At 40.5% G+C, this 142238-nt stretch overlaps 7 protein-coding genes and 2 long non-coding RNA genes across 11 annotated transcripts; 2 read left to right on the top strand and 7 right to left on the bottom strand.

The window, feature by feature from the left end:
- Positions 1–9045: 9045 nt before the first annotated feature.
- Positions 9046–13627, bottom strand: KRT24 (keratin 24). Its single transcript, XM_004764584.3, has 8 exons — positions 12802–13627; positions 11926–12008; positions 11261–11417; positions 10841–11002; positions 10616–10741; positions 10078–10295; positions 9589–9701; positions 9046–9391 (listed from the first exon to the last, which is right to left on the bottom strand). Exons 1-8 carry the CDS (start codon positions 13462–13464, stop codon positions 9288–9290), a joined length of 1626 nt encoding a protein of 541 aa, XP_004764641.2. The 5' UTR covers positions 13465–13627; the 3' UTR covers positions 9046–9287.
- Positions 13628–33210: 19583 nt separating this feature from the next.
- KRT25 (keratin 25) lies at positions 33211–40638 on the bottom strand. Its single transcript, XM_004764583.2, has 8 exons — positions 39974–40638; positions 39134–39216; positions 38548–38704; positions 36224–36385; positions 36013–36138; positions 35446–35663; positions 34564–34631; positions 33211–33571 (listed from the first exon to the last, which is right to left on the bottom strand). The coding sequence occupies exons 1-8, from the start codon at positions 40400–40402 to the stop codon at positions 33462–33464; spliced, it is 1353 nt and encodes a 450-aa protein (XP_004764640.1). The 5' UTR covers positions 40403–40638; the 3' UTR covers positions 33211–33461.
- Positions 40639–45431: 4793 nt separating this feature from the next.
- Positions 45432–51531, bottom strand: KRT26 (keratin 26). The gene is given in 9 exon segments (XM_004764582.3): positions 45432–45732; positions 46311–46378; positions 48198–48415; positions 48789–48914; positions 49000–49161; positions 49517–49534; positions 49536–49674; positions 50071–50153; positions 51060–51531. Coding segments are annotated over 9 exon segments (1395 nt in total). The 5' UTR covers positions 51489–51531; the 3' UTR covers positions 45432–45580.
- Positions 51532–60441: 8910 nt separating this feature from the next.
- Positions 60442–65123, bottom strand: KRT27 (keratin 27). The gene is made up of 8 exons (XM_004764580.3): positions 64612–65123; positions 64078–64160; positions 63552–63708; positions 63154–63315; positions 62936–63061; positions 61350–61567; positions 60876–60925; positions 60442–60760 (listed from the first exon to the last, which is right to left on the bottom strand). Exons 1-8 carry the CDS (start codon positions 65023–65025, stop codon positions 60618–60620), a joined length of 1353 nt encoding a protein of 450 aa, XP_004764637.1. The 5' UTR covers positions 65026–65123; the 3' UTR covers positions 60442–60617.
- LOC106007080 lies at positions 62979–74037 on the top strand. The gene is made up of 6 exons (XR_001181604.2): positions 62979–63068; positions 63170–63367; positions 64624–64761; positions 66867–66931; positions 73173–73288; positions 73929–74037. It is a non-coding gene; the product is annotated as an uncharacterized LOC106007080 (long non-coding RNA).
- A 6290-nt stretch (positions 74038–80327) lies between these two features.
- On the bottom strand, positions 80328–88136 carry KRT28 (keratin 28). Its single transcript, XM_004764581.3, has 8 exons — positions 87668–88136; positions 87126–87208; positions 86463–86619; positions 85347–85508; positions 85136–85261; positions 82024–82241; positions 80950–81005; positions 80328–80672 (listed from the first exon to the last, which is right to left on the bottom strand). The coding sequence occupies exons 1-8, from the start codon at positions 88094–88096 to the stop codon at positions 80530–80532; spliced, it is 1374 nt and encodes a 457-aa protein (XP_004764638.2). The 5' UTR covers positions 88097–88136; the 3' UTR covers positions 80328–80529.
- An 8046-nt stretch (positions 88137–96182) lies between these two features.
- On the bottom strand, positions 96183–100502 carry KRT10 (keratin 10). 3 transcript variants are annotated; one of them, XM_045070153.1, is made up of 8 exons: positions 99862–100502; positions 98971–99053; positions 98456–98612; positions 98205–98366; positions 97987–98112; positions 97448–97665; positions 96742–97091; positions 96183–96428 (listed from the first exon to the last, which is right to left on the bottom strand). In XM_045070153.1, exons 1-8 carry the CDS (start codon positions 100456–100458, stop codon positions 96322–96324), a joined length of 1800 nt encoding a protein of 599 aa, XP_044926088.1. In that variant the 5' UTR covers positions 100459–100502; the 3' UTR covers positions 96183–96321. The 3 variants fall into 3 exon arrangements, with proteins under 3 accessions (XP_044926088.1, XP_044926090.1, XP_044926089.1); XM_045070155.1 differs by having other exon boundaries at positions 96762–97091; XM_045070154.1 differs by having other exon boundaries at positions 96742–97088.
- LOC106007071 lies at positions 97012–135805 on the top strand. The gene is made up of 3 exons (XR_001181585.2): positions 97012–97135; positions 105963–106238; positions 135731–135805. It is a non-coding gene; the product is annotated as an uncharacterized LOC106007071 (long non-coding RNA).
- KRT12 (keratin 12) lies at positions 133643–139856 on the bottom strand. Its single transcript, XM_004764579.3, has 8 exons — positions 139116–139856; positions 138659–138741; positions 137322–137478; positions 136291–136452; positions 136064–136189; positions 135711–135931; positions 134750–134820; positions 133643–134066 (listed from the first exon to the last, which is right to left on the bottom strand). Exons 1-8 carry the CDS (start codon positions 139824–139826, stop codon positions 133975–133977), a joined length of 1623 nt encoding a protein of 540 aa, XP_004764636.2. The 5' UTR covers positions 139827–139856; the 3' UTR covers positions 133643–133974.
- Positions 139857–142238: the final 2382 nt, after the last annotated feature.

Raw genomic sequence — 142238 nt, 5'->3', positions numbered from 1 at the left:
TATTTCTAAGAAGAACAATACTCCTTTTGTCACTTGTAATTCCAGGAAAAAAATAAGCCTAGTGTCCCCTACTGCTTCTCTTCACAGCCATTGTGCTCTTGAAGGTAACCACACCTTACTTCTGTCTGAAGCGTTCAGGGACTCATTTTACACTGTCAAGTCTGGTGTTGCTCATGGTTGCATTTGATATATGGACAACAGGACACAAAAAAGCTGTTCGTTGCACTCACATTCTGAAGTTCTGCACGCTGTTGTTGTTGTTTTTTAAGAAGGGAGATTGTTCACTTTTTTTTTTTTAAGATTTTATTTACTTACTTGACAGAGAGCGGGAACACAAGGATGGGGAGTGAGAGAGGGAGAAGTAGGCTTCCTGCTGAGCAGGGAGCCCGATGTGGGGCTTGATCCCAGGATCCTGAGATCATGACTTGAGCCACCCAGGCACCTCATGCACACTGGTATTTAACAAAGCCTGTGTCGGGGTCTTCACAGAAATTTTATAAGTACGTGTTCTTTAAGAACAAATACATGAAATAGTTCTCTAACTGTATCTTTCTAGCATTTATCTCTTCTTTTGAGGATACAACAACTGCAGGCAATTTACTTAGTTTAATTTTAAGTATTTTCGAAACATTTCTGTAATTCCTTCCAGAACATAACCTATAGAAAAGTAAGCAAGTTAGAAAAACAACAACAACTGAACATAGCTAAGAAGGATATTCTGTTGCTTATTAAACTCCTTAATCTGGTTAAATCGAGGAAAGAATGGGTAATGGTGTCAGATGGTCTCCCATCTTTTCATATTTTGTCACTTTTCCTATTCTGTTGTCCAGCAGCAGCAAAATTTCTTACCTTATTTTTAAGTTCCTCAGTTATTGGGTGATACTGCTTTAGTCCTGTTTTACTTCTTGACCATTGCCCCAGGTCCAAATTTCTTACACCCTGCTTTGATTTTATATTCATCTTTTTGTGTCTTCTTCAATTTCTTTCATGAGTGTTTTGTAATTCCTCGAGTACAGATCCTTTACCTCTTTGGTTAGGTTTATTCCCAGGTATCTTATGGTTCTTGGTGCTATAGTAAATGGAATCGATTCTCTAATTTCCTTTTCTGTATTTTCATTGTTAGTGTATAAGAAAGCCACGATTTCTGCACATTGACTTTGTATCCTGCCACGTTGCTGAATTGCTGTATGAGTTCTAGTAGTTTGCGGGTGGAGTTTTTTGGGTTTTCCATATAAAGAATCATGTCATCTGCGAAAAGAGAGAGTTTGACTTCTTCATTGCCAATTTGGATACCTTTTATTTCTCTTTGTTGTCTGATTGCTGTTGCTAGGACTTCTAATACTATGTTGAACAAGAGTGGTGAGAGTGGGCATCCTTGTCTTGTTCCTGATCTCAACGGGAAGGCTGCAAGCTTTTTCCCATTGAGGATGATATTTGCTGTGGGTCTTTCATAGATAGATTTGATAAGGTTCAGGAATGTTCCCTCTATCCCTATACTTTGAAGCGTTTTAATCAGGAACGGATGCTGGATTCAAATGAATGGCTTGCGGGCTCCATGGTGTCCTGTTGTCCTGCGGACCATGAGATGGTCACATTGTATCCTTCTCATTATCACAGAGTGACCTCCTCTCCCCTCCTCCCTACCTGGCACCCCCAAAGCTGGTGCGAAAAGGAGAAGCCTGAGGAGCCACCCCCTATCTCCCTCCAGACCCCCAGGATTTTTCCTTTCCTATGATCAGAATCTAATTGCCATAAACTAGATTTTGGGGCAAAATGTGACAGGGTGGAAGGGTTTCAACCCTGCAAAGCCCAACCTCCAGGAGAGTGTTAGGGAGTTATCAGTTGGTATCTCCTATTCTAGCTGATAAAGTGGGTGTTTCCTCTCTGATACCATCACCTGAAGGATTTTCAATGACATCTCTAATACTAAGTCAATGTTTTGTTAATTGTTTGTTAAACTCCATAGAGCATCTTATTTATTTGAAAGCACTGAAAACACCTCACACTGGAGAAGTGAAGCAGATAACGTTTGCAGGCTATCAGCCTACTTGTATTTTCACTTATTGATTTCTGTCCTCATGCATTTTTGATGCCTGTGCTTAAAAAACTATTTTCCTTTGGAATTAGATGATAAATATACCGTCTTTTCGGATGAAGGTATCTGAAACCAATTTTAGGGATTTCTGGTGAAGTAACAGCGGTAAGTCCTTACCCTACGTATATTGTTTAAGAATAGAATATAGGAAGAAAAAATAGGTCAGATTCCTTTTAATCATCTTCTTTTATTTTTTTCTTGCTTTTGCCAGTTGTAAGAAAATAAAATTTTAAGTTAAACATTTTCCTTAAAGCCTACCTTGGGCTTTTGAAGTGATTAATAATACCTAACCACAGATTCTTATTTAATGAAAGTGTAAGACCTCTGAGAAAGTTAGAGAAAAGGAGGAACTGCTATGCTATGACGTTTTGATTTACTATTAAACAGCAAGCTTTTAAGTTTTTCCAGGTCCTTGTAAACCTCTGCTGTGGCTGCCTCTTATTTCTTCTGCAGGTAAATCCAACATATGCAGATTTTGAATTACAGCAGATTACGTAAACTTGGAGATGACAAGCATAACATACCCTATTTCCTCTCTCCAGATGCCTTTTTATAAAGGGAAACCCCTCTTCCCTGATTTCCATATTACAAAATACATTCTTCTTCATTATGTGTATTGTCAGAGGTAGTGAAATAAATCTACTATCTATCTATCTATCTATCTATCTAACTATCATCTTTAACTAAAGCTGTCACACTAGAAATACAATATTTTTTGGTAAATAAATTTGGTGTCACTTGATGTTCTTTCCCTGTATGCCTTTGCTTCTTGCTTCATTTACTTAAGGGAGCTCTGAGCCTGTTCCTATGTCTTCAAACACCCTACTCACCAAGTAAACATTTATTAACACTTTTGTTAACACTGAAACAATTTAACACAGAATAAAATATTCAGATGGATTATTTAGGAAACACTGATGTTAAGCTGATATTTGTGATTGGCAGGAGGGATCTTTGTTGTGATATGGCTTGCGTTTTCCAATTTCCTTGTGTTTTTTTTTTCTAAGCGATACAAACAAAATGAATATGTTGAATAAGAGAATCAAAAATATATTTTAAAAAACTTCCAGGGTAAAATGATGACCCCCAACTGGTAAGAGTTTGTGAAGCAAGTAGAAGAATAAAAGGAAGTTCCATGAGTTAAAAAAGAAAGGGGGAATAAAAGAAAGGATAAAGTTTCTCTGTAAAAGGTCTAGCTCAACAATTGTGAACATGCCTTGGCTGCTGAAGTTAGACCATATCAAAAGATTTACACAAGCCCAGGGGTCATTCTTCCACAACTCTTGATCTTTGTGTTTAGTTCTGGGTGCCATAGTTTAAAAGGACTAATTAATTCCAAATATGTCCATAATAGCCAATGTGTGTGGTCTAGTTAATGAGGAATATGGAAACAGTGTCAGAGGAGGCATGGCTCAAGAAATTGGGACTTTTGTTTAGAAAAGAAAAGACACATGGCCATTTAAAAATAACCTCAAAGTCTTGAACCAGGATCAAATTGCCTCAAGTTACACAGGGAGACAGATCTGGCTCTGTGTAAGGAAACCACTTCTAACTTTACACCTATTCTTAAATTGAATGATCTGCCTTCCCAAGTCACGAACTTTGCGAGTTCTGGGCACCTTCAACCAGAGACTGGAGGCCTAGAATAACTTTTCGGGAAGAATTTATATTCTGGGTGGGATATTGGAATAAAAGTCAAATGTAAAAGTTTGTATTTATTATTATTTTTTAAAGATTTATTTATTTTAGAGAGAGAGAGAGAGAGAGCACAAGTGGGAGGAGCAGAGGGAGAAGAAAAGAGAATCACAAGCAGACTCCACAGTGAGCATGGAGCCAAGGGGGAGGGCTCAATCTCACGACCCTGAGAATACGACTCTAGCCAAAAGCAAAAATTGCGTGCCCAACTGACCACACCACCCAGGCACCCCACCAGTCAACTTTTTAAAACTCTGTGAGGTGGACAGCCACATGCAGAAGAATGAAATTGGACCATTTTCTTACACCATACACAAAAATAAACTCAAAATGAGTGAAAGACCTAAGTGTGAGACAGGAATCCATCAGAATCCTAGAAGAGAACATAGGCAGCGACCTCTTTGATCTTGGCGGCAACAACTTCTGGCTAGACACATCTCCAAAGACAATGGAAACAAAGGCATAAATGAGCTATTGGGACTTCATCAAGATAAAAAGCTTTTGCACAGCAAAGGAAATAGTCAACAAAACCAAAAGACAACCTACAGATTGGGAGAAGATATTTGCAAATGTTTTATCAGATAAAGGGCTAGTCTCCAAAATGTAGAAAGAATTTATCAAATTCAGCACCCAAAGAACAAATAATCAATCAAGAAATGGGCAACGGACATTTCTGCAAAGAAGACATCCAAATGGCCAACAGATGCATGAAAAAATGCTCAACATTGCTCAGTGTCAGGGAAATGCAAATCAAAACCACTAAGGGAAGAGGTACCACTGGTCAGAATGGCTAAAAGTAATGTCAGGAAACAATAGAGGATGCAGAGAAAGGGGAACTGTCTTAGAATGTTGGTGGAAATGCAAGCTGGTGCAGCCACTCTGGAAAACAGTATGGAGGTTCCTCAAAAAGTTGAAAATAGAGCTACCCTACCACCCAGCAATTGCACTACTGGCTATTTACCCGAAAGATACAAATGTAGTGATCCAAAGGGGCATGTGCACACAAATGCTTATAGCAGCATTGTCCACGATAGCCAAAGTGTGGAAAGAGCCCAGGTATCTACAGGAAGATGAATGAATAAAGAAGATGTGGTATATACATAATGGAATATTATTCAGCCATCAAAAAATATGAATTTTTGCTTTGCAACAACATGGATGGAAGTAGAGGATATCATGCTAAGTGAAATAAGTCAGTCAGAGAAAGACTATCATATGATCTCACTCATATGTCAAATTTAAGGAACAAAACAGAGGAGCATAGGGGAAGGGAAGAAAAAATAAAACAAGATGAAATCAGAGAGGGAGACAAACCATGAGACTCTTAACCATAGGAAACAGACTGAGGTTTGCCGGAGGGGAGGGTCTGGGGGGATGGGGTAACTAGGTGACGGGCATTAAGGAGGGCGCATGAGGTAATGAGCGCTGGGTGTTATATACAACTAATGAACCACTGAACTCTATCTCTGAAACTAATGATGCAATGTATGTTAATTAATTGAATTAAAATAAAATAATAAAGTTAAAAAAAAAAAGCAAAAAATAAATAAATAAAACTGCAGGGGCGCCTGGCTGGCTTGGTCAGTAGAGCACATGACTCTTGATCTCAGGTTGTAAGTTGGAGTCCCACATTGGGTGCAGAGATTACTTAAAAATAAAATCTTAAATATAAAAGTTTGAAAGAAATTATGATTTTTATGTTGTTATTATTGTGATAGATATCACCAGCAGTGATATTGAAACTTCCTGGAAACTTTTGGGTGTGGAACACTCAGTGGGGAAAGCACAGTGACCTTGTCTTGAAACGGTGACACAAAGCCATTGTTTGCATAAAAACCATCACGGAGACTTAAAATCTGACTTCTTGGTCTTAGGCAAACTAATACAAAAGTCATTTGAAGTCATTTATTTTACAGCTAGCTGCAAGCAGTGAGTAAAGCTAGATGCAGGGCATGTTTCTAAGGTTAGGGTGTTAGAATGAATCGGCAGAGGTTGTCATGTTTTGAAACACTCCCCAGCTCTGCGGTGTCGGTGTCGGTAAGAAGCAAGCTGGAGCCGGGTGAGGCAGTCTTATTGCAGTTTTAATGAGCTCCTCCTGTATGCTTTCATGTTTGTTGTGATTTGGTTAATGAAATAAACAACCCCCGTCCCCCAACCACCCCCCCCTCAGGCCCACTCCTCAGGAATCCATGTACTTTGCATGTGACAGATTAGTGATACATTCTGGGCTTGTCCTCTTTATTTAAATGGCTTTAAATGCAAATATAAAAGCAATTGTTTGAAGTGTTATCTCAGCGTTTGCTCCTTTCCACTTTATCATTTCATATTGCCATTGATACTACAAAGGAGTAAATTGTTTTTAAAAGGGCTTGACCAATATTTTCCAAGTGTCCCATTTGAGCCACTGATAATTTTTAAAAGTGCATTACATGTGGTAGCATTTTGTTAATTGAGGAGGTTATTTGGAAAATATTACCTACGAGCTATGTTCTGGGTGATTTATATTCATCACTTTGTCTTCTTTTGTAGATCTTTTGAAGAGCATCTAATTCCATGAAGTCATTAAGCAAGTTTAGGCTCCTTTCCATAGACTTTCAAATCTTCTGGCTGTTTCCTCTTCTCTGCCTACTACAAACCTTGTTTCTTGCTTCTGATCTTTGTGAGGATGGATACCATGTCCATTCTTTTTTTTTTTTTTTTTTAAGATTATTTATTTATTTATTTGACAGAGAGAGAGATCACAAGTAGGCAGAGAGGCAGGCAGAGAGAGAGGAGGAAGCAGGCTCCCTGCTGAGCAGAGAGCCTGATGCGGGACTCCATCCCAGGACCCTGAGATCATGACCTGAGCCGAAGGCAGTGGCTTAACCCACTGAGCCACCCAGGCGCCCTACCATGTCCATTCTTGCCCATTGGCCCTTGAGGTCAGAATGACAAGAACAACCACATGAATGTCTGGATCAAAAGTCAACAGATGAAAATTCTTGTACTAGTAGGCACTGGCTCTCCTTCTCATCATGAGTAAGTCCACTCTCAAGTTGATAGATTATTAACTTTAGAGTTCCAGAATAAAACATATGCTGTTTTATGTTGAAAGACCCTAGAGGACCCGCACCCAAGGACATACTCACAGACCACTGGATGCAATAAGCAAGAGGATTTTATTCGGGCATGCTCGGACTCCCAGGGACACTTGACCAGGATGGGTCAGTGCCTGAGAGCCCCGATCTGTTTCGGGAGTCCCTTAATATAGAATTTTACAGTCCATTACATCAGAGCCCTCACTTTTCTAGCCAGTAATTTCAAAGCATTACAGTAAGGCCTACACACAGGTAGCCAATCCTTTAAAACCAACCATACATTCTGGCCAGTCACCGTTCAGGTAGTGTACAGTAGAGGGTACGTGTTGAATTGCACGTTTCTAACCTTTATCTGTATACGTGCTGAACCGCACGTCTCCAGCTAGCGTACGTGCCGAACCGTACGTCTCCGGCCTTGGTACGGGAGGCAACCCTTATCAATTTTACTTAGTAGTAGGGGAAATTCTTAACAGGGGAAGGGTATAACTTTATTTGATTACACAGCGAATGAGGGTTTAAGCAATTTTTCATTTCTTAGCAAAGCATTAGAAGCATTATTATACAGAAGCCAGAAACAGCCGGGTTAAACACAGATGTTCACTATTCGTTATCCTGTTATGCTGCTTGCTGACTCCCTTATCTATGGTCAGCTGGCCACAGTTTCTTAGTTAGCATAAGCTGGTTATAAGAAGAATGTTAAAACTTATAGGCTATAGTATAATTCTGACCTGGGGTCCTTCAATGTCATGTGGTTTTGAAGTGGTTTTAGAGTAGGTCATAATGTGTGAATACCCTATCCTGAACATTTTATTCAGTACTCTGAGTAAATTTCATGATCCTAATGGTTCAGTAATTTCAGGTTTAAAAATTGAAATGCTTGAAACAGACCGTACTGCATCTCAGTATGTTCTGGCCTTTTCTACAAATGATCATTTAGTACAAACGCAGCATCTTAGTGCATGCCAAGGAAACACAGGACGATGGTTTTCAGAGTAGCTGAGTATTGTTGCTTTGACATGAGGATAACACTAGCCATCAACATAGGTACCAGGTAGTACAGGACTAGAAGACTACATTTGGGAAGACTCACGGAGAGAGGCTTCCCCGATGTGGCCACGGTGACCTGGGGCCAGAGACTGCACACGACTGGTTCCCATTCGTGTCCTCCCCGCATTGATCTAGCCTAGATCAGCTGGTTCACATTTCTGAACTTTTCAGTACAGGAAAAACATCTAAGTTTTAATTTACTGTAATGGCTTGATGGGAAACATATGTTTGACTCAAGACGACGTTGCTCTTTTTGAGTTGTGGTTTTGTGCTTAGCTATTAACTTTGTTCTCTGGTTATCTGTTTAAGTCGAAGTCTTAGTGTCCCTGCAGGTTCTATTCAATAAGCCTAGCAAATGAAAAGCTACATTTTTTGGATTATTTTTGATTATTGAAGTTTGATACTCTCATATAGCTTTTATTGATTTTATATTTGAAGGTATGATTTGCCTAAATTATGTTCACGTTTATTCTTTGCAATTTTAAATTTGGCTTTTCGTGCCAAGTTTCAAGTTCTTTTCTCGAGGACTGGCTTGTGGGGTTGATTCTCTTATTTGTGGATCTGGTCTTATTAAATTCCTTATGGGAAAGACCTTAACCAGCTTAGCTTTGTCCTGTGTCTGGTTCTTCCTGGGACTGACCCTGTACCACCTCCTGACCTACTTTAACAGGCTTCATTATCCCAAGTAAGACAAGATGGAGCCATGTGGATAACCCGGGGGTAAGAACTTCAACAATGAAGAGTAGGAAAAGGAGACATCTGTTTGGCTAAGTGGCCGTTTTTGGCTAGAGGTGTGGCTAGATTTTGTTTAAGGGTACAAGTATCTGAGATCTTTTCTCTTTGGGGCTTTCAAGGTTTTCAGAAATCTGGCACCTTATTATATATCCCATCTTATTTCCCACAACGTTTTTTAGGGATGCTGAAGTCTAATTTTAGTTATCACTGGGTTCCAGTGGGATGTTGCTAGAAATGCCCACATACCAAATAGCTCCAATCTTGATTTTTATGAAGAGGGTCTTATATAAATAATGAATTAATATTAGTAACATAATAGTGAGGAGAGATCGTAACTGATAGCTTTATTTCTAGGTAAAATATTGAACTTCTTTAAAAATTTCAGGAAGCATTTAGTTAACTTGCAAAAGTAAGTTTATTGAAGCATGAAAATAATTAGAGCAAAGTTGTTATTTCAACTTTTTCAAGAGTGTTCTAGTAAGAAAAGAAAAGAGGATGCGAAAAAAATGCATGGTCATCTACTTCTGGATGGAAATTCTTCCTGAAGTTATCCAGAAAGATGGCAGGATTGATGTGATTTCTTCATTTGTGTCCTTCGATTTTTCTCTGAAAGACACTCTTGCTGATCTGGAAATTGCTTATTTCACTTTCACCTCAGACACATTGCTCACTTGAGATGAGATGACTTTGCCATCCACCACCTCCTCCACGATGGTCTTAGTCACTCTGGTCTTGTTTGGATCTGAAAGTCACAGAATCACAATGTCAGTCTGGAAACGATCACATAAACCCAGATCAAGAGACATTCAAATGCATTCTTTAAGTAAGTTCTCTCGGGTTAAGATTTTGTAAACAGTAGTATATGCTTTTTATAAGACAAGAGAAACATGCCTTTACTTTTAAATTATAAGATGATCATGAACATTAAGGAGTGTTTACCTCTTCCTTGGCCAGAACAGCTTCCAGATCTCGAGTCACCAGATCCCATGTTTCTGGATCCTGTACTTCTGGATCCTGAGTTTCTAAGATCAGATCCTCCAGAACCACAACCCCTAGAGGAAAAAAGAATTGTTTTCCTTTGTAGTTTGCAAAGGTGGGAGAAATCCACCATGCAGGGGGCTCTCCATGATGAAGGTAAATATTTTTGGATTGGACTGAGTCTCTGTGACTTTGTATCATCATCATCATCATCATCATCATCATCATTATTATTATTTAAGATGGATATGGAGCCCAACACAGGGCTTCAATTCATGACCCTGAGATCAAGACCTGAGCTAGGATCAAGAGTCAGATGCTTAACCAACTGAGCCACCCAGGTGCCCCACTGTGACTTTTTAAACCAAGTCCAGCCCTCAGACCCCTTTCTGGTTTCATAACAGAAGTACACCAAGGAATGCACTGAGTGGGTTCATAACTTTCACTCACCCTCCCTCCCCATCGAGCAGGCGTCGGTAGGTCTCAATCTCCATCTCTAGGCGGGTCTTGATGTTCAGAAGTTGCTCGTACTCTGCGTTCTGACATTCCGTCTCGCCTCGGATCTGGCAGATCTGCTCCTCCAGGCTGCTGATCTTCATCTGGATTTCTGACAGCTGAGCCATGTAGCCAGCTTCTGTGTCAGCCAGGGTTCCCTCCAGGGAGCTTTTCTAAGAGAAAAAGCAAATCAAAACCTCGTGATGCAAAACTCCCCTTTTATAAGGTGCTAACAGAAGTACACCTTCAAGTGACAACTTAGGGTGTTCTATGATTGGTTCCTTATTTTTTTGTTGGCGTAACTGTTTTTCTTTAAGCCGAATCTTCTACAGAAGTTTATGATCTTGAACTGGAATGTTTATGCTTTCTATAACCACAAACGAGCTCTCCTAATGCTGCTTTCATTATGTGCCAAGTGGAACATCTTGGCAAAGAAAGAACACGGGATCGCTTAACTGCCTGTTGGAGATGTTGCAAACCTCTTTGCACTCACCATGGCCATTTGGGACTGAAGCTCAATTTCCAGAGCTTGTAGAGTACGTTTCAGTTCTGTTATCTCATTCTTGGCGGAACTGGCTGCCCCGGCATCTGTAGAAATTTGTGCTTGCAGCGATGCACTCTAGAGAAAAAAGCAAATGCCGTCAGGGCAGGCTGAAGAACTGGGAGGAGGTGGCCTGCATGTGACCGCGGGCTCGGGCATCCAGCAGTGATGATCTACCTGTTTGTTGAACTGCTCCTCGGCCTCGCGGCGGTTTTGCTCAGCCAGCTCCTCATACTGCGCCCTCATGTCGTTCAGTAACTTGGTCAGGTCAGTCCCTGGGGCAGCGTTCATTTCCACGGTCACGTCCCCTCCGGAGCTTCCTTGCATGCTCTTCATTTCCTAGCGTGAAGAAAAACACCAAGGTGATAAAAAGAGGAAAGCAAAGACTTCTTAAAATGTGCATAGCCAACAAAAAAACTGAAAGTGGGATACTACAGGCTGCCCCCGCTTGCCACTAAATTCAGATATAATTTGCTCATGACTACTTGTTTCCTCGATCATAGGTGTCAGAAATCCATTTAGAGAAAACGTATTTTATTTTTATAGAATGATGTGGGGTAGGCCAGGGTCCTTTAATAACGTGGAATGTGTTCCTACCTCCTCGTGGTTCTTTTTCAGGTAGGCCAGCTCCTCGGTGAGGCTCTCGATCTGCATCTCCAGGTCAGAGCGTGTCATGGTCAGGTCATCCAGAACTTTCCGCAGGCCATTGATGTCGGCCTCCACGGCCTGCCTGAGATACAGCTCATTTTCGTACCTGGAAAGGATAACAGTAGGACAGGTCAGAGCATTTCAAATCCATCAATTCTTGCATAGTGAAGAAAAAGATTTTTCCTCTGAACTCTTGGTTTATTTATGTAATCTCTACGCCTAACGCAGGGCTTGAACTCACGACTCTGACAGAGATCAAGAGTTCCATTTTCCTCTGAGTGAATCAGCCACGCACCCCCTCCTGAGCTATTTGATTAAAAAAAAGGCTACTAAGTTTTCTCTTAGGAATGATTCCCCTGGAACGAAAATTGTGAACTGAGTATTAATTCTATTGACGGCTAATATTTTTTAGAACAAAAATTTCATCCTTAATTTGCCTCTCTTTTTGTTTCCTTGTTGGAGCGGAGTGGTGCTTTTTAAAAATTTACTCTTGGAATGTTTGTAAATTTAGGTCTTGATCTCCTAAAACATAGTTCTTTAAATTTAGAATAAGTGAAACAGACAGATTGCATTTTATTTCTCCCACAACATTTGCAAGTCTTCTCTTTTCTTACTTCATTCTGAAGTCATCAGCGGCCAATCTGGCATTGTCGATCTGCAGAACGATCCCAGCATTTTCAATAGTTGCAGTAATGATCTGGAAAAAGCAATAATAGTGAATGCATCATGGATACTTTTTACCTGTGTCTGCATGCCCCTCTGTGAGGGTAGATGTCCTTCGCGTTGGCATTTAAAGGAAAGTTGCTCTGAAAACGTGCTTAGTAATGACATGTGTATTGATAATCTGGTGTTGTTGGGCTACATCTTTCTGCAAAAAGGTAACAGTTTACACATTTACTGGAATAGGCATGAAACATTGTTTTATAGAGCACAGCCCTCTGCTTATTTCTTTTGCTTTGGAGAATCAGTTAATCTATAAGTTCTTTCAGAAAAAATGAATGAATTTTACTTCTAAAAAGTCTTTAAAAAAATATTTCCCATACAATGGTGGGTAAACATTTCAGATTCTCCTCACATAGTATTTGCACCATATTTCCTAAGAAGAAAAGTAGCTGTAAAGATGATTTAAATATAGCAAGACACTAAAATATGTCGACCTGCCAGAATTAATCGGAAAACATTAGATTAAGCTAGTGTTGACTCATTGCCACCATTCTTGTATGTACCTGTTAATTAGCTGTCTCGCGTTATATAAATTTTGCTCTTATGTAGAAACACTCAAATTTGAGATGCAAACAGATAATTAGTACGGTTGGATGTCATATACAGTACTGTCATAGTTAAAACATACCAAGTCCCATTTTACATGTACAACAAGCAAATATGTCTTTAAATAATTCCTTGACTTGAAATCTTCATTACAGTATATGGTCTGAATAAGAGCAAAAGATACAGAAATAATAGAAACTCGGTCGTGGATAGTGTCTCACCTGGTTCCGGAGATCTTCAATGACTGGATAGTATTTGCTGTAATCTTTTCCAGATCCACCATCTCCAGATCCAGGCCCAAATTTCTCATACCACTCCCTGATTTTGTTCTCCAGATCCGTATTGGCCTCTTCCAGGGCTCTGACCTTGTCTAGGTAACTGGCCAGGCGGTCATTGAGGTTCTGCATGGTTTGCTTTTCACCTCCCGAGAAAAGGCCCCCATCGCCAACACCCCCTCCCATACCACCCCCCATTCCACCGCCGTAGCTGTAGAAGCCTCCACTAGCACCGCCACCAATTCCAGACCCCCCACCAAAGCCAGACCCCCCACCAAAGCCAGACCCCCCACCAAAGCCAGACCCCCCACCAAAGCCAGAACCGCCACCAAAGCCAGAACCTCCTCCAAAGCCAGCCCCAGAGCCTGCAGTTCCTCCCAAACCACCCCCTCCTGAGCAGCTACCAAAACCTCCCCCAAAGCTACCTCCAAAGCCACTGGTCGATCCCCCACTCAGGCCACAGCTACCGGTTCCTCCTCGGAAGCCCCGGGCAGAGCCACCCCCCAGACCGCATCTGCTTCCACTGCTGAAGCTGCTTCCACCAGCAGACACCCTGACCATGCCGCTGCTTCCAGCCCTGGAAGAGGAGACTCGAGAAGAGCAAGACATGGTGCTCCTGCAAATGTTTAGCTCGTTCCGGAGAAGAGGAGAGGTGACACTGAAGCCCGTATTTGCAAGCTGTCTTTTTGGCCCTTATATACACACTTTCAGGGTGTTCCTTTTCTGTGTCACTTCTTAATCCCTATTACAGTTTTGCTAATCTGCAGTTGGAACCCACTCTACTGGCTCTTTTTCTGAAGCTAGGTCAGAGCCTCAGGGCATTTACTCTATCAAGAAAAAAAAAAGAGGTGGAGCAAAACAAAAACTTTTTTTTCCCCCCAGAATTACAGTTTTAATCTTTCAGAGGTTTCGATGACTTAGAATTCTTTCCTGAAAGTGTAATTCTATTCATTTTGCTTCATGATTTCCCAACTGAAGAACACATCCCCAGATTAGCAAATGCAATTAAAATACTTAATACAATGAGAATGGAAATTTCCCAACAAACTCCTAACTTTTGTTCATATTATCCTCTTAAAGTTGAAATTAGCTCTAGCATCAGCATTAGTTTTAGGTTTACTTAATTGTCCTTCTCCATGATCATTTCAATCCCCATATTTCTAAGGGTACGTTTGTATTGAAGTTTTCTTTGTGTTCTGAGATCAGATTAGATATTTTCACTGTTAAAAAGAAAGAATTAAATATAATCGTTTTTCCTGCATGTACTATTAGATCTCGGCAATATGCTTACTTGAGCAGAGAATATCCTGGAAAGGCTGGAAACAGTTTTAGATGGGGGTTCATTGTCACTGATATGATGGTAGGAAGACGCTTTTCTTTCTGATTAAATTTGAGCCTGAGATGGTGATAGCAACTTCCTTTTTTGGAGTCAAATCTTAAGTAAGATGATGCTGATTTTATCTTTGTTTTAAAGGTGTCTGGAGAAGGGGATCTGAATCCACTTCTGCTAACCAATGTTATGCCTGGAGTCATTTTGCCAATACTAAAATGTGGAATTCCCCCTGGCTGCTTTCTGCTCATATTTTTTCTGTTTTGGTTGAAAAGATATTTAGTAAAGATACGTATCCACTTCCGATAACTAATGTTATGACTGGGATCATTTTACAGATAACCAAAATCTAGAATCTTCCCCAGTTCACTTTCTGCTTCCTGTTTTTCTGTCCCTTTGTATTTCACATTACTTCCATTTGCCTCTGCTAGTAGTTTCTCTGGTTTAAAAATTTTGGTTTTCGTTTTTTGGGTTTTGTTTTGTTTTGTTAAGACGCTCCTATATGATTTCCCTTACATGAAGTACCTGGCATTGTCAATTTCAGAGACAGTAAACAGAACTGAGTTGCCAGTGGCTGGGTGGAGGGGAATTGAGGAGCTGTTTAATGGATATAGAGTTTCAGTTTTGCAAGATGAAAAGAGTTCTGGAGGTTGGTTGCCCAGCAAGATGAATGTACTTAACAATACTGAGCAGACACAAATGTGAAGATGGTAAATTTTGTTATGTTCACTTTACCACAATTTTTAAAAAGCGTCTTTAAAAAAAAAAAGATTTTATTTATTTATTTGAGAGAGAGAGAGCAAGAGAGGGAAGGAACATAAGCATGGGGAGTGGGAGAGGGAGAAGTAGGCTGCCTGGCAGGCGGAGCTCAATCCCAGGACCTTGGGATCCCCCACCAGGACCAAGCCGAAAGCAGATGCTTAATGACTGAGCCACCCAGGCCCCGCTAAAAAGTAACTTAAAAAAAAAAAGTATACATGATTTTAAAACCTTTCTTGGCCTCCGCTTTATGCTCAGGTAGCTGAGTTTTGCTTATTAAAACTAGTTTTTATCTTGGCAGTCTCTTTAAATTGTGTGCGTGTGTTTTAATCGCCATCAATCATTTGTTAGTCTGCGTTCTGCCTTCTGTTAATTTCTCCTTGGACTGCCTTTGATTGGGACACACTATTATTATTATTATTATTTTATTTGACAGACAGAGATCACAAGTAGGCAGAGAGGCAGGCAGAAAGAGAGAGAGAGAGAGAGAGAGAGAGAGAGAGGGAAGCAGGCTTCCTGCGGAGCAGAGAGCCCGATGTGGGGCTCGATCCCAGGACCCCGAGATCATGACCGGAGCCGAAGGCAGCAGCCCAAACCACTGAGCCACCCAGGCGCCCCGGGACACACTATCAAATAGGTGATAATTCCCTTTGCTGTGTAGCTCTTCAGGAATTAGTTTTTACATTTGCCTGCCCGATCTTCTTTCTCTTCTCTCTCTCTCTCTCTTTCTATCTGACAGAGAGAGAGAGAGCGAGCACGCACAAGAAGGGGGAGTAGCAGGAAGAGGGAGAGGGAGACACAGGGTTCCTGCCGAGTAAGGAGCCCAACGTGGGGCTTGATCCCAGGACCCTGGGATCATGACCTGAGCCAAAGGCAGTTGCTTAATCAACTGAGCCACCCAGGCCCCCTATGCCTTATTTTCACAGCAGTGGTGTTACCATTCTTCTGTGGAGGGTGCCATCTCTCCAAGGCCGTTGAGGTGCTTTATAAACTTTAAATTATTAAGCTGGGAGTAATTCTCATCACACCCTTTTAAAGTAGGTAAAAAAATGCACCAGCGTTAAGGAATGTTGGTCATCTTGTCTCACCCCTCCCCAGAGCTGGGAAACCAGGGAAGCCTAAGCACTAGTGATTAATGGTATGGTGGTAAATGCTAGAGATAAGAAAAAACCACTGGGCTTTTCTTCCCTTTCATAAATGTATGAAATGTAATCTTTCCACGTTCATAAAGGCTGGCATTTGCCTAAAGGAAGGTCTAAAGAAAGGGACAATAGCTAAATGAAAGAAAGCTAATTGCAATGGTGAAATTTCAGAGCCTGGGTATAAAGAGCTTTATGTGGAAAGAATGAGAAAAACCAACATTCAGCAGCAGCTCTGGCCTCCGAAATTTGCTTGAGGCTTGTGTTTTTAGTTGTCATGTGAGTTGTATCTTTTTCATTTTGGTGGCTTTACTAACCTTCTGTTTGGGGATATCTGGATTGTTCGGGTGTCCACTGAAGAAGCTTGTGATGACTAAGGTATTCCATCTTCTGCCTTTTTTTTTTTTTTTTTTTTAGCTTTCTTCTTGATATAATTTTTAATGCTGACACATTTCTTTTTTGTTTTTAAAATTGAGATTCAAACTTAAGTTCTTTTTAAAAATTTTTTTAAAAAATTAAAAAAATTAAAAATATTTTATATTTTTAAGATAAGATTTTATTTATTTATTTGACAGAGAGAGATCACAAGTAGGCAGAAAGGCAGGCAGAGAGAGAAGGGGAAGCAGGCTCCCTGCTGAGCAGAGAGCCCAATTGGGGGCTCAATCCCAGGACCCTGAGATCATTACCTGAGTCAAAAGCAGAGCCTTAACCCCATGGGTTACCCAGGTGCCCCCAAAATTAAGGTCAAAGATGCTTCTCTGATACTCTAGAGTTATTGCTGGGAAGGGTATGTAATAAATAAAACAACCATTACTACTTCAAATTCCTTGCCTGATGAGATGGTGTATGAATATATATAGACATAAACTCACAGGATTTTCTTCTATTCATTAGTATTACTTTACATGCATTTTTAAAATGCTTTCTTTCTATGGATCTATGCATTTCCTTTTAAATAGGTAGACCTATCAAACAGACTCATCTTAATTCTCTGGCAAACTCTAGAACACTGGTGTTTAGTGGATTGAAGGGTTTTAATCGCTTATATAAATAAAATTCTGTTCTTGCTTGAGGTGTTAGAATTCATTTTTTGTTTTAAGATTCTATTTATTGGAGAGAGAGTGAAAGCAAGAGAGCACAAACAGGGGGAATGGCAGATGGTGAGGGAGAAACAGGCTCCCCACTGAGCAGGGAGCCCAATAAGGGCTCCAACCCAGCACCCCGGGATCACGACCTGAGCTTAAGGCAGATGCCCAACCAACTGAACCACCCAGGTGCCCTAGAATTCTTTAGTAAATACTGGTCCCCCTTGTTTTAAGACATCCTCCAAATTTAATACTTTCTTTATTTGAAATAATGACTTGCCAAGGCTCACAAATTAATTCTTGCCATTTCTTTCATTTGTAAAATGAAAGCTTCAAGAATCGGGTGAGTTTGCAGTGAAACGTAATGTTCAGAGATGCCAGCTTCAGTGCCTGGTGTCCCAGAGTTGTTCAATATAAGATCCTTTCAAAGAAATAAAGTAAAACCCTGATGACCAGGGTCCCAGTTCAGTGCTGCCCTTAGTTATATAGTGCTGAAATGCCAATTGAATATTACCCCCACCTTAAAAGACCACCAGAGACGTGAGTCAAAGCCAATCAGCAAGGGTTGTTTATTGCAGGTTCGAACCTGGACCTCTGCGCCGCTCGTTGCCAATAACGCTGAGAGGTCCAGAGCTGGGTCGGTGCAGGATTTTTATAGACAGATACAAACAAGTTTCGGGTGGGGCTGAGCTGATTGATTGATAGTTTGAACAGGTATACTTGGCGTCAGTGGATTGGGTCAGGGGACCCGCGCGGGAAAGCAGACAAAGCAATCTTACAGAAGCAGAACTGGCCGGTTAGCCCACGCATGCGAAAAAAGCACTACCAGGATATTGAAGGCCTGATTACTTATCAAGTAAAGACAATTGGGAGTCTCCTGGTGGAATGTTACATTCCTGCTATCAAGCATCCTTGTTAATGAGATTTAGGTTTAGAAGGAATTTAACTTTATTTACTTTTCCTTCTACCTCCGCCTCCTGCGGTGTTTTATGGAGGGGAGGGTGACATTAGGGCTTGAGGAACTGAGTTTTGTGTCCCTGGAAATTGGGCTATTGATAAGGTAACTTCTTTGTTTGTAAATCTCAAGGACATTTGCAAACCAAGGGAGACTCCTGTCTTGCAGGATTGTGATCTCAGCAAGTTAACCATTTATCATTTTATGGCAGTCAGGGGTGCCTGAGGAATGCTACACATATGGAGGGGAGCGGGTGAAGGGGGGGGTGCAAGGCGCCAGCTTTTGCTTTGTCCTCAGCCCGCCTCCTGCTCCTTCAGTGCTTTGAATAGTTTCTTGTGAGCACTTATTTTACTTGTAAAGAATCATGTAAATGATGGCTCAGTATAGAATAAAACTTTTGCAATGAGTGCAGAATGATTTGCAAATAATAACCCGAGACATTTTTGTCAGATAGATTACTAGTATTTCTTTATTTTTATTATTTTAAAAAATATTTTATTTATTTATTTGTCAGAAAAAGAGAGCACAGGGACGCCTGGGTGGCTCAGTTGGTTAAGCCGCTACCTTCGGCTCAGGTCATGATCCCGGCGTCCTGGGATTGAGTCCCATATCAGGCTCCCTGCTTGGCAGGGAGCCTGCTTCTCCCTCTGCCTCTGCCTGCCATTCTGTCTGCCTGTGCTTGCTCTTGCTTCTCTCTCTATGACAAATAAATAAAATAAAATCTTTAAAAAAAAAAAAAGAAAGAAAAAGAGAGCACAAGTGGGGGAGCAGCAGGCAGAGGGAGGAGAAGCAGACACCCCACTGAGCAGAGGCCTGGTGAGGGACTTGATCCCAGGATGCTGGGATCATGACCTGAGCAGAAGGCAGATGCTTAATGGACTGAGCTGCACAGGTGCCCCGTGCATCCAAATTTTACTACCTTTCAAGACCTGCCTCTTTTTGAACACTTTTCTTGCCCCACTTACCAACTCCTAATTTACCAGCTTCCCCACCTCTCTACAACCTTCTTTCTTTTGTTTCTACCACATAGTTCTACCACATTACTTGCCACTTAGCTATTCTTTTATTTTTTCCTTAAAATTAAAAAAAATCAGGAGGTACCTGGATGGCTCAGTTGGTTAAACATCTGACTCTTGATTTTAGCTCAGGTTATGATCTGAGGGTCATGAGATCAAGTCCCACATTAGGCTCTACCCTCGGGGTGGAACCTGCTTAAGATTCTCTCTCTCCCTCTGCTCCTCCCCCTGTCATCCCTCCTTGGCATGCATGTTGTCTCTAAAAAAAAAAAAAAAAAAAAAAAGGGACCATATTCATTGCAAAAACACTTAAACATACAGTTTTTCTTTAAAGATTTTTAAATGGTACAAGTAGTACATTTTTTCCCAGAAAAATTGGAAAATGCATACAAACATGCAACAGAAAATAAAGATCACTCACATTTTCACTACCCACAAACAGCCACTGTTCATAGGTTGGTGTACTTTCTTCCAGATTTTTAATAAGCATGTATGTAATTTGTGAATAATTATTTTCTTACAAAAGTAGATGATCCTGCATTCATTGTTTTAAAACTCTATTTTTCATTTCTCAAGAGATGACTGACATCTTTTCAGGCCAATACTCCAACTCAAACATTCTTTTTTTTCTTTTTTTAAAGATTTTATTTATTTATTTGACAGAGAGAGATCACAAGTAGGCAGAGAGACAGGCAGAGAGAGAGGAAGGGAAGCAGTCTCCCCACTGAGCAGAGAGCCCAATGTGGGACTCGATCCCAGGACCCTGAGATCATGACCTGAGCCGAAGGCAGTGGCTTAGCCCACTGAGACACCCAGGTACCCCCAACTCGAACATTCTTAACTGGCTGCATAACATGCTTTCAGTGGACCTTGATGTGTGTTTGATAACAGTCTATTGATTCTCTTTTGTGGGATATTTTATAATGTCTGGTATTTCACTATGATAAGACATCAGAAGGATGGGCATATAATAAATAACTGTCCTAGGAATGGAACTCCAGGTTCTAAGAACATGCTGTTTTCTGAAGGGCCTTTGATTCCTGTTGCTGAATTGTTGCCAATCTCACTCTATCTAACAATGCATTTGTGCCTTTTCCCTATACCCTTGCTAAAATAGGTATTACCACTAAACAAAACAGACCTGTTTTGATGTCCTTCTTTGAATATGAGAGATCTTGGACATGGGGCACTTCGCTTTTTAAAAAAATATATTTAATTAATTTATTTATTATTTATTTATTTTTTAAATTTATTTGATAGAGATCACAAGTAGGCAGAGAGGCAGGCAGAGAGGAAGGGAAGCAGGCTCCCTGCTGAGCAGAGAGCCCCATGCGGGGCTCCATCCCAGGACCCTAGGATCATGACCTGTGCCAAAGGCACAGGCTTTAACCTACTGAGCCACCTGGGCGCCCTGGCCTGGGGCACTTTGTAATGTTTGTTGGTCATTTATATTTTATGAATTGCTTATGTGTGTCATGTATCCATTTCTTAACACCATAGCTATCTTTTACTTAAGGATCTGTTCATGAATTTATACACTGGGGCTATCAGTCAAATATGTCATATATGAAAAGGACATTGAAAACCCTTGTTAACTTGTGGCATTGCTGAAAATTTAGATATAAAGTGATTGGCGGTTGGCTCCCTTCTGCATCCAGCCTCAAAGAAGGTGAGCTAAAGTTCTTATCTTCTTGGATGAGGCCCCGGGGGATGTGGCAGGCGGACAGGCAGCGTTGGGGGCAGTGGTTAGGGAAAGAAGGTTTGGCGAATAGGAGGCTGAGGATGAGTTGGGCCAGCTAACCAGGTTGTGGATTCTTGGAACTACCAATTTCTTGGGAGTTGGCTGGTCCCAGAATCCTCTCTTCATTTTGGACAGAGAAGACATCTGCCAGCAGGTGGCGCCAAACTGCAGCTAAGACAAGATTGAAAGCGTGTAGCCCAAATCTGGAGTCCCTTGGCTGACGGCTGCAGATTCCCCTTGTGTGTGTGAGGGGGGGGGAGGTTGGAATGGATTTTGATCACATTTTACCAAGGTTTAAAATGTTTTCTTTTAATTTTGTGTTTTTCACTGTATATCATTTTTTTGATACTGATCTCTCTTCCCCCTCATGCTTTCGTAAAAGCAAAATCCTCTTTGGATTTCTTTCGGTTAGCAAAATCAGGTACAAGTATATGTCTTCCATAAAAGGGAAGTGGTATAACCGTGAATTTTTGAAAAGAAGGGGAAACTTGTATTTACTTATGATTTTATTATTTATTATTCAATTTATTATTATATTCATTTACCAATTATTCTAATGTTTTCTTTTTATGATTCTATAAATTATCATCCTTTTATTATCTTATTTTATTATTTTATTCTATCATTTATTTTATTCTTTTATTATCTTGTTAGTTTATATTTTACATACCAGTAATAAGTCAATTTTTATCAGTTATTATTTGAACATCTTGCAAAAACCACTTTGCCAGATCGTAGGGCATAAAATTGACAAGTCGTGGTCTCTGATTTTAGAGAACTTATGTATAATTTTTGTTGTATTTTATATGATCACAACAAATCTTCTCTTATGTAATTTTCACAATGTTAAGAAAGTGTGAGAAAAATAATTTACATTTTTTTTTTCTTACTGAGAAACAATAGAGCTTATTTGCTGTCCCAGTGGTTGACCTAGTTGTAGACACATGGTTGCTGCTGGCTGATTTATCATCTTCCCTTGTTTACAGATCATTGCCCTAGTTAGAAACCCTGTTTCCATGTAGCTTGGTTCTAGAAGCTCACTCTACCTTCTGTCACAGACTTGTAGCCATATCCTGCTACCCAGAGACAGAAACTGATTCTCTCCTAGTTTTGCTGCTACAGTTCTGTGTTGCAGCCCCCTGTGAAAACCATGACCCCATTGGTTCTCTGCGTCCAAACACCTGTGCCATCTCCATCATGTACAGTCGCCCAGTCGCCCATCATCATGTCCAATCGCCCAAATTCCTTTTAACCACTAACTGTTGGGAATGATGTAGGAGATACTGGAGAGGAGAACATCGTGTTCCTGCTGTTGGGCCTTTACGTTGTCCTAGAGCACTAATGTCGTAAGTAGGGTTATCTATTCTATATTAAATCCAACAAATTTTTATTGAGCCCTTATTCTTTGACAGATATTGGGCTGGGAAACAGGGCTTTGTGTTTATCAATCTACAGAATATCTGCTCAGCTACATGTGGTTAAAATTGGCTATGGTGGAACTTTATATAACTATTTATGACCTTGTTTCCATAGGATAATGTATTCAAGGTCCAAAAGGTAAGCATGATGTGTTGCCTCAAGAAACCTGGAGCCACATTTTTTGTACATCAAGCTCCCCAGTTACTATCTGGCTGTGTACCAGCTGTAGGATGTTGAGAAAATTACTTAAATCTCTGTATGATGGTTTTCACATGTGTAAAATGAAGACAATGGCTCCTACATCATAGAGTTACTGTGAGGACTAAATAAGGTATAGTTGTAAAGAGCCAGGAGTAATACTTGGCATATGGCAGATGTGAAATGTGTTAGTCAAATAGAAAAATGTATTAAAAAACCTTTTGGAATTCAAGGTCCTCTTGAATTGAAGACTGCTTTTGTTTTTAACATCACATGAATGTAATTAATAACCATTATGTCTTCGTTCATTTTAAAAAGTCCTGGAATTTTTTTAAAAAAAGGTTTTAATTATTTATTTAACAGAGAGAGAGAGACCACAAGTAGGCAGAGAGAGAGAAGGGGAAGCGGGCTCCCTGCTGAGCAGAAAGCCTGATGTGGAGCCCTGAGATCATGACCTGAGCTGAAGGCAGACGCTTAACCCACTGAGCCACCCAGGTGCCCCTTAAAAAATGTCCTGGGATTTTAACAGAAAAAATAAATAGAAAACAAGATTATGTATATGTGGCAATGCATTATTTTTTTATTTTAAAAGTCCCATAAAACGACTACCTATGAGAAAGGTTGAGGAGAGTGGGTATTTTGCTTGACTCATCCATTCTTTAATTACTGGATAATATTTGCTGTAATCTTTGGCTGGGCCAAATCTCTATTGATTTTGATTTTCGAATCCGCAGCTTGTTGATGCTGTATCCTGGGAACTGAGGTTCCAGATGGTATGCTTTTCACATGGCAGAAGCCCACCATTATAGCCTCCAGTCTTTCTATCATGACACCTGCCTTAACTGTAGGTGTGTTTATCACCATGGAAACCTATACTTACACCTACACCACTATCTCCAATCTGGGCTAAGTATCATTTCTCAAAAGTTTGTTCTAATGATTCATCATGTTCAAGGCCTTTTGCTCCTTTAAATAAGACATCATTTTCTTGTCTAATCTCTCTTGCTATTCATATTGGCATTTCCACATCATTTTTGCAGTTTTCAACCACACTTTTACATGTCCATGAAATCTAAGTAATAATTATCAGAGTTGTTAGAGGCAGTCAGGACATTCCACAATGAAGGAAACTGAAGCTTGAAAATTATGTTTTCCCAAAACAAATGAACAAATAAAAAAAAAAAAAAAGAAAGAGAGAGACAAACCAAGAAACAGACTCTTAAGTATAGAGAATGAACTGGGGGTTACCAGAGGGGATGGGGTGGGAGATGGGGGAAATACGTTGAGGGGGTTAGGAGTGCATTTTTTGTGATGAGCACTGCGTCATATATGGAACTGTTGAATCACTATATCAAACACCAAAAACTAATATAGCACTGTATGCTAACTATACTGGGATTAAAATTAAATAAAAACTTAGTAAGATTTAAAAATTTATGTTTTCCTTTACGTAATACAATTTGTTGGTGCAAACTGTAGAATTTCCAGGGTTGGAACCTGGGTCTCTTGACTCTGCCCAATACTTGTTTCATTATATCGAATGTTCTTTGTTGACCTGCTCTCCTCATGGTTGTCACCTTCACTGTGTGTCCCTGACATACATTTACCTCGAAGAGATCCTAGGCTGAAAGGGGTCACACCTGAAGGGAATGAAGTTTATGAAGAAAAAAAAATAAAACCCACGAATCTCCTCATTTCTAGCATCCCTTAATGTGAAATTCAGTGTTCCCACCTTAAATTCTGTCCCTTTGGAGCAGTTTATTTATTTATTTTTTTTTAAAGATTTTATTTATTTATTTGACAGAGAGAGATTACAAGTAGGCAGAGAGAGAGAGGAGGAAGCAGGCTCCCTGCTGAGCAGAGAGCCCGATGCGGGACTCGATCCCAGGACCCTGAGATCATGACCTGAGCCGAAGGCAGTGGCTTAACCCACTGAGCAACCCAGGCGCCCCCTTTGGAGCAGTTTAAAAATTATCTTTGGGTATTTTATATTTTATAATGTTTTCTTTCTTTGGGAAAGAAAGAACCCAAGAAAGGGAGAGAGGGCAAGAGAGATGTGTTAAAGCAGTTTTTGAAAATTAAAATTTTAAACCTTTTATTTTTATTTTATTTTATTTAAACTTTAAACCTTTTAATGACCAATATTTTCTTATCACTAACCCTAATTCTGTCAGCTTTGAGATATTTACTGTGAAACAAGTTTGCTGAAAGTTATAGTTAAGCAAAACTTCCCATGAAATCTACAAATATTTCTGTGACTCGTGGACAATCACACTTGTATCATTAATCTAGAAGCATTCGGTCTTTGCTTTAGTGAATTCTTTTCCTTTTAAAAAAAGATTTATTTATTTATTTGAGAGAGAGCAGGGTGGGAGGGGCAGAGGGAGAGGGAGCGAGAATCTCAAGCAGACTGCACAGTGAGCCCAGAGTCACCCCCCTGGGTGGATCTCACGACCCTGAGATCATGACCTGCACAGAAACCAAGAGTCTGAAGCTTAACCAGCTGAGCTACCCAGGTGCCCCTAGTGAATTCTTCTTAATGAAATGAATATAATTTACTTTCTATTCATTTAGTCGATACTAAATGGCATAAAATGAAACATCTTAGGTCCATGTTGAAGAAAAGTTTCTGTTAGTTTCTGTGTCTCCCCATATATTTTGAGACATTTTGTATAAAATCACCTTTTGTGGAATACGTTTCAAGGGACTGAGGTTTCTGAAATCCTTGCCAAATTCATAGGGTAGTGTGTTGGGTGTGGAAAGAATTGGAGTGGCAGTTTGGAGAACTGAGTCCAAGTCCTACACTGCCCCTTAATTACTGTGAGACCGAGGACAAGACAGGTAACACCTCTGAGTCAGACCCTTGGTCTGTAAATGGGCATCATGCTTCTTACCTTCTAGGGTTTCATGAAGATCAAGTTCTTGTTATCTTATATCTGTACATTAAAATATCTTATAGTGATATATTAAAATCCTAAAGTGATCTATAAACAGAATGTACAATCACCGTTCAATTAATTAAGATGCTAGTGTTTGTTCTTTGAGTTCTATTTCCAGGCTTTAAGAAAAACTGATATTCAAGGTGAGGAGAAATGGAGGAGTGAGTTTTTATATCAGAGTTAAGTAAGTACCCATTCGCACCTTCTCTTTCTTTGGGTTTCTAGACCTAGAAACTGAACTAGTGTCAAAGGTTAAAAAATGCTCTTTTTCTGATATGTCTGAGACATGATTATCTGTATTGACTGAATTTCCTGTTTTTGCTTTAATGGCCTGGAAAATGGTTTCAGTGCATGTAAATTTTTATTTTATTTTATTTTTTAAATTTTTATTTTATTTATTCATTTATTTGACAGAGAGACACAGTGAGAGAGGGAGCACAAGCAGGGGGAGTGAGAGAGGGAGAAGCAGGCTTCCCGCCAAGCAGGGAGCCCAATGCAGGGCTCGATCCCAGGACCCTGGGATCATGACCTGAGCCGAAGGCAGACGCTTAACGACTGAGCCACCCAGGCGCCCCGCATGTAAATTTTTATTAAGGTTGCCTTGTTTCAAGTATTCTTTCTCTCTCACACACACACCCCTATCCCTCTAATATGGTGAATGCTTCCAAACACTATTAAATCCCTCTAATCCTGGTGGAGATTTAGGTCCATGCCCTGGGGTAATTACTTCCATCTTCTGCTTTATGTGGGAACCGAGGGGTCTTCTGTGAATGTGTCGCATGTCTTCTCTGTGGCTAAGGAGTTGGTTATATGCCAGTGCAGGTCAGTGCGGACCTGACAGACGTTAATATGGAAGAAGATCTCTAAGACAGAACCCACTTGAAGAAAAGATGGCTTCGGGGCACCTGGGTGGTTCAGTTGGTTGAGTGACTGCCTTCGGCTCAGGTCATGATCCTGGAGTCCCTGGATCGAGTCCCTCTTTGGGCTCCCAGCTCCATGGGGAGTCTGCTTCTCCCTCTGACCTTCTCCCCTCTCATGCTCTCTCTCATTCTCTCTTTCTCAAATAAATAAATAAGATCTTAAAAAAAAAATAAAAAGAAAAGAAAAGATGGCTTCTACCATCAGCTACACTTGACTGCAGAGGTTAGATATCCTAAGGGGCGTGGAGGTCTTGAGTGTGGACTGCTCATTCATCCTGGCAGGTCAGGGCTAAGCACTGTAGGGAGTGATTGCTCTGAGATGAATGCTGGAATGTCTTGGGGCTCTGCTGTGGGATCCCACAGGCAGTGAAGGGTTAACTCAGCAAGCTTAGGATGCCCAAACCCTGCACATTCCAAAAAAGGAACTGGCCCTTACCCAGCTTCTGAGAGATTACCTCTAAGCCTTGGAAGATCCTGCCTGATTAGAAGGCCTTTCTAGATGCCAGAGAGTTTATTTAACAATGGGATTTCTGGGGAGGTCCTTGGGCTACCCTGTATCAGTGTGGCCTCTGAAGGGGCTGGAAATTGAGTAACTAAGGTATGTCACATGAGTTCCCCTGGCAACATAACTGACCCCCCAGTAAAAACACTGGACATCAAGGTTTTGTGAGTTTCTCTTATTGGAAAAACGATATGTGGTGACAAGTCATTTCCAGGAGAAGTCAGTCCCAATTTATATGATTCTACTGTGCTTCATCTCTTCTATACCTGGATTTTCATCTGTATCCGTTCACTATAAAAAAAAAAACCCATAACCATGAATATAGCAGCTTTTCTGAGTTCTGCGAGTCCTTCTGGGGAATCCTTGAACCTGAGGATGGCCTTGGGGCCCCCAACACACCTACACAGAGCAGAGCTCCAGGAAGAGAGGAAAGGGTGTTTGTTTCCTTTTTCATTTTCCCATACAACTTCCAAGTCTTGTAGCATCTTGAGACTTGAGATTATGTGCAGCCTAATGCAGAAGCATTAAATTATGGTGGATAAGGTCTGTGTATGTAGTTTCAGAGGTAGGGGTTAAAGAATTAGAAAAATTAGTGTGTAAGTGTTAAGGAGACTTCTCAGATACCTATATATATTTTCATGTTTCAAAGTTATTAAATCTCCTGGACAATTACAAGTCTATAACTATGTTCTTTCAGTGCTGTGTATAAATAAGCCCCCTTTTATGTCAGGCAGCAAGAGAGCTCTAATGAACCCAGGCAGTGATGTTCTTTTTTCCTTTCTGGAGAGCTTTCAGCTGCTTCTTGCCTGGGACATGTGTTGCAGCATGTTACCCACTGTGCCAGGTTGTACCTCCCACCCGAACAGGAACATCTTGGCCCTGCTGGGTGCCGTGTCCCTGCAGGCATGAGCCTCACAAAGGATAGGATCGGGAGCTGTGCCCTGTGTTTTCTTTACAGACTTGCCATTTTGCCGATGCACTCATTGCAATTAGGTCATTTTTTTCCTGAATGCTTTTGTTTTAGTTGGCTGATTTATTAAATTCATTGTCTTATTGAAAAGTAGGGAGAATTACTGTTCACCTTTGAAAGGACTGATAGCATTCTCTCTCTCTCATTCTGAGTACCGTGGGTGACTCGGAATCCCGATAGGGACTCTGAAGCCTTTGGGAGAAACGTGGACTTGATCATCTCTATGTTTTCCTACGTCATTAAAGTTCTTGGATATCATGAATTTCATTTTTACATCTTTATTTCTTCATTATACTAGCCACATTTATTGAGGGCTTAATATGAACCACTTTTCAACCTGTATAAATTGAATATTTACTCCTTGTAACAAATCCTCATTATTATCACCATTTTACAGGTAAGGAAATGGAGGGATAGGGTACATAGCTGGGGGGCGCCTGGGTGGCTCAGTCAGTTAAGCATCTGCCTTTGACTCAGGTCATGATCCCAGGGTCCTGGGATTGGGTCCAGCATCCGGCTCCCTGCTCAGCAGGAAGCCTGTTCTTCCCTCTGCCTGCTGCTCCCCATGCTTGTGCTCTCTCTCTCTCTCTCAAATAAATAAACGAACAAATAAATAGCCTTAAAAAGCCCCACACAGCTAGAAATAGGTAGAAATCATTTTGCATTCAGGCAGTTCAGGGCCTGACCCTTTTATTGTGCTTTGATGCTGCCTTCTCAAACAAGCAAGTTAGAGCCTGTGTGTGTCTTTAGTTTGATATATTCGTTGGATGAGATGAATAGAAGAAGAAGGTATAAGCCTGGCTGCTCTGACCTGCCAGGACCACTCAGTTCTGGTGTGAGTTGTCACAGAGCTCTCGGTCTGGTCACTTTTTTGTGCCCTGGAAACTGACCACCCGGAATTGTGGAATATGGTTTTATATGATATAACAGACCACTCCTGAGGCTATAAATGGCTTCCGAGGGCTTTTCTATGGATGTACACAAGGAAACAAAGAAACAGGCAAAGGAAAAGGGCTAAAACCAGGTGTGCTATTTAAAATACTTAACAATCATTATGGCATGGACACTGATGAACACTGAGTCTGGAACAAGTCTGGAGTGGGGTCCTAGAGGCCTCTGCTGCCATCACATGCTTAGTCACTGGGTGGTGGGGAGTGACTCATGGAGAAAGAACTGGGGCCGTAGTTGAACACAGTTGAGGCAGGGGGAGGTCTCTGGGCAGTGGCAACTTACAGTCCTATGAAATATTTTTGGTATTTTCTTGACATGCACCATCACTATTCTACTCCTGGTAAATTTGTACAACCCAGAAAATGTGCCTCCTCTCTTGGGCAAGCAGCTTGGGTGGTGGAGCGTGGGCTGGACCCCTGGTGCAGGGCATAGCCTGCAGAAGCCCTACAGGCAACATTTCCTAATAACAGTCTTAACAGGGAGGGGGGGAGGAGTGTGCATTTCAGCACTTCCCTGGGGCTGGCATGCTGTTTTCATGCTCATTCCAAAGAGGACATACACTGAACAGAGTCAAGGATCACTGCTTTCTTATATTACCTGGGCGGTCATCATTCTAGGTTATTATGGAATGGTATCTTGTTACAATACAGGGCACATGTTTTGCTTAAATTATCTCAGGAAAACTCTTGTACAACCTCTATCCCTCAAACTGATGATCTGATTCTCTTGCACAAAAGCCAAATTCTGTATTATGTTAAGTGTGGTGCAGGTTGAAATGATCTGAGATTATTTTGGCAGTTAACAATACCAGACACTAATTATTTAAATTCCTTTTAGGCCTTAGATGCAAATTCGAATTGTTTTGGTACAGGCCTGAGTCACGTCATTCATTCATTCAGCTCTTGCGTTTGGTCCTGTGCTAGGTGCTAATGATTCAGGGATGACTTAAATAGCTCCTGCTCTCAAGACCTTCCTTACAGTCGGCCAAATCATGAGGTAAATGGAAATAGGCAATTATAACACAGAGCAAGGATATGGACCTAAGTGCCACGGAGTGGGTGTTTGGAGAAGGGCTTCTCCAGAAGGATGAGTAGAAGTCTTCTCAATCAGGCTACACCTTCACCATCGCACAACCCCGGAATCATGACCTGAGCCAAAGGCAGATGTTTAACCAACTGAGCCACCCAGGTGCCCAGATGTTTTGACATCTTAAACAGCTTGCTGGCCCAGGGCTGGCCCAGGGCTTGCTACCTCTTAGAGGTAGCAGAATACTCAGCTGGGATAATGTCTTTCGTATGCAAACCAAACCATGCTGCATTCACACTCCCAGCTCTCCCCTTATCCCTTTAATGTGAATTTTCTTTCACAGAAGCTTATTAACTCTCTGTCCTTGATACAGATACTTGGTGTTTCATCTCGAATGGGAGCCTGGCTCTGGCAAGACATCGTAGGCCCATCACCCTGGAGGACATAGGAGTGGAGGGCCTTGGTCCTTCTAGTGGACATACCATGCCCCCGTTCTCAGGGGACCGAGTCCCCTCTTTGAGGCAAAGGTGGTCACTTTACAAAAACTCACCGTTGGAACACTTCTTGGGCACCAAGCTGGTACAAGGTATGAGCTTTGCAGCTGTAGGAGATGGTAAAAAATGTGTCTTATAAGCTCTCCTCCCTTTAAAAGCTGCCAGATGAGTTAAGGAGGAAACGCCTGAACTTATCACAGATGTGACCTTTTATAGTTTCAATAACCGACATTAGTCTGATACATGTTTCTGATCTAAAAATATTCCTCCTGGCTTTTCAGCAAAAGAAATACATACAAATGTCTTAACCACTACATCACTCACCATAGGTTAAAACTGGACACAAGTGCCCATGAATAGCAGAGTTCCACTGCTAATGCAGAGCAGCCGTTTATTTATAAAATGAAATACTACACAGCACTGTAAATTAACGAACTTTAGCTATAGCAACAACATGAATGAATCTCAAAAATATGTTGAGTGAACTAAGCCAGGCACAAAGGAGTAAATACTGCATTATTACATGGATTTGAAGTCCTACGACAGGTGACATTGACCTGTAACATGAGAAATCAGGAGAGTGGTTATCTTTGGGGAGGGGACTATGGACAGTGTCTGGGATAAGGCAGGAAAGGGTGGTTCTAGGGGCTTAACTTTCCATTTCCTGATCCAGACAGTGGTTACATGGGTTTGTACATTTAATAAAATTTGTTGAGCAGTATATCTATGATCTTGCATTTTTTTTTTTCTGTGTATATTAAATGAAAATGTTTACTTAAAGAATAAATTACCTCTGGTTTTAAATGCATTCATTCAGGGGTGCCTGGGTGGCTCAGTCAGTTAAGGGCCTGATTTTAGCTCAGGTCATGATCTCTGGGTCCTGGGCCTGAGCCCCATGTCAGGCTCCCTGCTCAGTGGGGAGTCTGCTTCTCTGTCTCTCTTTGCCCCTCCCCAAGCTTTTGCTCTCTTGCATGTACTCTCTCTCAAATAATAAATAAAAATTTAAAAAATGCAGTCATTCAGCAAATATTTAATGTGTACCTACCACATACTAAGTACTGTTCTAGGTGCTAGAAATATGATCTTAAACAAAATAGATGACATCCCTGTCATTATCGAGCTCACGTTCTAGTTCAGAGGAAGGAACAGCAAACAAGATAATTTGTATGGTGATGAATGTTCTCAAGGAGATGAGACAAGGCTATATATTAGAGACTTTGGCTAGAGTGGTGAGAAGCAGCTCTTTTGATGGGAGTGATAAAAAGGAACCAGGCATAGGGAGATCGGGAGGAAGTGCATTTCAGGCAGAGGGAACAGTTAGTACAAAGGCTCTGAGGCAGGATGAACTTGTATTTAAGGGATAAAATAAAGGACAATATGGTTAGAACTGAGGTTGAGGGTCAGAGTATAAGATAAGAGTGGAAGGATCAGCAGGGCCAGGTCATAGAGGTCACATATTAAAACATTAATCTTTGTGTTGGGGCGCCTGCGTGGCTCAGTCAGTTAAACTCCTGACTTTTGATTTTGGCTCAGGTTGTGAGATCGATCCCCATTTTGGGCTCCATGCTCAGTAGAACATTGTGGGTTTTTTTTTTTAAGTCATTTTTTTTATTGAGGAGCAACCAGTGATGTGCTGGTAAATATTTAATAACCAGCTCTCGAGGGAGGAAGAAGTCCTGATTTGTAGTGTTAAGTGATTTCTCTGGTGTAAATATGTTCTCCATGGCTGATTTCAAGCTACCAAGAGGACAATACTAGGTGGGGAGCTGGGAAGAGATGTACAGATCTGGATCTCTTGAGACGGACAAACAGCTCCCAGTAGGTGTAATTGACAGAAATTTTAAAATTCGCCTTTTTATGGGTATGGAGCTATAAATTTGGACGAATGTATGCCGTTGTTGTCAGAATTTACATTTGTCAGCATCACTTTGATAAGGTACAATTTGATGATAGGTAGGAAAGGTGGTATAAGTTCCTTCAGCATTTAGGTAATCACGAGGTATTTTTTCTAAGTGGAATTTTTTCTTAGACTATAATGGTTTGTTTCACATAATCTGATGGAGGATACTGTCAGGCATGTTGACTGTAGTGACCCCTGGCTAAGATTCATTAGAAGAAAATAATAAAAGTAATTCAAGAATAATTCTAGTGTCTTTGAAGAATCCCAGTGTCTTTTCTGCTTAATATTCAGATGAAACCTGAAATCAAATTTTCATGGATGGATTAGAATATGGAAAATCCATCCACAGAGGACTGAGAGTCAACAGAGTATCTAGGGACAATATTTGATCTGAGAAAATCACGATTTCAGTTCATCTGGTTTATGTCCTTTTAGTAGAGATGAATCCATTGGTCAAGAGAGTTGTAAGCATCAAGCATACATTGTAATACAAGTGAATAACTCCATTAATAGAACTTGAATTCTAAACCAGAACTTTTGCTTAACCTCCCTGTACTTGAAATATTGTTTAAATACATATTCAAAAAGGAAATGAGATTTGAAAATTCATCTTTATAATTATCAAATATGAAAAACCGAGTTAGCATTTATTGAATGCTTGCTCCTTAAGAGCATATCCAATAATTTACTTGTTTAATCTTTAGCATAACCACTGGAGAGAAGTAACGCTATTATTTTACAGATGAACCTGAATTGTATACCTTGTAGCTATTATGAAAGAGAAGAGGCTTGTTATTATATCACAGCAAGGCTGACTGGAGATTTAACTGGAAATATTTTTATTCCTTTTGAGTTTACTCTTTCATGGGAAAGCCTCATGAAAATCTAGGTGTCAACTTTCTGTAAAAATTTTCATATAAATTAAATGCTGTTAGGTGTTCATACATCTGTACCACAGATGTGAGCAGTTTGAAGATAAGACAAGACCACCAGTGGTAACTTGCTAAAGGAAGAAGTTTTATTGAATACAAAGGACTGACAACATTTTCTGTAGGGCAATCAAATGACTCATCAACTTTGCATGTGACATTCTGTCAGATGAATGGGGGAGATACCTCTATTGATTGCCCACATAGCGCTTATATTTCAGTAACAGAAAGAAAACAGGACAGGCATTTTTTCTTAGGCTTGCTCACTTTTCCAGACATAATGCTCTCTCTTCTTAGAGAGTATTTGGCATGTGCTCTCTCTTGTGTCATAAATTAATTGTTTTGAGATTTCTCTTCCAGGGAGTGGAGCCTGGTGGTAAGTATTTTGCTGCGTTGGTCCACTTCCTCAAGAACTTTCTTAACCACTATGGCTTTGGCCAAATCTAAGAATTAAAATTTAAAAAGGAGATTTTAGAGAGTTGAGAAAAGATGAATAAGATCCTGTTAGCTAAAATGTGGAAGCAGCCCAAGTGTCCACCAAAGGATGAACAGATCAAATATGGCATATAATTCAATGGAATATTATTCAGCCTTCAAAAGGAAGGATATTCTGACACATGTTACACATGGATGAATCTTGAAGACATGATGCTCAGTGAAAGAAGTTATCAGAAAAAAGACAAATGCTGTGTGAGTCTACTTCTACCAGGGACCAAGAGTAGTCAAATGTGTAGCGAGAGAAGTAGAATGGTGTTTGCCAGGGGCTGGGAGGAGGAAGGAATGGGGAACTATAGTTTACTAGTTAGAAAGCAAGATGAAAAGAGTTCTAGAGATGGATGGTGTTGCTGGTTTCACCACAATATGAATGTACTTAATGCCACTGAACTGTCCCCTGAAAATGGTTAAGACAGTAAAGTTATTTGAGATGGAGAGAGCCCACAATGGGGTGAGGGTCAGAGGGAGAAGCAGACTCCCTGCTGAGCAGAGAGCCCAACACAGGACTTGATCCCAAGACTCCAGGATCAGGACCTGAGCCAAAGGCAGATGCTTAACAACTGAGCCACCTCAGTGCCCAAGACAGTAAAGTTTATGTTCTGTGTATTTTACCACAATGAAAAAATTGGGAAAAAAAGATGAATAAGAAATTAAATCAATTAAAGGAATAACAGCATTTTAAATAGGAAGGACTAGGCAGTAAGCACAAATAGATGAATTTTTGGTGAATTTTGATTTCTTGGCTAGCTAAAAGCCTGGTGACATATTAGTTTAGAATTAGCACATATCTCTGAAGTTAGACATCCAGCACATGCCAATATGTGTACTATAAGTCTTTATTGTTATCTATTCTTACTAAGCCCTGGGAATATAAAAATAACCAAGCTGGACATTGCAAATGAAATAGTTCAGCATAAAAAGAGAATTTCATTTTAATTACCTCTGACTTGATTTCCCATGTTTCCAGATCCATAATCTTTAGACTTGTAACCTCCAGACTTGCAAGCCCTGTGAACACATATTGTGGGAAACTCACAAAAGAGAATGATTTAGAGAGAACGAACTTTCTTTCTTTCTTTTTCTTTCTTCTTTTTAAAGAGTGTATTTATTTATTTTAGAGAGAGTACAAGTGCATGGATGGGGGAAGGGAGGAGAGGGAGAGGGAGAGAGAATCTCAAGCAGGTTCCACACTCAGCACAGAGCCCCATGTGGGGCTTGATCCCATGACCCTGAGATCACGACCTCAGCTGACATCAATAGCTGGACGTGCAACCAACTCAGCCCACCCCCCGCCCCAGAGAGAACCTTTTCAATTCTGGATGCACTCTTGCATTTTCTTTAGCTGTTTGGTGAGAACAGTTGCAGTGGGTTACACAGCTGAACTATTCTGCTTTAGCATCAAGGGGTGATTTTTAAAAAATTTTTTAAAGAGAGAGAGAGAGAGAGGACAAGCGGGGGGGCAACAGGCAGAGGGAGAAGCAGGCCTCCCACCGAGCAAGGAGCCTGACGCAGGGCTTGATCCCAGGATGCTGGGATCGTGACCTGAGCTGAGGGCAGATGCTGAAGCCACTGAGCCACCCAGGTGTCCCAAGAGGTATAATTTTAATAGTCATACCTTGAACATAGGGCTTGTCCCATTTTGGTTTTGTAAGATGTTGTTAATTTGTATCTTGGTGGTCATGTATTATGTTTCATGTTTAGCATTCATGATAATGAATGCAGTCATGTCAGTTTATGTTCACTTTCCAGGGATCTAAGCTTTTCTCCTTTTTCTGAGATCCAGGGACCTCAGGACATCTTTCCTGTATATTATTTCACCTACCCATCCTCTCCACCGATGAGGAGGCAGTAGGTCTCGATCTCCTTTTCCAGGTGGACCTTGATGTCAAGGAGCTGCTCGTACTCCAGCTTCTGGCCCTCCGTCTCGGTTCTGACCTGGTGCAGCTGCTCCTCCAGGGCCCCGATCTGAGCTTGGATCTGGGCAAGCTGCGCACAGTAGTTGCCTTCAGTCTCAGTCAGGGAGCACTCCAGGGAGTGTTTCTGTCAGGAAAGAATGAACCAGAGATGCAGAACCTGAGATACACAGAAATTTGCTCCGATCGGTGACTTTCTTCTCTTGTTAGTTTTGTCTCCAACTGTGTTTGATTTCCCACAGACACATGGTGAAGAAGGCTCTATAGCGTTCTTCAAAAGGAGCGCATCTCTCTTTTGGGTGGAATAAGCCAGAGACATCAATGTTGCTGTTTTAGCTATTCTGTTCTTATGTTCTAGGTTAATTGCGTAAATATACCTGTGGATATATTCTCACCAGGGTGAAGGGCTTTAAAACCAACTGGCACGCATTTAAAACGATACTCTGGGAGATGGTAAGAAATCATCCTCTTCATACCGTGGCTAAGAGAGATTGAAGTTCAATTTCCAATGTTTGGAGATTACGCTTCATTTCGGTCAGTTCATTCCGGGCTGAGGTTGTGGCCCCAACATCCTCAGAGATCTGCTGTTGCAGCGAAGCACTCTGAAAAGGTAGGTGTGAGGAGGAAGTCTTAGTTTCGTGACCATCCCTAAGACGCAGAGGGGTCATTTTTTTGGACAGGACTCACCTTCTCATTGAACCAGGCCTCCGCGTCCCGGCGGTTCTGCTCGGCCAGGGCTTCGTACTCAGCCCGCATGTTGTTCAGCAGGACGGTGAGGTCTACACCGGGTGCGGCGTTCATCTCCACGTTCACGTTCCCGCCGGCCGCGCACTGCAGGACCTGCATTTCCTAGAGGCAGAAAAGTGTGCAGCTCAGGTGTGCAGGGATCTCATAGAAAGTCAAGAGGCTCAGCTTTGAAAGGGTTCTTAGCATTCAGCCCCAGATGTGCAATGACCCTCGCCTACTTCTTAACATATCCCGTCTCATGAAGCAGTCTGCTTCATCATGAGAGTTTTTCAGTTGCTGCAGAGCTCTCCCATGCGGCGAACCCAAATCCCGTTTTTATGACCTCAATTCACTGGTTTTAGTTCTGTGGCACAGAAAAATTCCCTTTCTGAATGAAAATCCTTAAGATATTTAAAATGAATTGTCCACCATCTCTTACTCTAGCCATTTACAGCCGAAATGTCTCCCCCTTGGTGGACTGGTCTTTGAATCTGCTTAGCAAGCAGCTTTGATGTGTTCTTGGCTCAGCTAGAGCCTGAACACAGCATGAACTGGGGCGGGGGACTGAGTCTGAGTTGTTCTGAACAACTGAAATAAAACTTATTATTATCATGAGTAATACTAATAAATACTTATGTGTATATATTTATACTAATTTATTTGTTTATTTACTAGTAATAAAGGAAGGGCACTATCCTCTATAGGATTCCTAGCTGTTTAAGAACCTGTGACCCTTACACAGGGACAGTTGGTGTCAAACACAGCTCTATGTGAATTCTGGTTCTGCCTCAGAGTGGTTGGGTGAACTTGAGAAAGTTGCCTAACTTCTTTGAATCTCAAAATGGTTATCTGAAAGTTGAGGATAAAAACCCTTCTCTGAGTGGTTGAAAGAGGTGAAGGAGCTATTAGTAACATGACCAACAATATACCTGGTGTATAAATGCTAAATAAATGCTAGTTATTATGATCATTGTCATCACCGTAGAAGTTGGAATCGGTCTTGCAGTCCAAGTCCACACACGGCTCCATCTGCAGGGTGTGCTGCTGGGATGGCGTGAGGTGGTTCTCTCAGACAGACTGTGGTTGGCAGACCTCACTATGTGCACTGAAATCCTACCGGTCGGCTTCCGTCTCTACTGCAGAAACCTCTCCTCCCCACCCACGTCCTGGGTTTGCATTGGTCTTTATGACGATCAATAATGAGGTTTTCTTTCCTTCCTGCCCCAAGTCCCTCGAGGGATTCTAGCATTCTTTCCTCCCTGTAGCCCCAGATCTGCTCTACCGTCAGATGTGGTTTTTATTTCAGAGGGCTTCACTTCCCCAGTTCAAGCAGAAAAAGATAAAAGAGATACATGTGGGTTTGCCTGTAAGTGAGGCATTAAAAAAAAAAATCAGTGGCGTTCAATTTATCAAAACTTTATTGAGTAATTATCATGGGCTATATCCATGCTCGAACCATACAAATGTTGTTCTTTGAGTAGTTATTTTTATAAGACAGGCTCATGACTAATCAAGTGGCATTTTTAGCCTGGTCTCCTGCTTTAAGTATTTGGCTTGACTGTAGAAGCCTTTCAGCTGTTTAAAAAGATCAAGTCCATTTTCAAAGAAAAAAGATCAAGTTCATTTTCAAAGAATAAAGACTTTTTTCCCCCCAGAAAACAGTGGTTCTAAAAGCAATTCCAAAGATGTGTCTGGCATAGTGGCTGTGGAATCTGATTTTAGGATCTAGCTTCCAACAGTGACTGCTTTGAAGTATGCTCTTTATTTGGAAGAAAAGATTTTGATGTAACAATTTATTTTCAGTCTCACTATTTTTATAGACACACCTATTAAGAATATGCATTAATATTAAGTGTATATATTTAATGTATGTACAAAGTAAATGTTTAACTGTTTTGAATCTGCCACTATCATATAGGAATTTAGATCTAGTTTTCTTAGGATTTCCTTACGGTAAGTATATTTATTTTATGTAATTAGATGTAATCTCTTAACTGTCCCATTTTAACTTAGCTATAATTATCTAGCCAAATACTACTCTTGTAAACCTGATTGATCTGAAAACAGGATTCTTTTTTCCTTTTTTCCCATGGGAAATCTGATGAGAGAGCAAGGTTGAATCTTGGCAAATTCTTTGCCATTTCTCAAGACAACTCATGCCTCATTGCCCATCTGACAGTAGGTGTCTAGCACCAATTTCTTATCTAAGAAGTCAAACCCATTGTCTTCCACCAGATGGATGGTGTCTGCAGAGGGATAGCAAAATGCACATTGGCAGTTCTTACCTCCTTATGGTTCTTTTTCAGGTAAGTCATCTCCTCACTGAGGGTTTCATATTGAATCTCCAGGTCTGTTCTGCACAAGGTGATTTCATCCAGAACTCTGCGTAGCCCATTGACATCACTCTCCACACTCTGGTGAAGAGCCAGCTCATTTTCATACCTTAAGGAATATGAATGATTTTCCAGTATGTCATATGGTGAAAGAAGTAGTCACCAATCAATGATCAAGAGCTAGAATTCTGGAATTTTGAAGTGGCAGATTTGGCCACAAGAGACATTTTCAAATTCTACTGCATAAGAATAATTTCTTTCTTTAATTTGAGGCATTTCTTTGGCAGAAAATGAACTAGGGGGTTGGACACTGCTTTTATTGCAGTTTGTGCTTTATGTCTCATAACCAAAATATTTTTTAAAACTAGCATTTATTTCATTTCATTTCATTTTTACATTCTGTTTATTTTAAATCTAAGTGTTTTACCAGGGTTGGAATAAGAGTTTGTCATATTTAATGGAGGGCTCAAAAAATAAATTCAATCTAAGGCTTTGTGTTAATTCCCATGTATCTTTTCCACTCCCTGAGTCGACTTACTTAAGTCTGAAATCATCTGCTGTCAGCCTGGCATTATCAATCTGCAGAACAGCATGAGCGTTGCTGGTGGTGGAAGCAATGATCTGGAAATGGGGAGTTTGACAGTTAAAAGGCAATTTAGCACAACCAATAAAAAAAAAAGTTTATTTCTTTTTAAGATTACAGAGTCGGAAGGGGCACCTGGGTGGCCCAGTGGGTTAAAGCCTCTGCTTTAGGCCTGGGTCATGATCCCAGAGTTCTGGGATCAAGCCCTCCATCAGGCTCTCTGCTCAACTGGGAGCCTGCTTCCTCCTCTCTCTCTGCCTGCCTCTCTGCCTACTTGTGATCTCTGTCTGTCAAATAAATAAATAAATAAATAAATAAAATCTTAAAAAAAAAAGATTACAGAGTTGGAATAATAAAAATTAATATAGCTACTAGATAGTTTACTAGTGACTAGATAATGACTAGTTGTCATGAGATTCACCAACTGAATCTGCTTAATGCTTATTTCCAATGTCAAATTGAAATTCCCTTTAAGAAATTACCCATGGGGGTGGGAGCCTGGATGGCTCAGTCAGTTAAGCATTCGCGTTCAGCTTAGCTTGTGATCCTGGGGTCCTGGGATCGAGCCCCAAGTAGGACTCTCTGCTCAGAGAAGAGTCTGCTTCTCCCCATCCCTTTGCCCCTCACCCTGCTAGTGCCCCATCACTCTCTCTCTCAAATAAATAAATAAAAATCTTAAAAAAAAAAAGAAATTACACATAGGGATGAACAATGTTTTTAGTATTCAGTAAAGAAAGGAAAAGAACATTCAGAAATAAAACTATGTAAACACGATCGTGAAATGTAGCTTCTTACCTGATTTTTCAGATCATCAATTATTGGGAAATATCTACTATAGTCGTGATCAAGACCACGGCAAGAACCAGGGCCAAATTTCTCGTACCAGCCCTTGATCTTCTGCTCCAGGTCGGCATTGGCCTCCTCCAGAGCTCGCACATTCTCCAGGTAGGAGGCCAGCCGGTCGTTGAGGTTCTGCATGGTCACCTTCTCATTGCCCGACAGGAGGCCTCCCTCATTCAGCGTAAAGCCCGCGCAGAGATTGCTTCCCCCCGCATTTCCTCCTGATGAGCTGCCCCCGAAGGTGCACGAGAAACCACTTCCAATCCCGGGCATGCTGCAAGCGTTGCCAGCTCCAAAGCCGGTCCCCCCGCCAGAGAGCCTGAGTGATCCCGCAGTAGCACGGGGACAGGCCCTCCGGGACCCACTGGAAAGCCGAAGAGACATGGTATCAGGGCAGGCGTGTTGCACAGCTGTCTTGGAGAGAGCCAGAGCACAGTGCCTCCTCGTCTCAACTGTTTTGTTTGCCTTTTTATAGACAATTCTCAAGTGTGTTCTGGATGAAATTCTGCCTACATAGAGTAAAACATGGCTTGCCAGCCTCAGCAAGTTAGCATAATTGGATGATTTTTCCTAATTAGTAACTAACTTAGCTGGGCTGCTTTCTGTAGGAGGGCATTGCCCTCAGGTTGGTGGTTATCTGAGAAATGGGTCTGGGTGGAGCCATGTTAGTTTCCTTAGTGCCCTCTTAAATTGCAGGTGAGTCATTCTTGACTTCCATCCTCAGAAGATAAAACTCATCAGTCCACCACACAATAAAAACCTGGCGTCATGGTTTTGGGCTATTATGCTAATAGATATGGATGTTTCTGAGACTTTTTCTACTTTTATTTTCACAGTTCTTTTCCACGGAAGTAGAGAACAGACCTGTAATGGCTAACTCCCCACCCCCCGCACCCCCGCCCCACATGGTCCTTCAATCCCTGGTTTCCACTTCCTCTTGGCACTGTCCTAATGGGAAGTTAACTTCCATTTTGGCTGACATGCCATCATCTTCGGTTGACACTTGCTTATGTTTGGGGATAGTTGTCTTCTCTCATCCATTTGGGCAATTAGGAACACACCCCTAATTGCTGTTATGTGTTGTGGGACTTCCGAAGGACATTAACGTATTTCCTGACCCTGCAAAATCTGAAGCAAACCTGGAAGGAAATATTTCATCTGTTTTTATTTCATTGTGGGTTAGCTTAGGTGAAAGTCATCAGTAGACTAATTATTTATGGGGTGTGGGTTCCCAGATAGTCATTGAAAACCCTGAAAATTTTGGAAGTTTCTGACACATCTGGAAATTGGCTTGTGGACAAAATTTCCTTGAATATTTGTTATGGGTATGACGTTCATCGTTCATTCACTTAACAGATATTTATTCATTCATTCACTTAACAGATTCATTCATTCATTCACTTAACAAATATTGATTAAACATCTATGATGTGTCAGTTACAGTTCTGGGCACTTGGGAGAAGTAGATTCATACATTATTTGTCTTTTGGTGACTGGCTTATTTTATTGAGCACAATGTCTTCAAGGTCCAACCACGTTGTAGCATGTGCCAGAATTTCTTTTTTTTCTAAGGCTAACTGATGTTCCATTGCACGTGTATACCATAGTTAGTTTACCCACTCATCAGTCAATGGACATTAGGGTTGTGTTGCTTTTTGGCTGTTGTGAATAATGTTACTACATACACGGGGGTACAAATATCTGAGTCCCTGCTTTCATTTCTTAGGGAAATATATACCAGGGTGGAATGAATAGATCATATGGTGATTCTGTTTTTAGTTTTTTGAGGAACCACCATACTGCTTTCCAGAGTAGCTGCACTGTTTTATGTCCCCACCAATAGTGCACAAGGATTCCAGTTTCTCCAGAACATCACCAACATTTGTTCTTTTTATTTCTTTTCTTGATAGTGGCCATCCTGAGGCACAGTAGGTGGTACCCCTTGGTGGTTTTGATTTGCATTTCCTTAATGATGTGTGATGTTGAGCATCTTTTCATGTGCTTGTTGGCCACTGGAGTATCTTACCTGGAGAAATGTTCATTCAAGTCCTCTGCCCATTTTTAGAATCATGTTTGTTTTTTTGTTGTTGGGTTGTAGGAGTTTGTTATATATTCTGGATATTAACCCATTATCATTTCATTGTTAAACAGGTTGACTTTATCACTCTTTTTATTTTTGGACTATGATGCTTTTATTTGAGAAATGACTAATTCTCAAGGTCATACACATATCTTCCTATATAGTTTTCTAAATGTTTAATCATTTTGTGTTTCACATTTAAGGCTTTGGTAGTTTGGAATAATTTTTAAGTATTCTTTTTTAAAGTTCTTTTTTTTTTTTTTTTTTTAAATTTTTAAAGATTTTATTTATTTATTTGACAGAGAGAGATCACAAGTAGGCAGAGAGGCAGGCAGAGAGAGAGAGGAGGAAGCAGGCTCCCCGCCGAGCAGAGCCCGATGCGGGACTCGATCCCAGGACCCTGAGATCATGACCTGAGCCGAAGGCAGCGGCTTAACCCACTGAGCCACCCAGGCGCCCCTAAAGTTCTTTGATATAGAATCAAATTTCATTTGAAAAATGAAATCTAGGGGCACCTGGGTGGCTCAGTAGGTTAAGTGACTGCCTTTGGCTCAGGTCATGATACCAGGGTCCTGGGATTGAATCCCACTTTAGGCTCCTTTCTCAACAGGGAGCCTGCTTCTCTTTCTGCCTCTGCCTGCCACTCTGCCTGCTTGTGCTCTCTCTCTCTCCCACCCTGACAAATAAATAAATAAATAAATCTTAAAAAAAAAAAAGAAATCTACCTGTATTTATGTTTGAAGTGAATCTTTTGTAGATAGCATATATATGGGTTGTGTTCTAGAGAAACTCATGCACATGTAGTAGCTGAAATGTACAGAATGTTTATAGTAATATTGTTCATACTAGTCCCAAACTTGAAGCAATTCAATAGTGGAATGGATAAATTGTGCCAAATATTTTAAAAGTTTTGCCAGGCTGGGAGTTGTGTAATGGTATCTCCTGTGGTTTCAATTTCTATTTCTCTGATTGCTAGTGAGATTGAACATTTTTATACATTTATTGGCCATTTAGGATTTCTCCCTGCACATTGAAGATATCCTTCTACTGTCCTTTGGATTCCATTGCTGCTGTTGAGAAGTTGGCGTTCATGCTTGTTGACACTCATTTGAAGGTAATAATTCCACCTCCCCTTTGTCTGATTTTAAAGATATTCTATTATCTTCATTGTTTTGTGGTTTCACTATGATTTATCTATATGTGGATCTTTTTATCTTGTCTTTAGCTTTGGTCCATGTGCATTTCATTTTATTTTGATGTGTAGGACTTCCTTAATCTGTGCACTGGTGTCTTTCATCAGTTCTGGAAAAATTTCAGCTTTTTATCTCTTCAGATATTGCCTTACTCCAATTGTTTTATCCTTCTGGAAGCCAGAAAGGGTTTGCTTTCTCGATTCTGACTTTAAACCAATTGCTAGGGGGTAGATGCAGTGCCTGTTCTGAGGGCCTGAAGCTTATTCGATGTTTGGACCTCGGATAGTAGTGCTGGCAGAGGCACTATAGGAACTGAAAGGCAAACCTGTATTTGAATGAAATAAGTGTTACTTCTGATACTTTATCCCTCCAGGATAAAGGGATTTAGTAGCATTATCCTGAGAGCATGTGGTCAGTTTTCCTTCTAAAAAAATGGTACCATCTCAAGGGCTCAGTTTCTATATCTGCCAATGACAGGTCAGTGGTTTGACCAGCCTTAGAGAGACGGAGTCTAAAGTATAGACTTCATATCAGTCACAATGGCCACTTCGACAATGGGCTCATTGTGCAAGCACTGAAGTGGTGAAGAGGGAGGTTGGCTGACCTCCACAAGATGAATCAGCGTGTCCACATAGTTTCTCTGGGGTAGCTGTTCTATAAAGGGCATTAAAACGAGCCATATGCCTTGTGCTTACTCCCAGGAAAATGCAAGTTTCATATGTCCATATTTTTTATAGGAATTGCACAAAAATAAAATTTATTAAAAATTCTTGTGTATAAAGAGCATAAAGTGGTACTAAAAATAATAAATATGTTGCATTACTCATTTATTCCTGACAGGAGGAGATTTTTGTCTTTTGTAGGCATTAGTGAAACCAAATTCTCCACAATTTTACATATTTGATGACTTAAAAGATTTTCTATAGACTAGCTTCTGGACACATTTCATACTTTATATCTCTTCTGTTATCTACATATTTATTTTTGGTGCTGTGTGTTATAAGATTTGTTCATATCACAACTTGCGGCCCTGTACCTTTATGGTATGATACGGATGGGCACAGTGGACAGTGAGAATATTCCTAGAATCTTCCCATGGAAATGCTGAGAACCTCATTAAATATCCCACTACTTTCATCTCAAATCCTCTTGACTTAGGGTGACATTATATCCATATGCTTACAATAGGTCAGTTTATGTCTGCTAATATGCCTGGTTAATAGCATCCTTGACTCTCCCTCAAATGTTATATTTGGATAATAAATTGTATGATCACCCCATCTTAGATGTGATAGATCACCCCCAGACATGAGAGAAAGAGCGAGGGAGGAGAAATTGGAGTGGAAAGAGAAAGCAGACTTAACCAGTGGTGCCAAAATTATCTTAGTTTCGCAAAAATGGCCATGCAAAAAAAAAAAAAAAAATGCAAGGGCCCTTCCTGTTCTAATGAGGGACCTGAAGCTTATGCATTGTTTAGTGTCATGGTAAATTCACCTGTCAATCACCCTGCCCCTCAGCTTTATCCCTTAGCCTGGTTCATCACCAGACTTGGTTCTTCTAAGTCCTGACTCTCTCCTGGATTCTATGGGGTCGGTCAGTTCCTTGAACATGTATTGCTCTTGTTGTTGTTGTTGTTGAGGATTCTTCTACCATTCTGAACCAGCAGGCTTTTCCCACTGTGGTAGGGGTAGAGAGAAGAATGTGCTGCAAAGTGGAAAAACAGCTATGCAGATTCAGATTCAACAAACTCACATTAACTGATCACCCATGCAGGCTCACCATTATAAGAGTGAATAAATCCTAGGGATCAATGGGAATACTCTTTCCATCCACAGAAACCCAAACCCAAGGAGATCTAGTCATTTACGTGGTTGACTGGGGATAGATTTGGGACCAGAGATGAGGTCTGGTACTCCTTCCAACTTATGAATTGAAGTAAATGTAACTGTGTGAGGCATTTTATTTTACGAGCTATCCTTAGTACTGCCACATTGGGATCAACTGTAGAAGCTCAAAAGCACCAGATTCATCAGAAATAATTTGCAACAGAAAACTTTTAATGAATGACCAAAAAGTCCCTGAAATAGAAACAAAACAGACAGAGCAAGATTTTTCCTGCTCCTGAGAAGGATTACATGGAAAGTACATGAGAAAGAGAAGAGAGGAAAACAAATTCTTGCCCTTGCATTTTTAAGAGCGGACATGGATGATTTCCTTGGGTTATTTGGCCAGTGGGATTTTGCAGAGGCAGTCTTCTTCTTCTTTTTTAAATAATAACTTCTTTTCTCACTATGGTGCTTTAGAAGGTATTCGTTGCTCCATTGTAATGTTGCTTATTTTCGAGGATTTTTCTTCAACTGAATGGACCCTCAGTGAAAGGACATTACCAAGTTGATCTAGTTCCTCAACCACTGTTTTGACAAGAATTTCTTCTTTTGAGTCTAAAATAAAATAAATGCAAATTTAGTGGTCATTCTTAACAGGCTGGACAGTACTTAGTCATAATGGTAGGCTTCTAAGAAATAATGTTTGCAATAACCTGAGATACAAAACTCGTGTTTGAAGACTATGCTTAGCAAGGCCCAGGACTATCTTATACTTACCATTGTTCTAAAAACAATGGGTGTTTGAAGGTGTAAGTAAAACATAGATTAAGACAACCTAAGTACCAGGCAGTATTGGCCTGGAGCAGGCAGTGTTGTTCTCTTTTAAATGCCAACTTGCCCTATTTTTGTGGCTTAAAATATAGTAGCTCCTTTACCAAAGCACTGGAATTGGGAAAATAATGAATTTTAGCTAAGAAAAATGTTTGGGGATTGAGTCCTCATTTCAGAAATTTCACAATTTGACCACGTCTATTCTACAAGAGTGGAATAAGTAAGTAGCTGCCATCATGGCCCCTGATTCCTTCATTCGCTAGAATTAACCTTAGAACAATTTGATTTAGTTTACAAATAAGTGACTTATTTAATAAATTGCTCAAGTTGAGATTTACGCCAAGCCATAAAACCTTCTGTACCTTGGACTTGATTTTCAGAATGTATGGGCCCACGTCCTTTGGATCTGGGACACACGGGCTTGCCTTTTCTGTGAAAAGAAGAGTAAATTATTGCATTGTTTTTCCTTTCATGAGGAAGCTCAGAATAACTATGAGCCGGGAACAAAAGTTTTAGAGTTCTAGTTTCTGCAAGATTAAATTCCTGTTATGCTTAAGAGATATATAAGTAAGCCTTTTGTGACCTCAGTGTGGTGAAGGGAGAGATTAAATGAGTGTTTAGGATCAGAAATTCCCTTGTGACCAGCTACCATCTCTTTTGTCTTGTTATCTGGGGACTCCAGTTTCTGACCTTGTAGTCAATCACCTGGCCAATGAACAAGTTCAGGGTGCCACGGTGCAGAAGGTGCTGAGCTAGGTGCTATAGAAAATATAGAAGGATGACACAAGCAGTTTATGCCATTGAAAATAAAGTATATGCATGTTAGAATTTAGCTGGAACACATGGGGCACGTGGGTGGCTCAGTGGGTTAAAGCCTCTGCCTTCAGCTCAGGTCATGATCCCAGCATCCTGGGAGCAAGCCTTGCATCAGGCTCTCCCCTCAGCAGGGAGCCTGCTTCCCCCTTTCTCTCTCTCTGCCTTCTGTTCTGCCTGCTTGTGATCTCTGTCTGTCAAATAAATAAATACAATCTTAAAAAAAAAAAAAGAATTTAACTGGAACACAGCATGAAAGGTACAGTCAAAGAAGGGACTAATGAGGGCTGTAACCAGCGCTTTGTTCAAAGGAGGGAACGTCACAGTTGAGTTCCTATGAGAATAGGGTGTAGAGGGCTGACAGCAGCCTTGTAAGATGCATGAGATGGTGCGGATTCGGGGTGTGACCATCGGCAAGCATTTAGTAACCGCCACCGATTACCGAGTACTCTCATGAGCACTCCACCTCCATAGTGACACACGATGGTCCCAGGTAAACAGTGTGGTTTTGGTGTCCTCACAATCTTACCAACCAGAAAAACCGGATTTAAAGAGGTTAAACCATGCGTTCGAAATCACCTAGTGGTGTGATCTGTGCTCAGGGCTACAGTTCCAGGGCTGTTGCTCTTGGCTAACAAGCCATGGTGACTTCCCCAAGGAAACCACCATTGTTCATCTTTCAGATGAAAATGTCATCACCCACCCAATGCAGGGTGCATGCGTGGTCACTAGTGAAGTGCCAGCAAAACAGAGTGTGTTGTTATAGGACGTGTGCATCAACATTAAATCACAGAAAGTGATTTCTCCCCCAGGCGTACAGGAATTATTTAACATTTGGTATTTAAATGTCCTCTATGTTATTATAGATACACACACTTCACATACTTGGACATTTGATTTGGCTGCCTGTTTTCATTTCACATGGATACAATAATAACTTCCCAAGACCACAGATGAATATGATCCTGAGAGTAGGAAATTCTAGCATAGGATATTGGTACATGTGGCTACTGAGAAAACCTAGTTGATGGGAGATGATTTTTTTTTGGAGTATTATGCCTCCATCAGAAAGGATGGATACCCAATTTTTGTAGCAACATGGATGGGACTGGAAGAGATTATGCTGAGTGAAATAAGTCAAGCAGAGAGAGTCAATTATCATATGGTTTCACTTATTTGTGGAGCATAACAAATAGCATGGAGGACATGGGGAGTTAGAGAGGAGAAGGGAGTTGGAGGAAATTGGAAGGGGAGGTGAATCATGAGAGACTATGGACTCTGAAAAACAATCTGAGGGTTTTGAAGGCGCGGGGGGTGGGAGGTTGGGGGAACCAGGTGGTGGGTATTATAGAGGGCACGGATTGCATGGAGCACTGGGTGTGGTGCAAAAACAAGGAATACTGTTATGCTGAAAATAAAAAATAAAAAAAATTTACCTTTCTTCTCCATCTATTAATTTGCAGTACGTTTCTATTTCTTTCTCTAAAAATATTTTGATATCTAGAAGCTGTTCATACTCCAGCTTCTGGCCTTCTGTTTCCGTGCGGATCTGCTGGAGTTCTTCCTCCATTGCCCCAATCTGGTCCTGGATTTGCTGGAGCTGGAGGCAGTAATTGCCTTCTGTCTCGGCCAAGGAGCATTCATAGGAATGTTTCTGAAGGGAGAATAAAGCAAGGCTTGCATGAGTAACAGATAAAGCAGCACGTTCACGTTTGAAACATTCTCAAGGTGGAAAGAAGCATTTGCACAAGATCTAAATTTTTTCAGTTGAAAAATCCACGTAAGCCATGTTTCTTTAAAAACAAAAGAAAACAACCATTTTTGTCTCCATGGAGAAAAGTTTGATTTTTAAGTATTGGGATTGGCGAGTCCGAAGGAATGTCTATGGACAGCATTCTTATTTACAACATTTTATACTTTCAGTTCTATGTAATCCGTTGTATTACATAGATTAGATGTGCATTTACTTATACACACACACACACACACACACACATGCATTCCAATCAGTGGTGACTCCTACGAACCATGGCCACGATGGACTGGAGTTCTATTTCCAAGGTCTGCAGACTGCGTTTCAGCTCCGTCAGCTCGTTTCTGGCTGTGGTGGCCGCTCCTGCGTCATCAGAAATCTGTTGCTGCAGCGACGCACTCTGCCGTGTAATCATCAGAAGGTTTAGCGACCGGCTCGGTGGTCTACTGACCAAGCCCTTGGTGTGGGATTTGCTGCAGACGTACCTTCTCGTTAAACCAAGCCTCCACGTCCCTGCGGTTCTGCTCGGCCAAGTCCTCGTACTCAGCCCGCATATTGTTCAACAGGACGGTCAGGTCCACGCTGGGAGCTGCGTTCACCTCCACGTTCACATCCCCTCCTGCCGCGCACTGCAGGACTTTCATTTCCTGGAAAAGGGATCAGTATGAACCCTCAAGGCTGAGGTGGTGGTTGTTGTTGTATTTAAAAGATTTTATTTATTTATTTATTTGTCAGAGAGAGAGAAAGAGAGGATGAGAGAGCGCACACAAGCAGGCAGAGGCGGAGAGGAGGCTCCCTGCCAAGCAAGGAGCCCCATGTGGGACTCGATCCCAGGATTCTGGGATCATGACCCGGAGCCGAAGGCAGCAGCTTAACCGACTGAGCCACCCAGGCATCCCAAGGCTGGGTTTTGACTGATCTTCCCACTTTGCTCTGAAGTGGACAGTGGGCCTGAGGAATGAAATCAGGTACTATCCGAAGCTACACTGCGAGGTCCCTTACCTCCTCGTGATCTTTTTTTGAGGTATGCCAGTTCCTCACTGAGTGTTTCAAACTGTATCTCCAGGTCGGCTGTACAAAGAGTCAGCTCGTCCATGACTCTGTGAAGACCATTGATGTCGGCCTCTACGCTCTGGTGGAGAGCAAGTTCATTTTCATACCTGAAAGATTAATAAAATGCTTGAGACTTGTGACTGTGGGCAGGTGCAAAGCATAACTTCCTCCGACCTCTGGTAAGAAAAGGCAGGATATCTGTCCAGCCTTCTAAAGCTTAATGCTTTGGCAAGGAGAGGACCCCCTTTAGAATACCTACTGATCTAGGACAATGATTTTGGAGGAGTTTTTTCTTCAGAATTTTCATCATCCATTGTGCTTCATAGTTGAATCAAAATGTAGTTTAAAATTTATGATGCTCTTTTTATAAGGGCACATTTAATTTCTTCAGTGATTTAGTCTGACTTCATAAAAACATGTTGCTTTTTACAGCAAAAGGACCTTTTTTTACTCCAACCGCAGTATTTACCTTTATTATAGTTAATTACGTTATTTTTACCTACTTGAGCCTGAAGTCATCAGCAGTCAGTCTGGCATTGTCATTTTGTAGAGCAATGCTGGAGTTACAGGTGGTCGCAGAAATAATCTAAATAGGGTAGATTGTGCAAAATATTTAGGTGCTGAAAGTCAAGAGAGAGTCCAGATTTCAGTGTGATTCTTTTTTTTTCTTTTAAGATTTTATTAATTTATTCAACAGAGAGAGAGATCACAAGTAGGCAGAGAGGCAGAGATGTACAAGTAGGGGGTGGTGGGGAGCAGGCTTCCTGCTGAGCAGAGAGCCCGATGTGGGGCTTGATCCCGGGACCCTGAGACCATGACCTGAGCCGAAGGGAGAAGCTTAACCCACTGAGCCACCCAGGCGTGCCTTCAGTGGGATTCTTATCTTCTCAACCCATCAAGTATCTACTTTAGTATCACTTTTTCTACATGAAAAGAATCTGGACTTTTTTTTTTTTCTTCAGACAGCAAATGTCCAGAGCTTGAGTCAAAGTGTAAGCTTTTACAATCACAGATACTTTTATTATTCTTGATCAAAATATATGAGCTAGGGGCCCCTGGGTGGCTCAGTGGGTTAAAGCCTCTACCTTCAACTCAGGCCATGATCCCAGGGTCGTGGGATCGAGCCCCGAATCAGGCTCTCTGCTCTATGGGGAGCCTGCTTCTCCCTCTCTCTCTGCCTGCTTCTCTGCCTACTTGTGATCGCTATCTGCCAAATAAATAAATAAAATTTTAAAAATAAATATATGAGCTAAATACATAATCAGCAAGCCAATTATATCTGTTTTAAAACTATTTGCCTTTATTGCCCACAATTTTTTTTTTTTTTTTGGTGGGGGGGCCAGACAACGCTTTAAGCCCTGGGAATGGAGAGTGAGCGAGTGAGCAAATTCTACATCATGTCAAAATTTTAAGCACATTTTATATTTTGTCTTTTTTAGGTTACGTACACCCAAAATTCTATAGTAAAAGTAGGCAAATCCATATTTCTTACCTGCCTTTTAAGGTCCTCAATGACCGAGAAATATCTCGTGTAGTCATGGTCTAGTCCCCGGCAAGAACCGGGCCCGTATTTCTCATACCAGGCCTTGATTTTCTGCTCCAGGTCCACGTTGGCCTCTTCCAGAGCTCGCACCTGGTCTAGGTAGCATGCCAGGCGGTCATTGAGGTTCTGCATGGTCACCTTCTCGTTCCCAGAAAGCAGGCCACATTCATTTCCAAGAAAACCGGCACAGACGCCCCCACCACCATTACAGAAACCTCCTCCAGAAGAAATGTTCCCAAGAGTACAAGAAAAGCTGCTTCCTGCTCCGGATCCACGGTACACATTTCCAGCCCCGAAGCCCGGACCTCCACCAGACAGCCGCCCTGGGCCAGCTCGCGAGCAGACTCGCCTGGATGCACTAGAAAGTTGAAAAGACATGACAACAGTACCCCAGAGCCACCCTTTCTCAGCGAGGAGCAAAGCAAAAGCACACCGTCCGTAGAGGGGATCTCCGTTGGCCTTTTATAGGACTCAGTAGGTCATTCCAGTCTTGACTTTCCATCTGTAATAAAATATTACTCGCACCCTAATTGTTGTTTTTCACAATTGGGTGATTTTTAATAGTGTCCAGTCCGTAGGTGGATAGGTGCCCCAGAGGTATCTTGGTCTATAAAAAGGTGCCTGGTCGAGAAATAGTAAATCATAGTTTCAAAGGTCAAAATTAAATATGAGTAAACATGCATCTTCTTTTGACTTCTGGAAGAGAGTCCAATCCCCCCCACCCAAAAAACAATAATGAATTAATAATTTACATGAGAAATGTCCACTGCTTTTGTCCTGCAAATGTTTATGGAGTATTTCTATTATGCATGCTTCACTTGGTGTTTCCTTTCTTACTAATATCAGATACACTCAAAATACAGTGATCTGTTGGGGTGCCTGGGTTGCTCAGATGGTTAAGCGTCTGCCTTCAGCTCAGGTCATGATCTCCAGGTCTTGGGATTGAGCTCCACATCAGGCTCCCAGCTCAAGGGGGGAGTCTGCTTCTCCTCCCTCTGCTTCTCCCCATACTGTGCTCTCGGTCTCTCTCTCTCTCTCTCAAGTGAATAAATAAAATCTTAAAAAAAAAATACAGTGATCTATTGGTAGTGGGAATTTTTAAACTGATTTCTTAAGTTGAAACGGAAAGTAACAGGAGTCCTGCAATATTTTGCTTATCAGTTTAACTAAAATTAATGAATATGTGTCAGGGACAGAAAATTATTTCTATTGAGATTTCTTGATTCAGTCCAGGAGCAAAATATCCTTTCAACAAACTTCTGAGTCTCCACCCTGTTCATTTCTCTACCTCAAAAATATTGTTCTTTTTTTTTTTTTTTTTTAGTTTAGTTTAAATTTATGTATTTACGGCATTAGGAATTATTTGAGAACTGAACTTACGATTGATAATTAAGGAGTAAGATATATAAAGGAGACATGTATTTTCATCTCTATTGAGAAAACCAATAATTACAGTACTCAAGATGCTAGCTTAGTTGTTAACAGGTAACCAGCCTCTTCATTTTCTTTCCTTGATACCCATGGGAAGTTATCCCCTTTGGTTGTGCTTCATTTCCCTGCTAGGCAAATGAAAATAATAACACTGAATGCTGAGCAGTTTCAATAATTAATGACTATAAAGCAGTCTGAAGGGCACAAACATTTTGTAAATGTTAATTATTGAAATTATTATTATAATAGAGTGAATATGTCAGACAGGGTCAGGTCTCTATGACTTATAATGGTACAAATTGATTGGTTACTGATTATGGATTTAGATTGTTGGGAAACAGTAATTTTTTCTGAATGAGATTTTTCAATGCTGTGTGTATCCCATACTTTGGAAAACACCCAACGTTACTGCTCCTAAAAGATAGGTAATATTTGGTGGGCCAGAACGCCAGGATTTTTTTTTTTTTTACTGAAATATCTTAAGATAATTAATATAAACCTGTGATTCAGGTTTAGAATAATGTATGATAAGAGTTGTAGCTTGTATTCAGAGGCTTGCTATCGATTTTGTTGTGACCTGGTCATAATTTTAATCTTTTGTCCAAACTTCCCATGAATGAAACAAGAAAAACAGAGTATGGGGTCAGTGTAACAGTTTATAAGTCTTGAGTCTCTTGGATAAAAGGTATTATGAGGCTGCAAAGTATTATTAACATAATCTATTTATCTCCAGATATTTTATAAATACTAATTAACTTGTAATCTTTTGGGGAACAGGTTAAGCATATATTATTAGAATCATTTTGGGGATGAGTTGGCTGTGAGGCTAAGGGATAATACAGATCACAAAGCATTTTTATATCCAAGGAGGACTGGAATGAATGATGCTTAGCTCCTTCCGAAAACACTGTCATCTGTTTACTCATCAAGGCAGATCTCTTGACTTTTCTTACTCATAGATTTCCTCTATGCTAATACTTGCCACAGAAGTTTAGGTATACGTTAGTTCTTTCCAGAAGTGGGAGATAGACAATGAATTCTATCTGTATATCTCTATCCATACATTTCTTCCTTGAGAGTGGCTATTTTATTCATAGTAAGAAACACATATTCAGCCACACATCATTATCCTTTCTTGAAACTCTATTAGGTATTAGAACATTCATTATACAATATGCATATTCTAGGTCCTCAGAAATAATTGAGTTAAACTGTGAGTTATGTGGTATAAATGTTTGCTCACCTCAGGATAAAGACACTCATCATATTACCTTATTCTAACAATAATAGGCTAATTTCCCCCTGATAAATTTTGTGTTTAGTTTCAAACATGCTTCAATACCTTCTTAAAAAATTTTATTTAAATTCAATTTAGTTGGGGTGGTTCAGTGGGTTAAAGCCTCTGCTTTCAGCTCAGGTCATAATCCCAGGGTCCTGGGATCGAGCCCCACATCAGGCTCTCTGCTCAGCGAGGAGCCTGCTTCCTCTCTCTCTCTGCCTGCCTCTCTGCCTACTTGTGATCTCTGTCTGTCAAATAAATAAATAAAATATTTAGAAAAAATATATTCCATTTAGTTAACCTATACTGGATTATTAGTTTCAGGGGTAGAATTTAGCAATTCATCAGTGGCATATAACACTCAGTGGTCATTACATCGTGTCCACCTTAATCCCCATCACCCAGTTACCCCATGCCCTCACTCATCTCCCCTCCAGCAACTTTCAGTCTGTTTCCTTGAGTTAAGACTCTCTTATGGTTTGTCTCCCTCTCTGTTTTTGTCATATTTGATTTTCCTTTCCCTTCCCTTTGTTCATCTGTTTTGTTTCTTAAATTCCATATATAAGTAAAATTTATGGTATTTGTCTTTCTTTGACTGACTTGTTTTGCTTAGTAGTTCCATTCATGTCATTGTAAATGGAAAAATTTCATTCTTTTTGATGATCGAGTAATATTCCATTTTATATAAATAGCATATCTTTTTTATTGTCTGTCGAAGAACATCTGGGTTCTTTCCATATTTAGACTATTGTGGACATTGCTGCTATAAACATTGTGGTATATGTGCTTTGAATCACTATTTTTGTATCCTTTGGATAAACACCTAGTAGTGCAATTGCTGGGTCATAGGGTAGCTCTATTTTTAATTTTTTGAGGAACCTCCATACTGTTTTCCAGAGTGGCTGCACCAGCTTGCATTCCCATCAGTGTAAGAGGGTTCCCCTTTCTCTGCATCTTTGCCAACTTCTTTCATTTCCTGACTTGTTAATTTTATCCATTCTGATTGGCGTGAGGTGGTAGCTCCTTGTGGTTTTTATTTGTATTTCCCTGATAGTGATGTTGAGCATTTTCCCATGTGTTTATTGGACATTTATGTATCTTCTTTCTCATCTGTTCCACGTCTTCTGCCCATTTCTTGTTTGGATTATTTTCTTTGGGTGTTAAGTGTGATGAGTTCTTTACAGACTTTGGATCTTAATCCTTTATCCAATATGTCATTTGTAAATATCTTCTGCCATCCCATAGGTTACTTTTTAATTTTGTTGGTTGTTTCCTTTGCTGTGCAAAAAGCTTTATATGTTGTTTAAGTCCCAATAGTTCATTTTTGCTTTTGTTTCCCTTGCCTTTGGAGATGTGTCTAGCCAGAAGTTGTTGCGGTTGAGGTTACAGAGGTTGCTCCCTGTGTTCTCCTCTAGGATTTTGATGGATTCCTGTCTCACTTAGGTCTTTCAACATCTTCTTGCTGTTGTTTAAAATTTACGTTTTACATTTCTGTTATCTGAGTTGAAACAATATTTTTCTCAGACATGAATGAGGTTTGTTTTGTCACGAGATACAGAGGTTTTTTTTTTTTGAGAATAAGAATCTGGGGTGTTAATGTTTATAGCAGCAATGGCCATGGTGGCCAAACTGTGGAAAGAACCAAGATGCCCTTCAACCAACGAATGGATAAGGAAGATGTGGTCCATATACACTATGGAGTATTATGCTTCCATCAGAAAGGATGAATATCCAACTTTTGTAGCAACATGGACGGGACTGGAAGAGATTATGCTGAGTGAAATAAGTCAAGCAGAGAGAGCCAATTATCATATGGTTTCACTTATTTGTGGAGCATAACAAATAGCATGGAGGACAAGGGGAGTTATAGAGGAAAAGGGAGTTGAGGGAAATTGGAAGGGGAGGTGAACCATGAGAGACTATGGACTCTGAAAAACAATCTGAGGGTTTTGAAGGGGTGGAGGGTGAGAGGTTGGGGGAACCAGGTGGTGGGTATTATAGAGGGCACGGATTGCATGGAGCACTGAGTGTGGTGCAAAAACAATGAATACTGTTACACTGAAAAAAAATAAATTAATTAAAAAAATTATTAACAACAACAACAAAAAAGAATCTGGGGTGCTAATTCTTTCTGCAAAATGGCTTCCCTGGTTTTGATACTCCCACTCTGCACTGAAGGGGGCAGTGGACCTGAGGAATGAAATCAGATAATATCTGAAGCCACCTTGCAGGGTCACTGACTCTGATAATGGCTTAATCTTAGATTGACCGGAGTTTAGAATGTGCTTAGTTTTTCCCTCCCTTCTCTTGCAAGAAGGAAGGTGGGATCATAAGGTTCTCAATAGCATGGTATTATGTTGGAGTCAAGTACAGACTGTGAGCCAGACTGGCTGGGTTAACATTTCAGCGACTCCAGTTATTAGCTGTGTGAGGTTGGGGTAGTTACTCAACTGCTCTCTGCCTCAGTTTTCTTAGGTATAAAAAAGGGATGATAATGGTATCTATCTCATAGGGTTGTTCTGAGAATTAAAATGATGGTTAGAATAGAGTTCAAAGTGCTGGGTATCATGATTATTGATTCCTCCCTGGAAGTTATATTAAAAGTCCTGTATATACTTTGTTTTTGTTGCTTTTACTTTGGTGTCACATCCAAGAAATCATTGGCAAGACCAATGTCAAGGAACTTTCCCCGTTGTCTATGGCCATACCACCCTGAACACATCTGATCACATCTTTCATGTCTTCTTTGAGGAGTTGTACTATTTTGGGTATCATATTTGGGTCTTTAATCCATTCTAAGTTGATTTTTGTGTATAGTGTGTCACGGGGGCCCAATTTCACGTGGGGCCCTTTTTACATGTGGATATTCAGTTTTCCCAGCACCATTTCTTGAAGAGACTATTCTCTCCTTGTTCATATCCTTTGTCCCTTTGTCAAAGGTAAGTTGACTGTAGATAGGTGGATTTATTTCTGGCTCTCTATTCTTTTTACTGTGATAAAATACACAGAACATAAAATTACTACCTTATCTATTTTTAAGTGTACAATTCAGTGGTATTGTTCATGATACGTTCCTAATGTTGTACAACCAACATACATCTCCATACTGTTTTCATCTTGTAAACCTTAAACACGCCCATTAAATAACTCCCCATTCTCTTCTCCCCAGCAATCACTATTCTACTACTTCTCTCTCTGAACTGGTCAACCCCAGGTACCTTATATAGTGGAATCATAGACTATTAACCTTTTTGTGGCTGGCTTCTTTTACTTAATATAGTGACTTCAATGTTTCATCCATGTAGTAGCATGTGTCAGAATTAAAGGATGAATAATATTCCATTGTATGCCTATACCACATTTTGCATATTCATTCATTGTTGATGATCACTTGGGTTGTGTCTACATTTTACTTGTGAATGATGCTGCTCTGAACATGGGTGTACAAATACATTTTCAAGATCCTGCTTTCAATTCTTTTCGGTATATGCCAGGAAGTGGAATTGCTGGAACATGGTAATTCTATTTTCAATTTTTTTAGGAGCCGCCATACTGTTTTTCATAGTGGTCATGCCAGTTTGAGTTCCTACCAATAGCACACGAGGGTTCTAACTTCTCCATGTTTTTATTCTTCCATGCTGTTTTATTTACTGTAGCTTTGTAATGTATTTTGAAATCAGGAAGTGTCATTTATGCTTTCTCAAAGTTGCTTTAGCTATTAAGGGTCTTTTTTGTATATATATGAATTTTAGGATTGTTTTTTCTATTTATGATAAAAATGTCATTGGTATTTTGACAGGGATTACATTAAATCTGTAGCTTGCTTTGGTAGTGTGGCCTTTTTTTTTTTTTTAAGATTTTATTTATTTATTTGACAGAGAGAAATTACAAGTACACTGAGAGGCAGGCAGAGAGAGAGAGAAGGAAGCAGGCTCCCTGCTGAGCAGAGAGCCCAATGCGGGACTCGATCCCAGGATCCTGAGATCATGACCTGAGCCGAAGGCAGTGGCTTAACCTACTGAGCCACCCAGGCGCCCGGTAGGGTGGCCTTTTAAACATTATTAAACCTCTGATTCATGAACATGGGATGTCTTTTGATTTATTCGTATCTGCTTTAATTTCTTTTATTACTGTTTTGTAATTTTCAGTGTACAAGTCTGTCATGTCCTTAGTTAAGTTTATTCCTAAGTATTTTATTCTTTTCCATGCTATTATAAATGGGATTGTTTTCTTAATTTTCATTTTGGATAACTTATTTTAAGTGTATAAAAATGTAACTGATTTTTTATTTATTTATTTATTTATTTGGCAGACAGAGATCACAAGTAGGCAGAGAGGCAGGCAGGGGGAAGCAGGCTCCCTGCTGAGCAGAGAGCCCGATGTAGGGCTCGATCCCAGGACCCTGGGATCATGACTCTAGCCGAAGGCAGAGGCTTTAACCCACTGAGCCACCCAGGCACCCCAAATGTAACTGATTTTTATGTTGATCTTGTATCCTGCAACTTTGCTGAATTTATTTATTAGCTCTAACAGTTTTTGGGTGAAGTTTTTAGGGTTTTCTGTAGATAAGAGCATGCTATCTGCAAACAGAGACAATTTTACTTCTTCTCTTCCAATTTGGGTGCCTTTTATTTCTTTTTCTTGCCTAAGTGCTCTGGCTAGGAATTCCAGTATCGAATAAAAGTGGTGAATGGACGTCCTTGTCTTATTCCTGGTATAGAGGAAAAGCTGTCAGTTTTTCACCACTGAGTATGATATTAACTGTGATATTGTCATAAATGGCCCTTTATGTTGAGTTACATTTCTTCTATACCTAGTTTTTTTTCTTGTAAAGATTTTATTTATTTACTAGAGAGATGGAGAGAAAGCACAAGTAGGCAGAGCAGCAGGCAAAGGGAGAGGGAGAAGCAGGCTTTCCCCTGACTAGGGAGCCCAATGCAGGGCTCAATTCCAGTACCCAGGGTTATGACCTGAGCTGAAGGCAGCCACTTAACCGAATGAGCCACCCAGGTGCCCCCTTCTATACCTAATTTGCTGGGCGTATTTATCCTGAAAAGGTGTCACTTTTTCTGTATCTATTGAGATGACCATATAATTTTAATCCTTCTGTCTGTTACTGTGGTATATCACATTTATGGATTTGTATGTGTTGAATCATTCTTGCATCCCAGGGATAAATTGCATTTGGTCATGATATATGACTCTTTTAAGGTATTGTTGAGTTTGTTTTGCTCCAGTTTTGTTGAAGATTTTTCCATCTATATTTATCAGGGATATTGACCTGTAATTGACCTGTCTTGTAGCATCTTTGTCTGGCTTTGGTAGATGAGTAATGCTGGCCTTATAAAATGAGTTTGGAAGTGTTTCTTCTCTTATTTTTTGGAAGAGTGTGAGAAGGGTTGGCATTAATTCTTCTGTAAGTAGTAGAATTCACCAGTGAAGCCACCTGGTCCTAGGCTTTGCTTTGTTGAAAGTGTTTTTGATTACTGATTCAATCTCCTCACTCATCTTTGATCTGTTTAGATTTTCTGTTTTTCATGATTTAGTCTGGCAGGTTGCATGTTTCTTGGAATTTATTTCTTTTAGATTATCCAATTTGTTGGCATATAAATGTTTCAGTATTCTCTTATAATCCTTTCTATTTCTGACATCAGTTTTAATGTCTCCTTTCTCACATATAATTTTTATTTGAGTCCCTTCTCTCTCCCTCTGGTTGGTCTAGCTAAAGGTTTGTCAATTTTATCTTTTCAAAAAACCCAATTCTCAGTTTTGTTGATCTTATATATTTCTTTTCTAGTCTTTATTTCATTTATTTCTGTTCTAATATTTATTCTTTCCTTCTGTTGACTTTTGGCTTAATTTCCCCTTTTTCTAGTTCCTTGATATGTAAAGTTAGATTATTTGTGAGCTTTTTTCTTTCTTAATATATGATTATCACTATGTAGTTCCCTCTTAGTACTGCTTTTGCTTTATCCCATAAGTTTTGTTATATTTTCCTTTTCATTTTTCTTAAGATTTAAAAAAAAAAATTTCCTTTGGTTTCTTCTTTGACCCATTCATTGTTCAGAGGTGTGTTAGTTAATTTGTATATTTTTGAATTTTCCAATTTTCCTCCTGTTACTTCCTGGTTTCTAGTTTCATACTATTGAGGCCAGAAAAGATACTTGTGATTTCAGTCTTCTTCAGTTTGTTAAGATGTGTTTTGTGGCCTAACGTTGTAGAATTCCCCCCTTGCCCTATCTAGTTCCCCATCTTTCTCTCTTCCCTTCTACCTTCAAATATCACCATTTATATATTTTTTTTATTTTTAAGATGTTTTTGGTTCTTAAATTTCTTATTTCCATATCTATCAGCATGTTGCATTTCAGGGGTTAGATTTTACAGACTCTCTTATTCTCACTGCAGCACTCAGCAAATGTGCTTGACCAGTGTTTATAGAAGGCAAGAGGAAGATTGAACATTTTACAGAGAAGTGAAAAAGACTCCAACCAGTTTACCTGTTAAACTTACTCCTAATTTGTGAAGGCCACCGAATTAAACAAAAGAAGCTAAAAATCAGATTCAGCTCCCCTTGCGGATATGTTTAAAATGCCAAGATTGACCAGAACCAGTAAAGATGTCTTGCAACAGGAAGAACTTTTATTGACATGCCACCATAGAGAAAGCCAAGGAAATGTTACCATTTGACAAATAGCTTGTCTTAATTCATCGGAAGAAAAGCAAAAAAGTAAGCGAGCTTTTATTTAGGAACCTAGCTTCAGTTTGGTATTTTAATTTAGGGGCTCTTCTTCTGGAGTTCAGGAAGGCACCCTCTGTTCACTCTTCACGTTGTTGGCTTTGGTGGATTTCTCTTCCACAGTGTGAACTCTGGAGGAGAGAACTTTGCCACGAGGATCTATTTCTTCAACAATTGTTTTAACCATAGTGGTTTTAGAGGACTCTAAAATGACACATGAGTTATCAGAATTTATCAGATCGACCAAGAGGAGATGACTAACTCATCATTTGAAAGTTATAAAAATGCGTTTTCAATGCTAAACACAGCTTTTGTTTACCTTTTATCTGATTCCCTGGTCCTCCATAGCCTTTTGATTTAACACAAGAGCTGTAAAAATATAGAGATCTTGCATTAATTATTTCACTCTATTTTTAAAAAATATTTATTTATTTATTTGACAGAGATCACAAGTAGGCAGAGGGGCAGGCAGAGAGAGAGGAGGAAGCAGGTTCCCCACTGAGTAGAGAGCCTGATGCGGTGCTCCATCCCAGGACCCTAAGATCATGACCTGAGTTGGAGGCAGAAACTTTAGCCCACTGAGCCACCCAGGCACCCCTCTTTCACCCCTATTTTGCCAGGGAAACTGGAAAACAAAGATTTAAGATAGGAGATATCTAGATTCTGAAATAACACTAGAAGGGGTTTAGTTATACATGATGTGGGTCATACATACTTTGTACTTGATTTCAAAAAATCTTTAATAACCTTAAAATAAAGTATAAAGTGTTTTCTCAGTAGAAGCTGTATTTACCCATCCTCTCCATCAATCAGGCGGCAGTAGGTCTCAATTTCCTTTTCCAGGTGGACCTTGATGTCAAGGAGCTGCTCGTACTCCAGCTTCTGGCCCTCCGTCTCGGTTCTGACCTGGTGCAGCTGCTCCTCCAGGGCCCCGATCTGAGCTTGGATCTGGGAGAGCTGCGCACAGTAGTTGCCTTCGGTCTCGGTCAGGGAGCACTCCAGGGAGTGTTTCTATGGATCAGTAAGACATAGTTTAGTAGAAAATACCACAGTGTTGTTTTAGAATAAGGTAGAGCACTTAAGAGATATTTAAAAGAGTTATCTTACAAATTTTTACCATATTTACCCCAAAGGGTCCCCCTTATTCAATATTAATTATTGCCTTTATTAGGTATCATGCTGTTTTTCTGTTTGAGAATGACACAGTTGGTGGTGGATGTCACTCATATGTCCAGGAGTGTTAGCAAAGATAAACTTGTTTCTTCATAGGGCACAGTCTAAAGGTCCCTCTGCCCCTCCTCTGCTTCTGGAGTCTGGTACAACTGGCCACATTTCCCAGGAATAAAAGTCCCCCTACAATTTGCTACTTTGTTTCTAATTATGTGACAGTCTTGTCTCATGGAGACTGTAGCTCTTCTATTAATAATTAACAACCCCATGGTGAACTGGATAAACTTTCCTGAAGTAGAATGACCCAAAGAAAAGAAAGACCTTTCTAAGCTTAAAATCATTTGTGAATCCAAAGTGTTTATAAAGGGTTTTTCCTAAAGAGGGATGCTTGTTGTACTTTTAGACGGAATGACGATATAAGTGTCTTCCTCTTCAGCTGCAAGAATTTTTATGCCAAGTCCTAATTTTATATACATTCATACCCTCTTTTGTGGATAAACTCTGAAGGTTTGTTTACTAGCCATAGTGGGAAAAGTATAGATGTGGGAGTTAGGAAATTTGGAGAGAAGCTCAGGTTCCTTTGTATTCAACTGTAGGACTCTGGGAAAACGGCTTAACTTCTTTGAATCTCAAATGGTTCTTTTGGAAATAATGACAGGAATTATAAAGTCTGCCCTGCCCAAGCCCCAGGGTTATTGTGGACTCAAGTGGGAGAAAGTGCTGGGCAAACCCTTAATGAAAAGGTTACTATTATTATCAAGGGTGTTTAGCTTTATAGGCAACATTAATGCCTCTACTTTGCTACTTGTTTATGCCACTTAAAAAGGAACTTGTAAGTGTTCTTAATTAAGTGGCCCAAAGGAATGCCAGATGAAGATAGGAGAGATGCCAACGCATTTTTGCACTCCACCGAGATTTTTTTTTTTTTTTTTTTAAATCTTTGGACTTAGGAGAGAAGATTCAGGGTAAAAACTATTTTCTTTTTCGAGTACCTCAAAGTAATTGTCCTTGCTCATTTACAATGTTTCATAATTATGAGCACCTAGGTCTACTTTTCAGGCCAAGAGGATTCTGCTGCTCAAAATGCAAATGTGGATTATGTCAAGCCCGTGAATTAACGGAGAAAAACGAAAATAAGTAATATCACGTGGAAGAACTCCCCACTTCTGAAATCAATCTTTTTTTTTTTTTTTGGTCCTGTTTACTTACCATTGCCAAGAGGGACTGGAGTTCGATCTCCAGGGTTTGAAGAGTGCGTTTCATCTCGGTCAGCTCATTCCGAGCAGAGGTGGTGGCACCAGCGTCGTCGGAGATCTGCTGCTGCAGGGAGGCGCTCTGCAAGGTTGGGGAGGTAGGGGGTGGTTAGGGTGCTGCCGGCCTTGCATCAGTGCCCAGAGCCAAGCAAGCGTGCACTGGCGGGGTTCTACCTTCTCGTTGAACCAGGCCTCCGCGTCCCTGCGGTTCTGCTCGGCCAGGGCTTCGTACTCGGCCCGCATGTTGTTCAGCAGGACCGTGAGGTCCACCCCAGGTGCCGCGTTCATCTCCACGTTCACGTTCCCTCCGGCCGCGCACTGCAGCGCCTTCATTTCCTGAAAAATTTGACCCCGTTAGGAGCTGACTATTTTCTACAGGATGCATGAGGTGAGAAACTTTGTTTCTTTGGAGGCGGGTGGATAGAAGCATTTCAAACAATCAGCCACACAGAGAAAGTGAGGAGTTCATTCTGGAATACTGATGTCGGACATTGTTGTACCGGTCATCTGAAATTCATTTTTAAATTTTGGGACCAAGGCGGATTGTGGAATCAGGGGAGACCGAGACCTACCTCCTCATGATTCTTCTTGAGGTAAGCCAGCTCCTCGCTCAGGGTTTCCAGCTGGATCTCTAGGTCGGTTCTGCACAGAGTCAGCTCGTCCAGGACCCTGCGCAAACCGCTGACATCCGCATCAACACTCTGGTGAAGGGCCTGTTCATTTTCAAACCTTAGAAGATATTTGATAGTTGTTATCACCTTAGTCCCATCACTTCTTAGGTCATCATAAAATGCCAACCATGATTCAAGGTCAAACTGTTAAAATATACTTAAAACTTCAGTTAGACTGCCCATAATGCAATAAGCATTTCTTTGAAGCAAGAGAATGGGAACACTCAAAATTCTCTTTCATAGGATCTCAATATTCATTTGTATCAATTCCTAAATTTCCCAAGTAAAACAGATCATTCAGCTGTCATTCTTATGTACATTTAGTTCAAAACAAACAAGGTAAAACTATTGAGGTGACCCTCAATGGCTTAGATTTAAGGCAGAAATGTTGAGAGAACTTCTTTGGTTTCTCTTCAGCTCTACTTACTTTAGCCTGAAGTCATCAGCTGTTAGTCTTGCATTATCATTTTGCAGGATAACATTGGCATTGCTGGTAGTTGCAGAAATGATCTGATAGATGGAAAGTTAGGAGTTAGGAAATGTCACATTTCCTTGAAAGAAAGTCACCTGTGAAATTATAGTAATCTTCTGGCATTCTGTCTCCAATAATAAGATGATTCTTTTGCAAATGGGAAACTAAACATGGCCTCTTTCACCCCCCCCCCCATAAACACTTTCTTTGGAAGAAGTTATAAATAATATAGCAAGAGATGGTGGGCGGTTTTTGATAGTTTCATATTACGAAAAGCATAAACATGCATACCTTGTAGCAGGTATAGGTGAGCCATGTTCAAATATTAGAATTTGAATGGAAATTATTTTTAATATTCATAGTGAGTTATGGATAATCAGAAGCTGAGAGCAAAGCCCTGCTGTGTGTGAGAGAGCTCACACATTTGTGTGTGCTGGTGTAGCTAAATATTCTTAGCGTTATTAACCCTCACAACATTGTGCTTCTTACCTGGTTCCTAAGGTCATCAATTATTGGGAAGTATCTGCTGTAATCATGGTCAAGACCACGGCAAGAACCAGGCCCAAATTTCTCGTACCAGCCCTTGATCTTCTGCTCCAGGTCAGCGTTGGCCTCCTCTAGTGCTCGCACATTTTCCAGGTAGGAGGCCAAGCGGTCGTTCAGGTTCTGCATCGTCACCTTCTCATTGCCCGACAGGAGGCCGTGTTCATTCCCAGTGAAGGCAGCGCAAGAAGCATTCCCCCCACCCAGTCCCCCTCCATAGCCTCCTGCAGATGAGCTGCCCCCAAAAGCGCAAGAGAAGCCACTTCCAATGCCCTGCACACCACATGCATTTCCAGCCCCAAAACCCGCTCCCCCGCTGGAGCCAAGCCGTCTGGATGCAGAAGAAAAGCGCATAGACATGATGTCCAGACCCGCAGAGCGTGTTCCTGGAGTGAAGCTCTGATGGCAAATGTCCGGTTCAAACAGTTGAGTTTGTCTTTATATACACATTATCAGGGTGTTTCTCGATGAACCTAGCTACCCATAGCAAACTGGTGTTTGCCAGCTCATCATGAATTATTCATAATTGGGTGATTTTTTTTTTTTTTTAATGAGTGCCTTTACTCTACTGTGTCCATTTCTGTAGGTGGATAGTTACCTTGGGGTTATTTGTTATCTCCAAAATGGGACAGGGAGGAGTGTTATCAAGATTATTATAGTGATGCATTTCAAATTTAGTATGAGCAATCCTTCCTGTCTTCCAGGTTTTAGGACTACAGAACTCCTATGAGAATAAAAAAGTGTCTAGACAGATTTCTCTTTCCTTGCTCAAACCAATGACATTACATTTTCTTCAGCAAGTGAGCCGTCACAGTCATGGGTTTCAGTGGATAATATGGTCTTTCTTTGAAAATAATTTCAAGACCAAGGGCTCATGGTACCAGAGGAAGGAGGCCAGATCTTAAATGGGAAATGAAGATTTAAATGGACTCTTCTTTGGAGACAGAAAGTCTTCCTTGATCCTTATCCCTCCAGAATTACCATTTCATCTTTACTGGCTTTCTGTCTAAGGTATAAAGGTATTAGCTAATTTCTCTGGGTCCAGTTTTCTTATCTGTAAAACGAAGGGACCAGACTATGGCCTGTATGTTCCCTTTCTATTTCTAGATTTCTTGTATTTTTTACATTTCTTCCCTTTCATTATTTCTAAAAAGATTTTCTGCATTTACTTCCTCCATACTTCCCCTCCTATTCACTCTGGAATTTTGGTCCCAGCACTTTACTGAAAATAACCTCAGATTGCTAATGATCTCACATCCAGTCCAGTCATTGTTTCTTACATTTATTCTCCTATACCATCTTGGACACATTTGATACTGACCACCCCAGGCTTACCGAATTCTGAACAAATGCCCTCTGAGAATACTTCTATTGCAATATTTCGGCTTGTTCCTCTTCTTTCTTCCATTTGGTGTATCTGTGCTTTATATCTTGTCATTCCTTACAGTTTTGTGCCTGGCACTCTTGTTTTCTACACATTATTCTTTGGTGCTGCCATCCCTTCTTGTCACTTTGACTGTAGGTGAATGGTTTCTAAATATACATCTTTAACACTGGCCTGTGTCCCATTCTAGACCTACGCCTCACTACGCCCACCAGACCTTTCTGCTGGATGATTTCTGACTCAACGCTCAATCACGTTGTCATCAAACTTTGAACTTTTCTATCTTTTTTCATTACCTATTGGTGAAATTACCCTGAGTCATGCTCATGATTGCTAAGAAATCTTTAATTTCTGTCATCTTCTACAGGCCTACATCTAGCAAGTCACTAGGTCCAACTGAATCTACTTCTGCGGTGCCTTTTGAAACATTTTTCTCTTTTCTATTTTTTTTTTCTCACTATCATTTTTTTTTAGCTCAATGATTGGATTTTTGGTTCAAGTCTTTTTCCTTTCCACCCTGGTCAGTAGGCAGAGCAGTAAGTTAAGACATCATTCCTGTAATAATACACAACCATTCATGTCATTGAAAGAATGTGAGTTCTTCAATCAAATATATCATCATTCATATCCTAGTTCTACAACTTTCCAGCTGTGTGACCAATGCAGAGTTCCTTCTTGCTGAGCCTCCGTTTCTAGGATGGATACATGACTTGTGTTTTGTGAAGCTATTAAATGGTAGTTACATTTGTAAAGCAATTATGCTTGTCGATAATATGTAGTCAGTAAGTATTTCTTTCCTTTTCCCACTTTCCTACAGTTTAAAATCAATGGACTATAAGCTTGATAAAGCTCCTTCGCCTGATGTGTAAGTTTCTTCTTGAGGTAGGTCATACCTACCTGATTTGTGCATTCTTTCACTTTACCATTCTGCTCCCCTCCCTCCTTTTGGTCTTTGCTCTTGTTGTTCTTTCCAGTTGAAACTATTTGAGATCTTGCACTTGCCAAGAACAACGGACATCACTCTCAATCATACAGATTGAAAATGAAATTGCTAAAAATATAAATTTTCATGACGCAATAAGTGAATCTGCAGAAAAGCAAGCCAGAAAAATCTGTTGATCAAGAAATCATATTAACAAAGCATTAAAATTTATTGTATTGCATAAAATCATGACATGAAAAATGTTATTTTTAGCAATTTGTAAGATTATATTATTATTTATTACTACTACTTCTACCACATGTATTTTTTTTTTTCCAAAGATTTTATTTATTTATTTAAGAGAGAGAAAGCATGAGAGGGGAGAAGGTAAGAGGGAGAAGCAGACTCCCTGTGGAGCTGGGAGCCTGATGCAGGACTAGATCCTGGGATTCCAGGATCATGACCTGAGCCGAGCCAAAGACAGTGGCTTAACCAACAGAGCCACCCAGGCACTCAACAAGGATTTTTTTTTTTTTTTTTTTTTTTTTTTTTTTTTTTTGGTAAGTAGGCTACATGCCCAATGTGGGGCCTGAACTCTTAACCCTGAGATCAAGAGTCACATGTTCTACTGTCTGAGCCAGCCAGGTACCCCCACTCTTACTGCATGTTTTAAGTAATGTTATTTTTTAAAAGTTTTTATTTATTTGTTTATTTATTTATTTGACACACACAGAGAGGGAGAGACAGTGAGAGAGGGACTACAAGCAGGGGGAGTGGGAGAGGCAGAAGTAGGCTTCCTGCTGAGCAGGGAGCCCAGTGTGGGGCTCGATCCTAGAACCCCGGGATCATGTCCTGAGCTGAAGGCAGAGGCTTTAACAACTGAGCAACCCAGGTGCCCAGTAATAAGATATTTTAAAGAAAGAAATTTATGTGTTAGTACCTCTAACTGAACCTTTTCCTGACTTTTGGACAAGGGACCTGATAATTTCATTTTGCACTAAGCCCTACAAATTAGGTATCCATCTGTGATTGTTGGGGCCTTCTCTGGGGTAGCCAAATAGTTCTGGAGAAAAGACCTGCAGATACTTTGAGTGTTTCCCATAAGAGAATGCTTACTACCCATCCACCCTAGTGAAATACACACATTGCCTCCAAATATTTAGGACCTTATTCTTACAGATGAGCAGAATTTAAAAAATCACCATACATTGAAAAAACACTCCAGCATGAAAGACAAAGACTTGAAGAAAGAAGCAAAAAATGGCACTTGACAAAAAGACAATCGAGGGAGCTGAAGAAAACTTAAAAAAAAAAAAAAAGAAACTACCTATCATTAATGCCCTTAGAAGTAACAAAAATACCACATATTTGAAACATGAATATGGTATCATTAAAATTAAACAGCAGAGCACAAGAGTGGGCTCTCAGAATGAAAAAAATAACTCCCCAAATAATTTCCAAAATAACTTCAATAGATGCGTTGGAAAATAAGCTTAAAAAAAAAAAAATCTCCCTAGCAGTTAAGCAAAGGTCAAAAAGACAGATAAAAGAAAAGATTAGAAAATTAGAGGCTGGGTGCCTGGGTGGCTCAGTGGGTTAAGCTGCTGCTTTCGGCTCAGGTCATGATCTCAGGGTCCTGGGATCGAGTCCTGCATCGGGCTCTCTGCTCAGCAGGGAGCCTGCTTCCTCCTCTCTCTCTGCCTGCCTCTATGCCTACTTGTGATCTCTCTCTGTCAAATAAATAAATAAAATCTTTAAAAAAAAAAAGAAAAAGAAAATTAGAGGCTTAGTTCAAGAAGAGCAACCTTAAGTAAATCTTTCAGAGAGAAAGGGGAAATGATGAAGAAATTATTTTATAAGTATACTTTATAACACTACTCAGAACTAAAGGACTGGGCTTCTAAATTGAAGAGGCCACCAAGAACTATGAGTAATAAATGAAAAAGAATCACAGCAGAGCATGTGCTCAGTTTATTTTAGAGAACCATGGAGAAAAAGAGAACTCAAAGTTCCAGAAGAAGAGACAACACCCATCCAGTGATGGGGCAATCAGATGGTTCTGAACTTCCCAGCAACCCTGGAATCCATGATTCCAGTGAAGAATGCCTTCAAAATTCTCCTTGAAAATGATGTCCAACCCCAAATTCTCTACTACAACAATTAGTCATGAGCGAGGGAGAAAAATATTTTCAGACATGAAAGGTCTCAAAACATTGATCTTTACACATTTTGTCAGGAAACCACTAGAAGGAAAAGTGAACAAGAAAAGGGAAAGCTCAGAATCTGAGAAATGGGGTCCCAGTACAAGTACACTGAATGCATGACCCTGAAGATAGCTGGGTAGCAAGTCGGAAAAACCGATATGAGAAGAGAGGGTTCTTGAGTTGGATGTCTAGATTATAGATGAAAAGGACGGATGAAAATAGGTGGGGATAGATGGAAATGATGGATTTTGTTTGTTTGAAAATGGTTTTGTTCATGTAAGAAAGAGGCATGAGAGATTAAGGTAAACAGGAAAACAAGTTAGTAAAAATGTTAGAAAAATATTGATTGAAGAACAGAAAGCTGTACAAGAAAACATGGCATATACTGTCAGCGTAATGATGAACAATATCCACTTAGTCATACTGGTGAGAAGACTGAACACTGGTTTAGCCAAATATTGTGGTAGAGCTATGTTGGGAAGAGGAGAAAGGTGGTAAAGGCAAAACTCTCAACTTTCTTTTAAGAGCACAATATATAATATGTAAAACTGGTAAATCAAGAAATATTGAATGAAGCATATTATTTAAAAATCTAGAGATAAAGATGACAAAGAAGAGCTAAAAGAGTTGTAAATAGTTGCTTGTAGAGGGCAGAGCTTGAGGTAGAAGAAGGGAGAGAAAAAGAGACCATTGTTTTTGTTTTTACTTTTATTTTATTTTATATTTTATTTATTTATCTAATTGACACAGAGAGAGAGAGAGATAGCAAGAGAGGGAACACAAGCAGGGGGAGTTGCAGGGGAGAAGCAGGCTCCCCACTGAGCAGGGAGCCAGATTCCAGGACTCTGGGATCATGACCTGAGCCAAAGGTAGACGCTTAACGCGTAACAACTGAGTCACCTAGATGCCCCTTGTTTTTACTTTAAGCACAATTTAACGGTTAAACCAATGTGCATTCATTACTTCGATAAAAAGTAAAAATCTATTTAAAACTAACCAAGAGAAAAAAAATCCCAATTGCATGCCGGAAGTTTCATTGTAAAATTTACAAATAAACTTGATACAGAATGCAGTTTAAAAAAATAGACACTGTGGTATCTCCATGTCTCGCAGTTAAATAAACTAGATGAAATACCCTAATGCTGGATAAATTATTATAAAATGCCTTTTAAGTTCATATCTAAGCTCAAAAGAAAATAAAGGAAGTCGTTAAAAAAAGAAAAAGGAAAACACATAGAGTCAAAACATGAGTGGTGAGCAGACGCAGAAGTTTGAGCTGTCCCAGAAATATGCTCAGAGCAGAAACAGATTTTTCTGGTTAAGAGACCCGGTGAGGGATAAGATTTGGACCTGACCAAGTGTCATAGTTAAACTTGAGACCCCACATAAAACTATATACCCCAAAGCCTATGTTGTCAGTGGAAAGGATGAAGTTAGAGAAATTTCCATGCTGGCAAAGCACAGAAACAAGCATGTCATTCTGTTGCCAGTGGTACTGAGTAAAAATTCAATACTATGACTATTGTTGATATTTGATAATGACTTATCATTATGCTCTTACTCTGATACAGTCTTGCAGTTTAAATTTATGCCCACTTAATCTGAAAACCCCAATCTAAGAATTCGTTTAAGACATTTTTAGGTTGGGGTGTCTGGGTGGCTTGGTTGGTTAAGCATCCAACTCTTATTATCGGGTCAGGTTTTTATCTCAAGAGCTCAAGCCCTGTGTTGGGCTCCATACTGAATGTGGAGCTTACTTAAAAATAAAAATAAATTAAAAATAATTTTATTTTATTTTTTTTTAAAGATTTTATTTATTCATTTGACAGAGATCACAAGTAGGCAGAGAAGCAGGCGGAGAGAGAGATTGGGGGAAGCAGGCTTCCCACTGAGCCCAATGCGGGACTCAATCCCAGGACCCTGAGATCATGATCTGAGCAGAAGGCAGGGGCTTAACCCACTGAGCCACGCAGGCGCCCCTAAAAATAATTTTAGAAACATGTTTTCAGTTTGGTAATGCTTTATAGTACCCTGGAGAAATCATCCCATTCCTGGCCCTGCAGGACTCCCGAAGTTAAATTCCAACCACATTTACACTCATAATAAAATAAAATAAACAACTGAGGAAACAAACACGTATGACTAAGAGCCAACATAACTATGTCTATAGAATAGAACATTAAAGACCAACGATAATGAGGTTGCAAGAAAGTGTATGCAAAGAAAGTGTGGGGTTTTTTTGTGTTTAGAGAAGTGAAAGAGAGAACTGGAAGTGTTCCAAATGAATAACTATTAAAAATGACTCAGTAAATTTCAAATAGAAATGGCAATGGAAAGGAAATGAATGAAGAGGATTAGGCGTGCACTTATCTAGATGAACTTATCTAGATGAACATCCCGGAACTGTTAAATCACTATATTGTACATCTGCAACTAACATAACACTGTGTGTTAATTATGCTTGAATAAGAAAAAGAAATGGGAAATACAATAACTAAAATTAAGAATTTTAACTGAGGGGATGCCTTGGTGGCTCAGTTGTTAAGCATCTGCCTTTGGTTCAGGTCATGATCCCAGAGTCCTGGGATCAAGCCCCGCATCAGGCTCCCCACTCTGGGGGAAGCCTGCTTTCCCTCTCCCACTCCCCCTGCTTCTGCTTTTGCTCAGTCTCTCTCCTTCAAATACATAAATAAAATCTTGAAAAAAAAAAGAATTCTAAGTGGGGATTAAGCAACAGATAAGACACAACTAAGGAGGAAATAAGTAAATTGTAGGAAAAATAAAAGTTTATTGTTCTAAATGGAAGAGAATGAGATGGAAGGAGGGAGGAAGAAGGTGGGGGAATGAGAGAGAGGAAGAGAGAGGGAGTTTGGAGAGAAGCTCTGAAATACTTTTCACTGGAGTATCCCTAGAGACAATACTAATGGGGTAGAAGATAAGAATTTTCTAGAATGGGGCAGAAGGTAAGACTTTTCTGGAATAGATTAGAAACAGTCCTCCAATTCAAGAGGCAAAGTGAATTTAAGAGTCTACTTCTAGTCACATTGTAGTGATGTGGAAGAATACTAAAGACAAGGAGAAGACCTTAAAGCAGCCAGAGAAAATAGAGATCATCTATGGAGGAACCATAATTAGACTGTCAGCAGCTTCCACTAGCAACAATAGTGTCTTACTGGAATGATTGCTACAAAAATATATATTTTTTTAAAGATTTATTTAATTATTTTAGAGAGGGGGTAGGAGGAGCAGAGGGAGAGAGAAACTCAAGCCGACTCTGTGCTGAGACCTGAGCCTAATGCAGGGCTGGATGTTATATCTCATTATATCACAACCTGAGCTGAAACCAAGAGTTGGATGCCTAACTGATTGGCACCACCCAGATGCCCCTCTTCAAAATATTAAGAAAAATATTTACCACATTAAAACTGAGTGCCAAGCAAAGCTGTCTTTCAAGAATAAGGTATGGATTCCAGGAAATCATGGCAATGGTTGCAGAATTTTTGAATCCTCACAAAGAAATCACACAGAACACTTATATCACAAAGCCAGAGACATATATAAAACTTTTTTTTTAAAGATTTTATTTATTTATTTGAGAGACAGAGATTACAACTAGGCAGAGAAGTAGGCAGAGGGAGAGGAGGAAGCAGGCTCCCTGCTGAGCAGAGAACCCCATGTGGGGCTCGATCCTAGGACCCTGGGATCATGACCTGAGCCAAAGGCAGAGGCTTTAAACCACTGAGCCACCCAGGCGCCCCTGTATATAACTTTTGTTACAAATCTAGCTGACAAGGTATTACCATGAAACCCAAAATGTAAGCTGATAGAACAAATTACCATTAGCCACTAGACTTTTGTGGGAAGAAGAGGGAATCCAGAGGAATTTGAAGGGTCTGATTATTGGAGAATTATGGAAAGCCAACTGAAAAGGACTGCAGGTGCATTGGAGAAGAGCAGGTAGAAACTATAATCTGAAACTGGGTTTGCCTCTTGGTAGGTGGGAGCCAAGACACAATCAAGCCAAAGAAGAGGAAAAGAAAGGGTTAATTACTTGCAACAAGCCAGGAAAACAACATGGATATTTCCAGACAACAAAATTAGGGAAGTTTTAAGGTACATGTGTATTCATGTGGGGTTTGGCAAGGGAGAATTCAGTAAAGAGTTGGGGCAAAATCATCCTAATTGGACAGAGTCCAGGTTCTAATTGACTGAAGTCATGGGATGGGGGGAGGTCAGCATCACCAATTCGCTGTTCCAGGGAGTCTGGTGTTTGAGTGCTCAAAAGGGCTTAAATCCTGTAAAAAGTGACTCAAGGATATGCATTAGGTCAATCTTTATTTTTGAAAAAGCCCTGGAAGTATTATCATTAATTTGTTGTCTCTGGTATGGTTAGGCTATTTCCTGGCCTGCTACAGACTTAGTTTCTACATTCCCATTATTCCTTTAAAATCCTTAACTACTGGGATTTCCGCATTTTTTGATTCCAGTGTGTCCTAGGAAGTTTTGCAGGAAGTGTGCTTGGGCAAGGAGTGCTGGCACAGAATGGCTGGGGGCTAAAATGACTTCTCTTATGTTAAGAAAGCTATGACTCGACTTTCCTTTTCTGGGGACCTCTAACCCTATCTGCCTACAAAACTGGGAGAGTTTTGCCCATTCAGAAGTAGGTGAGTGAAAAGAGTCTCGCATGAGCTCAGACGGAAAGAGTCTAGACGTTGTGAATTCTCGAAACGGACCAGCTGTGTTTCCTTTCCAGGAAGAGTGCCCCACCATGAGAAGAAACACCCGGAAGGGGACGCCTGGGTGGCTCGGTTGGTTGGACGACTGCCTTCGGCTCAGGTCATGATCCCGGAGTCCCGGGATCGAGTCCCACATCAGGCTCCCGGCTCCATGGGGAGTCTGCTTCTCCCTCTGACCTTCTTCTCGCTCATGCTCTCTCTCACTGTCTCTCTCTCAAATAAATAAATAAAAAATCTTTAAAAAAAAAAAAAAAAAAAAAAAGAAAAAGAAACACCCGGAAGAAGAATTGAAACTGATCAGAAGAGGGTCAGCAGAGATGTAGGGAAGAGAAGGTCCGGATACAGTGGAGGAGAGAAAAAGAGACAAGAAATTTGAAATCAAGCCAATATATTTTTGAACTCTAGATGAAAAATGAGAAAAGGTATCTATGTGCAGTCAGAAAAGCTGTGTGGAATTATACTCATACTAGAGGTTAAGGAACGTGAAATGCCTATAAAAATGAGCAGAAGAAAAAGATTGAGGTAAAATCCCACAAAACATTAGCACATAAAAACAAAAAAAGTAGGGGCTGAATTACATCTTTATAGAAAAGGAGAGTATCCCAGAAAGACATGTCCACAAAACAGATTAAGATACAATGTACCACTTCAAAGTGGTACATTGTAGTATATTAAATAGCATCTTACTAATCCAAGGAGTATACATAGAAAATGAGGATGGTTATACTACATGCATAAAATGTCATATGACAAAATTCCTGTGATCATCTCGAAAGTACTAAAAGAAAAATATGGGCAATTTTACCTATCTTGTTGGAATGGCAAAGACCTTTCTCAGCAGATGTAAAACTCTGAATCTATGATGGAAATTGATCTATATATAGATCAATATAGTATAATGTATTATAAAATTCTGTGTGATGACAAAACATATTTAAAGGGAAAGAGAAACAGCAACCCATTTGCAACACCCAACAACAAATGGTAATTCACTCTTGTAATTAGCATTTGCAGACCTTGGCTGTCAGAAGAAGGGATATGAGTTTGTGATTTTTGCTTCAACAACCTCCCCAGCTTGGTATCTGAAGTCCTCCTTTAGATGGCAACCGATTGCTTAGAAGCTTACCACAGCAAAAAGTACCCTTCAAGGACTGGAGAAAAACATGTAATTTTTTTTTTAAATTTCTTTTCAGCGTAACAGTATTCATTGTTTTTGCACCACACCCAGTGCTCCATGCAATCTATGCCCTCTCTAATACTTACCACCTGGTACCCCAACCTCCCACCCCCCACCCCTTCAAACCCCTCAGATTGTTTTTCAGAGTCCATAGTCTCTCATGATTCACCTCCCCTTCCAATTTTCCTCAACTCCCTTCTCCTCTCCATCTCCCCTTGTCCTCCATGCTATTTGTTATGCTCCACAAATAAGTGAAACCATATGATAATTGGCTCTCTCTGCTTGACTTATTTCACTCAGCATAATCTCTTCCAGTCCCGTCCATGTTGCTACAAAAGTTGGGTATTTATCCTTTCCAATGGAGGCATAATACTCCATAGTGTATATGGACCACATCTTCCTTATCCATTCGTTGGTTGAAGGGCATCTTGGTTCTTTCCACAGTTTGGCAACCGTGGCCATTGCTGCTATAAACATTGGGGTACAGATGGCCTTTCTTTTCACGACATCTGTATCTTTGGGGTAAATACCCAGTAGTGCAATTGCAGGGTCATAGGGAAGCTCTATTTTTAATTTCTTGAGGAATCTCCACACGAAGATCATGTAATTATTAAAAGAACTCCTGAAGAACTCAGGAGCCCTAGAATTCTGCAGAGGAAAGGAAAATCATAGGTCTAAAGGCCCTCCTTGAAAGGGAGATCAGATTTAAGACCAAGTTCTGAGGATGGGGTATTTGCTTTGATCCTATGAACTCAACAGAATGTAAAGGAAACACACCCAGAATTTAATTTTACATCTGTTCCTTAGCTAAATAGATACACAGGGAATTCTGGTTTGTTTCCTTGGCAAGAAATTGTTAAAAAACAAAATTCAACGACAGAAAAGCAAGAGGTTTTTAGCAACAGGAAAAAAAAAAACCCTAAAGGATTGTTACTTCTTTTTTTGGGGAAAGAGGAGAGCAGGGGGGTTTTTTGTTTTTTTTGTTGTTGTTGTTGTTTCTATCATGCAGATGACCTCACCAGTAATGATCAGGAAATTTCAGATTGACTGTTAAAAGGTCACATTCCTAGAAAAGGTTGAATCTAGTTAAGTCTTGGTTTGCTGTTGTGGGGGACATATGACTTCATTACAGGCTTGTAGTTTCTTTCTTTCCTTTTTTTTAAAATTTTTCAACAAAATGATGACTTAGAGATAGCTGCTTTTCTTTCTGATCTTGTAACATGAAAGCAGCCTTACCACAAAGTACAATGTATGCTCCCCATTCTACTGCAGGAGTACAACTCTGATTTCAATTCCAGGGTGAGGGTGTCCCCCCACCCCCGACACCCAACAGTTCTTAGACACCAGCAACAATTCTCCCACACTCAATTCTGACACTGTCTACCTGGAGATAGGCAAAGGATTCAGTCCTGTTAGATTGCTCACTCTGCCTCCAACTGGTTCAGACCCTAGTCTCAAGTCTAGATTGTCATTTGTGCTTCTAACCCACCGACTGTCGGGTCAGAGGCTTTCCGCCAATCTCCTCCCCTCCTTGGTTTGATTAATTTGCTAGAGTGGTTCACAGAACTCAGAGAGACATTTTATTCACTAGATCACTGGTTTATTACCAAAGGAACAGTCCTATGAAAGAGATGCATAGGACACAGTATGGGGAAAGGGTGTGGAGCTTCTGTGCCCTCTCCAGGTGTACCATTGTCCCCAAATCTCCACATGTTCATCAGTTTGGAAGCCCAGCAAACCCCGTCCCCTTGGGTTTTTATGGAAGCTTTGTTACATTGGCCTGGTTGATGAAATCATTGGCCTTTAGTGATTGAACTCAAACTCCACACCCCTCTCCCCTCCCAGGAGGTGGGGTTGGGGGTGGGACTGAAAGTTCTAACCCTCTCTTCGCAGGGTTGGCTCAACTGACAGCCATCTTTAGTTTCTTTATAGGTGGTCCAAAAGTCACTCATTAACATCACAAAAGAACCTTGCTAGCTCTGGACATCTTGGAAACTCCAAGGGTTTTAGGAGCTCTGTGCCAGGAATGGGACAAAAACACATTTCTTATTACAAATCACAGTATCACACAATGAAACATCGATCACCAAGAAGTGTTTTTAAAGTCAGTGTGTTCTGAGCCAGCAGGGCTGGCTTCATCAGCGTGAAACCTGTGCATGACACAAGGTCTCCTGTTCAGAAGGAACCCACACTTGGTTTAGTGCTCTTCTGATGCCATCTTGGTATTCTTAATAATACTGGTCTGCAGGTTTCCCTTCCTGCCTCAGCAGCCTGTAGCATAAGCAATGCCGAGGTTGCACAGCCTTCTGATGCATCCATCCTGTGGAGTTTGCCGAAACTGAAAGCCAGTTTAAGGTTAAGTATGTCTGTGACTGAGTAAGTAGGGTTTCCGACAACCCTGAGAGTTTTCCCACTCAAATGAATTTGTTTCAGATGCAGAAAGAAGGCAGTGGTGTTCTAAGGAACAGGAACTACCAAGGAACCTTATCACATACTCTTATATTCCTATATGGGCTAAACACTTAGGCTGAAAACAGTGATGTAGAAGAATAGGGTAACCCACACCGTCTTTTCTTGTCTTTTTTATCATGTATGCCAACGGTGGATAGTGTTGGCAGAATGTGAGCAGATAAAGGAGTGAAAGAAAACCTGTTGCATTGGTTTGGTGAAGTGTTTCCACTGTTTTGGTAAAAGAACAAATACAGATGTTTGTGTAGGGGCCAACAAAAGGCAGGGTGCCTCAAAATATGCCACTTTGGCATACTGACTATTTTATTTTAGTTTAGTTTTTTTTTAAAGATTTAATTTTATTTGAGAAAAAGTGAGTGAGTGAGAGAGAGAGAGAGACCACAAGACAGGGGAGGGTCAGAGGGCCTAGCAGGGAGACTGATGTGGGGGTCAATCTTGGGACTCTGGGATCATGACCTGAGCTGAAGGCAGGTGCTTAACCGACTGAACCACCCAGGTGCCCCTGGCATATTGACTATTTTAAATAAAAGCTACTTAAAGGATAGCTGTATAAGAAGGACACTCAGACCTCCTCTGTCCCCCTGAAAGCAGGAAATAAATCTCCCATGTAAAACATACTCTATACTAAGAGGTAAAGAGATGTCCTTATTACCGAAGATGGAAAATTTAGAGCCAAGAAGGTTGTATAAAAAACTCTTGTGGGACGCCTGGGTGGCTCAGTTGGTTAAGCAGCTGCCTTCAGCTCAGGTCATGATCCCAGCATCCTGGGATCCAGTCCCGCATCGAGCTCCTTGCTCGGCAGGGAGCCTGCTTCTCCCTCTGCCTCTGCCTGCCATTCTGTCTGCCTGTGCTCGCTCTCTCTCCCTCTCTCTCTGATAAATAAATAAAATCTTAAAAAAAAAAAAAAAACCTCTTGTTACTTTTTAGTGATTTACTACCACAGCCCGAATTCCATTTAGAATTGAAGCTCTCCGGGCACCTGGGTGGCTCAGTGGGTTAAAGCCTCTGCCTTTGGCTCAGGTCATGATCCCAGGGTCCTGGGATGGAGCCCTGCATGGGGCTCTCTGCTTGGCAGGGAGCCCGCTTCCTCTCTCTCTCTGCCTGCCTCTCTGCCTACTTGTGATCTCTGTCTGTCAAAAAAAAAAAAAAAAAAAAAGAATTGAAGCTCCCAAAGCTACATTTTCTTTCTCCTGTCAATTGCTTACAGATTTAATTTTCTCTTTGTCTAAAAAGTATTAAAAACTGCCTGCCTGGGTCATGTCTTTGGGTCTCAAATTCATTATTGGGTCTCTGCACATGTGATAAGACTTTGTTTTTTTCTCCTGTTAATCTGACACATGTATATTAATTCTTAGTCTAGGTGGAAGACCTTGAAGAGTCGAGGAAGAATTTTTCGTTCCCTTCACATGTATCAGCTACAAAATATGGCTTGTGTTGTTTTGGTGATTCTGTGTACAAATTAAATGTCCTTATATTTGAATTTTAAATGGGTATTTCCCAATATAAAAAAGAATGGCAAAATTTATGCCAATAAGTATACATTTTAATTTTAATTTACTTAGAATGACATTAAATGACAAATTTAAAAATCATGACAAGTAGAGTGCATGACTGCAGAAGAAAGGAAAAAACTTTATATTTTAGTGCCTTTAATGACACTTTATCCCTCTGATTTTTTAATGAGGGACTCCACATTTCATCCTGCACTTAGCCCAGCAAATTACGCAGCTGCCCTGTACACTGCATATTTGGGAGATTATTTTCCCATGAGTTTTTAGTATTTGCTTCATCTGATGCCTTTTGACTCAAGATTTGGTAAACATCCCATCCCTTGTCACTTCTTTAACTCCCGTGTGGCTGTTGCATTTTTGGGTAGAAGTCCCACCTTCTCTACAGCTTCTCAGAATCAGGCCACATACTACAGAAATAGGAGAGCTGCTCTCCTTTTAGGGAATTTAACATTTGTTAGGACTCCTTACCCTACATTTTGATCCAGAAACATAGAAAGACTCAATAACTGTGATCATCAACCTCATGAGATTTTAAATTCTAGACCAGGTGTTGGTGGGCTGAATCTGGTCTGTTACCTGTTTTTGTACAGCTCGTGACCCAAGAATGGTTTTCACATTTATAAATGGTTGGGGAAAAAATCAGAATAATAGTTCATAATACATCAAACTTAGTTGCAGTTTGAGTTTCAGTGTCCATAAATAAGGCTTTATTGGGACATGGTCATGCTCTTTCATTTACCTATGTCTAGGGCTGTTTTCTGTGATAAATGTCTTAGCCAAGTAGTTGAAATAGAGACATTATGGCCTGCTAACCCTAAACTAGTTGCTGTCTGGGGCTCAACAGAAAGTTTGCTCTAGGAAAAAAAAGTCATTCACATGAGGCTCATTGCTGTGGATCTTTCCAGAGTTAAGCCTGATCGTATGGGGAACAGTATCCTGGGAAGAAGTATCCAGAGGCCCGGAAGAATTTGATAAGCTCATCGGTAAAAATACCAGGAATGCGCCATCTAGTGATGGGATTTTTTAATCACAGGAGAATTTCTGATTTTTTCCCCAGATTATTTGCTCGTGCAAAATGGTTAGTTAATTACCTAGTGAATATTAATACTTTAATGCCATGTGCTACTGACTATTATTTAAAACTAGAGTGAAAGGCAATGAAAATAGATTCCATGCATGTATGCCCGTGAATGAGATGTAGAAAAAAAAAACTCAAATAATTGCTTATTAGTTATAGGTAGATGGAAATGAGTACACAACCACTTTTTTATTTATTTGAAAACAAACACCCAAGAATCTATAAAAGTTAACCAAGAAAACAGGTATTTTTGCTAAGTAACATCGGTAAGGGTAGAAATGTTTATTTTTTTTGTTTTGTTTTGGTTTTTCTTCCTCTTGATATTTAGAATAATGCAGTTGTACAGGATCCTTTTCCCCAGATTTTTCTTTTCTCAATGGCGGCTAGAACGGAACCTTTTGCTCTGTTTTACCACTGGTCATTTTAGATGTCTTTTCTTCAATGGAGTGAACTCTTGATGAAAGAACTTTACCACGTTGATCTATCTCTTCAACCACTGTCTTTACCAGTGTGGTTTTGGATAATTCTAGAAACAAAACACCTGTGAATACACATATTCCAGCTAAAAGATTACATGGGGAAGGATTCCAGTGCTGGTTGTGATATAACATATTATGTACACTTTGGTTAGAGCATGTACAGATTTATCATAATAGTGGATAATTTTATCCACTTAAAATAATACTTCAAGTTCAGAGCATTTGAATTAAAATTACTTAATATAGAGCATCCTCGTTGCCACGGTATATGATTGTCATTAAAGGGAAAGTACTAGCAGTAGAAACAGAACTAGGTTTTATTACCTTTAGGTGAATTCCCTGAGGCTCCTGATCCAAAGCCCTTTGATTTGGAGCATGAGCTGCAAAACAAAAACAAAAACAAAAAAACCAGTTTATTCTTTACTGTTTCAGATTACCACTTAAGAAATATTCATTGAGCCAAAGGATGGACATGAACTCAAGGAAACTTTGTACGCCAAAAACAGATCTTAGTTTTCTGTAAAGGAAAATATTAAAATTTGGGGGTATAGGAGGAGAAAATAATTAAATGTCTTCTAAAGAGAGAATATAAATAACTTTGTTTTCATTTGATTTGTTTTTTAAACCCAAGGATTTATAACCTAGGGAGAATATATATATATACATATTCATACACATATATAATATAGTCTATATACACATGTATGAATATATACTTTTTAAATGAAATTAATACTTTTTTAGAGACAGAGAGAGGTGGGGGAGGGGCAGAGGGAGCAGGAGAGAGAGAGTCTTAAGCAGGCTTCTTGTCCAGGGGGGAGCCAAATGTGGGGGTGAATCTCACGAGCCTGAGATCAGGACCTGAGCCAAAATCAAGAGTTGGATGTTTAACTGACTGAGCCACCCAGGGGCACCTCCTTTTTTTTTTTTTTTTTTTAAGAGTTTTGTTTATTTAAGTAATCTCTACACCCCTGTGGGTTTCAAACTCACAACCCTGAGATCAAGAGTTTCATGCTCCTGGGGGAGCATACAGATTCTGAGGGGTTGTATAGAGTGCGTTTATTTCAAAGTAGCAATTATATTAGGAACAGAGTGAAAGATGGGTAAAGCCTGGTGGGGGGTAATCTCGAAACCTACAATGATTAACATGGATACGGAATGGCGTCTTCTCGGGGGACGACTGGGGTCATCCGAGGCGGATGAAGAAGGGGCTGTGATGTAGAAAATATGGCAGGGCTGACCGCAGAGGGAAGAGGTGGACACACTTCTTCTCTGGAGTGGGAATTTAGAACAAAAGGCTTGGAGGCATGGAACATGGAGGGACAGTCCATGGTTGTGGTTTGAAATAGGTAACAACCTATTCAGTAAAATAGCGGATTTTCAAATGGAATTACTCACTTCCCATCTCCATCAATCAGGCGGCAGTAGGTCTCGATCTCCTTTTCCAGGTGGACCTTGATGTCGAGGAGCTGCTCGTACTCCAGCTTCTGGCCCTCCGTCTCGGTTCTGACCTGGTGCAGCTGCTCCTCCAGGGCCCCGATCTGAGCCTGGATCTGGGCGAGCTGCGCACAGTAGTTGCCTTCCGTCTCGGTCAGGGAGCACTCCAGGGAGTGTTTCTGAGGACAGGGGATGTCACAGCAAGGATGAAGCCACTTTGAGGACTATGCAGAGCTTCTCAGCAAACAGCAGCCCTGTTTCCTAGATGAGTTTTGGAAATCTGTGGGGCTCATCACAACCACACAGGAGGTGCAGAGGAAGGGGAAGTCGCACGCATTTCCCTGGGAGGGGATCTGGCATGTTGGAGGACCTGATGTGGCATAAATGACCCTTTCCCATGAGACTTTTGACTCTTCCAATGGACTTCCATGGTATTTAGGTAATATTTCCTATCGTGATGAACCTACATGTTAAAACTCTCTTTGGGGGATAGTGCAATAAGAAATCATATTGAAAATTTTATATATTGAAGTTACGTATTTTTTTTGGGGGGGGTTGGTTTGTTTTTCAATCTTATTCTGCTCCTGTCTCCAGAAACCTATCCCACCACTGCTCCAAGGCCTTGCTTGCTGCCTTTTGTTTTTCTGCTCTGTCCTGGATTTGCGTGTTGTTATTCAAAGGTCTTTTATGAAGTACTTGAGATAGAATGAATGCCTTAACAGGGGTGGGCTTTCAACACAAGAGATGTGTTTCACAGCACAGTACAAGTCATTATTTCCACACGACTCTTATGAATATTATACCTCCTCATTTCCCCTTGCACAGCCTGTCATCTATCTCATCATGTGATGTCTGCTTCAATTAAAGTAATTTTCCTCTCCCCTTATTATAGATGAATACCTCTGGGTGGTTATTACTTCTCCTGATATTAGTAATTATCCGAGTGTCCACCCCCATTCATACTCTTTCAGTTTCCTGTTCTTGTGTGGAGCCACTCCTGATCTTACCTTATTTAAAATAAAAATTTATTTGTCAAGGGAAGGGTAAACCTGGGTCTCTCTCATTACATGTTCTGAGGTAGCTGGGCCCAAGTGTTTACATATTAAGTATTTTTCATTTAAAAATACTTCTAGTTTTCCTTTTTATTGTACTTACGGCATTATGGTGGTTTTTAAAATTTTTTGTATTACTAAATACATCATCTATTGACTTCATTCTAGGATAAAGAGGGAGTTATAAAATATTCATCATAACAGTGGACACGGGGTTTGATGGGGCTAAGAACCACTGACTTAATAAATAGGCCAATGGAGGCGTTACATGGGTGGTGCTGGGCTCTCCAGGGCGAAAGAGTGGAAGGTGAACAGGATGGTAATGGGGAGGGGGAGGCCCCGACTGGAAAGACATCAGTGAGGTGTGTGCTCTGCTGTCCAAAGCTTTAATTTTCCTGATGATGTATCCTCATATGGTATTCATTTTATTCCTTTTTTTTTTTTTTTAAAGGAGTTGACAGGTAAAGGGAGAGGGAGAGAGAGAGAGAGAGACTCTCAAGCAGGCTCCCCGCCCAGCGCAGAGCCTGATGAGGGGCTCAGTCTCAACCCTGAAATCGTGACCTGAGCCGAAATCAAGAGTTGGATGCTTAACTGACCGAGCCACCCAGATGCCCCTGGTATTCCTTTTTAAGTCTGCAAATACTCTTCTTAATCAGAGGGCACAGCATTCCTATCTCTACAGCCTTTCACTGTAAGGTTAGCTTGTAGAGAAGGAAGGACAGAATGAACGTGCAAGTTTGCATCCTACAGGAAGCACAGGAAAAGTTTATATTACACGTGATTTGTGTACTAAACCAGAGAAGATTCTGGTTAGAATCCATCTATGACAAAAGAATCTCAGTCATGGCAGTTAGGTTCTATGCCACCTGTTTTCTAGAATTCAGTTATGTTGTCTAACATGGGCTTTTTGCGTGGCTCATCTCCTGAGCCTGAACTATGGTACTCCCAGCTGCACAGAATCAACTACTTTCTAACATCATCTCCGATGTGAATATGCTTCCCTTTTGATCTGGGAACTCAGGAATTTATTTCCTTCTGCATAGCTCAGAAACGCAAGGGCAGATCTGTGCTCAGGAATAACAGCAGCAGGCAAGGGTCCTTGGGGTTCTAGTTGCAGGGAAGCAGGGAGAGAGGCAGGGGAAGGCTTGGGTTACCAGCGAGCAGTGGTGATGAGGGTCAGGACGAGAGGGGCACCCTTGTTAAGTTGGGGGTTAGTCAGTGGCCAAAACAATCTCTAATCTAAACATTATATGGTAAGAGAGCACTGTATCTTTTTAGAGGGACTGAATCAAAATGGTTTTCATGTAGTTCTGGGTCTTCCTTACCTTCTCTGCTTGCTGCACCTACTTGTATCATAATGGCTCTTTTCTTTGGGTCACAACTTCGTGCCCTCAGGGAGCAAGAAACCCCTGATGGGGATGGGAACCATTGGGCCACCGGCATTTGCGGCAATTCTCAAAATCAAGCTTTTTGGTGCTGCTAGCTCATACCCCAGAAGGGAAGCCATTTTTAGTCCTGGATTGTCTCCATGGTAACCTCTGAAATAGTTGGCAGTAGGTGCCAAGCTGGCTGGGTGCCCAGCTCTGGGAGGTGGGTGGGGATGAAGGGGCTGACAGGAGCTCATAGGGATTCAGATAGGTACCCTCCTTTTTTCTGTCTGATGGAAAGGACCATGTGGCATGAATTGGCCTTCATCAATCCTAGGAGATGCTGGCGACCCTAAGTCTGCCTCGTGTGGCTGCCTGACGGTGTCCTGACACTTAATTTTCAGGCGGGGTAATATCCCTGCTGCTTGTTTTGCTGAAGAAGGGACAAGGGACACTGAGCGGAGGCCAGGAAGGAAATCCTCAGTGACCTCAGGAAAAAAGACACGCTCTCCGTCCGTCTCTCTTTCCGAGGGTCTCAGTGTCTGTCTGCCTTGCTCTCTTCTGCTCTAAGTATTTGGAGGTGAAGCTCTAACAGGGAAAAAGAGGGTTTTCGGGAGAGTCACAAAATGCAGGCTGACCCGCGTTCTCGCCTACCATCGCCAGGAGGGACTGCAGCTCGATCTCCAGAGTCTGCAAGCTGCGCTTCATGTCGGTCAGCTCGTTCCTGGCCGAGGTGGCCGCGCCCGCGTGGTCGGAGATCTGCTGCTGCAGGGTGGCGCTCTGCAGGGCGGGGTGCGGAGGGGTGAGCGGGCCTGCACCCCAACCCGGCGGGCTCGGGGGAGGCGGGGCTGGGCGCGCGCCTCACCTTCTCGTTGAACCAGGCCTCCGCGTCCCTGCGGTTCTGCTCGGCCAGGGCTTCGTACTCGGCCCGCATGTTGTTCAGCAGGACCGTGAGGTCCACCCCGGGTGCCGCGTTCATCTCCACGTTCACGTTCCCGCCGGCCGCGCACTGCAGCGCCTTCATTTCCTGCAGGGACACGTGAGCGGGACTCGAGGGCAGTTTAGGGTCAGGGCGCGCAACTGCTCTTCGGGCGCTCCTGCCTTTCCAGCCCTCTGCCCGGCGACTCTTCCCTCCCCCTCTTTCTCTTTTCATGTTTCCTGGCCTTTCCCTCCCCCAGAATTCTCTCCTTTCCGGCTTCTCTAACCGGTCACTGGGTGTTTCCCGAACATTTTCATCCATTGTTTTGGAGACTATTTTGGGGATAGTCATTTTCCCCCCCTCTAAGGGGTTTGAAGCTGCGTGGTATAACGTTGTCAAGGAAGGGGTTTATTACTGTACAGGGTTCCGCATTCAAGTAAAGCCAGTCTCATTAAGTGGAGAAAGCAGTGACATCTTTTCCTAGTCAGGTCTTTTGTGGGAAGGTGGATGGCAAAATGGCCTTTTACGAATGACAGAAATAATATAGTGCAAACAAGGATGGGTGTTTCAATGCCAAAGCAATGCACCACTTTTATTTATTTATTTTAAAAAGATTTTATGTATTTATTTGACAGAGAGAGTGAGATCACAAGTAGGCAGAGAGGCAGGCAGAGAGAGAGGGGGGAAGCAGGCTCCCTGCTGAGCAGAGAGCCTGATGCGGGGCTGGATCTCAGGACCCTGAGATCATGACCTGAGCCGAAGGCAGAGGCTTTAACCCACTGAGCCACCCAGGCACCCCGCAATGCACCATTAAAAAAAAATTAGATTGTTCTATCAGGCTAAAAAAATGGAAGGTGCTGATCAAATGGTTAATACTTAACCTTGGGGGATGAGGTTAGAAGGGTGGAGAGTGGGAGAGAGAAAATTCTTTCTTTGTATGCCTTGGCATTGTTTAAATTATTATAATGAGCACGAAATACTACTGTAAGTTAATGACACCTCCCGCCCCAGTATTAAAAATGTACAGAATCGCGATTTGATTAGTGGTTCAGCTTCTCCTACCTCTTCATGGTTCTTCTTGAGGTACCTCAACTCTTCGCTCAGGGACTCGTACTGCAGCTCCTGGTCGGTTCTGCAGAGTGTGAGTTCGTCTAGGACTCGCCGCAGCCCGTTGATGTCAGCCTCCGTGTTTTGGTGAAGGGCAAGCTCATTTTCGTACCTTGGCGGGGCATTAAGTGAATTTCAGCCCAAGTTAGACAACCTCAAGAGGGGAGAGAAGTAAAACCTCAGTCGCTTTAAGCGGTGCATTAGAAAATGAATTGGGACTCCGAATGTTATAAAAGTATACAAGGAACGCCTTCCTCCACTCCTTTACCCAGTGCTCTGCAAGGAAATTGACTGTTATTTAGTGACACAAATTCTGATAGCAGATCCCCATTAAATAAAAACATGCCATTTTAGAATTTCATCTTAGTGCTTGGCATTCTTCCAGGCAGGCGTAGAAATGAAGTGATATTTTGTCCCGAAAATGTAATAAATATATATAAATTGTGAGTATAGCTGATTGTAAGAACATGCCTTGTGTCATAGGGCATTGTCATAACATGCGTTACTTCCTTTAATCTTTTATGGTTTATTCTACTCGGGGTGAAATTGAAATTTTATTTAGCATATTAAAATTGACAGGAAAATTTTTCTAGAGAGTGACTGTTTTCTATCACTTACTTTAGCCGGAAGTCATCAGCAGCCAGTCTGGCATTGTCAATATGCAGAATTACATTAGCGTTAGCAGTAGTTGAAGAGATAATCTAGAAGAAACCAAAAGGGAGGACACAACAAACAAGCCCGTTCTTAGAATTTACCTCAGGAAACGAAACATGTGACACGATTTACTTTTGCATAAAAAAATCTTATTTCCTTAAGTGACAACTGAAATATTTAAAATTTTCATTTTGAAAAATGACAAATGTGGTAATTTCTCACCTACTCATGTAACTTTTAGATGCAACACTTCCTTATCAATGTATATATTTCAAAACTAGTAACATTCAAGCTGCTTGAAATTCACGCATTAAAGTACTTATTTTTGACTAACAGGAAGAATGATTTGTGAAAATAATTAATAAATAAATAGGAACATAAATGACAGATAACAGTTATGAAGCATTTCCTGTTTATGTTGTTTATGTTCTATATCTTTTGCTAGGTAGTTCTTAGTTTTAAATACTTTCATTGTTTTCAGTATTTTCAGATTTGTGATTTCTCACCTTATTCTTAAGATCTTCGATGATTAGGTGGTATCTACTATAGTCATGATCAAGTCCACGGCAAGATCCTGGTCCATACTTATCATACCAACCCTTGATTTTCCTCTCTAGTTCAGCATTTGCCTCCTCCAGAGCTCGCACATTATCCAGGTAGGACGCCAAGCGGTCATTAAGATTCTGCATGGTCACCTTCTCGTTTCCAGACAGAAGTCCCCCTTCACTTCCAGCAAAGCCAGAACAAGCAGCGTTTCCAAGGACACCACTAGCATGGTTCCCCCCAGGAACACTGCCCAGGCCCCCTCCCAAGGCACAGGAAAATCCACACACATTGCTGCCCACAAAGCCCGAGCTTCCACTGGATGGTCTGATAGATCCAGTTCCAGACCATAAGCGAATATGCCTGGACCCACTAGAAAATCGGAGAGACATGATAGAATGAGCAGTGTTCACCTTGTCTGTAACAAGATTGCTGGAAGTTCAAAGAAGAACAGAATGTCATGAGCTGATGGTTTCTTTGGGCTTTTATACACAATTATTGGGGTGTTTCTATTTGAGTTACGCATGCCAGAAGAAAAATGGCATCATTCTGATTATCATGAAATTATGTATAATTAGTTTTTTTTTTTTTTTTTTAAATTGATGTCTAACATCCCTGGCTGTTGCTTCAGGATATTTGTTATCTTAAATATAACAGGGTTCATTCTATATTAAGTTCATTATTTTAACTTCTAATTTGGGGTGAGTAATCCTTTACTTTCATCTAGACCATAGGAATATACCATCATTATCTGGCACCAGATATTATAAAGTTTTAAAAGTTAAGTAAGATTGCAATAGGGTACCATCAGCTAGCTCCAACAGGGTCTTTATTAACAGAGAGGTATATAAAGAAATAGTAACTAAAAAAACCCATATTTTATCCTGCCATAGCAAGAGAAAAAAAATGTGTTATTTAAAAAATACGATCCTGGGGCGCCTGGGTGGCTCAGTGGGTTAAGCCGCTGCCTTCGGCTCAGGTCATGATCTCAGAGTCCTGGGATCGAGTCCCGCATCAGGCTCTCTGCTCAGCAGAGAGCCTGCTTCCCTCTCTCTCTCTCTGCCTGCCTCTCCATCTACTTGTGATTTCTCTCTGTCAAATAAATAAAAATCTTAAAAAAAAAATTAAAAAATAAAAAAAAAATAAAAAATACGATCCTGGTAACTTCTCTGGTCTTACCATGATTATGACATCTACGCATTACCTTTATTGAACATGTATGGCTACTATGTCTGGTGTTCAAACCTAAATGCGAAAATGAAGGCATGATGGTAAATAAATGCAAAGATGAAAAAGATCTGGGTCCAGTCTTTAAGAAATGTATGGTCAGGATCCGGCAGAAGTTGGGTCATGTTTAGCCTTCTGTGTCAAAGAGTTTGGAATGACTGGGTGTGTGTGTGGAAGGGGTAGGGGGTCCGGCTGAGAAACGGGAGAGATGAGTCAGAAGTGACCTGAGAAGGCTCTTCGTGAGGTAACGGCCAGGAAGGTGGGGGTGAAGAAGGTGGACAGGATGAGGAAAAGAGGGATAGGAGGGCTTTGGTTGGGTTTGACTGGTTCTAGGTTCTGTGGAGAAGACAGGTATAAGATTGTTTTGCTTCCAGGACAGTAAGGGGTCTCCCGGAACTGGGCTCCCATAAGCATTCTGAAGCCTGGGCAGCTGGCGCTATGGCTGTCATTGGCCTGGCCTTTAAATGTTTTCTGGGCCAAGTTGTGAGATTTTTTTTTTTTAGAGCAGCAAAGGGCCTTAGACATTACCTAATTCAGCCCCTTTGTCATATGAGGCCGCTGAGACCCATAAATGTTAAGATTTGTCCAGAGTCACCAGGAACATCCCAGGTGGAAACAGCATATGTTCTAGATAGCCTAGAGATTCCGGCACCATGGGTGTATTTTAGATACAAATAATTTCTCTAAATGATCCATGCCCATACAAATACCTATTTTATATATTGCCCTCATAGTCTTAGCATGTTATCTTAATTGTGAAATTATTTTCTTAAGTTACTGAATTATTGAAATTGAAATATTAACAATTTAGGATGTTAAAATGTATGAAGAATAATAAATCTCTTCAGTGCCTGATTCGTATTAATTAGCTAAGTTATTGGTGGACTGTGTATGCATTCTGCATATGTAAAAAAAATTCCAAAGAACATTTTGGGACAAAAAAGGGAAACAAGCTTTTTTTTTTTTACTTAAGTTGAAATGACTTGTTTCCCCCGTCAGCATCCTCCCTGGTGATCCCACACTGTTCACCACAATTGTCCCTGTCCTCTTATTTCCACCAGGGGGCAGTGCTCACCGGCAAATGAATGTGGCTTGGGCAGAATTGCCACTTCAGCCTGGGTCCTAACAAGCCCTCAGCTGGGAATGAAAAAACCCCTGGTAAGAAGCAACCTCAACATTGACCTTCTCAAAGTTCCAGAGCATGAGAAATATAAAGACAAGATTTCCTTGTGCTTATATGGTGCTTTACAGCTTCCAAAGGGACTTCTTGTGCATTATCTCATTTGAATCTCAAAAAGAATCTGGGAATCAGGAAGAGATATTTCCTTCTTCTGATTGAATGATGAGAAAATGGAGGACAAGGACTATTCAGGGACGCACAGCATGAAGCTGGGTGAGTCACGCCAGAATGGGCCTTGGGATTCAGTGTGGTGGGCCTTTGGTCAAAAACAGTTATTTTAAAGTCAGATAGAATAGTAACTCCAAGGGTGCCAAAAACTCTTTTTAATGAAAAACATTAACATATTTCTTAAAAATTCTTTTCAGAATTTCTAGTTAATAGCAAAATGAAACTTTTGGCTACAGTTATACTGCCTATCAGGTGTCATTCATTCATTTTTTGTTCACTCAAGAAGTATTTAGTGACTGTCTACTATGCACAGGGCACTGTATTAGTAGTGGGACATACAGAGGGGAAGAAAACAAACGCCTTCCAAGATTTACTGTGGATAATGTTGCTGTGAACATGGCACATACAACTAGCACTTTAAGACCTTAGTATCAGTTCTTTTGGCTTTAGACCCAGGAGTGAAACTGCTAGATCATATGATACTTTTGTTTTTAATTTTCTGAGGAATCATCATATTGGTTTCTGCAGCATCTGTCCCATTTATTTCCACCAGAGGGCACAAAGATTCCAGTTTCTCCACAACCTTTCCAAACTTGCTGTTTTCTATTATTATTATTATTATTATTATTATTGATGGTAGCTTTCCTAATCAGTGTGAGGTGGTATGTCATGGTAGTTTTTGATTTGCATTTCCCTCATGATCAGTGATGTTGAGCATCTTTTTATGTGTCCATTAGCCATACCCCGCTTGCTTTTATCTTTATAACTGTTTTCTATCTACTGAGATGCATTTTGGTACCATTTTGTTTTCTAGTCTTTCCTTCAAATTTCTTTCTTTAGAAAACCTTCCAGAGGCTCTATAGATCAAAACTTGAATAAGAGTTCCTCTTCTGGGGACGCCTGGGTGGCTCAGTTGGTTGAGCGGCTGCCTTCGGCTCAGGTCATGGTCCCTGGCGTCCTGGGATCAAGTCCCACATCGGGCTCCTTGTTCAGCGGGGAGCCTTCTTCTCCCTCTGCCTCTGCCTGTCATTCTGTCTGCCTGTGCTCGCTCTCTCCCCCTCTCTCTCTCTAAAAAAAAAAAAAAAAAAAAAACCTCTTCCAAAAAGGTCATTGTCGTGGCTTTGTCATGGCTCAGCTAGCCTGTGAACCTGTTTACTCAGGCTTTTCAAGCATTTCTTCTGAGGTAACTTATTCAGAGTAGGAAAGATTAATTAGAAGCTTAAGTATGTGATTTTTTTTTTCTTCGCTAAAATCCTGAAGGACAAGATTATTTTCAAAGCACTACTCAAATTCTTCCCCTAGGTAATGTCTAATATTTGTACTAATTCATGGTAAGGTCCTTTCTGTTACTAGGCTGCAAAGATCCCTTATGTAGCCTGGGGGTGTGAAATGATGTTTGTTTTTATTTAGAGACACTGAAAAGCAATGTGACAACTCAAGAGTCCTTCCTCCTTTATAGCATGACTTTCTGTGGGACACCTAGTTCAAAAAGTATCCTTAAAAAAATGTCCTTCATACCTGGTTTCCAGACTGGATTTATTTTTGTTGTGATAACTTGTTTCTCTTTGTCACTCAAAGATGCAACATGGGTTATTTGCCTTGTGATCAGGGTGACCACAGGTGTAGCTTTTAGGGATGGTCAACTCTCTCAAACCTTTGGGATAACCATCTGGTCCTTCCTACTTGCCTTCATCTCTTGCTCTGTTTTATTGGTCCTCAGGTTCATAGGACTACATTCATCCTAATCCTTTGTGACACACTCTCGCCACTATTTCTGCTGAGTTTTGTTTCACAGCCTCAGGATGGCAACTGGACCTTGATCTCTAACCCACAGCAGACCATGGTAATGATCAACTATTCTAACAACCTATTGTGATGTGCATGTTCATCTTTGGAGAAGCTAGATTATTTATTTATTTATTTATTTATTTATTTAAGATTTTATTTATTTATCAGAGAGAGAGAGGGGGAGAGAGCGAGCACAGGCAGACAGAATGGCAGGCAGAGGCAGAGGGAGAAGCAGGCTCCCCGCCAAGCAAGGAGCCCGATGCGGGACTCGATCCCAGGATGCCGGGATCATGACCTGAGCTGAAGGCAGCTGCTTAACCAACTGAGCCACCCAGGCGTCCCGAGAAGCTAGATTATTTAGCCAATAAACATATTTCTCTGGGGATGAACAGAATACTATTTTTTTTTTTGGTTTTTGTCTTGCTTTATAAAATCCTCATTTATTTGGACTTATTTAATACATACCAGATGCACACATTATGAAGGCTGTTTATATACCCTTTCTTATATAAATAAAGAATAAAAGCAAATACACTGAAGAAATCGAATTCAAAATTTATAGCAGTTACCAAATTTCAGGACTGTCTTTTTCAGTTTTTTTGATAATCTTGAAAAATCTTCAAAATTTTGAAAATATTTTTCAAAATGTATTTTTTGTTTTTTTAATGAAAATGTAGTTGATATACAATATCACATTAGTTTCAAGTATACAATGTAACAATTTGACAACTCAGTACTTGTGCTGTGCTCCCAAGTGTTGCTACTATCTGTCTCCATGCAATGCCATTACAATAGCATTGACTATACTCTCTGTGCTGTTATCTTATGCTCATCCATGTGATTTACTCACTCTGTAACTAGAAGACTGTACCTCCTAATCCCCTTCACTCAGTATACACATCTCCCTACTGCCCTCCCCTATGGCAGCCATCAGTTTGTTCTCTGTATTTATGGGTCTGTTTCTTTTTGTTTCTTAGATTACACATACAAGTTAAATCATATGGTATTTGTATTTCTGTCTGACTTCACTTAGCATAATACCCTCTAGGTCCTTGAATATTGTTGCAATGGGAAGATAGTGCATCCTTTTTTAATGCTGAGTAATATTCCACTAGTAGAATTACCAGATCATATGGTTTTCCAATTTTTTATTTTTTGAGGAAACGCCATACTATTTTCCACAGTGATTATACCAATGTACATTCCCACAAACAGTACACAAGTGTTCTTTTTTCACCACACCCTTGCCAACACTGATTATTTCTCCTCCTCTTCATTCTAGCCATTCTGATGAGTATAAAGTGGTATCTCACTATGGTTTTGATTTGTATTTCCTTGATAATTAATGATGTTGAGCATCTTCTCATGTTGACTGTTGGCCATTTGTATGTCTTCCTTGGAGAACTGTCTATTCATGTCTTCTCCCACTTTTAGTTGGATTTTTTGTTTTGTGTTTTGAGTTGCACAAGTTCTTTATGTATTTTAGACATTAACCCCCATGGGATATGCCATTTGCAAAGATCTCCATTTGGTAGGTTGCCTTTTCATTTTGTTGATGGTTTTCTTGGCTGTATAAAATAGCATACTGTTTCTTCAGTGTCTACTCCACAGTGGGCATTTTTTAAGGGCTTTATAGGCATTAACTAATTTTACTCCCATGATAATCTCAAATGAAGGAGCTATTGTCCCTATTGTATAGATAAGAAAACTGAGACTCAGAAGGGTTGAAGTAACTTGTCCAAATATTACATGATTTGTAAATGCCAGTGCCAGGATATGAAGAACAGGAATCGTTGACTTTGAAATTTCAGCATGCTTAAAACTACAGATGACCTCTTTCCCTAATTCTCACTCTCCGGTTGGAAGGTAGGTCCACTGGGTGGACCTTATTTAGTTAACCTTACTCAAGCTACTTCCCTTATAAACCTGACCATAACTAAGTTACCTCACCATATCCTAGCAAAATTGAGCCATCACAGACATCAGACTCATGGTGGAAAGCTTTAAGGAGCATGACGCAAATCCTTCTGGAGAGACAAGCTTTTGCTGTTTAGTAGGATTCCACATGAGTGCCCAAATTGGCTCTGCTAGTCTCACTGGACATGGTCCTGCTTAAATAGCAGGATTCTGTAACTTCAGAATTTGTAAGAATGTGTACAGGATTTTTAAAATAGCTACATGATAAATCCATGTAGTAAAGAGTGATCTGTATAGTTAACAGTAATTTTTTAAACTATAAATACCAACATCCTTGTTAAAATCAAACTTGTTTAGACAGACTATCTTTATTAAACTATAGTTTGAGTTCAGTTCAGAAAGTTCTATTTTAAAATGTTTTTCAGTTTTATTGAGATTTAATTGATATATCATACTGTTTAAGGTGTGTAGCACAATGACTTACCTATTCAGTGAAATGATTACTGCAATAGTTTAATATTAAAAAAATAGTTCTTTATCAGTGAAAATGTAATATAAGTCATAGTTTAGGAAGGTATTGGAAGACTGAACAGGTAAGATGACAGGACTACCATGATTTAGACCTTTCAGGAATGAAGGTTTAGTATACCAGCCAACCAGATGAAGAACTCTGACCAGCTGAGATCCTGGCTTGGGGTGGGAGGTTAGGCAGGTAGTGGTGGGTAGAAATGGGTGGAAGAGACAAAGCTTAATAATAAACACAACTATCTCATGGTAACATATTTATATTTGTGCCATTGAGTATGGAAACACTTATTTTTTCAGAATAAGGAGAAAGGCCATTTCAGATTATTAATACTACTTTAAATCCTGGGACTTGGCTAACTTTGTTAGGTATTTTTAAAAGGTAATATTTCTGAACGGCAGTGAGTATATACACAGTGGCAGCTCAGAGTCCTTACCCAGCAACATTTGTTTTAGGGTTTTACAGTGTGACATGTTGGGACTTCAACAGGTAAGCTTAGGAGACTCCTCCCAAGAAGGGAGGCTGGTACCCACATAAAAAGACATGCCAACTACAGTTGGACAGTGGACAGTTTCTAAACTACGGTAATATTTGGTGCTAGGTAGGTCACGGACTCTTGACTACAGAGCAGGCCATTCATTCTGAAATATGGTTCTGGTCATCAGTCTGGAATTCAGAGGGTAGGGAGTCCCAAGTAAATGACTTAGAAACCAGGCCTCAGGTCTTGGGGCAAACAAGCTCACATCAGTTAAGGATACAGAGGAAGGCTGTTATTTGGTAGACATGAGTACTCTAGGGACACTCACCAGGCAAGGTAATCTTAGGGGCAAATAAATCCAGCTCTTCATAAATCCACGTGCTCCATATACTAGCAATATAGTAATGTCGGCTGGGTTCTCAGTGGCTGAAGGATGTTGACTGGGTTGGCCCTACAAGGACCAGGTCTTTAGCCCTTATCACTAGGTTAAGAGTTTGGTGAACTAGGGATCTAGAATTGTCTCTTTGGTACAATTGGCATTATCATGTCTTGACAACATTTCTGTTGTTCTTCTGATAGATACCAAATACTTTCGTTGGGGTGATAGGATTTTACTGGTCTGGTAAGGAGTGGATGGTATCCCTTACGGTATATAGCAATTGGGCAGAAATGAATAGGAAGAAAATGAGGGTAGGTAAATGCGAGGAGCCAAGTAATCAGAAAATGTGAAAACTTCCGGTAACTTTATCTTTGGGGTCTTATCTGAGATATTTTAGAATTTTCAGGATTGAAATTACTCAAAGCCAGAGCACTGGGAGTTTTCCATATACCGTATATCTTTAAGAAACAGGAAGACTGGGGTCTCAGAGGCTTCCACTCTGTGAGATTACGGACATGGATCCAACATGCCCATAAGATTAAAACATTTATGCAAAAGAAACCATAATAATAATTCTGTCTTCAGAATTTCTGGATAAATCAACCTTCAAATGCTATAGTTCATCAATCTTTAAAGTGAAAACTATTAATTTAAATAAAGACAATTCTGACCAAATTGGATAGCTTGCATCAGTAAGAAAGTTTATTTAAATTCATTAATGAAGGAGAAAAGGTTTTTTTTTTTTTTTTTTTTTTTTTTTCCATTAAAGAACACTTTCTGGTAAAGTGAAAAAAAGAAATACAGAAACCACAAAACACCTTTTAAACACCTTATTTTCAAGGAATAAACCTATTTCCATAGACCATTAAGACTGAAGTGTTTTGGTGGTTTTGTTTTTCATACACCTGTGCATAATGGTCTGCCTGAAGGGTGACTCTTCCCTCTTGATGCGGCTTAATAGTAGTGTTTCCTGGTTTCCGATTCAATAATAGATGAAAGGACTCTACCGTCAGGTGCCACCTCTTCAATAATTGTCTTGATTACTCTGGGTTTCTTAGTATCTGTAGGTGAATTACGAAAAAAAAAAAAGAGAATTTAGACTAAGCGATTTGTGGGGTCCTTACTAATCAAAATTTCTAAAAAATAAAAAATAAAAAAAATTCACTTTTTACGTTGTTTAAAAAAAAAAATCCGAATAATGTTTAAGCAAGAGCATCTTGGACCACCACATTTTTCCTTCAAGATGGATGTCAAGTGTACAGTTCGCTAAAAAATGCAAGTGGGAATCTACTCAGATTTTAACCGTCTTAAACAGCTCTAGAGCGTAGAAAAGCAACAAAACCATCACAGAAAGTGAAAACTAATTCGGATTACCCCAGCTAGTTTCTGCTGACCTTGGTCCCTTGGAAGAGGACTCTCCAACCGACCCAGAAGACGAGGACTTGTGACCGCCGCCGGAGCTGCCGCCACCGTAGCCGCCGCCGGAACTGCCGCCGTGACCGCCGCCGCCGGAACTTCCGCCGCCGTAGCTGCCGCCGTGGCCGCCGCCGCCGGAGCTTCCGCCGCCGTAGCCGCCGCCGTGGCCGCCGCCGTGGCCGCCGCCGCTGGAGCTTCCGCCGCCGTAGCCGCCGCCGTGGCCGCCGCCGCTGGAACTTCCGCCGCCGTAGCCGCCGCCGGAACTTCCGCCGCCGCGCCCGCCGCCGTAGCCACCGCCGCCGGAACTACTGGGAGTAAGGGTCACGTTCGGTTAACTTAACTTTGGAAAAGGGTGGGTCGCTTTCGACGTTATAGTTCTTAAAAAATAAGCAAAACGGATTTCGAGAGGAGAAAAAGAAAAAAAAAACTGTCAAGTATAAATTCTGAAACCTATTACTTCAAAACAGTTTCATATTGCACACGACCCTAAGGCTCAAATTCATGGGACGTGGAAGCTGTGGCTCCATATGCCTTTTCCCGTACTCTGCTTTCTCCCTTCTCCCTTTTCCCAACCTCTGGCACTTCTTTAGGTTTTGGAAAAGCCTGGCGATTTAGAACATTGAATAAAACCAATTGGGGTCATTTAAAACTTTCACTGATTTACCTTCCTTCTCCTTCTAGCAGGCTACGGTAGGTTTGAATTTCATTCTCCAGTCGGATCTTGATGTCCAGGAGTTGTTGGTACTCAGCATTCTGGCACTCGGTTTCAGCGCGAATCTGTTGCAGTTGTTCCTCCAAAGAGGAGATCTGGGCCTGAATCTGTGAGAGCTGCACACAGTAGCGACCTTCCGTTTCAGCCAACGAGGATTCCAGGGATTGTTTCTGAAAAAGAATAAAGAATAGACAGATACTTTGCGACCTCACTGTTTAATGAAACCCAGTGAAGGTTACTCAATAATTTAATAAGACATCAAATAGAAGAATAAAGAAAATGAACAGAATTTGTGTTTTATGTTTAATGGCAACATTTTAACTCAAGTATGTTCAGAGTAGAGCTGCTAGGACTTTTCTCCCCTTAACAAAGAGCTTCAATTTGATTTCCTTTTTCTTACCCCCTCTTTCCTCTTAAGTTGCATATTCTTATGTGGGCATGAAAGTTTGTGTGATAATTGAAATTATTTCAAGAGACAGTTATTAACGTACCAGGGCTAGTTGGGACTGTAGTTCGATTTCCAGACCTTGAACTGTGCGTCTCAATTCAGTAATCTCAGATTTGTGGCTGGACATTTGTTCAATGTTACTATTGATTTCTGTAGTCAGTTCCTTGCTCTAGAGTATTAAAAACAGGGGAAAAGATGAGAAAAAATCTGAAATAACCAAACATCCCCTGGCCCCCTTCCTTATGAAGGAAGATGAATTACCTTCTCATTGAACCAGGCTTCAGCATCTTTGCGGTTTTGTTCAGCAAGTTGTTCATATTGGTTTCTCATGTTATTCAGAAGTTCAGTTAGATCAACACCTGGGGCAGCATTCATTTCTACGTTTACATCACCAGTGGACACGTTATGAAGGTCTTTCATTTCCTGTTTGAGGAACAGAAAAGTTTAATGACTGCCCCATGACCACAATGAACCCTTTTCTTGGCTGGGGGAAGTATAACTTTTTGCATCACCTCTTCATGGTTCTTCTTCAGGTAGGCCAGCTCTTCAGTCAGGCTCTCGATCTGCATCTCCAGGTCAGCCTTGGCCAAGGTCAGCTCGTCCAGCACCCGGCGCAGGCCGTTGATGTCCGCATCCACGCTCTGGCGCAGGGCCACCTCGTTCTCATACCTGAAATAGGCATAGTACAAAATACTGGCTAGAACTTACATATGGAAGGTGTACTTGGGCTGAGACAAAGAAGCAAATACAGAGTTTCGTTCATATCATGGCAACATTTATTGATCACTGTAGGGATATCAGTAGTTTCATGCAGAGAAGCTTAGCATTTACTTTACAATGCATTTTCTTCTTTTAATGTTGCCAAAAAGGTAATATTGAAGTTGAAAAATTTTCTGACAACTGCAATACCATTTAACTTTGCATGAATTCAAGAAAAGGTAAACATTATTGGGGTTGTTAAAGGTCATTGTTAAAAGCAACTCATGTATTTGTTGGGACAGTATTGTGCCACATTCACTTAGCTTACTTTAATCTGAAGTCATCAGCTGCCAGCCTGGCATTGTCGATCTGAAGCAGGATATTGGCATTATCAGTTGTTAGACTGAGGATCTGGAGGGAGAAGCAAAGAAATCAGATACATATACGGCTTTTATGGTGGCAAAGACGAACTGCATTATTATGTTCTTTTACAAAATCTTGAGGGAATTTATTTTATCTTAAATATAAAATATTGCAGGGTTACCTAGCTACTTAAATTTGAGTCATTTGTTCTCTCGAAGTTTCTATACTTTGCTGTTTCTCTATCATCCTTTTCCGGAAACTAATGGCAGTTATAAGCTATGTTCCTGCCTGTGTGTCCCCCCACTTTTATACTGGGTGATTTCCATGTATTTCAGCCAACTTTTAACTGACTCATATGTTTGATTTAACTGATTACAAATACATGTTCTAAATGGGTACACTCTGGGCTGGCACACAATAGGTACAATTTAAAAATTCTCACAAATGGGATACACAAATGGTATCCCATTTCCTTACGGGAGAATTTATGTTGCTTGTCATTGGCAGTTAATTTTTATTGTTATTAATCTGAGTAATATTTTGTTTTGGTTCATTTAATAATTCTTCTAATTCCTATATTTGTAAATGATCTAGTATTTTAGCTATGGGTCATATACTAATTAAAACCTAAAAAATTCTCAGTAATCTGCCATCTTGTAAGATACACAACACATGGGCTGAAGATTACAATGACCATATCATCACAAATATTTACCTTTGATAAGACTGGATTATTTTTGGAAGTAACATAGGCAAACACAGTGAATAGCTACATTGTGGTTAACTTAAGATTATTCTATTTGAATTACATGGATAAGAAATAGCCTTAAAGTTGTATTTTTAAAATGTATCTTACCTGATTTTTAAGTTCTTCGATGGTTTGGTAGTATTTGCTGTAGTCACGGGGCTCTCTCTGGCTTGAGTTGCCATGCTTTTCATACCACTCCTTGATTTTGCCTTCTAGCTCGTAGTTTGATTCTTCCAGAGCCCGAACTTTGTCCAGGTAGGAAGCCAGGCGGTCATTCAGATTCTGCATGGTTACTTTTTCATTTCCAGAGAGAAGGCCGCCATCTCCTCCAAATCCACCCCCATAGCCTCCAAAGCTGCCTCCACCGAAGCCGCCTCCACCAAAGCCGCCCCCTCCAAAGCTGCCGCCTCCAAAGCTGCCTCCTCCACAGCCCCCACCAAAGCTGCTGCTTCCATAGCCTCCACCGAAGTTACCTCCACCAAAACCTCCTCCTAATCCTCCATAGCCACCTGATGAGCCCCCAAAGCAGCCTCCACTAGAGCTCCCACGACTAAAAGAGCCACCACTGAACCCCCCTGAGCTAAATCCTCCGCCAATGGAGCCTTTGCTGCTCGAAATTCTGAAGGATGATCCTCCTCCTCCACCCCCTCCTCCCCCACTGCGGGAGGAAGAGTATTGCTTGCTTGAGCTGTATCGAACAGACATGGTGATGCTGCTTAGCCCAGGGAGTGCTTGCTACCAAGGACAGTGACAAGCCTTTATATTCTGAGAGGGTGTGTCCCACATGTGTTCTAGTTTGCTTACTTGCACGGTTTTCTTTTTGCCAGTGTAGCATCTTCACTTATGATTGCATACATTATCTTCAGTAATAACCAATTCCAATAGGTATGGTTTTGAATTTGCCCTCAGAACAAACAGGAGGTTCACTATGTTGAAATTGAAAATGGGTGTTGTTCAGATGAGCTTGTGTTTCATTAGGCTTTTTCACCTTTTGAAGAACATTGAGCAACTTAAATCCAGTTTTTCTCAGCACTAATTTAGGTTGCACAGAATGTTTGCAAAATTTAGAAAAGGAATTTGAGCCACAGAATTGTAGTTAAAATGATATTTTTCAAATTCATGTTTTAAACAGTTCTAATGGATTAGAACAGCAGTTAACATAAAGTCTGCCAGAATCATGATCTCTAATGGAGATCTTGTAGAAAATTCCAAGCAAACAAAAAGAAAAGAAAAAATATATGCTAAACAATTTAGTGTTCAAAAGTTGCTACATATAAAAATTAAAGCCATTAACACACAATTAGGAAATGTGTGTATATATTTTGTATGGAATCTTTTAATTTGTTTGGAGAAGGAAAGTCTATTGATACCTTGCTAAGGGAGTTAGAAGTGAGTGATGATTTAGGAATCTGCTAATTTAGTGGTGCTATTCTTTTTAACCTTAAAAGAAATCTAAAATCATGAAGTTATTCTGTATATTTTAAGCTTTTAAATTCATCATGTAAAGGCTTTTTTGAAGACCATAATGGAGAAATTCTTAGCACAAGATAGGCAAAACTTACCTCCAGTACTTTTCTGTACTCTATGTTTGATCCCAAAATGGAGAGTTTAGGTATGTTATGATTGTGATTAAAAATTTGTTTGTAGGGGTGCCTGGATGGCTCAGTGGGTTAAAGCCTTTGCCTTTGGCTCACGTCATGATCCCAGGGTCCTGGGATCAAGCCCTGCATCGAATCTGGCTCTCTGCTCAGCAGGGAGCCTGCTTCCCTGTCTCTGTCTCTCTGCCTACTTGTGATCTCTGTCTGTCAAATAAATGAATAAAATCTTAAAAAAATTGGTTTATAAGAGTATAAATCCGGATTTTTAAAAAATTTAAATTCACTTTATTTAACATACAGTGTAGTATTAGCTTCGGGTTAGAATTTAGTGATTTGCCAGGTGCATGTAACACCCAGTACTCATTAATCAAGTGCTCTCCTCAATGCCCATCAGATTAGAGACTGATGCTTGCTCCAAAAATTATGAACTGGACTGTGAACATATGTCTCCAAGTTAGATTCGGTTTCTCAAAAAAATTTTTTTTCCTTGGATACACTGTATGTAGAATATCATGTAACAGTTTGTCCAGTGAAGTATTTAATTAGGACTTTCATACATGATACATAATTCTTTTTTATCCACCCGTAGGCTATGATGTTGCTATTATTCAAAAATATATTCATGAATGTCATACACATTTTATACAGTGCCATTTGTGATCCTGTGACTTTATAATCTCTGAAATAACCTGCTGAAATACGGATGGATGGTGGTTATTGCTAGTATGTATAAGAAGATACTGAAGCTGTGCGAGGTTATGGTTTTGCCTAACAATATAAAACAGGTGTTTGAACTGAGATTAGAAACTTTCCTCCTCTACCACTGTGTCTGTATAGTCTCTACTCTGGTGGTTTGATCTGATGGAATTGAATGCCTCTGTTTCTTACCATAAACTTTTCCATATGGGGCCAAACAAAATGTACTTGGAAGCAAGAAAATATTGAAGGGGTATAGTATTTGGCACATGCTTTTTTCTTACTGATTGCTTTTTCATATTAGGTTTGTAGTTGCACAGTCTATGAAAACTGTAGAAATAGTTTCTTCAGGGAAAGGGAATGTGTCTGGGGGTGTTAACGAAGAGCCAGTTGTTAGAGGTTACTACTCAGCGCCTTGCAGCTCCTCCAACTTGTTAGCACATGCAAGCAGGGCAGTAGTTAAAAGAAATAATGAAATGCAACCATGGGAATTGATCTTTGTTGAAGATAGCATGCTGTGAAGGAAGGCTGTAAAAATCAGGACAGGAAAAAAAAAGAGCATTCCAGTAAGTTCAGAAAGGATGTTGAAGCCTTGATATTAATGAAAGCAATTCAGAAAGAAACCATTTTAATTAAAAAGATATTTTAATAGATTTTACCTGTAGTTATCACTAATTTTGATCTTACCGGTTTTGATTCAGTATTATCTTTTACTTTTTTTTTTTTTTAACCTTGGTAGGGAGATATAAAATTTCAATTTATTTTCAGTTATTTAACAAGTGGTATGAAGAAATCTGTTACAAGCATATTAAAGAACATGTGAAACATATGCATGAAAGTACATGGGGACAAATACATGTATAGAGACTCTGCTAATACCAATTAATTTAATTTAAATCACCTTTAAGGATATTATTGAAGATTCCTTATTAACCTGCATACTCTAGAAATTGATTTGTTTTGATTTGTACTGTCATTTGTTGAAATCTGCTCTTGGCAGTAGTGAAATTACAGAGGTGCTATGGAACAATTCTACAGCTAAATTGGGTGAAAATTTATGACTGTCAGTTCTAGTCTTGGCACCATTTACACTTGATTACCATAATCCACTGTAACTGTAATTTCGTTGCTTTTGATTTTTATTCTGTCCCTGTGAGGCACACTGATACGTATTTAGAAGACAGAGAGATGAGTGAGACTTAGCTCTCGCCCTTGAGGATTTTGCTAATCCTTTGCAATCTAATTAAGGAGGGAAAACATACATGATCCGTCTAAACACCAGACAGAAAGAGACAGATACATCAGACAGATACAACAGATACATTACATGTGGATGGTAAATGAAATGGAAAGGGGAGGTGGGTGGAGAAAAGGAGGTAACATTTCCTGAACATCTCCTATGTTCCAGATGGTTTACTCTCCTTTAATTCTCCCCCAGTTCTCTATGATAGGTATCATTTACCTTATTTTATGGCTGAAAAAAAGAATTAAGCTTTAGAAGGCTTTAGAAATCTGCTCAGAGTAGCACATGTTAGAGCCTGGTTTTGAACCAGACCTATGTAGCTTCAAAGGTAATCCTGTTTTCGTGACACTGAACTGTCACTGTAAGACTGATGAGCAAGGGGTTTTATTGGAATAAGGTCATCTGATGAGATTTCATGGTGCCAGTGGAATTTAAACTGAGTCTTGTAAAGGATTGATGGGATTTTTCTATGGGGACAGCAGCAAAGAGAGGACTCTTCTGGGGAGTTGGGACTATGAAAATGCCAAACAGGTGGAGACTCTTAATGGACCACTTTGGCTGGAACAGATCATCTATATTTACTAATTTCTCTTAACAGATTTTATTGAGCATCTGCAGTATTCCCTGGGGATACATAGGCGACTAAGATACAATTCCTGCCCCTTAAGGAATTTGCAGTCTACTTGGAGAGGGAAGCAAACATACCCACAAGTCAGAGATTATAATCTAGGGTAATCTGGACTACACTTGAGGCATGGACAAGGTGTTGAAGTGGTGCAGGGAGGGGTTCCAGCAGTCTGGTTGTGTGTGTGTGTGTGTGTGTGTGTGTGTGTGTGTGTGTGTGTGAATGAGAGAGAGAGAGATGTGAGGTATGTGAGGGCATAATGAAAGAAGAGTGACGTCTTGAGAAGTTAGTTTCTTTTAAGATGGGAATTTGAAGTAATACCAGGATATTCATGTAAGAATGTCTGTCAGCAGCTAGGCTCGTAGGACTACAGTTCAGGAGAGAGATTAGAGGAGACTTCAGGATAGGTAGGAAGGAATTTAGAAAGAAATGAGCAGAAGGTCTAAGCCTGAACTTGGAGGGATGGCCACTTTAGGGGCTGGGAAGAAGAGCGAGAGAATGATACTGAAAAGTAGGGCACCTGTAAGGGGAGAGAGGAAGAAGGATCATGGAAGCCAAGGGAGGAGGCCCAGAGAAGTGGGCTGGTCTGCAGAGAGGTCACAGTGAAAGGAGATTGAATAAAGACTTGATTTGGCAGTTAGGAACCACTGGCATCCTTCCATGGGGGAAGTTTAGTGGAGTTTGGTGGGGCAGCCCACGATGTATACTCAGTATTAGAATTGACCACTTTGCTTATTGTATTTTGTTTTCATGTAATCTAGTGTATTAATTTCTTCTCTAATTGCTTCTGGAATCACTTCTCGGCCTTTTGGCTAAGATCAAGTGTAATTGCTTCTGGATTTGGAATCATGGTTAAGGCGGGTATAAATGCTGTTCTCATGGGGTTAATTTGGGTAGGGCTCTTAAAGCATGTTGTTGATTCAATTTTGTTATCAGCTTGATTTGTCTCACTGTTGGGATTTGGATCTTTCCTATTCCTTATTTTGTTTCAAGTAAAATTCTCTTTCGAAGTTTCCAGTTGAAAATTCTGTTTGCAAATTTCTTTCTCTGATCAATTGAAATATAATGAGTAATTTAGGTTGTTATGAGAAGATGACTCTGGTAATGCAGATTATGTCTCGAGATGGCAGGATTGATGAGCTAAATGTTTAGTATTTTCTATTGTTTATCACATAAAGCTTGAAAGGTAGACATATTTTGCTTGAATGACCTGTGACTTTGTGTAAATTGCTGAATGTTCCTTTTTGATTACCACCCACAGAGTCAAAGCCAAGTGGAAAGTTGTACAACTGTCTAATGGGTTTGGTACCCTCCTTGCAGAGAGTCGAGTAACTGGGCAGTGATCAGTAGTTAGCTAAGATATTGGTAAGGCCCATGGTGGCTTCTCATTGGAAAACATCTAAAATTCAGGGTTCTAAAATCTGTAGACACTCCTATATCACACAATTTTCCTGAAACTTCTGGGACTGCTGTGATGAAAGCCACAAAAATATGGCTACTGAATGCAGGCTTTTCAGTGAATGTATCAGAGTGGTTAAGAGGGTGGGCTCTGGAGCCAGACCTCTGGGATTATAACCCATGCCACACCACTCACTGTGTATCAGTTTCTTCATTTCTAAAGAAGGAATGATAATTTTCCTTACTCTGCAGTGTTGTGGTGAGAGTTAAATTAGTTAATAAACCTACAGCATTTAAAGCAGTGTTTGATAGACCTAGAATAAGTGCTTAAGACATGTGTGTTTTTGTTACTATTACTGTGATCTGCTTCTCAGAGCCCAAGCCACTGTCTAACCCACAGCAGGCCAGCAAAACACGGATGAATAAAAGGATAAGGTTAGAAGTTGGAAAATGTCTAGCAAGGAGGAAAACATGGCCAGGGAGGGGGCGTGGACAAAGGAAAGGTGTGTTTTATTGATAACTTTGTGATAAACCATGTCAACTGTTTTTCTCGAAGGGATATATATGCTTTCCTCTTTAACTCCAGTTTTTTCTTTACCTCCTACAATCCACCAAATCACCAGTTTTGTCACTGTTTCTTTTGTCCTAGCTGATGGATCTGTCTCTCTGTCTGGTCCCACTGCAGCTGCCCTAGTCCAGACTTTCATCACGTCTGTCATGGATATTACATCAGCAGCTTCTGAGGACGTTTTCTTGGCTCAGTGCTATGTCACCTCTTTGCTGCTACAGAATTAATGTTCTTGAAGAAGTGTTGTCATGACTTCATCAACGTACTCAAGCACCCAACATGGATTCTTTTGTGGGTGGATGAAGTCTTCTCAACAGCCTTGCCCGACTGTCTCTGTCCAACTTCCTGCTCCCTACGGTGAGTAAAGATGGCAGTAGGGAAGGACAGCTGCATTCTCCTGATGATGTAATTATGTGGCCTTGGGCAAGACACTCTGCCTCTCGGTGTCTCATTTTACTACCCCATAAAATACGGATAGTAATGTAGGTTTCCCCGCTATTTGAAAGTAGAGTGTTTGGGCAAAGCGAAGAAGCAGTTACTGTTAATTTATATGAAAAAAATTTTGAGCATCCCCAGATCCCCAAAATAACCTCTCACAGGCTTTTCTGATCCCGTGGGACACATCTTGCTAATGGGTACACCAAACAGATTGAGATAAAGCACAGGTGCTCACAAACCCAGTTCAAAGCTGTGGCAGCTTCATGCTGAAATACTGAATGTAGTTCTCGGAAGGAGCTGGGTGGTGCCATTCTTGCTAACCACGGCAATGGCTTACTGCAAGAAACACTGAGTGCTATTTTTGCTTTGTGCCTTTTTCATAAAAGTGAAAATCTTTGGATTTTTACCAGTTAATGAAAGCAGGTACCAATGCAGGTCTTTTGTAAAAGCAAAATCACACAGAGGCACCTGGGTGGGCAGTCAGTTAAGTGTCTGACACTTGGTTTCGGTTCAGGTCATGATCTCAGGGTGGTGAGATTAAGCTCCCAGCTGGGCTCTGCGCTTAGTGTAGAGTCTGCTTGAGATTCTCTCTCCCTCTCCCTCTTCCTCTGTTCCTCCTCCTGCTTGCTCTCTCCTCTCTCTCTCTAAAATAAATAAGTAAATAAATAAATAAGACCTTAAAAAAAAAGGCAAAATCACATAAAGGTGAACTTTCAAAAAGCAGGGGATGCCTATACTAGTAAATATTAAAATATGTGTAATAATCCATGATCCATTGAAAAGCATTTCCAATAAAAAAATTCTTTAATCCTAAGCAAGCCTTTTTAATCTTGGCCAAGATACCATGCTTTATCTGTAAATTTCTTGCTCATGGTTTGGAATGTCTCTCTTCCACTTGGCTGCTTATTCAAACATTCTAACCTCAACTCTAAACTCTGGCTTGAATGCCTTCTCTTTCATGAGGTTTCTCACCATTAATATAGTTATGCTTGTCTCTTTTATTTCCTGTGGGTGTAACCTAGTATTTTGTAATGTAATGTGCTATGTTATTATTTTTCCCAATGAGATAAGGCATTTAAGTCCCTTTAGAGAAGGGAGGGTACTTTATACCCAGTCCCAGTACCTGGCAGATACTTACTGTTCTCTGAATGTTTTTCTATCACCCCAGTGTCTTTTTCTGCTTTCTTTTATTTGACTTTATTTTGTACTCTAAACTCTTTCCATATATTTTGGCAATGTTCACAATTTAAATAACGGCGTGTTGAAGACAACTAATTTTGCTTTAAAGTAATTTATAATACTTTTAGATGTTAGAGTGTTCCATAAGAATGATAAGAAATCCAATATTCTGCATAGGTATTTTAAGATATCTTAAAATATATAAAGATATATATCTTAGACCACATATATATTTAATATATATTAAGAAAAATTTTGGGCCTCACTCTTTCCTCTTCATTAAACATCCCCTTTTTGGTTTTGGGTGTGTTGAGATGATCTTGACACTGGCATATTGCTAAAAATATATTTGTACCTGGAAAATTTCGAAGTTTTTATTAGGAACATTGGCTATTTTGTTGGTTTTCTGGATTGATAGCAAATAAATTTGGTGTAATTTAAAGATTAAATGTTATGTAACTTAGCTTTTTTGTTTTGTTAGCATGGCATAGGTTTCTTCCTTTTGAGTTCATTACAGGAAAGATAATTGATCATTATGAATTAACCTTCATTAGGAGGAGAATTTACCCACGTAGAACAGAAAGCAGAAACATAATATCCCTTTTGGTTTTCATAAAAAGTAGTAAAGATGAAAGTACCAAGCCAACCAACAAACCAACCAACCTCTACAGACTCCAATATGAAGATAGCAAAACTGAACACTGTCAAAAATACAGTGGCTCTTTTCTTTCCTTATTCCTAAATCCGAGAAAATTCCTTTAAGTCCATTTGTGGTTGTTTCTTAAAATTGGTCATCTCAAAGATGGCTGGTAATGAGAAAAAGTAACTTTATTATCAAATCTTATTAATTTTTACTTAGGGAATCTGGACAGATGTAGAAAAAATAGAGAAACTTTTGAATTCAAAATGGTATACACAGAGGATAAAACTATAATAAAAGCAGTAATCCCCTACCCTAGTAATTTTAAATGAATATATGTAATGTGCTTAAATTTAAAAAATCTTATGAAGTTAATCTCTCTCTTTTTTTTTAAAGATTTTATTTATTTATTTGTCAGAGACAGAGGGAGAGAAAGTGAGCGAGCACAGGCAGATAAAGAGGCAGGCAGAGGCAGAGGGAGAAGCAGACTCCCTGCCAAGCAAGGAGCCCAATGTGGGACTCGATCCCAGGACCCTGGGATCATGACCTGAGCCGAAGGCAGCTGCTTAACCAACTGAGCCACCCAGGCGTCCCTGAAGTTAATCTCTTAATTTTATTGCTTAGAGATTTTTAAAATACTTTAAAGAATTGAACAGTTTGTCAATTTCATAACAAATTGAAAATAGCTCTTTGTCCAAATCCCTGTGTGTGTGGGGCGGGGTGGGAATGGTAATGGATAGATTTCAGTAATTATTTAAATGTAACACATAATAGCAATGGAGAAAATTTACCATAACCACTCTGTGTCCTCTCTCCACAAGGTTGATGAGAGATAACTCCCAAAGAACGTTTAATTTCTTGGATTAAACTTATTAAATAAATATGTAAGTAACATTTGCAAAGTCAGTCCTCAGATAATTAAAGCTTATGGAGACTTATTCTAGGTTCCAGAACCCATGCCAAGCACTGGACCTGAATTTTTATCTCGTCAAATCCTGACAGCAATTGTATGAGATAGTTTTTATTTTAACTGAAAAATTAAGTAGCTTGCCCAACATTGTTCAGTGAAAGGACTCAGCTGGGATTTGAATACAGATCTATCTTTAGAGGTTTTGCTTTAACATCACGAGTAACTTAAAACTCTCTGGAAGTGATTAGGATTGTATTTTCCAGTCTTGTAATTTAGGAAATTAACAGGAACATAGGAATTCTATTTTTCTTTCTCAGATTGGATAAGCTTTCTTCAATATCATTTCATCTGTGATGGAAGAACGGACTAATTTGAAAAGAAAGAGAATTAATGGGGCGAGAATTCTGCTGTTGAAGGGGTCAGACTTGTCAGTCTTGTCTGTTCTGTCCCCTGGCTAGACTCTGCCTTAACTTGCTGCAGGTCTTTTCGTCTTGGGTGTCTAGAGGTTCCAGCTTCTTTGGCTGGATTGTCCTCAGCTCCAGACCAGTCATTAAAATAACAAATCAGAGCAATTAGCCACCATGCATAATTGCAGTGTTAATCCTTTTATTATGCTGGCTTTTCTAGACAAAGCTAACACCCCTTATGGAGATTAACTGCTTTTTATAAAGTTTTTACTCTAAGTCTTGAGCAAGTAGTGTATTATCAGAATTAATTTGAAAGTAAATTGTGCCATGAAGGGATTCTGTTTCTTTGGGATTTTCCTACTTCCATAATCCAAAAGCTACCCAATTTTTCTTTTTTTTAAAGATTTCATTTATTTATTTGACAGAGATCACAAGTAGAGAGAGAGGAGGAAGCAGGCTCCCCACTGAACAGAGAGCCCGATGCAGGGCTCCATCCCAGGACCCTGGGATCATGACCTGAGCGGAAGGCAGAGGCTTTAACCCACTAAGCTACCCAGGCGCCCCAAAAGCTACCCAATTTTTTGTGACTCACTAGTATTTCCTGTATTGATCGTTTTGGTTAAAATGTGGAGCTAAGGTTAGAATTTTTTAGTCCTAGAGCTTACATATAAATGAGTGGATATTTATAGAACTGTAAGATGCTGGTTTTTGGTTTTTTTTTTTTTTGACATTTGGAATAAAAATGCTACAATCTAAATCTGATCTAGTAGAATTGCTTTAAAAAAAAAAACTAAAAACCCGACACAAACTATCCAGTGACGTGGACGCTGTAACTCAATGGGGATAATTGCTATAATACAATGACTGATATATATATAATATCATTCACACCTATGGCCATCAGGCTGCTCTTAAGTATAAGAATATTCTGAATAGCAGAAACTTTCATCACTAAAATTTATTTAACATCTACTCTGTGCCAGACACTGTAAGAGCTCTCTGTACATTTTCTCATGGAACAACACTGTACGGCAGGTACTATTTTTAGACCCTTTTTAACAGAGGAGGAAACTGAAACGTTTGGTGCTTGTGTGTTGGGCACAGGTGGTACAGCTAATACATTAATATCTGAGCTAGAATTCCCAAACAGCTCTGTCTTGTCTAGATCTTACACTCTTAACCATTACCTTTCACTGTCAGATGTTCAGTTAAACTTTGTGGTTTCAGAGACCATCTCAGAAATGTAAATTACAGTGGTGAGGAGGGTACCTTTTTATACAACCAGGACTGTTTTAGGATGGGCTTACATTTCCTACTTACAAATGAACTAAATGGAGTTTTGAAAAAGTAAGCAGAGTTGAAGATTATTCCTTTTTGTTTAGGTGATTTTAAAATGTTATTTTCACAGGTGTTCTGCAACACCTTTTGAGGTGGGTATGTTTTGAGGGTAATGGATTTGATTAGGTGGGAGTGGGTCAGTCACAATGGTAAATTATTTCATGGCAAGTGCTATTTGGCCTGATATTTTAGGTTTGAGTGCCCATACACAAGCAATTGAAGAACTGAGTATTTAATAGGGAGCTAGGGTTTTAGTGGATTATTTTATCACTTACCCAGACTTGCCATTCATTAGTTTATGGTACTTTTCTTTCTTTCTTTCTTTTTTTTTTTTTTTAAGATTTTATTTACTTATTTGACAGATGGAGATCACAAGCAGGCAGAGAGGCAGGCAGAGAGAGAGGAGGAAGCAGGCTCCCTGCTGAGCAGAGAGCCCGATGCGGGGGGCTCCATCCCAGGACTCTGAGATCATGACCTGAGCCGAAGGCAGCGGCTTAACCCACTGAGCCACCCAGGTGCCCTAGTTTATGGTACTTTTTAATCTCATTCACCAGTGGAATCTTAGGAGTTGTTCTAGTCAACATTCTGGCTCTGCATTCAAGTACTGATGTGTTGAACTTGACCCTCCAGATTACTCATCAATTTTTGATTTGTGAAAGTTGACCATATTAGTTGGTTCCTTCCAGTTTTTGTCAAACTGGACTCAAAGGATTGTTGCTGCAGGAATGGACCATAAAAGTGAAAAGATGATTTGTTAAAAATTGCAGTATAGAAAAACAGAGCGTTTAGAAAAACAGAGCAATGTAGAAAGACAGAACGTAATCTAAAACAACTGCCAGACAGACTTTGATTTGTGATTTTAAAGAAGCTGTTCTTGGCACCGTGCCTTCCTCTCTTATTTCTGATTTACTATTTCTCCATTGTTTAACCTTAAACAGAGTAACTTTTAGTTTTTACAGTGAAGAGATTATTCTATAGAGACCTAGAATGGTTTGAGAAATCTGTGATCAGTCTTGTAACTGTCATAGGGGAGAACAATTTGGACTTTCAGAACAACACATTGCAACATTCTTACTAGAGATGGTTGGCCTGAAGCTTTAGTTCCAGTGTCCAGAGAGTTGACTGCAACTCAGCCATCTTATTCCTGCTGGTACTTATCAGCAGAAGCCAATGCATGCCCGTTTAGTTCTTTACTCTGAAACTGTAGAGTGGAATAAAAAAAAATTTTTTTTCCTGGTGATTGGCTCACCTTTCCATTGATGAGGCCTCAGCCTTTCTATGGCTTAGTTCTGGCAAGACCTCATACTGCCTCTTCATCTGGTCCAGCATGGTGGTCGTGTCCACTCCTGGGACACAGATTTCTACATTAACTTCAACATGAAGTACTTTTCATGATACCCTTCATGTACAGATTCAGAATAAAATAATTTGAAATGTCACAGGTTACTTGGTTTTTGAATCTGGAATATGATAATGCAAATAGATTAAAAAGATAAAACTGGAGGGGCACGTAGGCGGCTCAGTGGGTTAAAGCCTCTGCTTTCGGCTCAGGTCATGCTCCCAGGGTCCTAGGATCGAGCCCAACGTCGGGCTCTCTGCTCGGCGGGGAGTCGGCTTCCCCCCACTCTCTCTCTCTGCCTGCCTCTCTGTCTACTTGTGATCTCTCTCTCTACTTGTGATCACCGTCAAGTAAATAAATAAAATCTTTTTAAAAAATTAAAAAAAATAAAACTGGAAATGTATTTTTAGAAATCATTGTTGAGGTTTTAACAATTTTCCAGGAGATTACAAAATTACCAGTGTTACCAGATTTAGTAAATAAAAATACAGAATGCCTAAATAAATTAAAATTTCACATAAACAATAATTACTTTTTTTTTTTTTTTTAAAGATTTTATTTGTTTGAAAGAGAGAGCACAGTGGGAGAGGGAGAATCAGATTCCCTGCTGAGCAGAGCCCGAGTCCCTTCTAATTTTCTGAGCCTTCTCAAATGTCATAGCTTTCTTCCAAGGCCTTAACAGACCCCTAGCCACTTCCAGCACTGCTTTGCTGTCCGAACACAGAGCAGTAAGCCATTGTGTACCAATGTAGCAGAGAGCTAAGATTGAAGTATATAGCCTCAAAGTCAAAAAACTGTGGAGACCATTATAGAACTTTGTATATGTAACACTGTAACATTACGTTGTCTTTAAAGAGCAGTTTGTAAAAAAATACCTAGTTTTTAGGCATCAGCTTAATTTCTCTCCTTAATTTAGAGATTGACAGGCCATATATGCTCAAGTGATGCCTCCCCAGGGTGTTGGTTATATATGACAGGAGACTGTGAGGGTGGGAAAAACAAACATCATTTTATGACTTTGCTTTTGGAACCATGATGTATAACCATTTTTTATTGAAATCTGCAGGCATGCCTGTCACAGAAAAAAACGTTGTTTCCTTCTGACCCTTGTGTTCATAACATTCTCATGCTCTTGAGCCTAGCTCAGTTTTCTCTCTTCTTTGTGTAGCTTTGCAACCAGCTACCAGTCTCATTCCCGGGAGTCTGTGCGGGGTAGTGCATATGCTTAGGAATCAAACCGATGTGTGTTCACTGTTTTCCAGCCTGGATAAAAGTTACTTATGAGTTTGTCTCAGTTTCCTCATATGTACAACTTCCAAAAGATGTTGGGAAAACAAATGAGAAATGAGTATTAATGCCTGGTACATAGTAGGCACTCAATAAGTGCTCGTTCTCTCCCTTACCTAACTCTTTCCCTCCCTGTTTCCCACTTTAATCCAGAGTGGTCTTTATTATTTTTTTTATTTTTAATATTTATTTATTTTTATTTTGTTATATTATTGCATACCACACAGTACATCATTAGTTTTTGATGTAGTGTTCCATGATTCATTGTTTGCGAATGACACCCAGTGCTCCATGCAATCCGTGCCCTCCTTATTTTTTTTCTTTCTTTTTTTTATTGTGTTGTGTTAGTCACCATATAGTACATCATTAATTTTTGATGTAGTGTTCCAAGATTCATTGTTTACATATAACACCCAGTGCTCTATCCTTAATACCCATCATCAGGCTCACCCATCCCCCTACCTGTGTCCCTTCTAAAACTCTCAGTTTGTTTCTCAGAGTCCACAGTCTCTCATGTTTGTCTCCCCTTCCGATTCCTCCCCTTGATTTTTGCCTTCCTTCTCCTAATGTCCTCCATGCTATTCCTTATGTTCCACAAATAAGTGAAACCATATGATCATTGGCTTTCTCTGCTTGACTTATTTCACTCAGCATAATCCCTTCCAGTCCCATCCATGTTGATGTAAAAGTTGGGTATTCATCCTTTCTGATGGCTGAGTAATATTCCATTGTATATATGGACCACATCTTCTTTATCCACTCATCTGTTGAATGGCTCTTTCCACAGTTTGGCTATTGTGGACATTGCTGCTATGAACACTGGGGTGCATGTGGCCCTTCTTTTCACTATAACTATATCTTTGGGTTAAATACCCAGTAGTGCAATTGCTGGTAATAGGGTAGCTCTATTTTCAACTTTTGAGGAACCTCCATGCTATTTTCCAAAGTGGCTGTACCAGCTTGCATTCCCACCAACAGTGTGAGAGGGTTCCCCTTTCAGAGGGCTCTTTAAAACTCATGACCCTGGGACACCTGGGTGGCTCAGTTGGTTAAGCATTTACCTTTGGCTCAGGTCATGATCTCAGGGTTCTGGGATTGAGTCCTGCATCAGGCTCCTTGCTTAGCGAGAGCCTGCTTCTCCCTCTGCCTGCCACTTCTCCTGCTTGTGTTCTCTCTCGTTCTCTTTCTCTGACAAATAAATAAAGTCTTAAAAAGAAATAAAACTCATAACCCTAGTTATATCACCATTCAAGACAGACTTATTGAATCTGCAGTGGGTGTCAGGGGCTCTCACAGGATGGTTATGGGCCTCAGACTTTAGACAGTTGTTGTGCATGCCTCTTGACCAGAGTTCCTCCAAAGTTCAGCAACTGAGCGTGTGCTGATTCTAGATATCCATGCAGATCTCAGACTCCTCTGGACAGAACTGTGGAGTTGTTAATGTTTGTCATTGGCTCTCTTTCTTTTTCACCCTTTCTTCTCTGGATTGGAATCTCTGCCCTTCCTCTGAAGCCATGGGCTTCCTCTCTTTCTTTTTTAAACAATTAAAAAAATATATTTAATTTATCTATTTGACACAGAGAGGGAAAGTACAAGCAGGGGATGCTGCAGGCACAGAGAGAAGCAGGCTCCCTGCTGAGCAGGGAGCCCGACCTGGGTCTCTATCGCAGGACCCTGAGATCATGACCTCAGCCCAAGGTGGACACTGACTCGGCTGAGCTATCTGGCCCCATACATGGGCTTTCTTGTGCTTTAATCCCCTGTTCTGTCTAAGGAGAAGATACGGTAGTGTTCATTCACACAAGTAGAAATATAGCCTTATTCACTGTGCTGTTCCAGGTACCCAAGCATTTGCATTTTGAACTTGTTCTTCAATTGAGAAATAAGAAATTGTTCCCCATGATAGGATTTTGAGTTCTTGGTAAGGAGAAGGGAGGTTATTTTGGGCACAAATCTGTTGAAAGCACAGTTTTGCACTTAAAAGGGCAGGCTTAAGCAAAAATGTGATTTAATCTGTCAGGATGTATGTGTGTGGGAATAGACTGAACGAGAAGGCACAAACTTGCTTATTCCTTTATGCCCAGATTTCTTCCTGTTTCCATGCCTGTATCTCAGAGTTCTGTTCCAGATGTCTGCTCCAAATTTCTGGAAGCCACCTCTCCTTCCGGCTTTCTGTCTGGCACTTCTTCCTCTCTTATCTCCTAGTCTGTCCTAAGCATCCCAAATGCCGTGATCCCCACTCCCGCATGCCATGATCCCCACCTCTGTCTGTTGCACCCCCTCCCCAGAGCACAGGGAAGGTTTTGCCTTCTCATGTTTTCCCTGCAGGGCCTGTGATTTTGTTACACTTAGGTGTGTAAAATGGAGGGGGTGAAAATGCGTGGAAAGACAGAAGAGTCTGAGCCTTCCTCTGGGTTTCAAGAGTGGATGGTGATTATTGGGAAGTTAGATTCAAGATTCAAGGCAATTGTCTTTTTTTTTTTTTATAAAGATTTTATTTATTTATTTGACAAAGAGAGATCACAAGTAGGCAGAGAGGCAGGCAGAGAGAGAGGAGGAAGCAGGCTCCCTGCCAAGCAGAGAGCCAGATGCGGGGCTCGATCCCAGCACCCTGAGATCATGACCTGAGCTGAAGGCAGAGGCTTAACCCACTGAGCCACCCAGGCGCCCCGACAATTGTCTTTTTAATGTCGATATATATATATTTCTGTAGCAGTGAGGACGAAGAGAATTAAACTTGTGTGTATCAGGAAAACTGTCAACTAAGACACTAATGTAGCTACTTGAGAACTAATAAGAGAAAAGTGAACCTAGAAATTGTCTGCATGCATGTAGTAGTGTGAACCTAATTCAGCAAACGTGTATTAAGTGCTGACCCTGCAAAGCCATTTGCTCTTCTGGATCCACTTTCTACCTTTATCCTCCTGCTCTTCTGCTCCAGGGAGATAGCTGTTCTCTGGCTTTCGTTGGTTTGCCCAGTGGGGCCCCAGTCAGTAAATAGGAGGAAGAGAGGGAGGAGAATGAGTTTGGGTATTTCTTCCCCCAGCCCCTACCAGCTGGGTGTGGCCTTTCATTAAAAGGCATAGCTCCTTTCAAGGTGACCTTCTTTATTTGACTTTCCCCTTCTGAGTCCCTTTCCTTTGTCTTTTTGGGAATGGGGGTGATAATAGCTAGTGCTGGTTTCCCTACACCATGCCCGCACTTTTGCAAATAGTCCGTGTATTAAACTCTCCCAGTTTTTCCTAATTCCAGGGTGCCTGCTGTTTCCTGCTTGGAATCTACTGGATGGCAGGCCAGGAGGTTAATAGGAAAGTGAATGATTGCAATGCCATGAAATGCATGCTTATCAAAGTATAGGCTCTTTGATGGCACAGACCATATATTATTCATGTTTCTTTCTTGACATTTAGCACAATTCTAAGTAGAGAACAGGGCTCTCCTGCTCCTGGAATGGTAGATTTATGCATAAAGAGTATTGGGAATGGAGGATGGAGCTGAGCATCTGTTCTAGAAGGATCCAGGTGGGTTTCACGGTGTAGCTAATCATGGCAATCAGAAACAGACTGGTTGCATTAAGCAAGGGAATTCACTGGAAGAATATCAACGGCTTCTAGAATTGAAGGAAGGCAGAGAATAGGGCTTGGAGGATAGGAACTGGGGTGTCCTGGAGGACTAGTTTACAGAAAACCCAACAAAAGTCATTCAGTCAGTATGAATTGGGCATCCTCCCCGACAGCTCTTGGCTTTCAGTTTCTTTAAGGTATGTTGACACCATTACACAGGACTGAAAATGTTCCTGGTTACTTGTTATGTTTGCTCTGTGGAAACCCTCTGGGCTTCTTCCTTCCAACCTTCCTCTCAGAAACCCTGCTTGACGCTAGTAAGGGAGGAGGAAAGAGAAGTTCTCAGATCATAGACTCAGATGAGATCTGATCCCCTGTGGCAGCCTGTGACTTGGGACTACAGAAACTGGCTCACCCCTCTCTTCCTTGCATCCTCCCTAGATAAAAGGCCGGATAAGGGGCGCAGTAGGTGGGAACAATACTTAAGTTACACGAGTTTGCAGGAGTAAAGTAACAATGGAAGGTGAGTTCTTTCCCTGAAGAGCCAAACCTGCCTGCAGAGGCGGGGCTGTTTTGCTGAGTGTGAGAGAGGGTGTTTCCCCTATCTCTAGGGAGGAGTAGAAGAACAAGTACCTACCAAGGTTTCCATCACTGAATTTGGATTTTTGTTATGCTGCCGTCTTGCTCTCGGCAGCCCACCGCCTCCAGCTCTCCTGGGTCCCGTGGTCACTAAAGCCACGTCCCAGTTTAGTTGGTCCTCCCCTGATGTGCTCCATTTCCCTGTTCTCTTCTTCTCTTTGAGTCTTTTAGCCTTCTGGGGAAATAGGTACTAGGAGGATAACCATCTGGTTAGTCTAATTCATCTAAGGTGTGCCTTACTGACAAAGGTGGGTAGGGGCTGAGTTCGCCAAAACTACTTACATTTTAAAAACCTTTTACCCATGTGAAATTTCAGGCGTTGTGGTGATAAGAATTTTCCAGGAAGGACTTTTCTGTATTCTTCCAGTTAATATAACTGACTATTAGATCAGGTGAAGTAGAAAAGAGGGTAAAGAGGGTTCTTTTTTTTTTTGTCTCTAGGTCTTTCCCTTCACCTTCTGCAAGGAAGGGTTGGGTACTTTGGCTCTGATTTCCCCATTGTTATACAAGTCACTCACTGAATATATATTATATACCAGAAACCCTTTATGGGGTTCTGAAGATGCCAAGATAAGTAAGATATGGTCCTCGCTCTCAAAGAAACCATATCTTGGGGAGTAGAGGGCAGGGGATAAGACACAAATAATTACAGAACAGGATGATTTTAATAATACAGATTTATGTAAGTAAAGCACCAAGAAGGCGCCAAGAAGGACAAGCACCAAGAAAGAGAAATCAGTCTCTGGAAGACATAAGAGACGCTATTTGAATGGTATCTTAAAAAATGAGCGGGGAAAAATTTTGAGGCAGAAGGACCAGTGTGTATAAAAGAGGTGTAAATAATCATGTCATATTTGAAGAACTGAAAAGTTTGATTTGGCTAGGGGACAAAGTTTGTATGAGTGACTTCCAAGAGATAAGACTGGAAAAATGGGTTGGAACCAGTTGGGGAAGGGCCTTTAATACCATCCTAAGGAATTTGGATTTGGTCCTATAATCAGGGCGTGGACCAATAAAGGTTGCTAAGCAGAGGATGAACAGGACCCTAATTTTTAGAAAGATAACATTGTCACCCACGTACTAGATGGATCACAGAGAAACTGGAGGCAGGGAGATGAGATAGGAGGATTTGCAAGGGTCTGCGGGAAGGGGAAGAAACAATGAGAACGGTCAAGAAAGTAGTAGTGGGGTGGAAAGAAGGGGAAGATAGAAGATAAGAATGGTTGCATTTGATTATTGCTTAGTTTTGGGTTGATGAAGGAGAAGGAGAGCGTGTTAAATGACAAAAGGCTTCCAATTTTGGACTTTGAGAAGTACCATTAACTGATACGGGAATGCAAAGAAGGAACAGGTTTTGTAGGAAAGATAATGAGTTCACGATAGGGAAGACTGGGGGTAAAATACCTGTCAACACCCATGTGTAGATATTCCAAAGGCAGTTGCGTGTGGGTTTGGGATTCAGAAATCGTGACCAGATTTGGAAGTTACTGGCAAAGAGCAATCATGAAATTGGATGAGATTTTGCAGGGAGAATTGGTAGAGATGAGGACCAAGGATAAAACCTTGAGGAACTGTAACATTTAAGAGGAAACAAAAGAGGTTGAAAGGTAACACTCAAAGGAAAAAGGGGAGAGCTAGGAGACAAAAGTTTCAGGGAAGCCAAGGGAGATGAGAATTTCAAGAAGGTAGAATGGCCAACAACGTGGAAGATTTCAGTAGTTCAGAGATGGCAAGTAGAGCTAGGACTGCAAAGTCACTTTTCAGTTTGGCTGCTTTGGGTTCTGAAAAGATCATGTAAGTATAGGGGAGTGAGTTCTCTCAAAGCTACTAACTAAAATACATACACATTTTCAGTCTTTATAGTTTGTTGGTTATATAACATGACCTTTTTCTCAAATTAAAGGAAAATTTAAATTCCCTTTAAGAAGGAAATTAATAGAAGAATTTAAAAGGAGAGTGCATAAGGGTAGGCAGGATGATAGTCGAAGCCTTGAGAACAACTGGGTTTTTTAAGGGAGAGAAGAGTAGAATGTTAAGACTGAATGGTGGGGAAACTCTCAACGTTAGGCTAAACATAGGGGGTAAAGTAAGTATCTAGTAAAGGGAGTGAATGAGGAGTTATCGGGAAAGCTAGATGAGACCCCAGAAATGATATCATGGATTGAAGCATGAATGATTCACCCACTGGGGTTTCTAGAACCTCTCAGAGTTTCTTCTAAGTCTTGAATTTCAAAATCTGCAAGAAAGATCAGGGAAGATGAGGGCTAGAACAATGTCCATGATATTGCCACAAGATCCTTAGAGATCTGAAAGCCAGAATTTTCCAGACAACATAGGGCGCAGAAGCCAGACCATCTGTGATCAGGGAAGAAAGGATGGAGATGGACTGAAGGCATCTGGGTCTTGTATTGCTGCAGCATCCCAAGGGGGACAGAAGGCAGAAAAAATGGTAAGGAGGGAAGTAAGAGTGGAGTGAAGATTTTTGGATGTGGAATGTACTTGAGAACAGAAGCAGGTAGAATTTTGTAGCTCTTTAGGGCTTCTGGGAACGCAGGAAAAGGGGAACATGCAAAGAACCAAGAATTGAAATAGCACTCAGGTATCTGGAAGAAAGAGTGATCAGAAACAATAGTGATCCTGTTGAGTCACTGTATTGTACACCTGTAACTAATATAGCATTGTATGTTGACTATATTAGAATTAAGATTTAAAACTTAAAAAAAAATTATTTAATTGAGAGAGAGAGGGAGAGAGAGAGAGAGAGGAAAAAAAAAGTATGGGGAGGGACAGAGGGAGAATGTGTTCAAGCAGGCTCCTGGCTGAGTGCAGAACCTGACTTAGGTCTTGATCCCATGATCCCAAGATCAAGACTCGAGCCCAAACCAGGGTTTGGATGCTTAACCAACTGAGCCACCCAGGCACCCCTAAAATTTAAAACTAATAAAGAAATAATAGTAGTCCAAGACACAGTGAAGCCTTGATGATGTAGGAAATGACCTGTTGGATAATTTAAGCTTCATCATAGGGAACTTTTAAAGAACAGATACATGGTATCATTAAAAAAATGACTAGAAAAATTCTATGTTTTAGAAGAGTCACTATGGTAAATGTGAATGGAGTCTCTAAGGTGTGTATCATTCTCCTTTGAACTTTTAAAATGATAAGTCTTCATTCTTATGTACAATGAACCAAGGGGTGCCCTTCGATACTTGAAAGAAGTAGTCTCAGCCATAAATATGGATGAGACAGTGAAGTAGCCCCATGAACTTGAGGGAAAAGGAAATATATTTGCCTTCCTAACTAAACTAATAAAACCAAAATATAATCTATCTCCCAGGGCCAACAACTGGGTAAGGAGTGTGGTCAGCAGGGGATATCAAAGGGGATTCAGGGAAGCTTCCTTTGGCCTTAAGGAGAGAGATGCTGAGTTCAGGCACGTGTTCCGTCCAGCCACTAGGCGGGAGTTGCCTAACATGTGGCAGAGATACCTTACCTGGCCTGGCTGCAGGGGACTAGGGGGTGGGGGGTGGGGTGGGAATCTGGAGGAAATATTCCTCAAGTTTTTCTCTTAACTTCTGTTCAAATTCTATGCTTATGCCGCAACTTCCTGATTCCTAATTTATCCTGTCAAGTATGTGTACAGCAGGAAAGTGGGTGTTCTGAGTGGCCTTGAACACCGGGAAAGACATGTCCCTTACTGTTAATTAATTAGCTGGCATTCTAATCTATACATTAGTATTGTATGAATACAATCATTATAAGTCTTCATGAAGTTCTACGTCACCTCTGAGTATACTGGTAAAGTCCAGTTTCTGGACATGAAATGAGAGGAACAGATTCCAGACCAGGGTAAGGTTTCCATAATTCTAATTTATATCTTTAAAAAAGTACTTTGATAATAAGTCTTATGGGCCGCTTTCTGTCTGCCTCATTATGTATTCCTATACCTTCCATTAGTGGTTTTAGGAATAATAGCAGGAAGCATTACTTTCAAAATTAGCTTTACTTTCAGCAGTTAGTAAAAAAGTGGAGCTTGTATCCATTCAAAAATTGAGGATAAAAAGTAGAAAATAGTTTAAGAAATGTGTAGATTAGAGATGACAAAACCAAAACATTCTTGCTGCCACTCTTCTGTCCTGTACTCATAGCAGACATTACTAATTGATAATGACATTTTTTCCTGCTGACCCTAGACTGACCCTAGACTATTATTAACCTTAATCCAAGAAGCCACAGCCAGTTGCCTAGGTTGGATCCATGTGAGCTAAAACTCTGCTCTTTCTAGTTTAGATGAGTTGTTAGGGATTCTGGTCACCGAAATTACAGAATTCATCTGCAAAGGACCTAAAGGATGCTTTATCTTTTGAGTTTGATGTCATGGGGAAAGCTACTCTGCCCTTTGACCAAAAGCCCTCAGTATTCTGACAGAAATAATACCAGACTAGAAGGATGGACAGAAATGATCAGAATGGAAGCATCTAGGCCACTAACGCATTCACTGTCATGGTGTCAACCAGGACACAATATTCAAGGGACCTTAGCTGTTCCCAGATTGCAAATCCTAGCTCTGCCTCTTGCTGGGCGTGTGGTAAGTTACTTAACATCTCTGAGCCCTAGTCTCCTCATCTGAAAAATAATACCCAATTCATTAGGTAGAGACTGCACATTTAGATAACACATGCTAAGTGCTAAGTGTCTTGCAAATGGTAGGTACCTACACATGTTAGTTCCCTTGCTTCTCTTGTTAATGATATTCAATACCAAGCAGAACTCCCTTACTCAAATACTTCCCATTTCTGCTTGAATAGTTCTAGTGAAGAAAAGCTCATTATCTCATTGGGCCTTTCATTTCTGCTGTTCTAACTACTGAAAACTCTCTCATTATATTGAACTGAAATCTGCCACACAGAATATAGTGTGCTCTCTGCCACATAAAACTTAGCTTTGGAGTCTTTTGGATATTTAAAGAGTGTTATTCTACCCTCCAAAATCGTTTCTGTTCTAAGCTAAGGGGTCATCAGTTCATTCACTTGCTCCTTTGAGGACATGTTTGGTTTTGTCTTCCATTATCATCTGGGTTGCCATTGCTTGGATCACTTCTAAATCTGTAGAATTGATTGAACTTTTTTTTTCTGTCCCTAAGTGTTAATTCAAGGGATTTTTTTTTTTTTTAAGGAATCCATGCTTTGTTTTATTACATTGCAATCAGTCTCCAGCATAGTCATATTTCCTGAGATAGAATACAGCACAGAATTTCTTGTTTTCCTCTTAAATAGAGAAATTATTTAAATTGAATAATTAGTCATTAGTAACCTAATACCCTTGCCTTCCCCACCCCCACCCCACCTTGGTTTCAGGATGGCTCAGGTGTCTTGGACACACTTGTAATGGAAACTTGTTTCACTCACATTTTGGGTTCACCCTTTTGGGTGTGAGGCCAAGGCTTGTCACTCAGACATTTCTGATTGTGGTGTTGATTAGCTAGTTGGCTTCTAAGCTATAATTATCTCCCTCCTTCGGTTAAAATCACATTTCTCTATTACAACATGAGCTATTGCAAAATCTCATAATACACATTGGATTTTTATTTCACTCTAAGCAGACTTTCCCCGACAATTCATATTTTTTCTTCTGGGTTGTTGAGCTGTTAGGTGTTACTGTTATAGCACTGCTGAGTAGGACATTCTTCCTAACACAAATTCATCGGTGGGCACTTTGCAATATTGTTTGTTTTGTTTTCCTGTGTCCTCACTTGCTGTAATACAGTGATTAAAATATGCTGTATTACTATTCCCAGATTACAGAATTTTGAGTGACTCATAACTACAGGCGTACCTGTGTGACAGCATAATTGGTGCCAAAATGAAAAATTCAGTCAATATATGATTTATTTTAAACTGTGCCAAATGATGGGCTTAACAAATAGTTTTCATTGGATTTCAGCCAGTCTTTTCCCTTAAATTTTTCAATCATTTTGACAGTGTATAATCTGAATGTGATGTTTCTAAACCATCACTCCAATCAACATGTTGGGTACATGTACATTCTGCCAGCTGCTGCATTAAGTGCTGGGAATGTATTTCTGGATGGTCTCTAATACATGGCCCTGCCTTTGAAGAGGAATCAGACAACCCATCTATAAACTCATCTATAAATAAAGCTCGCAGCACCATGGTCAACATAGGATTCTCAGAAGAAGGTCACTTGGTCTTGTGGGAAAGCATTCTGCGGGAGATGCTTTCTGGTTCTCTTCCTGCCTGCCCATTTCCATTTAATGCCATACACTGAGATTTTTATATCCTCAAACTGCTCAAATGCTTTTCTGGTGTAAAAGTGGCCCTGGTCTTTGTGCCCCGGCCCTATGTGTTCTCTCCCTCCACCAACTTCTGTAGCACCTCATCTGTATTTTCTTTCTGGTCTAGGCAGGTGTCTTTCTCCCTCAAGGTAATGTTATTTGCATATATGCCTATGCTTGGTCCAGTTGCTTCTGTAATGGCCCGTAAATATTTGAGAGAAAAGTTTGTTTGAGATAGAACACCTTGGTTAATGAAGGAGGAACAAGTTCTATTTTGGTCTAGATTGCCTGGAGTATTAAGGTTTCAGTCTCAATTTTTACATGGAAAGCCAAGCTATCTTCCATCAGTTGCTTTAAGAGAACTCAGTTTTGTATCCATAGTGAGTTGAATGCCTGTGTACAAAGCACACTCTACTGATGAATAAAAGGATTCTGGGAATGCTTCATTAGTGAACTTTGATGGATACAGTTTTGTTTTGTTTTGTTTTTTTCTTATGAAGACTTCATAGAGACGATGGTACCGTATTTGGGGAAAACAACTCCTGGGACTCTTATATATATGGGAAAAGTCCTCAGGTTAATTTCCTTAAAAAAAAAAAAAAAAGCATCATTAATGTAAAGACTGCCTATTGAAACTGAAGATCACTTTCTACCGAGTCATCAGATACTGTCTGTTGAGCAATATGATTTATATCAATATGCCTTGTGAAATTACCAAGTGAGAATTTGTGTATTTTAGATTAAAAAAGTTATGACTCTGCAAAGTGACAAGTATCCTTTAGGTTTTTCTGAGAATATCAGTTGAATTCACCAAATTTCTCAGTAAATGCAAACAACTTCTTCATGGTGTTTTAGTCCCCAACAGTCTAATTTTTTTTTTTAAATTAGGATTTAAGGAGAATAAAATAAGTGGATTTCCTTTCCATGTGACTCATATATTTTTTAAAAAATATATGGGGTGCCTGAGTGGCTCAGTGGGTTAAGCCTCTGCCTTCGGCTCAAGTCATGAGCCCACAGTCCTGGAATCGAGCCCAACATCAATCTCTCTACTTAGCAGGGAGTCTACTTCCTCTACTCTCTCTCTCTGCCTGCCTGTGATCTCTGTCTGTCAAATAAATAAATAAAATCTTAAAAAAAATAAAGTAACCAAAATAAATAGATTCAAATTAAATATATTCAAAGCATCCTCTTTATTTCTTTATTTAAGTATAATTAATATATGGTGTTCTACTGGTCTCAGGTATACGGCATAATGATTCTGAAGTTCTCTGTACATTTCTCAGTGCTCATCAAGGTAATCTCCTATATCTGTTTCTCCTATCTACCTCCCCTCTGGCAACCACTAGATTGTTCTCTGTATTTGAGTCTGTTTTTTTGTCTCTTTGTTTGTTTGTTTACTTGTTTGTTTCTTAAACTCCCCATATGAGTGAAATCATCTGATGTTTGTCTTTCTCTTACTGACTTACTTCATTTAGCATTATGCCCTCTAGGTCCATGTTAGAAGGGATGTTAGAAATTGCAAGATTTTATTCTTTTTGTTGTTGTTGTTGCTGAGTAATATTCCATTGTAGATATATACTGCATCTTCTTTATCCATTCATATGTCGATGAACACTTGGGTTGCTTCCATATCTTGGTTATTGTAAATAATCCTGCAAAGCATCCTCCTAATCCCTGCTATATGGTGGATACTGCTTAGCTGCTGTGCATTGAGAAATTTGGGTTTGTTTATTCAGTCTTACCAAAGATAAGTGGTGGAAAATTTGAGTTAAATAAATTTTAGAATTAATAGATAAATAGAGAAGAGTGTGTTGAATATTTCAAGAAAATAATAGAAGAAATAGATCAATACTTTTCAGTGCCTCTTCTGTGGAAGTCCTGTGCTAAGCCCTGGGGATGCCACAGTAGTGTTGTTCCACTTTTATTCAGTGAATACTCTAGCACTTGCACACAATTCCATGTACACATATTCAACAGATACTGACTTTCCCCCCCTACACAATGGGCTAGATTGCTGTTTTATATACTGAGCTGGACCCCAGGGCAACTGTAGAAGGCAGAGCAGTAGGGAGCTTAGAGATCTTACAGTGGGAGAAGCAGGCATTAATTCAGTAGTCATGCACATTAAGTATATGAGAAGACTACAGTGTACTATGAGTGTATATAGTAGGAGAGTCTGATGTGGTTATCACGGGGCGGGGAGGGGAGAGGAAGGGGTAGAGACTTTCCGACTTTTCAGGGGCGATGACACCTAAATTCAAACCTGGCAAGGTGAGTGGCAGTTAGCCAGGCCAAAATGGAGAGGAAGCACGTTCTAGGCAAAGAGAGGAAGGCCAGTGGGAAGGAGCGGGCTGTAGAAAAGCTGAACTAGGCTAGTAGGGAGAGGTGAAAGCATTGGGAGGCACACAGTCTGAGAGATGGGAAAGGGGGCCAGGCCAGACCTTGCTAGATTTTGGTCTTTATTCCAAGGACCAGGAAGCCTTTGAAAGGTTTTAAGCAATAGGGTGACAGGGTCAGTTTTGTCTTTTCAAAACAATCTCTCCCTGACTGTGGCAGGAGGAACAGAAGGAAGGCAGGTGCACATGGAAGCTGTGTGGTTTTCAGGCGAGGGGTGATGAGCAGTGGCCTGGACCCGGCTGGTGGTGGTAGGGATGGAAGAAAGTAACTGGATCACAGATACTTAGGAGGCAGAATGCCAGATGTGTCCACGATGTGCTTAGAATATTTGTTGAATGAATAAATAATTGGATGGACTCTGGAGACACAGAGCTTGACCTAGTTAAGAAGTTACAATGGGAGGATTTTTAGACCAATATTGGTGGAACAACGTCTCTTGGCTTGTTTAGCCAAAGTACAATTTGACTGAAATGTATAAACTGGTTAAAATAACACTTATTTCATGATTTTTCTGACTAAACCAAACATAAATGACCCATCAACATTGTAAACATCTAAATAAGTTACGATGATATAAGGTATTTGGATGTATTTTTATATAGCAAGTGTTTTGTGGCGCATGGCATGCATTTTTGGATGTGGTTTTATACGATTAGGTTTTCTGAATGCCAGTACTTTGGAAAATGCAGCTCAACAGTCTCCCTCTGGAGAAATCAGGAAAGAATTGTGTAACCTGCTGCTTTAGCTTTTTATCTGGGCAAATGCAATGTTATATTTTCCTTGAACTCCCCAGAAATGATCTCCTCTGTCATGCAGCCCTTCACTGTGTACCCTGGAGGTGACAGATGATGATGATAACGATGACTAAAATGTTCAGCGAGCTCTCCTCCCTGCTGGGAGCTACCTTCCCCTCGAGCGATTCTCATCTTCCCACTGGTTAGCATTCAGTTCTTGCTCCTTCCAGCTCTGCAAGCTGTGGAAACACCTTCCAGAGTCACGTAGGGGAAGCTACTACTGAAGGCTCCACTGGGGAGCCCAGTCAGATTTTCCCACCCTCCTCACCCCTTGGACCCCTGCTGCTTAACTCCCAACCTCTGATTAATGAGACAGAGAGAGTGGACGTCATTGTTCTGCTTTCTCTATAGAGCAGGGAGGGTGAATTCTGTGTTAGTCCGGATCTAGTTCTGCAGTGTTGGTTCCCGGATTCTCTCTTGATTAGATGGTGATTGTGTATGTTTGTTTTTTTAAAAAACAATGATGAAAGTTTACCTTATTATTTATCAACCTACTCAGTTACTTATCAGATAAGATAGGGAAGTTTAACATTACTCTGTCATTCCAGAATCAGCACATGAGGTTGTGTATAATGGGTGTCCAGTGAAAACACCTTAAAGTACCTTGAAAGTACTTTACTATAATGAAAAATGTGTTAAAATACAATTAAATATTTAAGAGTATTGTAATTTAAAAATATGCCCCAATGTGACTCTTGATCTCTGGGTTGTAAATTCAAGCTCCACGTTTTGGATGTAGAGATTACTAAAAAGATAAAAAAAATTTTAAAAAATACCCTGTTTAACAGTGTGACTTGCCCCCTTTAAAAACTTATAAAACTTCCAAAAATGAATGAAAAGGTGCCCTATCTTCCAAAAGGCACTGACTAAGCCTCCTCACGCTTCTGTTAAATAATCACATTTACTGTGTATGGAGCAATGCCACTTCTGCCAATTAAAAATGATGGCAACTTGCCTTATTCTATTTGCATTAATGTGACCAAGGAGAATAAGGTATGAAACTTTATCACGTATTTACCTTTAGTTCATAAAAGCTGGTTATTTTCAATAGAATATATTAAGACTTACATATAGTTGGTGCTAGATAAATATTGGTTGAATGAATGAATATACAAATAAAAATATGTGATCCCCCACATGTATATTTAAATATACTAACTGATCATTGTTTAAAAAATTAAAAATTATACTTCAACTGGTTAAAAAAGTTGTATTTGCAGCTCTCTTCATTTGAAAATTGAAATCAGAGCCTTAATGATTAAAAAAAAATCCCATGGTATTTGCAAATAAACGAAATATCCCTAAATGGATACACTTTTCTTTTCTTTTTTTTTTTTTATTAATTTTAGATTTTTAAAAACAATTTGTCAGAGAGAGAGTGCGCGAGAGAGCGAGCACAGGCAGACAGAGTGGCAGGCAGAGGCAGAGGGAGAAGCAGGCTCCCTGCTGAACAAGGAGCCCGATGTGGGACTCAATCCCAGGACGCTGGGATCATGACTGAGCTGAAGGCAGCGGCTTAACCAACTGAGCCACCCAGGCATCCCTGGATACACTTTTCTTAGCAGAAACTTCATGTGTATAGAACTTTAGGAGGTGCGTTCCAAGCGGACAACTAAAATGCACATATTCTGACCAGCCAAGTTCAGCCAGGAAGTGGCATGGGATGAAGAGGATATATTCAATGAAGACACTGATATTTTTTAGTTTGATTTTGAGGTTATGATACTAATATTAAATGAAATTTAAATCTTAGGTCCAGCTCCAAGTCTTAAGAAACATTTACTAGCCCATAAAAAGTCATTTTTTTCAGCTATGTGAATAAAATTTTCAATTGATGTTTGAGTATGTTTTTAGAAGCTTGAGTAGTCCACATTGTTTGCCTGGTTCTCTAGATTCTGAATAGTTTCTGCCTTTCTTTTTTCTTTTTAGAATTTATTTATTTATTTGACAGAAAGAGATCACAAGAGGCAGAGAGAGAGAGATAGGGAGAGAGGAGGAAGCAAGCTCCCTGCCGAGCAGAGAGCCCAATGTGGGACTCAATCCCAGGACCCTGAGATCATGACCTGAGCCAAAGACAGAGGCTTAACCTACGGAGTCACCCAGGTGCTCCTACCTTTCTTTTTTATGTGTTAAGACAACTTGCCTCCTTCCTGGTGGACTTTCTGGTGGAAACTAAAGCTACTCACTTGTTATTTAAGTAAGAACATTTTAATTTACTAAGTTGATGCTTGTAAAAGTTTACTTTTTCTTTCTTTACCTCTCTCTTTCTAAAAATTTTATTATTATTTTTAAAAGATTTTATTTATTTGACACACAGAGAGAGAGAGTGCACAAGCAGCAGGAGCTGCAGAGACAGGGAGAGGGAGAATCAGGTTTCCCACTGAGTGGGGAGCCTGACCATCGGGCTTGATCCCACGACCCTGAGATCATGATCTGAGCCAAAGGCAGATGCTTAACTGACTGAGCTACCCAGGCACCCTGCCTCTCTCTCTCTTTTAAAGATTTTATTTATTTATTTGACAGACAGAGGTCACAAGTAAGCAGAGAAACCTGAGAGAGAGGGGGAAGAGTAGGTGGTGGGGGGGAAGCAGGCTCCCTGCTGAGCAGAGAGCCTGATGTGGGGCTCCATCCCAGAACCCTGAGATCTTGACCTGAGCTGAAGGCAGAGGCTTAACCCACTGAGCCACCCAGGTGCCCTCTCTCTCTCTCTCTCTCTCTCTCTCTTTTTTTTAAGTGTACTTCCTAGGGGCACCTGGGTGGCTCACTTGGTTGAGCATCCAACTCTTGATTTTTGACTCAGGTCAAGATCTCAGGGTTGTGAGACTTGACACTGTGTTGGGCTCTGTGCTGACTGTGGAGCCTGCTTGAAATTCTCTCTCTCTCTCCTCTCCCTCTGCCTCTCCTACACCCTCTCTCCATCTCTTTAAAAAAATACATAAAAAGAAACTTTCTAGTATCAACATACATACCTCAAGTATGAATGGCTTGAAAAGTGGCTTGAAAAGCAGGGTTAATGTTTTAAATGTTCAGTTCCTGAGATTCCAGTAGGTGGCACTCTTGCAAAGCCTCAAGAAGTGACTGCTTTGGCAATCTAGGGTTGTTTTCTAGATTGTTCCCTTCCTACTGTGAACTACTTGGAAACCCCTTTATTCTGGATAACTAAAATTTATGGTTTCCCTGATTATTAGAGTTATACGTGCTCTTTGTTAAGGATTTTAGGAAATGTACATGAGAAAAAGTAAATTAGTCTTCCAAGTCCTCGGTAATTTCCAGGAGGTAATGACTGTACCAACTTAGTATATACAATATTTCCCACACTTTTCTGTGGCCTCTACATACAACAAGTGCATATAAAAAGCAGACATTTTAGTTTGTAAAGGTTTAGATTTTAAAATAATCATGAATTGCGTGTTTTTTGTTGTCTCATTCTGTACTTAGAATTTCTCTTATAAGTTATTTTCTTTAAAGATAGGCTTCTTTTTCTGCAATTCATTAATTCCTGAGTCCAAAGGGACCTTTTATGTCTCTGTTGAAGTAGGGCTTGTGATCTAGTGAATGAGGGCTGTAATTTCATGATAAGGATACAACGCTAAATGCATTTCTTAGCAGTGAGAATAGGGCAGAGTGAACTTAAATAGTAAACCTAATGTCTCCTTTCTCAGCTGAAGACTATAGGATATTCTGAGATATTACCAGAAAAGCACTGTAATTTTGGGTTTGATGGTTATGAGATCCTAGCCATTGGAGCTTAAGGGAAATTTTGTGATATCACTGATTTTTTTCAGGTAGTTCCCCCTCCCCCCAACATTATATAACTTTAAGGCCAGCTAACTTCCTCTGGAGTGAGCAATCCAAGGGACCAAGCCAGAATTGAAGTGCCTTTTTTTTTTTTTTTAAAGATTTTCTTTATTTATTTGACACACACAGAGAGAGAGCACATGCAAGACAGCATAAGCAGGGGGAGCAGCTGGCAGGCAGAGGGAAAACCAGGCTCCTTGATGAGCAAGGAGCCCAGTGCAGGACCTGATCTCATGACCCTGAGATCATGACCTGAGCTGAAATCAAGAGTCAGACGCTCAATCTACTGAGTCACCCAGGCACCCCAGAATTGAAATGCTTTATTGACCTAACCTTGAAAATCACACACGGTCACTTCTTCAGTAGATCTACTCTATTCATTGTGGGAGGGAACTATACATAGGGGCATGAGTACCAGGAGGTAGGGATCCCTAGGGCCATCTTGGATGCTACTACAAGAAGTTATCAATGCATAGACGGTTGCTTTGTTTTTTTACTGAGGTATAATGTTTATTAGTTTCAAGTATACAGTGTAATGAATCAATATTTGTGTATATTGTGAAATGATCACCACAATAAGGCTATAGGCGTTTATTTTAGAATGACGGGGTTAGTTAAGGTCACCTAGGGAATGAGTATATGGAGAGAGGATAAGTGGGAAGATTGGGCCAACATTCAGAGCTCATAAATATGAATCTGAGAAAACGTGACAAGTGAGGTATTATCTTGGGGATCCCAGTGAAAAAATGCCTCCAAAAGAAATGAATGCTGAGAAACTAAGTAGCTAAGAACCAATAAACTGGGTTTATCCTTGTGCAAAACCCCTTTCTCTTTTGAGTCTCATACAATTCAGATGTAGTTATAAGGAAGACAGATGTAATTTGAAACAGTAACTGTTCGCAGCCACTTTTGAGTGCCAGAAAAGGGACATTCTTTTTTACTTGGGGTGGGGGTGTGGACTTTATTCAGGAAAAGACCTTGATAATCTCTTCGGGTCTAAAAAGTAAGGTTCTCCTATGACATGTTCTAGAAGGGGAGAGCAAGGGAGAGAGTTGAACTGCTATGCGTAATACAGGGAAATAAACGGAGCACTGGAAACCACTAGCAAATATTAAAAGGAAGTGTGATTTCAGAAAGCTGCATGCTGAAGCAAGTCAGCTAAAATGGCATAATAACCTTCCGTGGGTTTTTGCACTCAGTGAGGGAATTCCTCCAGGCTTGCATGACTCCTCCCTCTCCTTTCTGCTTCCTTTGACACTCCTTGCTCTTCAGTTCCCCTGGTTTCTGCATCCCATTTTTGTTCCATACCCTAAGTAATAATAGAGTGCAAATACTGAGTACTTGTTAGGTGCCAGAGACTGCTCCTACTGCATTATGTATGTTACCTCATTTAATCTCCACAAAACCCGCACACTTCAAAGATCAGGAAACTGAGGCCCACAGAAATCAGGTTACTTGCTATGAAGTGGCAGAGCCAGGATCTGAACCCAGTCTGGCTTTAGAGCCCAGGCTCTTAATCATTAAATCCTGTTCTCATTTTTCCTTTTAGGGTTTTGAATTTGCCAATCCAGATTGAATCCATCTACTCAGGCTTAGACTTTGGCCACCTTCTGCCACAACCCAGGACATGACATCTGTTATTGACTTGTGGGTCCAATCTACCCCAACAGAAACCCACTCACCAGTGCCAGAAGGGAGAAAGGACATCAAAGTCATGTTTGTTTATAACCTTGTGTTTTTTCACATATATTCCTCTCTTCCCTTTCCCCTTCTCTGCCTGGTTGGTTTCTTTTAAAAAAATTAATTAATTAATTAATTAATTAACTTGAGACAGAGAGAGAGAGAGAGAGCGCACGCGCCCATGAGTGTGGGGGCAAGGGTAGAAGGAGAAGGAAAAAAAGAATCTCAAGTAGATTCTGCTCTGCAGAGCCCGACTCAGGGCTCAATCCCAGGACCGTGATGAGATCACAACCTGAGTCAAAATCAAAGGTTGGACGGCCAGCCTACTGAGCCACCCAGGAGCCCCTGCCTGGTTGATGGTTGAATGAAGCAATTAGTTGCCTCCTGACAAATTGTTCACTTCTTCCTCCATGTGTCCCCTGAACTTCTGTGTGCCCTATCTCTCTGTATTCCTGGTGGATGGCTATCTCTACCCTGTGAGCTCCTCCAGGCAGGGACCCAATCTTACTCATCTTTGAGTCTCCAGTCTTCCACACTGTGGGGTTCTTTAAGTGTATCTTGACTGAATGAAAGAAGGTCTTAGAAAATGAACAGGACAACTGTTATCCCCTAGTGGACAATGTAATTTTGCTGTAACCTTGATGGGCTGATGTAAAAAGGACATAAGTTTTTTTTTTTAAGGGTTTTATTTTGTTTTTTGTTTTTTTTTTTTTTTTTTTGGTGTTATTTGACAGAGAGAGACAGCAAGAGAAGGAACACAAGCAGGGGAGGTGGGAGAAGGAGAAGCAGGCTTCCCACTGAGCAGGGAGCCTGCTGTGGGGCTCAATACCAGGACCCCGTGATCATGACCTGAGCCAAAGGTAGACACTTAACGACTGAGCCACCCAGGCACCCCAAGGACAGAACTTCTAAAAGAATCTTCTTAACTTAATCTCCAGCCTTGACATCTTCATCTCAGTGTTTATCTACGTTGCTATTAGTATTTTACAAACCTTTGTCTATGCTCTTGACATTATTGTTGGAATCAAGAAGGTACATATTTCACATTATTGCCATCTATCTTTTATTGAACTCTTTTAAAACAATACTACTTGATCAAAATTCTGTGATTAAAACATGTTCCAGGTCACCAAGAGAAAGGTTTATTAGAAGACCACACTGGATCCAGAAAGATGTGAGGTGATTTTGGTTTGTTATAAAGACCGATATGGCCACTGTGACTTGTAATTAAAGAGCAAAAGGGACTCAAAGTGAATAGAGAATCCAAGAAAAATGAAACAGACTAAAATATGATTGAACTAATATAGTATCTTACTCTGAAAGGAACAATTTCTACTTGTAAATTTCCTGTTCCTAAGAAACCAAACATGGGGCAGATCTTGTGAAATTTTACATTAGTTCTTCTTGAACCTGAGATGAGACCACTTCACCGTTCACCACTTCCTGCACAATTGTCTTGATTTTCCGGGATTTAGTTTGGTCTAAAGATAAAAATGAAATAAAGGGGAAGAGTTACTGTTTCACATATTCATCCAAAGTTGATTGTTGAGGTACTGGCAGATAGAATCCATCTAATTTAAACTTTCTTTTCTTTCTTTCTCTTTCTTTTTTTTTTTTTTAAAGATTTTATTATTTATTTGACAGAGATCACAAGTAGGCAGAGAGGCAGAGAGAGAGGAAGGAAAGCAGGCTTCCTGCCAAGCAGAGAGCCCGATGTGGGGCTCCCAGGATCCAGGACCCTGGAATCATGACCTGAGCCGAAGGCAGAGGCTTTAACCCACTAAGCCACCCAGGTGCCCCTAATTTAAACTTTCAAAAGTGACTCTTTCATTCTAAAGTAATGCATTTTATTTAGTGCAAATGAAATATATTCAGTATCTTATGCAGAAATGAAAAAATATATATTTTTTAATTTAAAAAGTGGTTATGATGCTTATAACACTTCTTCATAGAGTAGAGTGTTTTCCTTCTGGGTGTGCCAGAAGTTTTACTACGTTACAGTCTACTCATTTTTCTGCAGGAATGCATAGATATTTTTTCTTGGCTCAGAATGCAAATATACCTTAAATTATTAATAACACTGCAATATTTAAGAGATCTTCTTTTAGTTATTTATAAGTGTGATTCTGACTTACTGTAAGTGATTCTTAGGAAATCTACATACCTTTAGAGGAACCGATCGATTGTGTTTGAGGTTTGGACTCTGTTACATATAAAGTTTCATCGAAACCGTCACTGTAAAGAAAACAAGGGAGGTTATACCACATGATGCTTTCTGGGAGGAGGAGAAATAGTTTGCTATTGAAGCTAACAGGATACATAAAACTATCACTAAATAGAGAAGGTATTCTATATTTCTTGATGAACAAAGAATAAATAATGCACCCTGAGAGTAATCAGTGCAGTGGACCTTTGTTTTCAAATCTTGCCTAAAACAGGCTCCCTAAGTGAAGCAAACTGGCAATTAAGGGAAGGTCTGATCTCAGAACTTAGATTTCCTGACTTATAGCCCTGGGCTCCTCCCCTACTCCAGGCTGCTGCTGCTTTGGGAACTTACTTTTTTATTATTATTATTTTAAGATTTTATTTATTTATTTGACAGACAGAGATCACAAATAGGCAGAGAGGCAGGCAGAGAGAGAGGAGAAAGCAGGCTCCCTGCTGAGCAGAGAGCCCGATGTGGGGCTCGATCCCAGGACTCTGAGATCATGACCTGAGCCAAAGGTGGAGGCTTTAACCCACTGAGCTACCCAAGCGCCCCTGCTTTGGGAACTTTCATCGCAGGAGGCTATGAGGTGATTTGGGTGGCTATTGTTTGATGTGTCATTCTTAGCATTGAGACATTGATCTCAGAACCCTAATGGGGGACTTCTCTAGTGCTCATTAGTGGTTCGCCTCTGTTTGTGGTGCCATTATCCCAGCATTTTATGAATGATCAAGTAAGATAATGGGTGACAGCACTTTGCAAAGTATAGAACTTGAATAAATCTAAGGCATGTTGTTAGGAGATGGGGTATTTTCCATCAGCAAAAGAACCCTTACTTCTTTTGCCCCAAGTGTACCAGGTGACCACAGTTGGTCAGCCACTGAAGTTATTTTCAACCTATTTGAACCTGTCTATTCACCGTTGGGCCTCCCCGTCCAGGAGGCGGCGGTAGGTCTCTATCTCCAGCTCCAGGCGGGCTTTGGCGTCCAGCAGCCGCTGGTGGTCGGCGTTCTGGTGCTCGGTGTCCGCGCGCACCTGGAGCAGCTGCTCCTCCAGACTGCTGATGAGCTGCTGCACCTGGGACAGCTGGCCGCAGTAGTCGCCCTCCACTTCGGCCAGTGAGACCTCCAGGGATTTCTTCTGCACGTGGGAGGCAAATGGCAGAACAACGGAGGGGACTGTTAAGAGGAAGGCCCCTGGCCAATGGCCTTACCAGCGTGGATGCCTGTTTTCTTCGGAAGTTGAAATGATGCTGTTGTGTGCGCCCCCTACCGTGGCCAGCTGGGACTGGAGCTCTATCTCCAGGTTTTGCACTGCGCGCCTCAGGTCGGTGACCTCGCTCTTGCTGGACTGAAGCTGCTCCGTGTTGCTGCTGATCTCCTTCCTGAGCTCCCCACTCTGCCGCGGCAAAGAGGGGCAAAGGGATGTGAGCGCGCGCTCCTCCCGTGGGTCTTTTCTGCAACTGTGGCAACGCCTTTTTTTTTTTTTGTTTGTGGTACCTTTTCAATGAACCAGGCCTCTGCGTCCTTACGATTCTGCTCAGCGATGGTTTCGTACTGCTCCCTCATGTTGTTGAGGAGCCTGGTGAGGTCCACCGCCGGAGCAGCGTCCATTTCCACGCTGATCTCCCCTGGGCCGCCTGCCCGGAAGCTTTGGAGCTCCTGGGGACAGCGAATGAAAGAGAGGGGCGCAGAGACCCATTATAGCCTTCGTGGGTCTCTTCCAACAGAAAAGAAATGAAACGTTATATTTTATGACCACGTTGGTGACTGACACAATGCATTAAAATTTATTTATTTTTTTTACCTACAAATTCATAATTTTTCTTTTAATTTAAAAGAACTTACACATTGTCTTGGGTCCCTAAACTTACCATGGGCCCTAGGGGCTGTGCCTATCATGGCAAATGGGTGGGTTGGCCCTGCTTCTTGGGCCTTTACACAGAAGGCAAAGCTTGGTGGAAAAGATGCAGTGGGGTTTTAACCACAGCTGCCAACTTGGGGCTGCGGCCGTGTCAAGGCTTGCACACTGTTTGTACCATAGTCGTAGATTTCCAATAGAAAGTTCTGTAGAAGCCCATTGCCAGGGTCTTGATTAATGTCTGTTCATACGCCAGGCTTTGCTATACTGTGTGGCCTGCCAGAGTTCATTGTGTGTTTTACGCAGGGCATAACCAGTTTCTCAAACGTGTATAACATTATGTATTACTGACAGGCTTCTGTTTTTGAACTTTAAAAATACTATGTGTTTAGAAATCACTGAATTTGGACAATTGAAATTCTGGTTGTCCTTATCTAACGATGAAAACGACAAAATCAGAAAGCACCTCTAATCTGTTAAACTTCAGTGGGAACCTCCCTCAATCCCGCCACCACCACCACACACACACACACCCAGAAATTCAAAACACATGGCCAATTTAACAGGGGTGTCATGTGTCCTCCATTATCTGTTCTAACTCTAGACTTGTGAATTTGAAATTGTAATTTTTGGATTTGGGAGGGAAAAAGCAGCTTACAAATCTGCCTACCTCCTCATGGTTCTTTTTCAGGTAGGCCAATTCTTCTGTTAGGTTCTCGATCTGCATCTCCAGGTCAGCTCTGGCCAGGGTCAGCTCGTCCAGGACCCGGCGCAGGCCGTTGATATCGGCCTCCACACTCTGATGCAGGGCCAGCTCGTTCTCATACCTGAAAACCAAGCGCAAAGACAGTTTTTGGAGTAAACGTACCCATTTGAATCAGTCCCCCGCCATCATCTTCAGGGTTGCTTTGTGTCCTGGGTGATTAGGTAGAAGTGGCAGCACTGTAATGTATGATGCTCTGTTTCCTTTTTAACATTTTTCTTTCCTTTTTTCCATAATAGTTTACTGCTCAGCTGGAGAGAAGTGAAAAAGTTGTGAGATGAGACTTCTCTCCCATCAATGAGCCTCAGTAGCCCTGCATCCCAGGGGGCAGTTTCCCCTTTGGCTGGCTGCCCTGGCTGTAAAGAGTTAAGAGCCGCTCTCCAGGTGGAGTTTCTGATGAAATCCTAAAAGCGGTTGAAAATAAATAATTTTTTTTGCTTAGCTTTTATTCATGATTTAATTTAAGATTTGATACTTCTCTAATAGCTTTTATCAAGATTTTATAGGCTGAGGATCATCACCAGTACAACATCCTGCCTGGAGGTTTTGTGCAGCAAAATGAGCGTTAGTATTTCTACCCTTTTTATTTTTTTTAAGATTTTATTTATTTATTTAACAGACAGAGATCACAGGTAGGCAGAGAGGCAGGCAGAGAGAGGGAGGGAAGCAGGCTCCCCGCTGAGCAGAGAGCCCGATGCGGGGTTCGATCCCAGCACCTTGGGATCATGACCTGAGCCAAAGGCAGAGGCTTTAACTCACTGAGCCACCCGGGCGCCCTTTGTGTTTCTATCTTAATGTGTGGGAGGGTGGAATATGGGAGAGGAGGAAGGAATATAAAAAGAGATGTGTGGTTAATATTTTAGTGGTGTGTGTCATCAGGAAAAAGATAATTTCACTTCTAGGTAAAAAACATTATTAATTCATTTTGATACATGGAAGATTGTGGTTTAGAACATTGGTGTAAATATCTTGTTATATTATGACCCAAAAGCAAATTATAAGCATGGGGGTGATCCTAGTCCCAAGTGTAAGTAGCTTATAATTAAGGACCTGTAATGTGAACTGTGTTTGAATCTGCTTTCTTCCTAGAATGCCCAATGTAAATTTACCAAAACAACAAATGTGTGGAGCCTACGTACTTCAGAGGGTTTAAAATATTTGCCATCAACAAAGGCAGGAAAATGGGGAATAAGAAAAAAATGATGAGACACATCAATTATTATTAGTTTTTCTTTTCGACTCACTTCATTCTGAAGTCTTCTGCAGCCAGTCTTGCATTGTCGATCTGCAGGATGAGCTGGGCATTTCCAATGCTGGCAGAAATGATCTGGCAAATAGGGGGAAACATACAAAATGAGCTTGTAAGATATCAGTATTATACAAGTGCACCTGAGAAGAAATTTTTAGGTGATGTTAACATGCTATTTTATTAAGAATTTAAGGCAGTTTAACTTTTTATAAGAAAACATTTACAGTATTTTATTTAAAAATTGAGAAGCATTTTTTGCAGAAAGATAGTGGAAATACAGTCACTTTATGATAAGTCATAAAATGAAACTAAGTATCTTGAGATGAGAAATTGTTCCAGATAAAGCCAAATTGAAAAATACCGTAAGTTTTAGATGGTTTATCAGTGTAAAATATTATAATAGCAAAAAAGAAAAAAAATTCCCAAAGCCCCTGCAGAAACCACATCATTACCTCATTCCTGAGGTCTTCGATCAATGGATAATATTTACTGTAATCATTCTGTGACCCGGAGTCTCCAGTCCCAGATCCTCGTGTTTCATACCATTCTCGAATTTTGTTTTCTAGCTCAGTATTAGCCGCTTCTAGAGCTCGAACCTTATCCAGATAGGAAGCCAATCTGTCATTAAGATTTTGCATGGTTTCCTTTTCTGATCCGGAAAGAAGGCCTCCATCATTGCCAGAGAGAATACCTACAGCACCGCTACCTCCTGGGCTTCCGCCAAATCCAATTCCCAGGCCACCAAAGCCACCTCCCAGACCTCCAAAGCCACCTCCCAAGCCTCCAAAGCCACCTCCCAGGGCTCCAGAGCCACCTCCCAATGTCCCCCCATAAGCAGTGCCCAGACCTCCTGCAAGGGAAGTTCCAGAGCCACCACCAAAGCCAGAGCTAGAACCAAACATGGAAGCAGCAGAAAAGCCTCCCCCACAGCTGTCACCAAAGCCAAAGGTGCTCCCCCCATAGCTACTGCCAACAAGGGAAGCAGATGTGCCCCTGGCTCTGCCTGATGTTCCACTCTGGGAAGACAGCCGCCGGGGCAGCCCAGAGGTGCGCACTGAAAGAGACATCATGTTGCTTGAGAGATCCACAGCCCAGAGAAGGGGGCCACAACCTGAGAGGCAGCAGTGTCCGCAAGGGAGAAAGGTTGCCCTTTTATAGGTCATGAAATGGGTGTTGCAGTTGAAAAGTTCACTCTCTCCACTCAAAACATCATGCCCCCCCCATTTTTTGGCCAGCTCAACCAGTAAATGATTTATGCATACTGAAAACTCATTAGTATAGAAATAATTGAATAATTGTGCCCATTACATATTTGTTATATGAAAAAGAAATCTGGGTGGAGTAGATATAGGTTGTCACAAGAAATTTTCTCTTCCAGCTTATTCCATTGCATGTATTCTCTGCATTGTCCAGTGTTTTATGCACTGTGGGAAAGCAATGAGTGATTGTTAAATGGGTAAATTAATCGTACGTCGTCCTCAGCCTTGAGCTTCTTAAAGATCTTCACTCATATTTCCTACTTTTTCCTTTAGAAAACTGAATGTAAACCATCCGACCATGATCTAGTCTATATTCCAGTGGAATATGGCTTCAGAAGCAGTTATAAAAGGCACTGGTGGAAGGTTAGGGCGTAATTGCGTTTTCCAGGGGGCGCCTGGGTGGCTCGGTCAGTAGATCGTCTGTCTTTGGCTCAGGTCATGATCTCAGGGTCCTGGGATTGAGCCCTGCCTTGGGCTCCCTGCTCAGCGGGGAGCCTGCTTCTCCCTCTTCTGCTCACCCTGCTTGTGCGTGCACGTGCTCTGTCAAATAAATAAGTAAAATCTTTGAAATAAAAAAAATGCATTTTCCAGATTTATAGAGGAGTTTGAGCTCTCAAATATTTTAAAATCTTGGATTAGGATTAGGATGTTACATAGTTTCTTTTTTTCTGATTCAGAAAGAGGACCCCTTAAACATTGAAAAATGCTGTTTTTGAGTAGAATATCATGTAGAGTAGAATATTGAGTAGAATATTATTATATATTATATTATATTATATTATATTATTCAGCTCTTCCTCTACATGAGAATTACCTTCTTAGTAAACTCTGTGAAATCAGGAGTCTGATTATTCACTGCTCAACCCCCAGCATTGCTAATATATAAAAATGCAATTGATTTTTTTGTATATTAAAATTCCATTACTGCTCTCACTCTCAACCCCTGTCTCCTACTCTAATATCCAGATATTCTCTGCCTTGACTCTAGCGTCCCAGAAAGTGAGGCCGGTACTTTAAGCCTGTGAACAGTCTTGAGCTGGTGCTAGCAGTGCCCCGCGGTGATGTGGGGGCAAGTGCAGAGGACTTGTACCCAATGCCCGTGTTGGGCCTCTCTAGGGAATACGCAGTGTCAATTCTGGCAAGCAGAAGAACTGTGTGACCCTATCTATCTATCTATTTATTTTTCCAGGGACAGGAATGATGAACCCCAAGTGAAATCCAATTCCAGCTTCCTTCTACCTTACTGTAGAAGGGACACACATGAAGGGACATATTTTCCCCCAGCCTATACACATCACAAGGAGCAAGCCAATGGGATTTCTTTTTTTTTTTAATTTTTAAAAAATATTTTATTATTTTTTTGACAGACAGAGATCACGAATGAGCAAGAGGCAGGCAGAGAGAGAGGAGGAAGCAGGCTCTCCGCTGAGCAGAGAGCCCGATGTGGGGCTGGATCCCAGGACCCTCAGACCAGGACCGGAGCTGAAGGTGGAGGCTTTAACCCACTGAGCCACCCAGGTGCCCCGCCAATGGGATTTCTAAGTAAAGGGATCTTAAGCAAGACATTTACAGAAACTATGAATTCTCACTCACAATAGATATAAAAAGGATGCAGCAATCAAACGTAGACTCAGCTTGATGAGAGATGCCGTAATCCATTTGTTTCATTTCTTGAGAAGATGGAAATATGTTAAGTGGATATGCCAGGGACCTTAGCCTCATATGGAAATTTTTAGCAAGGATTCCTTTAATGTATATTACAAGCGTTTTGTTTGAGCTTGTCCTTGTTCTAATTGCTGATAGTGATAGTGTGCTTACCATGTTGTGAACACCGGGTTAGTAAACAGCAGACATTATCTTTAACCTTTGTGGCCACTTCTTAAGTAGGATACTTTGCTCCCATTTTTCCAAATAAGCAATCTGAGGGTGACGATGTTAAATGACTTATTTAAAACCACACATCCAGGAGGTGGCGAAGATAGGATACAGTTTGCAGTGCCTTTTATAGACAACACAACCCTGCTTCTTGCAGTGAAAACAGAAAAGAGTAGAACATCACTCTGACCCCTCAGTCTTGAGACTGGATTTTGCCCTGTACATCAACCAGGAGCTTAGCTTGTCTCCTTGAATTGCTTTTCTCCTTGAATTGTGTTTCTCAGTGTTCAGGCTGAGACCCAAAGAATGACACCACCCATGAAATCCTACAAATACACGGGCAAATGTAGTTTTAGTTGTACTTTTTACATGTAACCACATTGTCAGAGATCATGTAAAGTACTAGTTCAGCTTGTACTTCCTGCACAGGAACTTGACATT

This window comes from Mustela putorius, unplaced genomic scaffold, assembly GCF_011764305.1.
Source record: "Mustela putorius furo isolate JIRA1106 unplaced genomic scaffold, ASM1176430v1.1 tig00003962_pilon_pilon_pilon, whole genome shotgun sequence".
Lineage (NCBI taxonomy): Eukaryota > Metazoa > Chordata > Mammalia > Carnivora > Mustelidae > Mustela > Mustela putorius.
The sequence above is the reverse complement of the archived record's forward strand: the minus strand, read 5'-3'. Positions and strand labels throughout refer to the sequence as shown.

Coding starts and splice junctions, on each gene's coding strand:
- KRT24 (XM_004764584.3), bottom strand. CDS start 13,464: ATGTCTTGCTCTTCTCGAGTCTCCTCTTCCAGGGCTGGAAGCAGCGGC. Junction 9,702..10,077: donor CTGCTCGATGGGGAGGGAGG/GTGAGTGAAAGT, acceptor TTTTTCCTCTAG/GGGTTGTGGTTCTGGAGGAT. Junction 9,392..9,588: donor CTGTTCTGGCCAAGGAAGAG/GTAAACACTCCT, acceptor TGTGACTTTCAG/ATCCAAACAAGACCAGAGTG.
- KRT25 (XM_004764583.2), bottom strand. CDS start 40,402: ATGTCTCTTCGGCTTTCCAGTGGGTCCCGGAGGGCCTGTCCCCGTGCT. Junction 36,386..38,547: donor TGAAAAAGAACCATAAGGAG/GTAAGAACTGCC, acceptor TTCTGCCTCTAG/GAAATGCAGGTCCTGCAGTG. Junction 34,632..35,445: donor CTCATCGGTGGAGAGGATGG/GTAGGTGAAATA, acceptor ATGTGTTCACAG/GGCTTGCAAGTCTGGAGGTT.
- KRT27 (XM_004764580.3), bottom strand. CDS start 65,025: ATGTCTATGCGCTTTTCTTCTGCATCCAGACGGCTTGGCTCCAGCGGG. Junction 63,709..64,077: donor GCTGATGACTTCAGGCTAAA/GTAAGTAGAGCT, acceptor ATATCTTCTAAG/GTTTGAAAATGAACAGGCCC. Junction 60,926..61,349: donor CTGATTGATGGAGAGGATGG/GTAAATACAGCT, acceptor ATATTTTTACAG/CTCTTGTGTTAAATCAAAAG.
- KRT28 (XM_004764581.3), bottom strand. CDS start 88,096: ATGTCTCTCCGATTTTCTAGTGGGTCCAGGCATATTCGCTTATGGTCT. Junction 87,209..87,667: donor TCGAAGATCTTAAGAATAAG/GTGAGAAATCAC, acceptor GGTTTCTTCTAG/ATTATCTCTTCAACTACTGC. Junction 85,262..85,346: donor AGGCCTGGTTCAACGAGAAG/GTGAGGCGCGCG, acceptor CCCGCCCTGCAG/AGCGCCACCCTGCAGCAGCA.
- KRT10 (XM_045070153.1), bottom strand. CDS start 100,458: ATGTCTGTTCGATACAGCTCAAGCAAGCAATACTCTTCCTCCCGCAGT. Junction 97,092..97,447: donor CTGCTAGAAGGAGAAGGAAG/GTAAATCAGTGA, acceptor CCTTACTCCCAG/TAGTTCCGGCGGCGGTGGCT. Junction 96,429..96,741: donor GTCAGCAGAAACTAGCTGGG/GTAATCCGAATT, acceptor ATTCACCTACAG/ATACTAAGAAACCCAGAGTA.
- KRT12 (XM_004764579.3), bottom strand. CDS start 139,826: ATGACCTATAAAAGGGCAACCTTTCTCCCTTGCGGACACTGCTGCCTC. Junction 135,932..136,063: donor TCCAGTCCCAGCTGGCCACG/GTAGGGGGCGCA, acceptor TCCCACGTGCAG/AAGAAATCCCTGGAGGTCTC. Junction 134,067..134,749: donor ATCGATCGGTTCCTCTAAAG/GTATGTAGATTT, acceptor TTTTATCTTTAG/ACCAAACTAAATCCCGGAAA.